At 43.9% G+C, this 135,428-nt stretch overlaps 3 protein-coding genes and 2 pseudogenes across 9 annotated transcripts; 3 read left to right on the plus strand and 2 right to left on the minus strand.

The window, feature by feature from the left end:
• Nucleotides 1-47,368: 47,368 nt before the first annotated feature.
• On the minus strand, nucleotides 47,369-50,890 carry LOC123999832 (extensin-1-like). Its single transcript, XM_046305847.1, has 2 exons — nucleotides 50,866-50,890; nucleotides 47,369-48,753 (listed from the first exon to the last, which is right to left on the minus strand). Exons 1-2 carry the CDS (start codon nucleotides 50,888-50,890, stop codon nucleotides 47,369-47,371), a joined length of 1,410 nt encoding a protein of 469 aa, XP_046161803.1.
• Nucleotides 50,891-52,238: 1,348 nt separating this feature from the next.
• Nucleotides 52,239-98,893, minus strand: LOC123999567 (glycerol-3-phosphate acyltransferase 3-like). 7 transcript variants are annotated; one of them, XR_006832483.1, is made up of 14 exons: nucleotides 98,730-98,887; nucleotides 98,225-98,423; nucleotides 97,761-97,833; nucleotides 89,062-89,356; nucleotides 88,796-88,870; nucleotides 88,518-88,607; nucleotides 88,318-88,411; nucleotides 88,084-88,199; nucleotides 87,788-87,843; nucleotides 87,386-87,471; nucleotides 86,888-87,016; nucleotides 86,620-86,699; nucleotides 80,311-80,449; nucleotides 78,920-80,073 (listed from the first exon to the last, which is right to left on the minus strand). XR_006832483.1 is itself a non-coding variant. In XM_046305467.1 (13 exons), the coding sequence occupies exons 2-13, from the start codon at nucleotides 98,390-98,392 to the stop codon at nucleotides 52,254-52,256; spliced, it is 1,278 nt and encodes a 425-aa protein (XP_046161423.1). In that variant the 5' UTR covers nucleotides 98,393-98,423; nucleotides 98,730-98,887; the 3' UTR covers nucleotides 52,239-52,253. The 7 variants fall into 7 exon arrangements, 6 of the variants coding, with proteins under 6 accessions (XP_046161423.1, XP_046161424.1, XP_046161420.1 ...); XM_046305467.1 differs by lacking the exons at nucleotides 78,920-80,073; nucleotides 80,311-80,449 and adding an exon at nucleotides 52,239-52,269; XM_046305468.1 differs by having other exon boundaries at nucleotides 78,660-80,449.
• A 1,139-nt stretch (nucleotides 98,894-100,032) lies between these two features.
• LOC124000049 (BRCA1-A complex subunit Abraxas 1) lies at nucleotides 100,033-103,579 on the plus strand. Its single transcript, XM_046306151.1, has 9 exons — nucleotides 100,033-100,474; nucleotides 100,615-100,705; nucleotides 100,789-100,825; nucleotides 100,967-101,033; nucleotides 101,215-101,411; nucleotides 102,274-102,393; nucleotides 102,501-102,585; nucleotides 102,683-102,791; nucleotides 102,875-103,579. The coding sequence occupies exons 1-9, from the start codon at nucleotides 100,289-100,291 to the stop codon at nucleotides 103,294-103,296; spliced, it is 1,314 nt and encodes a 437-aa protein (XP_046162107.1). The 5' UTR covers nucleotides 100,033-100,288; the 3' UTR covers nucleotides 103,297-103,579.
• Nucleotides 103,580-103,880: 301 nt separating this feature from the next.
• On the plus strand, nucleotides 103,881-121,676 carry LOC123999833 (annotated as a pseudogene).
• Nucleotides 121,677-124,239: 2,563 nt separating this feature from the next.
• LOC123999834 overlaps nucleotides 124,240-135,428 on the plus strand; it is a 12,331-nt pseudogene continuing 1,142 nt past the window's right edge.

Consider the following 135,428-nt stretch of genomic DNA (forward strand, 5'->3'; position numbering starts at 1 on the left):
ACGGTGTTTCCCTGCTCCGCATCGCAACCATCTCCCTCCTCTGGCTCAGAGACTGAGCCCATGCAGCTGGGAGGTATTCGCATCTCGACTAAGGAGAGGGAACGGAGGATCACCAACCGCCTGTGTCTCTATTGCGGACTTGCTGGACATTTTGTCAATTCATGTCCAGTAAAAGCCAGAGCTCATCAGTAAGCGGAGGGCTACTGGTGAGTGCTACTACTCAGGTCTCTCCATCTAGATCATGTACTACTATGTCGGTCCATCTACGCTGGACCGGTTCGGGTGCTACATGCAGTGCCTTGATAGACTCTGGGGCTGAGGGTTGTTTTATGGACGAAGCATGGGCTCGGAAACATGACATTCCTTTCAGACAGTTAGACAAGCCTACGCCCATGTTCGCCTTAGATGGTAGTCATCTTCCCAGTATCAGATATGAGACACTACCTTTAACCCTCACAGTATCTGGTAACCACAGTGAAACTATTTCTTTTTTGATTTTTCGTTCACCTTTTACACCTGTTGTTTTGGGTCATCCATGGCTAGTATGTCATAATCCTTCTATTAATTGGTCTAGTAATTCTATCCTATCCTGGAACGTTTCTTGTCATGTGAAGTGTTTAATGTCTGCTATCCCTCCCGTTTCTTCTGTCCCCACTTCTCAGGAGGAACCTGGCGATTTGACAGGAGTGCCGGAGGAATATCATGATCTGCGCACGGTCTTCAGTCGGTCCCGAGCCAACTCCCTTCCTCCTCACCGGTCGTATGATTGTAGTATTGATCTCCTTCCGGGGACCACTTCTCCTCGGGGTAGACTATACTCTCTGTCGGCTCCCGAACGTAAGGCTCTCGAGGATTATTTGTCTGTGTCTCTTGACGCCGGTACCGTAGTGCCTTCTTCCTCTCCGGCCGGGGCGGGGTTTTTTTGTTAAGAAGAAGGACGGTACTCTGCGCCCCTGCGTGGATTATCGAGGGCTGAATGACATAACGGTTAAGAATCGTTATCCACTTCCCCTTATGTCATCAGCCTTCGAGATTCTGCAGGGAGCCAGGTGCTTTACTAAGTTGGACCTTCGTAACGCTTACCATCTCGTGCGCATCAGAGAGGGGGACGAGTGGAAAACGGCGTTTAACACTCCGTTAGGGCATTTTGAGTACCGGGTTCTGCCGTTTGGTCTCGCCAATGCGCCAGCTGTTTTTCAGGCATTAGTTAATGATGTTCTGAGAGACATGCTGAACATCTTTGTTTTTGTCTACCTTGACGATATCCTGATTTTTTCACCGTCACTCGAGATTCATGTTCAGCACGTTCGACGTGTACTACAGCGCCTTTTAGAGAATTGTCTCTACGTGAAGGCTGAGAAGTGCTCTTTTCATGTCTCCTCCGTTACTTTTCTCGGTTCTGTTATTTCCGCTGAAGGCATTCAGATGGATTCCGCTAAGGTCCAAGCTGTCAGTGAGTGGCCCGTTCCAAGGTCACGTGTCGAGTTGCAGCGCTTTCTAGGTTTCGCTAATTTCTATCGGCGTTTCATACGTAATTTCGGTCAAGTTGCTGCCCCTCTCACAGCTCTTACTTCTGTCAAGACGTGTTTTAAGTGGTCCGGTTCCGCCCAGGGAGCTTTTGATCTTCTAAAAGAACGTTTTACGTCCGCTCCTATCCTCGTTACTCCTGACGTCACTAGACAATTCATTGTCGAGGTTGACGCTTCAGAGGTAGGCGTGGGAGCCATTCTATCCCAGCGCTTCCAGTCTGACGATAAGGTTCATCCTTGCGCTTATTTTTCTCATCGCCTGTCGCCATCTGAACGCAACTATGATGTGGGTAACCGCGAACTGCTCACCATCCGCTTAGCCCTAGGCGAATGGCGACAGTGGTTGGAGGGGGCGACCGTTCCTTTTGTCGTTTGGACAGACCATAAGAACCTTGAGTACATCCGTTCTGCCAAACGACTTAATGCTCGTCAAGCTCGTTGGGCGTTGTTTTTCGCTCGTTTCGAGTTTGTGATTTCTTACCGTCCGGGTAGTAAGAACACCAAGCCTGATGCCTTATCCCGTCTTTTAGTTCTTCTGTGGCTTCTACTGATCCCGAGGGATTCTTCCTTATGGGCGTGTTGTCGGGTTGACAGTCTGGGGAATTGAAAGACAGGTTAAGCAAGCACTCACGCACACTGCGTCGCCGCGCGCTTGTCCTAGTAACCTTCTTTTCGTTCCTGTTTCTACTCGTCTGGCTGTTCTTCAGTGGGCTCACGCTGCCAAGTTAGCTGGTCATCCCGGCGTTCGAGGTACTCTTGCTTCTATTCGCCAGCGCTTTTGGTGGCCTACTCAGGAGTGTGACACGCGCCGTTTCGTGGCTGCTTGTTCGGACTGCGCGCAGACTAAGTCAGGTAACTCTCCTCCTGCCGGTCGTCTCAGACCGCTTCCCATTCCTTCTCGACCATGGTCTCACATCGCCCTAGACTTCATTACCGGTCTGCCTTTGTCTGCGGGGAAGACTGTGATTCTTACGGTTGTCGATAGGTTCTCTAAGGCGGCACATTTCATTCCCCTCGCTAAACTTCCTTCCGCTAAGGAGACGGCACAAATCATCATCGAGAATGTGTTCAGAATTCATGGCCTCCCGTTAGACGCCGTTTCAGACAGAGGCCCGCAATTCACGTCACAGTTTTGGAGGGAGTTCTGTCGTTTGATTGGTGCGTCCGTCAGTCTCTCTTCCGGGTTTCATCCCCAGTCTAACGGTCAAGCAGAGAGGGCCAATCAGACGATTGGTCGCATACTACGCAGCCTTTCTTTCAGAAACCCTGCGTCTTGGGCAGAACAGCTCCCCTGGGCAGAATACGCTCACAACTCGCTTCCTTCGTCTGCTACCGGGTTATCTCCGTTTCAGAGTAGTCTGGGTTACCAGCCTCCTCTGTTCTCATCCCAGCTTGCCGAGTCCAGCGTTCCCTCCGCTCAAGCGTTTGTCCAACGTTGTGAGCGCACCTGGAGGAGGGTGAGGTCTGCACTTTGCCGTTACAGGGCACAGACTGTGAGAGCCGCCAATAAACGTAGGATTAAGAGTCCTAGGTATTGTTGCGGCCAGAGAGTGTGGCTTTCCACTCGCAACCTTCCTCTTACGACAGCTTCTCGTAAGTTGACTCCGCGGTTCATTGGTCCGTTCCGTGTCTCCCAGGTCGTCAATCCTGTCGCTGTGCGACTGCTTCTTCCGCGACATCTTCGTCGCGTCCATCCTGTCTTCCATGTCTCCTGTGTCAAGCCCTTTCTTCGCACCCCCGTTCGTCTTCCCTCCCCCTCCCGTCCTTGTCGAGAGCGCACCTATTTACAAGGTACGTAGGATCATGGACATGCGTTCTCGGGGACGGGGTCACCAATACTTAGTGGATTGGGAGGGTTACGGTCCTGAGGAGAGGAGTTGGGTTCCGTCTCGGGACGTGCTGGACCGTTCGCTGATTGATGATTTCCTCCGTTGCCGCCAGGATTCCTCCTCGAGTGCGCCAGGAGGCGCTCGGTGAGTGGGGGGGTACTGTCATGTTTTGTCTTATATTGTCTTGTCATTTTGCTTTCCCTTCTGTTCGTTTTCCCCTGCTGGTCTTTTTAGGTTCGTTCCCTTTTTTCTCTCTCCCTCCCTCTCTCTCTTCTCTCTATCGTTCCGTTCCTGCTCCCAGCTGTTCCTATTCCCCTAATCAATCATCTAATCTTTCCACACCTGTTCCCTATCTTGTCCTCTGATTAGAGTCCCTATTTCTTCCCTTGTTTTCCGTTTCTGTCCTGTCGGATCCTTGTATATTGTTCACCGTGCTGTGTCTTTGTCTCGCCCTGTCGTGTCGTGTTTCCCTCAGATGCTGCGTGGTGAGCAGGTGTCTGAGTCTGCTACGGTCAGTGCCTTCCCGAGGCAACCTACAGTTTATGGTCGAGTCTCCAGTCTGTCCTCGTCATTACGAGTGGAATTGTTTTTATGCTTTGTTTACCGCTCCGATTTGTCTAGGAGTATTGCATATTTCCTTTACTGGAATAAAGACTCTGTTTTCGCCAAGTCGCTTTTGGGTCCTCATTCACCTGCATAACATTTTGTTACATATCAGCCTTATTCTCAAATGTATTAAAAATAGTTTTCCCCCTCATCAATCTACACACAATACCGCATAATGGCTAAGCAAAAACAGGGTTTTAAAACTTCATGCTAATTTATTAGGATAAAAAGGTGATATAACATTTACATAAGTATTCAGACCCTTTACTCAGTACTTTGTTGAAACACCTTTGGCAGAGATTAAAGCCTTGAGTCATTTTGGGTATGATCCTACAAGCTGGGCACACCTGTATTTGGCGAGTTTCTCCCATTCCTATCTGCAGATCCTCTCAAGTTCTATCAAGTTGGATGGGGAGCGTTGCTGCACAGCTATTTTCACGTCTTAACAGACATGTTCAATCGGGTTCAAGTCCGGGCTCTGGCTAGGCCACTCAAGGACATTCAGAGACTTGTCCCAAAGCTACACTTGCCTTGTCTTGGCTGTGTGATTAGGGTCCATGTCCTGTTGGAAGGGGAACCTTTTCCCCAGTCTGAGGTCCTGAGCGCTCTGGAGCAGGTTTTCATCAAGGATCTCTCTGTACTTTGCTCCATTCATCTTTGCCTCAATCCTGACTATTGCTGAAAAACATCCCCACAGCATGCTGCTGCCAACACCAAGCTTCACCGTAGGGATGGTGCCGGGTTTCCTCCAGACGTGACCCTTGGTATTCAGACCAAAGAGTTCAATCTTGGTTTCATCAGACCAGAGACTCTTGTTTCTCATGGTCTGAGAGTCCTTTGGCAAACACCAAGTGGGCTGTCATGTGCTTTTTAGGAGTGGCTTCTGTCTGGCCACTCTACCATAAAGGCCTTATTGGTAGAGTGCTGCAAAGATGATTGTCCTTCTGAAAGGTTCTCCCATCTCCGCAGGGGAACTTTAGAGCTCTGTCAGAGTGACCATCGGGTTCTTGGTCACCTTTCTGACCAAGGCCCTTCTCAGCCGATTGCTCAGTTTGGCTGGTTGGCAAGCTCTAGGAAGTGTCTTGGTGGTTCCAAACTTCTTCCATTTAAGAATGATGGAGGCTGCTGTGTTCTTGGGGACCTTCAATGCCGCAAAAAATTTGGTACCCTTCCCCAGATCTGTGCCTCGACACAATCCTGTCTTGGAGCTCAACGGACAATTCCTTCAACTTCATGGCTTGGTTTTTTGCTCTGACATGCACTGTCAACTGTGGGACCTCATATAGACAGATGTGTGCCTTTCCAAATCATGTCCAATCAATTGAATTTACCTCAGGTGAACTCCAATGAAGTTGTAGAAACATCTCAAGGAGGATCAATAGAAACAGAATGCACATGAGCTTAATTTTGAGTCTCATAGCAAAGGGTCTGAATACTTATGGGAATAAGGTATTTCTGTTTTTTAGATTTAATCCATTTTAATCAATTTTTGCAAAAAATTCTAAAAACATTTTTTTGCTTTGTCATTATGGGGTATTGTGTGTCGATTGCTGATATTTTTCATTCATTTAATCCATTTTAGAATAAGGCTGTAACGTAATAAAATGTGGAAAAAGTCAAGGCATCTGAATACTTTCTGTATGCACTGTACATCCTTTTCCCCCCTGTCAAATAAAATATGAGAATGACTCTGCAGAGAACTGTAAAAACAGTAGGCACTAGGCCGACATACTATTATGTTAAATAACTGATTTTGTTATTCTTTTTCAATCATGATTTAGAGGGGAAATGATAATGACAAAAACTGAAACGTGAGCTATTACATGGTATTTAGAACCATTTGCTTTTCTCTGGCAAATAGAAACGTCCTCTTATGCACATTGCACATTTCTGTGAAGTGAACCAAGCTCCAGCTGGCTGAAAGAAATCAAATAACTACACCAGATTGGCAACCTATGTTCAAAGCACTCTATTAATGTAGCAGCCCAATCAATATCTTGAAAGCAATGGGAATACCAAGGTTGATTCAAGCATGAGGTTTCATTTGGCATCACTAAATGTATTTTAAGGTGAAAATTCACCAATCAAAAAGTCTTCACTCTAAATAATCTGTCAAGTCCATTTCAGACTTGTCACTTTCACATTTTCAACGAAAAATAAATAAACGGGTTAAATATAAAATTAAGACACAATATATCCCTATGTAGCATTCCTTTATTCTGTATTTCATTCTCTCCTCTAAAGGAGACATAGAACATCTCCACAAGGCTTTCTGCGTGATTGAATGTCTCCAGAACTACAGGCTGAAAAATGGACTGTTTAAATGTCCTCGCTATTTGCTTTTCCTTTCAATGCAAATGTCTGTCAGGAACAAGTATTGGATGCTTTCTGTCCAATGTGGCTTCCAGGGGACACGGGGCTGAGGGGGGGGGGGCCTGGACAGGCCAAAGTAAAGAGACTATCTCATTAATATATGATTAATAGCCACTGGATGGGTGGGTGATTAATTAGTGTTTGTGACAGTAAACTTTTAACAGGCCTCCATGTCTTCTCCTGGAATGCTCATTTGTCTTTTTTAGTGACCCCCCATCCCCCACAACTCCCTTCAACACACAGCCCTCCTGAAAGAGCGAGCTACTTTGCATATTCTAGTCTTGTCTGATTTCATTCCGTTGCTCCCCAGAAGAGCTAGCCAGGAATGAGAGTCTTCCAGCATGATTGATTGCTTTGCTTTTTTATTTGCAAGTTGCAAATCCAGGGAAGTTTTTTCAGCGCCTGCTTATTTCTTCTCCCCTCTGTCCTTCTGTGCACTTTTCCATCTACGACTTGACGAGGTCCTCAGGCTCATTGGTAAAGGAATTTCTTATGGCTCTGCATTAGAATTAATTTGAATTGCTGGTGTGTAAGGTTGTGTATTTTTCTCACAGTCCACCTTGTCCTGAATTTGCCCTACACACACGCTCCCAGACACGTGCCAACACACACACACTCACAGTAACATGCAGACGCACACATACAGTGCATTCGGAAAGTATTCAAACGCCTTGACTTTTTCAACATTTTGTTATGTTACAGCCTCATTCTAAAATTGATTACATTTATGTTTTCCCTCATCAGTATACACACAACACCCCATAATGACTAAGTGAAAGGGGGATACCTAGTCAGCTGTACAACTGAATGTTTTCAACTGAAATATGTCTTCTGCATTTAACCCAACACCTCTGAATCAGAGAGGTGCGGGGGGCTGCCTTAATCGACCTCCACGTCTTCAGCGACCGGGGAACAGTGGGTTAACTGCCTTTCTCAGGGGCAGAACGACAGATTTTTACCTTGTCAGCTTGGGGATTAGATTAGAAGCTTTTGGTTACTGGCCCAATGCTCTAACCACTAGGCTACCAGCTGCTGAAAACAGGTTTTTAGAAATGTTTGCAAATTGATTAACAATAATAAACAGAAATACCTTATTTACATCATTATTAGAGCTGGCAGCCCGGCCAAACTGAGCAAACGGCGGAGAAGGCCCTTGTTCAGGGAGGTGACCAAGAACCCGATGGTTACTCTGACAGAGCTCTAGAGTTCCTCTGTGGAGATGGGAGAACCCTCCAGAAGGACAACCTTCTATGCAGCAATGCAGCACTCCACCAATCAGTCCTTCATGGTAGAGTGGCCAGACAGAAGCCACTCCTCAGTAGAAGGCACGCCAGTCCACTTGGAGTTTGTCAAAAGGCACCGAAAGGACTCTCAGACCATGAGAAACAAGAATCTCTGGTTTGATAAAACCCAGATTGGCCTGAATGCCAAGCGTCACATCTAGAGGAAACCTGGATCTGCAGAGAAGAATGGGAGAAGATGCGCCAAACTTGTAGTGTCATACCCAAGAAGACTCAAGACTGTAATCGCTGCCAAAGGTGCTTCAACAATGTACTGAGTAAAGAGTCTGAATTACTTACAGTACCAGTCAAATGTTTGGACACACCTACTCATTCAAGGGTTTCTCTTTCATTTTTTGTACTATTTTCTACATTGTAGAATAATAGTGAAGACATCAACACTGTGAAATAACATGTGGAATCATGTAGTAACTAACAAAGTGTTAAACCTTTTTTACATTTTTCAAAGTAGTCACCCTTAGACACCCTTTGCACACTCTTGGCATTCTCTCAACCAGCTTCATGAGGAATGTCCCCCACCTTGTCACAACACAAAAAATTCCACAAATGATCTTTTAACAAGGCACATGTTAATTGAAATGCATTCCAGGTGACTACCTCATGAAGAGAGAGAATGCCAAGAGTGTGCAAAGCTGTCATCAAGGTAAAGGGTGGCTACTTTGAAGAATCTAAAATATAAATGATGTCTTGATTTGTTTATGTATTTGGTTATAACATGATTCCATATGTGTTATTTCATAGTTTTGATGTCTTCACTATTATTCTACAACATATTAAATAATAAGATTAATGAAAAATCCTGGAATGAGTAGGTGTGTCCAAGCTTTTGACTGGTACTGTATGTACATGTGATATTTCAGTTTAAAAACAGTTTTTGCATTGTCATTATGGGGTATTGTGTGTAGATTGATGAATGAAAACAATTCGAAAACACATTTTAGAATAAGGCTGTAACGTAACAAAATGTGGAAAAAGTCAAGCGGTCTGAATAGTTTCTGAATGTACTGTATGTTATCTTTTATAACTGAAATGACAAAATCCCTGAGCAGAATGTGTGTGTGTGTGTGTGTTTTGTGTGTGTGTGTGCGTGCGTGCGTGCGTGCGTGTGTGTGTGTATTCATGTGATATTTGAGTGAATTGAACATTACTACAAAATCTATGGGCTAAAAAAACTTAGCTAAAAAACATTAGCTGACAGAATAGTTGATCTAGATATTTATGAAAAGTTATAAATAGCTCTCTAAGGTATGCAATGACTGACATGCCAAGAGGAAAACTGATGATGCAATACCCAATTTCTAAATTGCACCTTGTGCACTCTACTATTACAACTTTCAAGAGTAAGTTGAAAGCCGGACTGCTGACCCCTCTGGCTCACCCCATAGTTTGGGAACGACTGTGCTAAATTACAAAAAAAATATATATTGTGTGTTGGTAGATCCTGTTCATGTGTATGCAGTGTGATCGGTCACAGTGTTGCAGGCCTGTTTGTGTGTGTGGAGACATATGGCCATTAACAGTTATTATTTCGCAGAGCAGAGAAAGGCACAGATGGCCTCCCAGTTTCACAATGCCTGGAACTTCCTCCTTCCCTCCATCCCTCATAAACGTGACCCAAAAACATGGTTCTCCGCTGAGCCATAAAAACAACAGTGTAAATTATTCACTTTGATTGCTGTTCATCCCAAATTAAGAGTTTGCCATAAACTGTGGACACATCATCAGAGAAGCAGCTGCAGGTTTTAACTCAGGCAAAAGCCATCTAACAATACTGCTGAGGGTTTTCAGACAAGCTCAAAGTAGCCGGAAATACCTCCACCGTGTTGTTGTCTGAGTACGTCTACATAAACATTGAATCAATGTTCTGATCATAACATTTTTATTTTCCAATTGAACTGATAATAACAGGTTACCACAGACCAAACTCTCTCTGTTTCTTTACACACAGGATATATTTTGTCCCCTCTTTCTTCCTCTGTCTTTTTCCTGGAATATCAACTTTAGGAAAAAGTAGAATTAATCAGAATATATGGCTTTTAATATAAAAGCCTATCATCCCTGATCTGTTTTATTAAGTTTGCGGAGCGGAGGGGTGCAGGCAGGGGATCAGATGGCGAGAGCGTGGTCACCTGTACACGCTGCCGGGATACTGTAGTCTTATACAATAAAATGCCTTTTCTAGGAATTTGTTCAAAAAATATGCAGACTTTTCATCATGGCCGTGGAGTGGACTTTTCTTTAGATTATCTTCATTGTTTATAATCTCTTTAACTACAGGGGTGAGCCGCTACACCTGAACCTCTCTATCTGGGGCTGCTGCAATATCGCTCTATAGTCAGGCCACTAATCCCATCATGACTTGGGAGGACTTGGTGTGCTCTTCTACATCCTGTCTCGTCCCTCATGCCATGACTTCTCTACCTCCCCTCTCCTCTACCTCTCCCTACCTCCCCTTCACAACCTTTCCTCTACCTCTCCTCTCCTCTCCTCTCCTCTCCTCTCCTCTCCTCTCCTCTCCTCTCCTCTCCTCTCCTCTCCTCTCCTCTCCTCTCCTCTCCTCTCCTCTCCTCTCCTCTCCTCTCCTCTCCTCTCCTCTCCTCTCCCTTTTGTATTCCTTTCCTCTACTTCTCCTCCACACTCTTAGAAAAAAGGGTTTAAGAAGGGTCCTGCGGCTGCCCGCATAAGATAACCCTTATTTGTTCCATGTAGAACCCTCTGTCAAAAGGGTTCCTACCTAGAACCAAAAGGGTTCTACCTGGAACAAAAAGGGATTCTTCAAAGGGTTCTCCTATGGGGACAGCCGAATAACCCTTTTTTGGTTTTAGATACTTTTTTCCTCTCATCTACCTCTCCTCTTCTTTTCCTCTCCCTCTCATCTCCTCTCCCCAACATCTCCTTTACCTCTTCTCTCCCTCTCAACTTCTCTACCTCCCCTCTCCTCTACCTCTCCCTACCTCCCCTTCACAACCTTTCCTCTACCTCTCCTCTCCTCTCCTCTCCTCTCCTCTCCTCTCCTCTCCTCTCCTCTCCTCTCCTCTCCTCTCCTCTCCTCCTCTCCTCTCCTCTCCTCTCCCTCCTCTCCTCTCCTCTCCTCTCCTCTCCTCTCCTCTCCTCTCCTCTCCTCTCCCTCTTCTCAACCTCTCCTCTACCTCTCCTCCTCTTCACAATCTTTCCCCTACCTCTCTTCTACTACTTCTCCTCCTCCACATCCTCTCCTCTACCTCTTCTTTTCCTCTCCACCTCCTTTCCTCCTCCTCCTCTCCTCTATCTCTCCTCTACCACTCCTCTACTCTCCTCTAACTCTCGACTACAACTCATCTACCTTTCCTCTACCTCTCCTACTCCTCTCCCTCTACCCCTCCTCCTCTCCTCTGGTATTAAAACAGAGAGGAGAAAAAAATGATTTAGAGTAGATCCAAATCATTTCAATAACCTGCATGATCCCAGCCCTTCTCCTTTCAGGGTTCATAGGTCACAGGCCAGAGGTCAGGGTTCTGAGGAGAATTCTCAGGGATCGGAGGAGGATACCCTGTATTGTATGTCTATTTATAGGGCTGAAGTCTGTACTGTGAATGAAGAGTTAAGGCCTATCAATGCATAGAGTTCAACCCTGGGATCTTCAAAGAGAAAACTATTAGTGAAAACATATAAGGTAGAGTGTTCAGGTCTTTTAAACAGCATACTGGAATTCCCAGGCAGGATTAATTTAATGCCAAGTAAATACAAACCAGGATGTCTATATTTCATTTGGAAGGAGTACAGAAAAAGAAAGTGGGATATTTTATCATTATGCTTCTTAAATAAGGGATGGTATAAAAGAATGGGGAGTTAATCTGATCAGCAGCACTCTAATTCACTGGGTATCGATCAGTCCTAATGGGACTTCAGACCTATGTGCTTGCGTGTGTGTGTGTGTGTGTGTGTGTGTGTGTGTGTGTGTGTGTGTGTGTGTGTGTGTGTGTGTGTGTGTGTGTGTGTGTGTGTGTGTGTGTGTGTGTGTGTGTGTGTGTGTGTGTGTGTGTGTGTGTGTGTGTGTGTGTGTGTGTGTGTGTGTGTGTGTGTGTGTGTGTGTGTGTGTGTGTGTGTGTGCCTGATTTCCAATGAGACCTATTTTGAATGACCCATTGTCTTACTGGAGGAGGAAACGTCAATGATGGGCTTATGTGTGTCTGTGTGTGTGCTTGAGTTCATGTGTGTGTTTATATGCATGTAGTGGCTTTGGGAGAGGGAAGGCATGACACAAGATCAAATTCAAGGCAGCTGTTGGCTCATTAATAGGAAATTGCTGAGCACCACATAGTTTACTGTATTCTCTTTCCTGCCTGTCTTGCTTCCTGATCCTCGGTCAGTATTCTGTCCTTGTACTGATGATTATTAAATAAACAGAAAGGTATTCAGACCAATTGAATAACATTTGCTACAGTGGGGATTGGAAAGTGAATCCCCGATTGAGCAGCCCCCTCAACTAACGTTATTAGAGTTTAAGCTCTGAAGCTTTGGCTATTGGAGCTCTCTGACAGTAATATCATCTCATTGTACTCTAATGCTTATCTTCTTCTCCTGCATTGGCCTCCACTGCCTCCCTCCTCAACCCCAGGACAAAGAGAAGTCAAAGCCATTCAAAGCTATTTGTGCAATTGTATTTTTTCTGAAGGAATAGTTGTACTAATTTCCCATTGAGATAGATCAATAAAAATGGATGCAGTCCATTTGAGTCCGAAGCACAACTACCAGAACAAATACTATGCCTGCAATATATTGTAAAGTATTTAAGGTGAAATTAAAGGTAATCACCATTGAGGTTTTTATGATTTTATATACAAGCTAGTGATTTTATTAGGCTACACCCTGTACAGGAATGACTTGTTCTGTTCTGTTCAATAAAATAAAGTAGTACCTGTTTGTTTCTGATATAAATACATTCCATATGGCTTTATTCATCTGACAAAACTTTCATTTGTATTGTTTACTGTGTCGGTATTAAAACACAGCAGGAAATATATATTTTTTGAAATGGCTTTCCTTTCTAAAATGAAAAGAGGAGGGTGGAAGCTGGGTTTTTAATAATATACTTGACATCAGAGCAACATAATACAAGTCCAAATTAAACGCCCCCAGCCTCTTGCTTACTTTTATTAGGAAGCCTGAGATTGCATTGTTCTTTCCCTGACATCATATTGCAGCCCTGGTTTATTTCTGCATGGGATGGGGTTGTTCACCACAGTCCATGCAAATCAAAAGCCTTGATTTATGCACCTTTCCCGTGGCGAATGGAACATTAAATGTAATTTTGCTGCTGTGCAGCGGAGGTTCCACGTCTCAGGCGTTGACACAGTGAACCGGGCCTGCGGTGGCGTTGGAATTCATTACTTCTTTCACAATATGCGAAAGGAACATTTGAATGAAACATTTGTCTCTTGTCAGAACAGTGTAGCATCTACTCTCACTATAAAAATATCTTAAAAATAGTAGGAGGAAAAAGACCCTCATACTTGACTGTAACAAAGCAGTGTGGTGCGTTAAAATGAGACCTGTTGGATGTGAGTAGTGGAGCAATCTGTTTCTGGCCCAGATCTCCCATTACCGCTTTGTAATGTCGGGAACAAATGTCACCAAGCAAAGTAATGAAATGTGTTTCCCACTGCCTACTTTAACTATATGCTTCAATTTCTCACCCAAGAACCCTTCAAGGAACCCTGCAACGCAAAGTTATTCAGAGACCAGGGAAAGAGATTCTAACTTTTTGGTAGTAGAGGTCTGGACATTCATTTTGATAGTCACCTAACAATGAATTTATCTGATTGTGAAATGATTTGATTGAAACCAACTATCGGTAAATGTTTTAGTTTAATAATGTATAACAATACTTTTACTGTGCTGTGTGAAGTTGAGTAGATGAGAATATGATGAACAACTTATTTTGTTAGCATTGTGTTTAATTCAGTTGAGACAGCGATCAGTCTGTGGCTACTGTGTACTATGTGTGTAGGACCTGTCACTGCTACAGACAGATACCCAGGGGGAGCATGATATTATACGAGGGGCTCAGTATACATACCTGCATGGCCAAAGTCCCCCTCGCTACAAGGACCCGAAACATGGGGCAGCATCCCACCACTGACCCATGGCGAGCTGAGCTGCTGGACAGACAGATTACAGCTTCATAGCCGTGGATGTGGAAGAAGTGAGGTTGGATGATTACATGGCCAGTGTGGTGTGGCCGACTGTGACCTTGTGAGAAAGTAAATCCCCCATGCATGCACGCCCATGGTTGTTGACTTCAAGGACGCGCTGAATATTCTGATGGACTGCTCTACCTCTTCCTGACTGGGGTTCCGCCTCAGCAGCCACTCTGATGGCAGAACAAAGACAAGAACAAAACAGGGAACATAGTGAGATTCACTATGTTCCAAGGCTCAGTTTACCCAAGCTGGTATGATAGTTTTCATTTAATATAGAACAAAAGGAAAGTGAAAAAAGGTATGTTTAAACAGCGATTCTTATAACTATTTCCCAAGAATTACTGTATAATATGCTAAAATTGCTACATGGGAAGCAAAATGTAAATCTACCATTGGTTAAATGTAAAATAAATGTAAACTAAATGTAAGTCCAAATCTGTAAGGGTGCGTGCTGGTGGCAGGGAAGTCAGGCGCAGGAGATCGAACTTGGTATAAACGGAGCAGTTTAATAAGCGCTCAAAAACTCAGAAAGCCAAAATATAGAAAATAATGCAAGTGGATGCAAAACCCGTCGCACACCAGAACAAATCTTGCACAATGCTTACAAACAAAACAATTACTGACAAGGACAATGAGGGGGAACAGAGGGTTAAATACACAACATGTAATGAATGGGATTGGAACCAGGTGTGATACAAGACTAGACAAAACCAAAGGAAAATGAAAAGAGGATCAGCAATGGCTAGAAAGTCGGTGACTTCGACCGCCGAACGCCTGGACAAAGCGAGGGACCAACTTCGGCGGAAGTCGTGGCAAAATCAGTAGTTTTACATATGTGTTCTAAATTTGTATTGAGAAGTAATATACAGTATTGTTCATTTTACCCCTTGTTAGAACAACGAGTAACTGTCCAACATATCTGTTGTTAGAAAAATGTGTAACTGTCCAACGTATCTGTTGTTAGAACAATGTGTTCGCCGGTGAGGATTAGTATTTTTCCCTGTTCTTCAGCCACTGCAGTATGGAAATGATTCCATGTCCCCTGGGCCCTTTTCCAGCCAAAGTGAGAAGCTGATCCCCAGATGCAAATGACTTTCCAAGGTCCTTGTGATTGCTCATTAACTTTCAGCAGGCATAAGTCCTAACTTTATTATTGACTGCACAGAATACACAATCCACCGACCTCTGCCACCTGCAACTAAATCTCTCTCCACCGATCCATCGTACTGATTTCTCCTACGGGCCAGAAAACTAGAGCCAGCAGTTTAGTCACCCTAAGTGTTTACATGCCTCCCCCACCCTGCCTGCTGCTCACACATGAATCCAAACCCTATACCTCCCCATTACAGAGCAGCAAGAGGAACTTCCCCTCCCTACCTTCAGGCTATCCTCAACCCTACACCCCAACCTGAGCACTCCGTTCTGCCACTTCTGGTCTCTTGGCCCTCCCACCCATATCTTAGATAAGCCCACTCCTCACCTCAAACCCCCCAACCCCTTCCCCCTGCAAAAAATAAATAATAATTTCCTGAACCAATAATTTCCTTGCAGTTTACCCCTCACCCAATTTCTAGCTCTGACTTTGATGATATGTAGCTACTTTGTTGAGGAAAAGTGTCATTACTAAGCCTGTGATATGTGGTTGTCCCACCAGCTATCTTAAGATGAATGCACTAACTGTAAGTTGCTCTGGATAAGAGCACATGCTAAATTACAACATACCAGTACACTACCTACCTTAGTCATCAGTCTCCCATCAGTCAATTTTTGCAGAAAGACTTGCTTCTTAGATTTACTTTAGTTATAAAATCTATAAAGGACAGGGACACCAAGAGAGCTTATAGTTTGGTATGTTCACCTCATGATGATACCTTTATTTTAAGTGCATACTGGAGAAAACACACATCAATCAACATTTATAGCCAGTTTATGACTTCTCTTCGGTCATAGAACTTTGGTTTATAACAGTTACACACAATGACGATCCCAGGAAGAGGTCTATTCCCTTTCTGACATCATGAACAACGTGTATCGAAGATGTTCTGCGTTGGGCTTCTAAAATGTATCTAAATGTGGATAAGACTACCCTGAAATCAGAACAGCGGGTGCATTTGTTGTAAACACATTCCTAAGAGTTTTCAATATCTTGCAAGTTATTCAGCGCTGCATAATATGGATACAGTGATTAGATTGGATACGATTTATTCAAATTACTTTATACATGCACTTTATGTATAAACAATGTACATCACCTGGGACATTGAACCAATTCTCAACAAAGGGGTCAAATTCAGTATCCCAGACAGATCTCAAAGAGTGGCATTTAGAGACCCATCAGGAAGAAGGTTTATTTATTCTGTACTAGCCGTCTATCCCATTCAGCCGTCTATACCTGTTCAATCAAATATTTACCGAAAGCTGGAGGAATTCTCAGCCTGCCATTATACATCTCCTGGCCAGGCTGAGGCGAGCTCGGGATCTCGCCAAGCCCAGCGCTTATGCAGATGAGGCACGGTGAATCAACATATTAAAAGGGGCTGACATTTGTCCTGATATATTGAATCGTTAGCGAGACAGAATCACTTAAGCCGGATCCACTAACATCAAGTTTCCTCTCGTTATTGACCCCCACAGGCCAAGCCTGACAAGTGGAGCTGCAGCAAAGTTCATTAATAATGTGAAATAAATCAATTGGCCTGGAAATAGTGGAAAAGGTGCAGACTGCAGTGAGGGTGTCTCAATTGCAGCATGGTGCTCTTGATCCATTGCTTTATATTCCTCTTATATTCTGCACAATTTTCACGTTTCTGAATGTCTGCCCTCTGCCTGCATTCACCACCACATGCATATCAGTGATCTTCAGGATATGTGCCTATGTGAAGTCTACATTCAAAACAATAGAACTGGACTTTAAATTATATTATACAGTTTAATAATGTGACATGATATAATTTTCAACCGGGTATATTCGAAACCTGTCCTTTGGTTCTATAGCATAACCCTCTGTGTTACCTATCCACAGTCCAAACACACCCCTTCAGGGAGAATAAGATGGGACAGACCTAGAGTTGCAGTTGTATATTACTGGAAACTTTCTAAGTTTCCCAGTAAACGACCAGAATTTTGGTAACATTCAAGGATTTTATGTAATTTATCACAAGACATCACAACGGTTTGATTTGTCTTATCTTAGCAATTTCTTCTCAGCTAGCTACATAGCCGTCTTTGTATCAAAGATAATTGCGTAATTATCGTATTTCGCCGTCCTAACGTAGTCTTCACTAGCCAGCTAGCTAACGTCCACTGATTAGCTGCACTGGAGAAACTGTTACACTCAACTGAACGACTTGATTAGTTTAGTGTTAGCTAGCTACATAGCTGTCTTTGCTGTCTTCGTATCATCGTATCATCGTATCCAAGATAATTGTGTTGTTTAGGTTTAGAGTGTGTAGTCTTAGAGTGATTATCTTAATTTACCGAGGTTAGCTAGCCAGCTATTTGTCGTCCTTAACGTAGGTGACTCTGCTAGCTAGCCAACAGCTAGCCAACGCTAGCCAACGTCTTCTGTATAGAACTCAACTACCCGGTCGCATTCACAGGTTGTATCACATTTTCACTTCATTTTCATTACAGTACAACGGTTTGATTTGTTTGATCGTAGCTAGCTACTTAGCTAGCTACATAGCCGTCTTTGTATCAAAGATAATTGTGTAGTCTAGAGCGATTTTCTAGGTTCGCTAGCCATCTATTGTCGTTCTTTTAACGCAACGTAACGTAAACAACACTGATAGCTAGCCTGCTAGCCCCCGAATAGCAACACTGCAGAAACTATTACACTCAACGGAACGACTTGATTAGTGTAGTGTCAACAACGCAGCCACTGCCAGCTAGCCTACTTCAGCAGTACTGTATCATTTTAATCATTTTAGTCAATAAGATTCTTGCTACGTAGCTTAACTTTCTGAACATTCGAGACGTGTAGTCCACTTGTCATTCCAATCTCCTTTGCATTAGCGTAGCCTCTTCTGTAGCCTGTCAACTATGTGTCGGTTTATCCCTGTTCTCTCCTCTCTGCACAGACCATACAAACGCTCCTCACCGCGTGGCCGCGGCCACCCTACTCTGGTGGTCCCAGCGCGCACGACCCACGTGGAGTTCCAGGTCTCCGGTAGCCTCTGGAACTGCCAATCTGCGGTCAACAAGGCAGAGTTCATCTCAGCCCATGCCTCCCTCCAGTCCCTCGACTTCTTGGCCCTGACGGAAACATGGATCACCACAGACAACACTGCTACTCCTACTGCTCTCTCTTCGTCCGCCCACGTGTTCTCGCACACCCCGAGAGCGTCTGGTCAGCGGGGTGGTGGCACCGGGATCCTCATCTCTCCCAAGTGGTCATTCTCTCTTTCTCCCCTTACCCATCTGTCTATCGCCTCCTTTGAATTCCATGCTGTCACAGTTACTAGCCCTTTCAAGCTTAACATCCTTATCATTTATCGCCCTCCAGGTTCCTCGGAGAGTTCATCAATGAGCTTGATGCCTTGATAAGCTCCTTTCCTGAGGACGGCTCACCTCTCACAGTTCTGGGCGACTTTAACCTCCCCACGTCTACCTTTGACTCTTTCCTCTCTGCCTCCTTCTTTCCACTCCTCTCCTCTTTTGACCTCACCCTCTCACCTTCCCCCCTACTCACAAGGCAGGCAATACGCTCGACCTCATCTTTACTAGATGCTGTTCTTCCACTAACCTCATTGCAACTCCCCTCCAAGTCTCCGACCACTGCCTTGTATCCTTTTCCCTCTCGCTCTCATCCAACACCTCCCACACTGCCCCTACTCGGATGGTATCGCGCCGTCCCAACCTTCGCTCTCTCTCCCCCGCTACTCTCTCCTCTTCCATCCTATCATCTCTTCCCTCCGCTCAAACCTTCTCCCACCTATCTCCTGATTCTGCCTCCTCAACCCTCCTCTCCTCCCTCTCTGCATCCCTTGACTCTCTATGTCCCCTATCCTCCAGGCCGGCTCGGTCCTCCCCTCCCGCTCCGTGGCTCGATGACTCATTGCGAGCTCACAGAACAGGGCTCCGGGCAGCCGAGCGGAAATGGAGGAAAACTCGCCTCCCTGCGGACCTGGCATCCTTTCACTCCCTCCTCTCTACATTTTCCTCCTCTGTCTCTGCTGCTAAAGCCACTTTCTACCACGCTAAATTCCAAGCTGCTGCCTCTAACCCTAGGAAGCTCTTTGCCACCTTCTCCTCCCTCCTGAATCCTCCGCCCCTCCCCCCTCCTCCCTCTCTGCAGATGACTTCGTCAACCATTTTGAAAAGAAGGTCGACGACATCCGATCCTCGTTTGCTAAGTCAAACGACACTGCTGGTTCTGCTCACACTGCCCTACCCTGTGCTCTGACCTCTTTCTCCCTCTCTCTCCAGATGAAATCTCGCGTCTTGTGACGGCCGGCCACCCAACAACCTGCCCGCTTGACCCTATCCCCTCCTCTCTTCTCCAGACCATTTCCGGAGACCTTCTCCCTTACCTCACCTCGCTCATCAACTCATCCCTGACCGTTGGCTACGTCCCTTCCGTCTTCAAGAGAGCGAGAGTTGCACCCCTTCTGAAAAAACCTACACTCGATCCCTCCGATGTCAACAATTACAGACCAGTATCCCTTCTTTCTTTTCTCTCCAAAACTCTTGAACGTGCTGTCCTTGGCCAGCTCTCCCGCTATCTCTCTCTGAATGACCTTCTTGATCCAAATCAGTCAGGTTTCAAGACTAGTCATTCAACTGAGACTGCTCTCCTCTGTATCACGGAGGCGCTCCGCACTGCTAAAGCTAACTCTCTCTCCTCTGCTCTCATCCTTCTAGATCTATCGGCTGCCTTCGATACTGTGAACCATCAGATCCTCCTCTCCACCCTCTCCGAGTTGGGCATCTCCCGGCGCGGCCCACGCTTGGATTGCGTCCTACCTGACAGGTCGCTCCTACCAGGTGGCGTGGCGAGAATCTGTCTCCTCACCACGCGCTCTCACCACTGGTGTCCCCCAGGGCTCTGTTCTTGGCCCTCTCCTATTCTCGCTATACACCAAGTCACTTGGCTCTGTCATAACCTCACATGGTCTCTCTTATCATTGCTATGCAGACGACACACAATTAATCTTCTCCTTTCCCCCTTCTGATGACCAGGTGGCGAATCGCATCTCTGCATGTCTGGCAGACATATCAGTGTGGATGACGGATCACCACCTCAAGCTGAACCTCGGCAAGACGGAGCTGCTCTTCCTCCCGGGGAAGGACTGCCCGTTCCATGATCTCGCCATCACGGTTGACAACTCCATTGTGTCCTCCTCCCAGAGCGCCAAGAACCTTGGCGTGATCCTGGACAACACCCTGTCGTTCTCAACTAACATCAAGGCGGTGGCCCGTTCCTGTAGGTTCATGCTCTACAACATCCGCAGAGTACGACCCTGCCTCACACAGGAAGCGGCGCAGGTCCTAATCCAGGCACTTGTCATCTCCCGTCTGGATTACTGCAACTCGCTGTTGGCTGGGCTCCCTGCCTGTGCCATTAAACCCCTTCAACTCATCCAGAACGCCGCAGCCCGTCTGGTGTTCAACCTTCCCAAGTTCTCTCACGTCACCCCGCTCCTCCGTTCTCTCCACTGGCTTCCAGTTGAAGCTCGCATCCGCTACAAGACCATGGTGCTTGCCTACGGAGCTGTGAGGGGAACGGCACCTCAGTACCTCCAGGCTCTGATCAGGCCCTACACCCAAACAAGGGCACTGCGTTCATCCACCTCTGGCCTGCTCGCCTCCCTACCACTGAGGAAGTACAGCTCCCGCTCAGCCCAGTCAAAACTGTTCGCTGCCCTGGCCCCCCCAATGGTGGAACAAACTCCCTCACGACGCCAGGACAGCGGAGTCAATCACCACCTTCCGGAGACACCTGAAACCCCACCTCTTTAAGGAATACCTAGGATAGGTTAAGTAATCCCTCTCACCCCACCCCCCCCCTAAGTTTTAGATGCACTATTGTTAAGTGACTGTCCCACTGGATGTCATAAGGTGAATGCACCAATTTGTAAGTCGCTCTGGATAAGAGCGTCTGCTAAATGACTTAAATGTAATGTAAATGTACAAGTGTCTCGTTTGGGTACTTCAGATTATCACAGGTGTTTGTAATTATCTCTGGCCCTCTGTGTGGTCAGAGATAATTACAGACAAATAAGATTACTTTTACATGAAAAATAGAATCACACAGCTGTAAAACATTATCCAAAATATAAACCATAAACTTACAGAATAACATTGGTGTTGACATGATTTTTTTTTACACACTTGTATTTATTTTACTATGTCTTTGTTGCCAATGTTTTGGCGCCAAATTGGTGGAAATAGAATGAAGTTGCAACAACTGCATATAATTGAAAATGGTGCCATTGTTGATTAGATGCTTTTTCATTAATTAGGCGATTTTCTTTTGAACCATATGGTCTATCCACTAGAAACTCATGGACAATATGGACAAGGAAAAAACTTTAAAATATATATTTTTAAAGACATTCAAATGTACATTATTTAAAAATCTATAGACTGCTAAAGATTTTAGTGACTTTAGTAAATTACCTGTAGCTTTGCAACACTAGACAGAACAAACCAGAGAAGAAGAAAGCTCCGCTGTTCTATCACATAAATAATTCAAGATTAATGGGCACGTTTTCAAAGTGGGTTAGACTGAGTAACTACAGTGGCAGACCAGTACAGTAACATTTTCATCAAATGGAAAGTGCTTCAGAACTTAATATTTGGTGTATTTCTGTGGGTTGGGGTCATTTCTCAGGACATGTGGTTTCTCCAGAGACAGAACATAAACAGAGACTCACAATATGAAGACAAATAAACCACGTTCTCCTGGAAACCAACCAAAGATCAGTTTAGAATTCCATATATCCATCAATCATTGCCCTGCCTCCATCGTCCAGTTATTATTGTCTCAGGAAAGATATAACAATATATTGCCTTTTTTATCTTCTGTATAGTAGTACTTGAACGAATCGCAAAACAAGGCTACCTAATTAATATTGCGGCATTCAAACCCACTTTTATGAAAACAAAATAATTTTGTTACGATTGGGACAGATTTGGTAAGGCTTACTTTCAAAGAACTCATTCTAGCTTAGGCATTTTTCTTTGGTAACCTTTTTATACGATTAATACAATTACTATATAAATTGAGTCTTCAATCTCTAATTGAAAACAGTTATCAAAATTAAGTGTACTTTGTTCTGTTACATTTCTTCTCTTTAAGATTTAATTCTAATTATTGATTACTTTGTTAGTATTTAGTTTGTCACTGCAAAAGTGACACACACATTTTTTGCAGCCTGTCTGTCTCCATCTCTCATTTCTTCATCATTCCTCACTCTATTGATTACTTTTCTTCATCAACTGCCTACACGGCAACCAGACCTCTCACACCCTGGCAACGATCGGCTTGGCAATGGCAGGCGGAAGTGCAGTGTCAGCCAATCAGGACATCCTTCAGTGGCCGCTGTCACACTGGGAGAGTGTCCTGCTGACATAGGAGGAAAAAAACGGATCACTTAATTTGCCATTCTCACCTGAAAATGGGATCAAACTTCAGCCAAGGCAGATGAGGAGGCATACCATTAATCAGGGTGGAATGAGAAATGACTAATTGATTGTTGCATGCAGAATATACAAATATTTCAAGTGATGTTGCATAAGTAATGTAGTGTATATACCTACTGTATGTGTACAAGACACCCACAACAAATGACTGAAAATACAAATATTTTAGATGTATATTAAAGGGGGGCTGAACTGACTGATTTAGCCTCAGTTTCAGTACTCCTCATTAGAAAATGCATGTGATAACGAGATTTGGGTCTTTGAGGTGTACTATGATGTAATATGTAATATGTAATATAATATATGCCATTTAGCAGACGCTTTTATCCAAAGCGACTTACAGTCATGTGTGCATACATTCTACGTATGGGTGGTCCCGGGGATCGAACCCACTACCCTGGCGTTACAAGCGCCATGCTCTACCAACTGAGCTACAGAAGGACCCCAGAAGGACCCCTATGATGTGGGGGTCTCTTGTGTGTGTGTGTGTTCACACTTGGGAGGCATTGCAAACATTCACACTACCAAAACCGTACACATTTGAAATCACTCACCCTTCGAGATAACTTGAAATAGTCTAACCAGGTCTTGTATCTGGAAGTAGCGTAGACTAGCTAGACTAGCAAGCTAGCCAAATTATTTTGCCAATTAGATTCAGTCGGCCGGTGTGCGACCGTGACGAAGTTGGCTTGACTTTGGATAGCCTGTGAGGCCAGTGAGGGACTGTCAAGAAATTACACAATGTACAGTTGAAGTCAAAAGTTTACATACAATCAGGTTGGAATCATTAAAACTCATTTTTCAACCACCGTTCTTAACTGACTTGCCTAGTTAAATAAAGGTAAAATAAAAATCATGTATTACATAAATATGGCAAAATGCAGTAGATGATATAGAGTACGGTATATGCATATGAGATGAGTAATGTAGTGTATGTAAATATTATATTAAGTGGCATTGTTTAAAGTGGTTAGTGATACATTTCTCCATCAATTTCCATTATTAAAGTGGCAGGAGTTGAGTCAGTATGTTGGCAGCAGCCGCTCAACACCTAAGATGGCGTAGCAGTAAGTCGTCCTGTCGTATCGTGTCCCTTGTATATATCGTTTCTTTTTCGTTTTTACATATTTTTCATCGCATATCTTTAAAAACATTTTGCTAAACCTAAGCTTCCAAATACTCTCCTGCAACCCGCCTCACCCAATGTAGCTACTTTTTCCTAAAGTATTTATATTTACTTCGGAACCGGAACCCCTCAACTGAAGCTAGCCAGCTAACCACCAGCTATGCTAGCGGTCTTCAGCTAACCGGTCATCAGCTAACCTTTAGCTCGGAAAGCTCTCACCAGTTCGAACAACGCGACTCTAACCAGAGCATAACGGACCTATTTATTTTTTATCCCCGGATTCCCACCGCAAATGGAACATTTGTCAGCTGGATCTTCACAACTAGCTATCTAGCTAAACCGCAACCCCGGATGATTACTCCTGGCTAGCGTTCCCACCCACTTAGCTTGAAGCTAGCCCGGCCAGAGCACCTGTGCTTACCACCGTAGCATACTCCTGGGCTACAATACCCGGGCCCACGACCGGTCTATCGATGTCACCGCATGAAGAGGAATAAACAGACTCACCCCATCGCGAAGTCCCCCAAAGGCTAACTCTCTAGCCCTTGCTATCTTCTTGCTTGCTAATTCGGCCTGCTAACTGCTAGCTTGTTTAGCCCTGGTCCGCTAACTGCTACCTTGTTTACCCCGGCCTGCTAACTGTTAGCTTGTTAGGACAGGCCTACTAACCGTCTGCATTGCCGCGTCCCAAACACTCACTGGACCCATATGTACTTTCTATCTCTATCCGATTATTAATTTGTTTATACCTTCTGGAAACCTGCCTCACCCAATGTGATACCGAATCGCTGTTATTTTAATTTTTAGAACACACTCAAGAACCTCCAGAAGCTAACCAGCTAACTAGCTACAAGCTATTTAGTCATTGTTAGTTTTTTAACCTGGATAACACTCGCCAGTCCAGCTTCCCTGCCCCATCCACCGCTGCACCCTGATCACTTGGCTACATAGCTGATGCACGCTGGACTGTCCATTAATCACGGTACTCCATTCTGCTTGTTTGTTTTATCTGTCGGCCCCGTTGCCTAGTCAACGCCATTTTACCTGCTGTTGTTGTGCTAGCTGATTAGCTGTTGTTGTCTCACCTACTGTTTTAGCTAGCTTTCCCAATTCAACACCTGTGATTACTGTATGCCTCGCTGTATGTCTCTCTCAAATGTCAATATGCCTTGTATACTGTTGCTCAGGTTAGTTATCATTGTTTTAGTTCACAATGGAGCCCCTAGTTCCACTCTTCATACCCCTGATACCTCCTTTGTCCCACCTCCCACACATGCGGTGACCTCACCCATTACAACCAGCATGTCCAGAGATACAACCTCTCTCATCATCACCCAGTGCCTGGGCTTACCTCCGCTGTACCCGCACCCCACCATACCCCTGTCTGCGCATTATGCCCTGAATATATTCTACCATGCCCAGAAACCTGCTCCTCTTATTCTCTGTCCCCAACGCTCTAGGCGACCAGTTTTGATAGGCTTTAGCCGCACCCTCATACTACTCCTTCTCTGTTCCGCGGGTGATGTGGAGGTAAACCCAGGCCCTGCATGTCCACAGGCACCCTCATTTGTTGACTTCTGTGATCGAAAAAGCCTTGGTTTCATGCATGTCAACATCAGAAGCCTCCTCCCTAAGTTTGTTTTACTCACTGCTTTAGCACACTCTGCTAACCCTGATGTCCTTGCCGTGTCTGAATCCTGGCTCAGGATGGCCACCAAAAATTCAGAGATTTCCATACCCAACTATAACATCTTCCGTCAAGATAGAACTGCCAAAGGGGGAGGAGTTGCAGTCCACTGCAGAGATAGCCTGCAAAGTAATGTCATACTTTCCAGGTCCATACCCAAACAGTTCGAACTACTAATTTTGAAAATTACTCTCTCCAGAAATAAGTCTCTCACTGTTGCCGCCTGCTACCGACCCCCCTCAGCTCCCAGTTGTGCCCTGGACACCATTTGTGAATTGATCGCCCCCCCATCTAGCTTCAGAGTTTGTTCTGTTAGGTGACCTAAACTGGGATATGCTTAACACCCCGGCAGTCCTACAATCTAAGCTAGATGCCTTCAATCTCACACAAATCATCAAGGAACCCACCAGGTACAACCCTAACTCTGTAAGCAAGGGCACTCTCATAGACGTCATCCTGACCTGCTGGCCCTCCAAATACACCTCTGCTGTCTTCAACCAGGATCTCAGCGATCACTGCCTCATTGCCTGTATCCGCTACGGAGCCGCAGTCAAACAACCACCCCTCATCACTGTCAAACGCTCCCTAAAACACTTCTGTGAGCAGGCCTTTCTAATCGACCTGGCCCGGGTATCCTGGAAGGACATTGACCTCATCCCGTCAGTTGAGGATGCCTGGTCATTCTTTAAAAGTAACTTCCTCACCATTTTAGATAAGCATGCTCCGTTCAAAAAAATGCAGAACTAAGAACAGATACAGCCCTTGGTCCACTCCAGACCTGACTGCCCTCGACTAGCACAAAAACATCCTGTGGCGGACTGCAATAGCATCGAATAGTCCCCGCAATATGCAACTGTTCAGGGAAGTCAGGAACCAATACACGCAGTCACAGTCAGTCAGGAAAGCTAAGGCCAGCTTCTTCAGGCAGAAGTTTGCATCCTGTAGCTCCAACTCCAAAAAGTTCTGGGACACTGTGAAGTCCATGGAGAACAAGAGCACCTCCTCCCAGCTGCCCACTGTACTGAGGCTAGGTAACACTGTCACCACCGATAAATCCATGATTATCGAAAAGTTCAACAAGCATTTCTCAACGTCTGGCCATGCCTTCCGCCTGGCTACTCCAACCTTGGCCAACAGCTCGCCCACCCCGCAGCTCCTCGCCCAAGCCTCTCCAGGTTCTCCTTTACCCAAATCCAGATCGAAGATGTTCTGAAAGAGCTGCAAAACCTGGACCCGTATAAATCAGCTGGGCTTGACAATCTGGACCCTCTATTTCTGAAACTATCCGCCGCCATTGTAGCAACCCCTATTACCAGCCTGTTCAACCTCTCTTTCATATCGTCTGAGATCCCCAAGGATTGGAAAGCTGCCGCAGTCATCCCCCTCTTCAAAGGTGGAGACACCCTGGACCCAAACTGGTACAGACCTATATCCATCCTGCCCTGCCTATCTAAGGTCTTCGAAAGCCAAATCAACAAACAGGTGCTCCATCTCGAATCCCACCGTACCTTCTCTGCTGTGCAATCTGGTTTCCGAGCCGGTCACGGGTGCACCTCAGCCACACTCAAGGTACTAAACGATATCATAACCGCCATCGATAAAAGACAGTACTGTGCAGCCGTCTTCATCGACCTTGCCAAGGCTTTCGACGCTGTCAATCACCATATTCTTATCGGCAGACTCAGTAGCCTCAGTTTTTCGGATGACTGCCTTGCCTGGTTCACTAATTACTTTGCAGACAGAGTTCAGTGTGTCAAATCGGAGGGCATGCTGTCCGGTCCTCTGGCAGTCTCTATGGGGGTGCCACAGGGTTCAATTCTCGGGCCGACTCTTTTCTCTGTATATATCAATGATGTTGCTCTTGCTGCGGGCGATTCCCTGATCCACCTCTACGCAGACGACACCATTCTATATACTTTCGGCCCGTCATTGGACACTGTGCTATCTAACCTCCAAACGAGCTTCAATGCCATACAACACTCCTTCCGTGGCCTCCAACTGCTCTTAAACGCTAGTAAAACCAAATGCATGCTTTTCAACCGATCGCTGCCTGCACCCGCATGCCCGACTAGCATCACCACCCTGGATGGTTCCGACCTTGAATATGTGGACATCTATAAGTACCTAGGTGTCTGGCTAGACTGCAAACTCTCCTTCCAGACTCATATCAAACATCTCCAATCGAAAATCAAATCAAGAGTCGGCTTTCTATTCCGCAACAAAGCCTCCTTCACTCACGCCGCCAAGCTTACCCTAGTAAAACTGACTATCCTACCGATCCTCAACTTCGGTGATGTCATCCACAAAATTGCTTCCAACACTCTACTCAGCAAACTGGATGCAGTTCATCACAGTGCCATCCGTTTTGTCACTAAAGCACCTTATACCACCCACCACTGCGACTTGTATGCTGTAGTCGGCTGGCCCTCGCTACATATTCGTCGCCAGACCCACTGGCTCCAGGTCATCTACAAGTCTATGCTAGGTAAAGCTCCGCCTTATCTCAGTTCACTGGTCATGACGGCAAATCAAAAATCAAATCAAATCAAATCAAATTTTATTTGTCACATACACATGGTTAGCAGATGTTAATGCGAGTGTAGCGAAATGCTTGTGCTTCTAGTTCCGACAATGCAGTGATAACCAACAAGTAATCTAACTAACAATTCCAAAACTACTGTCTTATACACAGTGTAAGGGGATAAGGAACATGTACATAAGGATATATGAATGAGTGATGGTACAGAGCAGCATACAGTAGATGGTATCGAGTACAGTATATACATATGAGATGAGTGTGTAGACAAAGTAAACAAAGTGGCATAGTTAAAGTGGCTAGTGATACATGTGTTACATAAGGATGCAGTCGATGATGTAGAGTACAGTATATACATATGCATATGAGATGAATAATGTAGGGTAAGTAACATTATATAAGGTAGCATTGTTTAAAGTGGCTAGTGATATATTTACATCATTTCCCATCAATTCCCATTATTAAAATGGCTGGAGTTGGGTCAGTGTCAATGACAGTGTGTTGGCAGCAGCCACTCAGTGTTAGTGGTGGCTGTTTAACAGTCTGATGGCCTTGAGATAGAAGCTGTTTTTCAGTCTCTCGGTCCCAGCTTTGATGCACCTGTACTGACCTCGCCTTCTGGATGATAGCGGGGTGAACAGGCAGTGGTTCGGGTGGTTGATGTCCTTGATGATCTTTATGGCCTTCCTGTAACAAAGGGTGGTGTAGGTGTCCTGGAGGGCAGGTAGTTTGCCCCCGGTGATGCGTTGTGCAGTCCTCACTACCCTCTGGAGAGCCTTACGGTTGAGGGCGGAGCAGTTGCCGTACCAGGCGGTGATACAGCCCGCCAGGATGCTCTCGATTGTGCATCTGTAGAAGTTTGTGAGTGCTTTTGGTGACAAGCCGAATTTCTTCAGCCTCCTGAGGTTGAATAGGCGCTGCTGCGCCTTCTTCACGATGCTGTCAGTGTGAGTGGACCAATTCAGTTTGTCTGTGATGTGTATGCCGAGGAACTTAAAACTAGCTACCCTCTCCACTACTGTTCCATCGATGTGGATAGGGGGTGTTCCCTCTGCTGTTTCCTGAAGTCCACAATCATCTCCTTAGTTTTGTTGACGTTGAGTGTGAGGTTATTTTCCTGACACCACACTCCGAGGGCCCTCACCTCCTCCCTGTAGGCCGTCTCGTCGTTGTTGGTAATCAAGCCTACCACTGTTGTGTCGTCCGCAAACTTGATGATTGAGTTGGAGGCGTGCGTGGCCACGCAGTCGTGGGTGAACAGGGAGTACAGGAGAGGGCTCAGAACGCACCCTTGTGGGGCCCCCGTGTTGAGGATCAGCGGGGAGGAGATGTTGTTGCCTACCCTCACCACCTGGGGGCGGCCCGTCAGGAAGTCCAGTACCCAGTTGCACAGGGCGGGGTCGAGACCCAGGGTCTCGAGCTTGATGACGAGCTTGGAGGGTACTATGGTGTTGAATGCCGAGCTGTAGTCGATGAACAGCATTCTCACATAGGTATTCCTCTTGTCCAGGTGGGTTAGGGCAGTGTGCAGTGTGGTTGAGATTGCATCGTCTGTGGACCTATTTGGGCGGTAAGCAAATTGGAGTGGGTCTAGGGTGTCAGGTAGGGTGGAGGTGATATGGTCCTTGACTAGTCTCTCAAAGCACTTCATGATGACGGAAGTGAGTGCTACGGGCGGTAGTCGTTTAGCTCAGTTACCTTAGCTTTCTTGGGAACAGGAACAATGGTGGCCCTCTTGAAGCATGTGGGAACAGCAGACTGGTATAAGGATTGATTGAATATGTCCGTAAACACACCGGCCAGCTGGTCTGCGCATGCTCTGAGGGCGCGGCTGGGGATGCCGTCTGGGCCTGCAGCCTTGCGAGGGTTAACACGTTTAAATGTCTTACTCACCTCGGCTGCAGTGAAGGAGAGACCGCATGTTTCCGTTGCAGGCCGTGTCAGTGGCACTGTATTGTCCTCAAAGCGGGCAAAAAAGTTATTTAGTCTGCCTGGGAGCAAGACATCCTGGTCCGTGACTGGGCTGGATTTCATCTTGTAGTCCGTGATTGACTGTAGACCCTGCCACATGCCTCTTGTGTCTGAGCCATTGAATTGAGATTCCACTTTGTCTCTGTACTGACGCTTAGCTTGTTTAATAGCCTTACGGAGGGAATAGGGAACACCCATCCGTAGCACGAGCTCCAGCAGGTATATCTCACTGATCATCCCTAAAGCCAACACCTCATTTGGCCGCCTTTCGTTCCAGTACTCTGCTGCCTGTGACTGGAACGAATTGCAAAAATCGCTGAAGTTGGAGAATTTTATCTCCCTCACCAACTTCAAACATCAGCTATCTGAGCAGCTAACCGATCGCTGCAGCTGTACATAGTCTATTGGTAAATAGCCCACCCATTTTCACCTACCTCATCCCCACACTGTTTTTATTTATTTACTTTTCTGCTCTTTTGCACACCAATATCTCTACCTGTACATGACCATCTGATCATTTATCACTCCAGTGTTAATCTGCAAAATTGTACCTCCTCATGCCTTTTGCACACATTGTATATAGACTCCCCCCTTTTTTTCTACTGTGTTATTGACTTGTTAATTGTTTACTCCATGTGTAACTCTGTGTTGTCTGTTCACACTGCTATGCTTTATCTTGGCCAGGTCGCAGTTGCAAATGAGAACTTGTTCTCAACGTGCCTACCTGGTTAAAAAAAGCCACTCAATGTTAGTGGTGGCTGTTTAACAGTCTGATGGCCTTGAGATAGAAGTTGTTTTTCAGTCTCTCGGTCCTTGCTTTGATTCACCTGTACTGAACTCGCCTTCTGGATGATAGTGGGGGGAACAGGCAGTGGCTGGTGGTTGTTGTCCTTGATGATCTTTATGGCCTTCCTGTGACATCGGGTGGTGTAGGTGTTCTGGAGGGCAGGTAGTTTGCCCCCGGTGATGCGTTGTGATCAGCGGGGTGGAGATGTTGTTGCCTACCCTCACCACCTGGGGGCGGCCCGTCAGGAAGTCCAGTATCAATTTGCACAGGGCGGGGTCGAGACCCAAAGTCTCGATCTTGATGACGAGTTTGGAGTGTACTATGGTGTTAAATTCTGAGCTGTAGTCGATGAACAGCATTCTCACATAGGTATTCCTCTTGTCCAGATGGGTTAGGGCAGTGTGCAGTGTGGTTGTGATTGCGTCGTCTGTGGACCTATTGGGGCAGTAAGAAAATTGGAGTGGATCCAGGGTGTCAGGTAGGGTGGAGGTGATATGGGTCCTTGACTAGTCACTCAAAGCACTTAATGATGACGGAAGTGAGTGCTAAGGGGCAGTAGCCGTTTAGCTCAGTTACCTTAGCTTTCTTGGGAACTGGAAAAATGGTGGCCCTCTTGAAGCATGTGGGAACAGCATACTGGGATAAGGATTGATTGAATATGTCCGTAAACACACCAGCCAGCTTGTCTGCGCATGCTCTGAGGACGTGGCTGGGGATTCCGTCTGGGCCTGCAGCCTTGCGAGGGTTAATACGCTTAAATGTTTTACTCACATCGGCTGCAGTGAAGGAGAGTCCGCAGGTTTTGGTAGCAGGCCGTGTCAGTGGCACTGTTTTGTCCTCAAAGCGGACAAAAAAGTTATTTAGTCTGTCTGGGAGCAAGACATCCTGGTCTGCGACGGGGCTGGCTTTCTTTTTGTAATCCGTGATTAGCTGTAGACCCTGACACATACTTCTTGTGTCTGAGCCGTTGAATTACGACTCTACTTTGTCTCTATACTCACGCTTAGCTTGTTTGATTGCCTTGGAATAGCTACACTGTTTGTATTTGGTCATGTTTCCGGTCACCTTGCCATAATTAAAAACAGTGGTTTGTCCTTTCAGTTTTGAGCGAATGCTGCCATCAATCCACGTTTTCTGGTTTGGGAATGTTTTAATCGTTGCTGTGGGAATAACATTGTCAATGCACTTTCTAATGAACTCGCTCACCGAATCAGCGTATTCATCAATGTTGTTGTTGGACGCAATGCGGAACATATTCCGATCCACGTGATGGAAGCAGTCTTGGAGTGTGGAATCAGATTGGTCGGACCAGCGTTGAACAGACCTGAGTGTGGGAGCTTCTTGTTTTAGTCTCTGTCTCTAGGCTGGAAGCAACAAAATGGAGTCGTGGTCAGATTTTCCAAAAAGCTCAGCACAGTACTCTCCTGTGCTGTGCTGTGCTGTATCCTACTCTACTGTACTGTACTCTACTGTACTGTGTTGTACTGTACTCAAGTTAACTCTAGGATACTTGAGTTTCTTACAATTGAAGAAAGGGCCCATGGACTCTTGCAGGGGCATGAATTTAGCTCATGGTTTCCCAAACTTGGTCCTGGGGCCCCCACTGGGTCAGAGCAGGCTGGAGCCTCCTGGGTTAGAGGAGGTTGGTGTGAGGACCTATAGGACGATGGGATCATTGTAATGGCTGAAATGGAATAAATGGAACCGGGTCAAATGTGGTTTCCATATGTTTGATGTGTTTTATACCATCCAATTTATTCCATTCCAGCCATTACAATGAGCCTGTCCTCCTATAGCTCCTCCCACCAGCCTCCTCTGCCATGGGTGCACGTTTAGTGTTTTTGCCCTAGCACTCCACAGCTGATTCAGATAACCAACTCATCATAAAGCTTTGATTATTTCAATCAGCTGTGTAGAGCTATGGAAAAAACAAAATGTGCACCCAGGGGGCTCCAGGACTGAGTTTGGGAAACCTTGCCCTAGCTCAACACCAACAATTTAAAATAGGCTATTAAAACCATTCCAATCTCTACTAAAAGGCAAATGAATGCTGACTGTAGGACCAATGTGGACATCTGGGAGCGGAAGGGAAGGCTTTTTGTATGGCTGGCTGGCTTTATGGAGAGCAGAGGTCCTTATATAATGATGAGATGCTCTGTATATAATGACGAGATAATGACGCCCTAACAATGGGAGTCGTTGTCCCAAAGGTGGGAAGGAAGGTGGCAAGCTTTGGTCAAAATAAGCTCATAGAAGAAACACGTTGGGCATTTTTGGACAGATTTTGGCGCGATTGAAACCTCTCGCTTTGCCTCTTCCTCTCTGTGGAGAGCGCATCGACGCAGCTGTAGGGAACAGTGGGACTTTTTCATCAACACATTGCAGAGGTAACGTTGGGCCCAGTTCCACGAGGGGGCTTGAGGGGGAGTTCAAACTTTATTCCTTTCAGTTTTAGTTTTATGTCCATATATAGAAATTGTAAAAAAAAAAAAAAGGTAAAACGATTGAGTGAAAGGAAGGCGCAAAAAACATCTGTATCTCCGCTGCGCTGTGTCAGCACAATGGACAGGGCACACCGCGAGGTGGTTTAGAGGGGCTACGGAAAGTCACTGGGTGGTGAGGTATGAGTCCTTTGGATTTCCATAAAAAGCAGGAAAAAACGATTATTTGTTTAGAATTTATAAGGGCGGGGTAAAAATGTACCATTGAAGCTGCTTCACTTTTAGATAGCTATCTGTAAAAAACATTAGTGTTTGCATATTTAGCTAGCTCAAACCAGCTAATCTGCCATGATGGATATCATAAATTGGTTTCGCCCAAGTACCCAGACATAGGAGAAGGAGAGCGATAAGCATCAGCATCAACATCAAACCACAGAGGCCACAGCCAAGCCCAGCAGCGATGATGCTGCCAAGCTCTAACTAGTTCCGTGTGCAGAGCCTACCCACCCTTCCACCAATGCCGCAAGGATAATGGCTCCACAGCTGCCTCCATTTCCGACTTTTCCTGATGATCTTGGAACAGAGGAGCCAGCCCAGAATAGACTAGAATCCTATCCTAACCGCAGGTTCTGTCTAAAACGTTAATTTAATGGCAATTGGTTCATAGGAAGAGAGTGGCTGGAACACTTGGTTACTGCAGATGCTAGTATGGTTTTCTTGGTAGCCTATGGGTTTTCATGGCTATAAATTGAACTGTAAGTATTGAAATGTGTTTATGGTAGGCTGGCATTGCTTCCTTGATTGCGTGGGTTAAATTTGATTCACAAAAGTGCATTGTGACATATCACAATGTATTGCTGATGTGGGCCTTATAAGCCTATTTATTTGACAGCTGTGCATGGCTGCATCTCTGTAGTAGGCTGTAGGCTGCATCTCTGTAGTAGGCTGTAGGCTGCATCTCTGTAGTAGGCTGTAGGCTGCATCTCTGTAGTAGGCTGTAGGCTGCATCTCTGTAGTAGGCTGTAGGCTATGGTTTGGTTATTTGGATCTCCATTCACATTTTGTTTACTGCATTTGTTTAATGTTAATGTACAGTGCCTTGCAAAAGTATTCATGCCCCTTGGTGTTTTTCCTATTTTGGGGCATTACAACTTGTAATTTAAATTGATTTGTATTTCTATTTCATGTAATGGACATACACAACACAGTCCAAAGTGAAATGAAAAAAATATTTTGTTTCAAAAAAACAACAAACGAAAAAAAAAACGGAAAAATGGTGCGTGCATATGTATTCACCCCCTTTGCTATGTAGCCCCTAAATAATATCTGGTGCAACCAATTACCTTCAGTAGTCACATAATTGGTGAAATAAAGTCCACCTGTGTGCAATCTAAGTGTCACATGATATCATTATATATACACCTGTTCTGAAAGGCCCCAGAGTCTGCAACACCTGTAAGCAAAGGGCACCACCAAGCAAGCGGCACCATGAAGACCAAGGAGGTCTCCAAACAGGTCAGGGACATAGTTGTGTGGAAGTACAGATCGGGGTTGGGTTTTTAAAAAATATCAGAAACTTTGAACATCCCACGGAGCACCATTAAATCTCTTATTAAAAAATGGAAAGAATATGGCACCAAAACAAACTTGCCAAGAGAGGGCCACTCACCAAAACTCACGGACCAGGCAAGGAGGGCATTAATCAGAGAGGGAACAAAGAGACCAAAGATAACCCTGAAGGAGCTGCAAAGCTCCACAGCGGAGATTGGAGTATCTGTCCATAGGACCACTTTAAGCCATACACTCCACAGAGCTGGGCTTTACGGAAGAGTGGCAAGAAAAAAGCCATTGCTTAAAGAAAAAATAAGCAAACACATTTGTTGTTCATCAGAAGGCATGTGGGAGACTCCCCAAACATTTGGAAGAAGGCACTCTGGTCAGATGAGACTAAAATGTAGTTGTTTGGCCATCAAGAAAAACGCTATGTCTAGCGTAAACCCAACACCTCTCATCACCCCAAGAACAACATCCCCACAGTTAAGCATGGTGGTGGCAGCATCATGCTGTGGGGATGTTTTCATCGGCATGGATTGGGAAACTGGCCAGAATTGAAGGAATGATGGATGGCGCCAAATACAGGGGAATTCTTCAGGGAAACCTGTTTCAGTCTTCCAGAGATTTGAGACTGGGACGGAGGTTCACCTTCCAGCAGGACAATGACCCTAAGCATACTGCCAAAGCAACACTCAAGTGGTTTAAGGGGAAACATTTATATGTCTTGGAATGGCCTAGTCAAAGCCCAGACTGTCATGTTTTGTCATTGGTTATCATGTCTTGTCTCTGTTCTTCCCTTCTATTCGTTTCCCTCTGCTGGTCTTATTAGGTTCTTTCCCTCTTTCTATCCCTCTCTCCCCCTCCCTCTCTCCCTCTCTCGCTCTCTCTCTTTCGTTCCGTTCCTGCTCCCAGCTGTTCCTCATTCTCCTAACTACCTCATTTACTCTTTTCACACCTGTCCCCTATTTTGCCCTCTGATTAGAGCCCCTATTTCTTCCTCTGTTTTCCGCTTCTGTCCTTGTCGGATCCTTGTATGATGTTCGCTGTTCTGTGTCCTTGTCTCGCCCTGTCGTGTTTTACCTTCTTCAGATGCTGCGTGTGAGCAGGTGTCTAGGTCTGCTACGGCCGGTGCCTTCCCGAAGCAACCTGCAGTCTATGGTCGAGTCTCCAGTCAGTCCTCTCTACTGACAAGTGGATTTCAGTTTTCCTGTTTTGTTTTCACCTTGATAATATCCAGGATTATCACTTTTGTCAAATACTGGAATAAAGACTCTGTTTTCGTTAAGTCGCTTTTGGGTCCTCATTCACCTGCATAACACAGACCTCAATCCAATTGAGAATCTGTGGTATGACTTAAATATTAGGGCGGCAGGTAGCCTAGTGGTTAGAGTGTTGGACTAGTAACTGAAAGGTTGCAAGATTGAATCCCAGAGCTGACCATGTCAAAATCTGTCATTCTGCCCCTGAACAAGGCAGTTAACCCACTGTCCCTAAGCTGTCATTGAAAATAAGAATTTATTCTTAACTGACTTGCCTAGGAAAATATATTTTTCTTTCTTAAATGTGCTGTACACAAGCGGAACCCATCCAACTTGAAGGAGCTGGGGCAGTTTTGTCTTGAAGAATGGTCAAAAATCCCAGTGGCTAGATGTGCCAAGCTTATAGAGACATACCCCAAGAGACTTGCAGCTGTAATTGCTGCAAAAGGTGGCTCTACAAAGTATTGACTTTGGGGGGGGGGGGGAATAATTATGCAGGCTAAAGTTTTCTGTTTTTTGTCTTATTTCTTGTTTGTTTCACAATAAAAATATTTTGCATCTTCAAAGTGGTAGGCATGTTGTGTAATTCAAATGATACAACCCCCCCCCCCCAATCCATTTTAATTCCAGGTTGTAAGGCAACAAAATAGGAAAATACTTTTGCAAGCCACTGTAACTAGCCTAAATATAGATTGTGTCATGCCTTTATTGATCTGATATTGTGTTTACTAGGTCTACTTCTTTACTAGGCAGTTGTGTCGGTATTCTAAGTCAAACTGCTATTCAGTATTTTTCTTTGCATGCTTGAATAACTAGGCTTCTACTTTCGGCATTTAGTTTAAATTCTTTCTTTTTACAGCTGCGTGTACGACTGCATTTACAGCTGTTTATAATAGGTGAATTGCCCTAACTATCTTGTAGCGTATATTCATAACCAAAATGGCCTAGCTGTAGGGCACGGTCTATTGTGCTGATACAGTGCAGCAGAGATAGGCTACAGATTTCAAAAGCACTCAATGATCTTTGAGTCTCAGCATTTGAACTTTATATTTATTGTGCTATAGCGTCGTAATTATATAAGCAGAATTCAATTTAGCTCCAATGCAAGAACCCCCAAAATGTAGCCCCCTCGTAGATATAAAGATGGCTGTAGTAGATTGCTTTGGCTAGTTAACTGCTGTTTGACTTGACATGAAACTAAACTAGAGTTTTAGTTCCGATGGAGCTAATGCATAGCAGCTAGTTCTTGTATGGCATGTGTTTGTAGAAGTCCCCTAAAGACTGAGGTGAATGAAGCTACAGCAATACCCTAGGTTTAGCTGAAATGACACCCCAGGACTCTTGATCAAGACCACATAAATTCAGTCTTTAATTGTTATGGTCTCAACTCACTTGGTCTGGGTCTGGATCTTTGGACCAATGTCCTGGTCTTTATAGTCAGTGGTTTACAAATCATAGGCACCCCAATTTGAAGAAGACAATGCTCTCTGATCATTGGCTGATCACTCCCAAACAATAGGAATCCCAACCCAGTTGAAATGGTTGAAGCCATCAATGGCAATGTCAACATTAAAACGAGTTATATCCATCGAAAGTCCTCCATTTGTCTCTATGATTAACACATGACATCGAAACGCCTGTTATTTTGCCAAAATAAACATAAGTAAAGTGATCATTTAAACATAATTAATTATATGCATAAGTAATTCAATCAATCAACAAGTTTCAGATTCATACAATCAACATTGCAAATTTTACAGAGAACAATAGAAATTATATTTCTCTAAATTCAATTTAAAAGATTTTAAAATCAGCTTAAAAATCATGTTTTTACTATTTTGTTAATTTGGTATGCAAATAACATTTGTACAATTAATCTGAAATACGTTAATCAAAATGATCCCTGCTGTGCAATAAAGGGAGAACCATGCAACTGTTTCACTGTTTATGAAGTGACATTTAGTGGAGTGGTAAGGAATTCAGGTAAATATTTCAGACCTGACGAAGATCCGTTTCGACTCTAAACGTTGTCAATAAAGCTGTGAATTGGGAGCTTTAACAGAATGTGGGCCTTTGTGTTCTATACTAGTATTCTTTATTATCCCAGTACCTATGTTTTTAAGGATGTGCAATATGCAATACAAATAAAGTGTGTGAGTGGTATATATACAGTTGAAGTCAGAAATTTACAAACACCTTAGCCAAATACATTTAAAGTCAGTTTTTCACCATTCCTGACATTTAATCCTAGTAAAAATTCTCTGTCTAGGTCAGTTAGGATCACCACTTTCATTTTAAGAATATGAAATGTTAGAAGAATTTTATTTTTTACCTTTATTTAACTAGGCAAGTGAGTTAAGAACAAATTCTTATTTTCAATGATGGCCTAGGAACAGTGGGGTCACTGCCTGTTCAGGGGCAGAACGACAGATTTGTACCTTGTCAGCTCGGGGATTTGAACTTGCAACATTCCGGTTACTAGTCCAACACTCTAAACACTAGGCTACGCTGACGATAATCATGCTATACCATAATAGTAGAGAGAATGATTTATTTCAACTTTTATTTATTTATTCACATTCCCAGTGGGTACATACACTCAATGAGTATTTGGTAGCATATTGTTTAATTTGAGTCAAACGTTTCGGGTAGTCTTCCCTAAGCTTCCCACAATAAGTTGGGTGAATGTTGGCCCATTCCTCCTGACAGAGCTGGTGTAACTGAGTCGGGTTTCTAGGGCTCCTTGCTCCCACAAGCTTTTTCAGTTCTGCCCACAAATGTTCTATAGGATTGAGGTCAGGGCTTTGTGATGGCCACTCCAATACCTTGACTTTGTTGTCCTTAAGCCATTTTGCAACAACTTTGGAAGTATGCTTGGGGTCATTGTCCATTTGGAAGACCATTTGCTACCAAGCTTTAACTTCCTGACTGATGTCTGAGAAGTTGCTTCAATATATCCACATAATTTAAATCTCTCATGATGCCATCTATTTTGTGAAGGGCACCAGTCCATCCTGCAGCAAAGCACCCCCACAACATGATGATGCCACCCATGTGCTTCATGGTTGGGATGGTGTTCTTTGGTTTGCAAGCCTCCCCCTTTTTCCTCCAAACACAACAATGGTCATTATGGCCAAACAGTTCCATTTTTGTTTCATCAGACCAGAGGACATTTCTCCAAAAAGTATGATCTTTGTCCTCTTGTGCAGTTGCAAACCGTAGTCTGGCTTTTTTATGGCAGTTTTTGAGCAGTGGCTTCTTCCTTGCTGAGAGGCCTTTCAGGTTATGTCCGTATAGGAATCGTTTTTACTGTGGATATTTTTGTAGCTGTTTCCTCCAGCATCTTCACAAGGTCCTTTGCTGTTGTTCTGGGATTGATTTGCACTTTTCGCACCAAAGTGTGTTCATCTCTAGGAGACAGGATGTGTCTCCTTTCTTAGCGGTATGATGGCTGCATGGTCCCATGCATTGTACTTGCGTACTATTGCTCGTACAGATGAACGTGCTACCTACAGGCATTTGGAAATCTCTCCCAAGGATGAACCAGACTTGTGGAGGTCTACAATTTTTAATTATGAGGTCTTGGCTGGTTTCTTTTGATTTTCCCATGTTGCCAAGCAAAGTGTCATGCTGGTGAAAGAGGACCCAAAGCGACTTAACAGAAACAGAGTTTATTTAAGTCCAAACAGGGAATAACAAAAATCCTCTAGTCTGTAGAGGGGAATAACTGGAGAAGCGGCCACAGACTGCAGGTCGCTTCGGGTAGGCGCAGGCCGTAGTTGACAGAGACACCTGCTCACACGCAGCATCTGATGAAGGCAAAAAAACACGACAGGACAGGGCGATACACAATCACAGCAAAAACACGACAGGACAGGGCGAAACGCAATCACAGCATGGTGAATACTAAACAAGGAACCGACGGGACAGGAACGGAACACAAAGGAATAAATAGGGACTCTAATCAGGGGAAAGGATCGGGAACAGGTGTGGGAAGACTAAATGATGATTAGGGGAATAGGAACAGCTGGGAGCAGGAACGGAACGATAGAGAGAAGAGAGAGCGAGAGAGTGAGAGAGGGAGGGGGAGAGAGAGGGATAGAAGGAGGGAAAGAACCAAATAAGACCAGCAGAGGGAAACGAATAGAATGGGGAGCACAGGGACAAGACATGATAATAAATGACAAACATGACAGTACCCCCCCACTCACCGAGCGCCTCCTGGCGCACTCGAGGAGGAATCCTGGCGGCAACGGAGGAAATTATCGATGAGTGAACGGTCCAGCACGTCCCGAGACGGAACCCAACTCCTCTCCTCAGGACCGTAACCCTCCCAATCCACTAAGTATTGGAGACCCCGTCCCCGAGAACGCATATCCATGATCTTATGTACCTTGTAAATAGGTGCGCTCTCGACAAGGACGGGAGGGGGGGGGAGGGAAGACGAACGGGGGTGCGAAGAAAGGGCTTAACACAGGAGACATGGAAGACAGGATGGACGCGACGAAGATGTCGCGGAAGAAGCAGTCGCACAGCGACAGGATTGACGACCTGGGAGACACGGAACGGACCAATGAACCGCGGAGTCAACTTACGAGAAGCTGTCGTAAGAGGAAGGTTGCGAGTGGAAAGCCACACTCTCTGGCCGCAACAATACCTTGGACTCTTAATCCTGCGTTTATTGGCGGCTCTCACAGTCTTCCCCGCAGACAAAGGCAGACCGGTAATGAAGTCTAAGGCGATGTGAGACCATGGTCGAGAAGGAATGGGGGGCGGTCTGAGACGACCGGCAGGAGGAGAGTTACCCGACTTAGTCTGCGCGCAGTCCGAACAAGCAGCCACGAAACGGCGCGTGTCACGCTCCTGAGTCGGCCACCAAAAGCGCTGGCGAATAGACGCAAGAGTGCCTCGAACACCGGGATGACCAGCTAACTTGGCAGAGTGAGCCCACTGGAGAACAGCCAGACGAGTGGAAACAGGAACGAAAAGGAGGTTACTAGGACAAGCGCGGCGACGCAGTGTGCGTGAGTGCTTGCTTAACCTGTCTTTCAATTCCCCAGACTGTTAACCCGACAACACGCCCATAAGGAAGAATCCCTCGGGATCAGTAGAAGCCACCGAAGAACTAAACAGACGGGATAAGGCATCAGGCTTGGTGTTCTTGCTACCCGGACGGTAAGAAATCACAAACTCGAAACGAGCGAAAAACAACGCCCAACGAGCTTGACGGGCATTAAGTCGTTTGGCAGAACGGATGTACTCAAGGTTCTTATGGTCTGTCCAAACGACAAAAGGAACGGTCGCCCCTCCAACCACTGTCGCCATTCGCCTAGGGCTAAGCGGATGGCGAGCAGTTCACGGTTACCCACATCATAGTTGCGCTCAGATGGCGACAGGCGATGAGAAAATAAGCGCAAGGATGAACCTTATCGTCAGACTGGAAGCGCTGGGATAGAATGGCTCCCACGCCTACCTCTGAAGCGCCAACCTCGACAATGAATTGTCTAGTGACGTCAGGAGTAACGAGGATAGGAGCGGACGTAAAACGTTCTTTTAGAAGATCAAAAGCTCCTGGGCGGAACCGGACCACTTAAAACACGTCTTGACAGAAGTAAGAGCTGTGAGAGGGGCAGCAACTTGACCGAAATTACGAATGAAACGCCGATAGAAATTAGCGAAACCTAAAAAGCGCTGCAACTCGACACGTGACCTTGGAACGGGCCAATCACTGACAGCTTGGACCTTAGCGGAATCCATCTGAATGCCTTCAGCGGAAATAACGGAACCGAGAAAAGTAACGGAGGAGACATGAAAAGAGCACTTCTCAGCCTTTACGTAGAGACAATTCTCTAAAAGGCGCTGTAGAACATGTCGAACGTGCTGAACATGAATCTCGAGTGACGGAGAAAAAATCAGGATATCGTCAAGATAGACAAAAACAAAGATGTTCAGCATGTCTCTCAGAACATCATTAACTAATGCCTGAAAAACAGCTGGCGCATTGGCGAGACCGAACGGCAGAACCCGGTACTCAAAATGCCCTAACGGAGTGTTAAACGCCGTTTTCCACTCGTCCCCCTCTCTGATGCGCACGAGATGGTAAGCGTTACGAAGGTCCAACTTAGTAAAGCACCTGGCTCCCTGCAGAATCTCGAAGGCTGATGACATAAGGGGAAGCGGATAACGATTCTTAACCGTTATGTCATTCAGCCTCGATAATCCACGCAGGGGCGCAGAGTACCGTCCTTCTTCTTAACAAAAAAGAACCCCGCCCCGGCCGGAGAGGAAGAAGGCACTATGGTACCGGCGTCAAGAGACACAGACAAATAATCCTCGAGAGCCTTACGTTCGGGAGCCGACAGAGAGTATAGTCTACCTCGAGGAGGAGTGGTCCCCGGAAGGAGATCAATACTACAATCATACGACCGGTGAGGAGGAAGGGAGTTGGCTCGGGACCGACTGAAGACCGTGCGCAGATCATGATATTCCTCCGGCACTCCTGTCAAATCGCCAGGTTCCTCCTGAGAAGTAGGGACAGAAGAAACGGGAGGGATGGCAGACATTAAACACTTCACATGACAAGAAACGTTCCAGGATAGGATAGAATTACTAGACCAATTAATAGAAGGATTATGACATACTAGCCAGGGATGACCCAAAACAACAGGTGTAAACGGTGAACGGAAAATCAAAAAGAAATAGTCTCACTGTGGTTACCAGATACTGTGAGAGTTAAAGGTAGTGTCTCAAATTTGATACTGGGAAGATGACTACCATCTAAGGCAAACATGGGCGTAGGCTTGTCTAACGGTCTGAAAGGAATGTTATGTTTCCGAACCCATGCTTCGTCCATGAAACAACCCTCAGCCCCAGAGTCAATCAAGGCACTGCATGTAGCACCCGAACCGGTCCAGCGTAGATGGACCGACATAGTAGTACAAGATCTAGATGAAGAGACCTGAGTAGTAGCGCTCACCAGTAGCCCTCCGCTTACTGATGGGCTCTGGCCTCTTACTGGACATGAATTAACAAAATGTCCAGCAACTCCGCAATAGAGGCACAGGCGGTTGGTGATCCTCCGTTCCCTCTCCTTAGTCGAGATGCGAATCCCTCCCAGCTGCATGGGCTCAGTCTCAAAGCCAGAGGAGGGAGATGGTTGCGATGCGGAGCAGGGAAACACCGTTGATGCGAGCTCTCTTCCACGAGCCCGGTGACGAAGATCTACCCGTCGTTCTATGCGGATGGCGAGAGCAATCAAAGAGTCCACATCTGAAGGAACCTCCCGGGAGAGAATCTCATCCTTAACCACTGCGTGGAGTCCCTCCAGAAAACGAGCGAGCAGCGCCGGCTCGTTCCACTCACTAGAGGCAGCAAGAGTGCGAAACTCAATAGAATAATCCGTTATGGACCGTTCACCTTGGCATAAGGAAGCCAGGGCCCTAGAAGCCTCCCTACCAAAAACTGAACGGTCAAAAACCCGAATCATCTCCTCTTTAAAGTTCTGGAACTTGTTAGAGCAATCAGCCCTTGCCTCCCAGATAGCTGTGCCCCATTCTCGAGCCCGGCCAGTAAGGAGTGAAATGACGTAAGCAACCCGAGCTCTCTCTAGAGTATGTGTTGGGTTGGAGAGAGAACACAATCTCACACTGCGTGAGAAAGGAGCGGCACTCAGTGGGCTGCCCGGAGTAGCAAGGTGGGTTATTAACCCTAGGTTCTGGAGGCTCGGTAGGCCAGGAAGTAACAGGTGGCACGAGACGTAGACTCTGGAACTGTCCAGAGAGGTCGGAAACCTGAGCGGCCAGGTTCTCCACGGCATGGCGAGCAGCAGACAATTCCTGCTCGTGTCTGCCGAGCATGGCTCCTTGGATCTTGACGGCAGTGTAACGAGCGTCTGAAGTCGCTGGGTCCATTCCTTGGTCGGTTCCTTCTGTCATGCTGGTGAAAGAGGACCCAAAAGCGACTTAACAGAAACAGAGTTTATTTAAGTCCAAACAGGGAATAACAAAAATCCTCTAGTCTGTAGAGGGGAATAACTGGAGAAGCGGCCACAGACTGCAGGTCGCTTCGGGTAGGCGCAGGCCGTAGTTGACAGAGACACCTGCTCACACGCAGCATCTGATGAAGGCAAAAAACACGACAGGACAGGGCGATACACAATCACAGCAAAAACACGACAGGACAGGGCGAAACGCAATCACAGCATGGTGAATACTAAACAAGGAACCGACGGGACAGGAACGGAACACAAAGGAATAAATAGGGACTCTAATCAGGGGAAAGGATCGGGAACAGGTGTGGGAAGACTAAATGATGATTAGGGGAATAGGAACAGCTGGGAGCAGGAACGGAACGATAGAGAGAAGAGAGAGCGAGAGAGTGAGAGAGGGAGGGGGAGAGAGAGGGATAGAAGGAGGGAAAGAACCAAATAAGACCAGCAGAGGGAAACGAATAGAATGGGGAGCACAGGGACAAGACATGATAATAAATGACAAACATGACACAAAGAGGCACTGAGTTTGAAGGTAGGCCTTGAACTACATCCACAGGTACACCTCCAATTGACTCAAATGATGTCAATTAGCCTACCAGAAGCTTCTAAAGCCATGACATCATCTTCTGGAATTTTCCAAGCTGTTTGAAGACATAGTCAACTTAGTGTATGTACACTTCTGACCCACTGGAATTGTGATACAGTGAATTATAAGTGAAATAATTTGTCTGTAAACAATTGTTGGAAAAATTACTTGTGTCATGCGCAAAGTAGATGTCCTAACCGACTTGCCAAAACTATAGTTTGTCAGCAAGACATTTGTGGAGTGGTTGAAAAACAAGTTTTAGTGACTCCAACCTGAGTGTATGTAAACTTCTGACTTCAACTGTATCTCTACCTGACATTGTTGGAAGACGTGCACTGAAAGTTTGGGAAAAATAGGATTACATTTCCACATTTTCCAACGCCCAATCTGTCCCGCTTCTGTAGAATGACCCATATAGGCTGAGGTAGACAGGGGTACGCAATTAGTTGTCTTAATGTACCTCTGAGGCTGCAGGAATGAGTATCAATGTATGGTATCCATTCCTCTCTGTCCGGTGCGGTTTAGCCTACTTAATAATGCTGTATTTTGGCCTTTGAGTGGTTCTGGTATAAAATCAAACCATTTGATGGATAATGGCAACTACAGTATATTATATTTCAAAATAATTTAATTGCTCTACACCAAAAAGTGGATAATTCCTGCTAGCTCTGCTCTCCTCTGTCCTACATCAGCTCTCCTCTGTCTTACCTCAGCTCTCCACTGTCTACCTCAGATCTCCTATATGCTACCTCTCTTCTGTCGTACTCAGCTCTCCCTTTTCTACCTCAGCTCTCCCCATGTCTACCTCAGCTATTCCCTGTCTACCTGAGCTATTCCCTGTCTACCTCAGCTCTCCCCTTACCTCAGATCTCCCCTGAACTACCTCAGGTCTCCTCTGAACTACCTCAGTTCTCCCCTGAACTACCTCAGGTCTCCCCTGAACTACCTCAGGTCTCCCCTGAACTACCTCAGGTCCCCCCTGAACTACCTCAGGTCTCCCCTGAACTACCTCAGGTCTCCCCTGAACTACCTCAGGTCTCCCCTGAACTACCTCAGTTCTCCCCTGAACTACCTCAGGTCTCCCCTGAACTAGCTCAGGTCTCCCCTGAACTACCTCAGGTCTCCCCTGAACTACCTCAGGTCTCCCCTGAACTACCTCAGCTCTCCCCTGAACTACCTCAGGTCTCCCCTGAACTACCTCAGGTCTCCCCTGAACTACCTCAGGTCTCCCCTGAACTACCTCAGGTCTCCCCTGAACGACCTCAGGTCTCCCTGTACTGCCTCAGCTCTCCCCTTACCTCAGATCTCCCCTGAACTACCTCAGGTCTCCCCTGAACTACCGCAGGTCTCCCCTGAACTACCCCAGGTCTCCCCTGAACTACCTCAGGTCTCCCCTGAACTGCCTCAGCTCTCCCCTGACTACTTGTCCCCTGTCTACCTCAGCTCGCCTCCATCCTACCTCAGCTCTCCTCCATCCTACCTCAGCTCACCTCCATCCTACTTCAGCTCTCCCCTGCCCTACCCCTGCTCTCCCCTGACCTACCTCAGCCATCCCCTGACCTACCTCAGCCCTCCTCTGACCTACCTCAGCTCTCCTCTGTCCTACCTCTCCCCTCTTACCTCAGCTCTCTTCTGCTCTACCTCTAACCTGTCTACCTCAGCTCTCCTCTGCCCTACCTCTAACCTGTCTACCTCAGCTCTCCTCTGCCCTACCTCTAACCTGTCTACCTCAGCTCTCCTCTGCCCTACCTCTAACCTGTCTACCTCAGCTCTCCTCTGTCCTACCTCTCCCCTCTTACCTCAGCTCTCCTCTGCCCTACCTCTAACCTGTCTACCTCAGCTCTCCTCTGTCCTAGCTCTCCCCTCTTACCTCAGCGCTCCTCTGCCCTACCTCTAACCTGTCTACCTCAGCTCTCTTCTGCCCTACCTCTAACCTGTTTACCTCAGCTCTCCTCTGTCCTACCTCTCCCATGTCCTACCACAGCTTTCACCTGACCTACCTCAGCTCTCCTCTGTCCTACCTCTCCCCTGTCCTACCACAGCTTTCACCTGACCTACCTCAGCTCTCCTCTGTCCTACCTCTCCCCTGTCCTACCACAGCTTTCACCTGACCTACCTCAGCTCTCCCATCTACCTTAGCTCTCCTCTGTCCTATCTTAGCTCTCCTCCATCCTACCTTAGCTCTCCTCCATCCTACCTTAGCTCTCCCCATCCTACCTTAGCTCTCCCCCATCCTACCTTAGCTCTCCTCTGTCCTACTTCAGATCTGCTCTGTTCTACCTTAGATCTCCTCTGTCCTCTGTGCATAGGGTCCCTGATTACTTGTGTCTTCTCTAGTTTTTTTGCAATTAAGATCCACTCTCCCTAATCAAGTAGAGCCCCCTTATGTAACTAGTGACAACTATCAGACAGGCTCCAGAGGAGTCCCCCCGGAGAGCGTGGGGCTTTGCAGCTGCACCCTTCTCCTCCTCCTGCTGCTGTCACAGGGTTTGTCTCTGTTGATTGGGGATTGGTCTGTCTGGTGATGGAGAGTTAGACAGAGAACAGAGAATGGGGGATTGGGACTACCCTGAGTTCCCTGTTCAGCTAGAGCCTACATTCTCCTTCATTCTCCCCCTGGCTGTCTATACTGCCTGAAGGTTTAATTCACTGGCCATTAGGCTGGAGATTTGTTATTGCTCACCTTTAGAGGATCTGACAGAAGACATTTCAGCAACAGGATGGGACTCCCAGAGGGAATTACGATGAAGGATTTGGTTCCTTCTGAGGAGCTCAGTCGATGTGTGACTGAAGTCTATAAATATCTGATGTAAGATAGAGAGGCAGTGAGATAGAATACATCTCCCCATAGACATAGAATTGTGAATTGGCAATGGGGATTCCCAGTCATGAGACCTTATTTTTCAATTAGCAAATGAGTTGCACCATGTAGACAAGGTACCACTACCTCCTCATCAAAATGACTTCAATCAAAACCATTAAAGCTTTGGTACGTCAGAGGAGAGCTGAGGTACGTCAGAGGAGAGCTGAGGTACGTCAGAGGAGAGCTGAGGTACGTCAGAGGAGAGCTGAGGTACGTCAGAGGAGGGCTGAGGTAGGACAGAGGAGGGCTGAGGTAGGACAGAGGAGGGCTGAGGTATGTCAGAGGAGGGCTGAGGTAGGACAGAGGAGGGCTGAGGTACGTCAGAGGAGGGCTGAGGTACGTCAGAGGAGAGCTGAGGTACGTCAGAGGAGAGCTGAGGTACGTCAGAGGAGAGCTGAGGTACGTCAGAGGAGAGCTGAGGTAGGACAGAGGAGGGTAGAGGTATGTCAGAGGAGAGCTGAGGTACGTCAGAGGAGAGCTGAGGTACGTCAGAGGAGAGCTGAGGTACGTCAGAGGAGAGCTGAGGTACGTCAGAGGAGGGCTGAGGTACGTCAGAGGAGGGCTGAGGTAGGACAGAGGAGGGCTGAGGTAGGACAGAGGAGGGCTGAGGTACGTCAGAGGAGGGCTGAGGTACGTCAGAGGAGGGCTGAGGTAGGACAGAGGAGGGCTGAGGTAGGACAGAGGAGGGCTGAGGTAGGACAGAGGAGGGCTGAGGTACGTCAGAGGAGGGCTGAGGTACGTCAGAGGAGGGCTGAGGTAGGACAGAGGAGGGCTGAGGTATGTCAGAGGAGAGCTGAGGTACGTCAGAGGAGAGCTGAGGTACGTCAGAGGAGAGCTGAGGTACATCAGAGGAGGGCTGAGGTACGTCAGAGGAGGGCTGAGGTAGGACAGAGGAGAGCTGAGGTAGGACAGAGGAGGGCTGAGGTAGGACGGAGGAGGGCTGAGGTACGTCAGAGGAGGGCTGAGGTACGTCAGAGGAGGCCTGAGGTAGGACAGAGGAGGGCTGAGGTACGTCAGAGGAGGGCTGAGGTAGGACAGAGGAGGGCTGAGGTAGGACAGAGGAGGGCTGAGGTAGGACAGAGGAGGGCTGAGGTACGTCAGAGGAGGGCTGAGGTACGTCAGAGGAGGGCTGAGGTATGTCAGAGGAGGGCTGAGGTAGGACAGAGGAGGGCTGAGGTAGGACAGAGGAGGGCTGAGGTAGGACAGAGGAGGGCTGAGGTACGTCAGAGGAGGGCTGAGGTACGTCAGAGGAGAGCTGAGGTACGTCAGAGGAGAGCTGAGGTACGTCAGAGGAGAGCTGAGGTACGTCAGAGGAGGGCTGAGGTAGGACAGAGGAGGGCTGAGGTAGGACAGAGGAGGGCTGAGGTAGGACGGAGGAGGGCTGAGGTAGGACGGAGGAGGGCTGAGGTAGGACGGAGGAGAGCTGCGGTAGGATGGAGGAGAGCTGAGGTAGGACGGAGAGCTGAGGTAGGACAGGGAGAGTTGAGCTAGACAGGGGAGGGGTAGGACAGAGGAGAGCTGATGTAGGACAGAGGAGAGGTAGGACGGATGAGAGCTGAGGTAGACATGGGAGAGCTGAGGTAGTCAAAAGTCAAAGGGTAAGCCAGTGTTCTAGGGTTCAAATTAAGGCTGGAAGGATATTCTTAGGCTTGGAGTCATGCCTAAGAACTTAAGCAAGTGCTATTTACGATAATCCACAAGCCTGATTGCTTAAATAATGTGGAGGATGTTCTAAATACCAGATGTGTCTAGTATAGGGGAAAAGGCAGAGAAAGAAAAACAAATGTATGGAAGCCTTTGTTCCACCCACACCCTCTCATTGCACTCTCACCCTTGACCTCTCTCTATTTAACTCAGCCTGTGAGCCTGAAGAAAAGGTCAACCTTACCACTGTGAAACAGGTTGCTGATATCTCACATGAATACATACATGTCACCCTTCCGTCACTCTCCTGTTTACAATAAGTATCATTAATGAATCCTAATTCTTGCTATATGGAGGTAATTGTCCCAGATTGAATGGCAGCATTTACGGTCAATTTAGCAGGATGCTCTGATCAATGCAGGCTTTACATAGCCCCCATTTTAAAAGACCTAATTAGCTGGAAAATACATGACAAGTCAATTGTGAAGATTGAGGACAGAGAATGAAGCGCAGTCTCTGTAAATGTCTGCTTGCAATAGATACACTTGTTATGGTGCCTGGCTGCTGCTGCTATGCTGCTGGGCTGGGGTCTGACAACGGTCTGGATAATATTATGCTACTTGTGGTTGAACGATTGCTTTTCACAGCATCTCACTGTTGAAAACAAAGGGATCAGGATAACCTATAATTGAAGAGTTTATTTCCAAAACGCAATATCCACACAAAAAATGTACATCTGTGTTTTTTCATCGGAAATGATTGCTTATGGGCACCTTCATGTGTGTAAAATATTACTGTTCTCAGATGTTTTTTTCACAGATTTTAGATATGCATGAAAATGTTTTATTTTTTACAAAACACTGTATATAAATGTTTTGGCTGTAATGGAATGATCGAATCCTGTATATTTGTCTGTTATATGTATTTCTCTGAGGATATATACCACATTTAGCAAAACAAATCATGATTATTTGTCTCTCTGAAATTAAACAATCAATTGATTTTAAACAAATACTGTCATTGAACAACCCCATGCCATAATTAGATACTGAAGAAACACACCAATCTCTTTCATAATTTCTTATGTCAATTAACCAATATTTATGAAAATGGATATATAGCGTTTTGGAACAAAACTATTTAAATAGTTTGTTTTTTAAGGTGATGCGTGTCAGCTATTCACTGTGACATTATTATTACATCAATGTACATTTGTTTATGTGGCTAAGAAGAATCTTTTCCCCCAAAACATTATACTTCAATTTAAACAGGTATGAATTATGAGTTTATAGTTGTAAAATAACAAAATGATTCAAGTGTAGTTTAAGCTAAGCTATGAGATATAAGAAAGCATACCATACCACCATAAAAGTAAATCCTCTTTTTATTTTTTTTCTCATTGCATCTCTATCACAGGTTTCTCATAGCTGGACTTCTCGCCCAAAAACAAACACTAACTTGGCCATACCTTCAAAGTGTCCTCAGGGGTCTATAGATAATGGGACATGCTGGACCTACTACACACAGGACCACAACTTCTGTGATGCAGCAAGGTGCCTCTGGAAAGAAAACAGGCGAGACCCAGGCATCAACAGACCTCTGTTTAAATAAGCAGGTGCTGCAGATCTGAATGTGGCCTCCTCAACATCTGTTTGCCAGGACTCCAGCAACCATTTACATACACAAATGATGTGGAAATACAAACATTCACATTTAAACTCAAACGAAGGATATTTTGGATATTAAAATGCAATCTATTATTCTGACAGGTGAGGGTTAAGAATGGGGGTCAGTAAAAAGATTTACAAAAAATGTTGGCTTTTTAATCTAGTCAAGCATTGAACATTATAATTTGGATGCTCATGGTTTTGAGAGACAACAGCAAAATTGACAATCCAACATACCTATCCACCTAGTTCCTCAGTAATGTAATCATCTGAATTGTTAAGACATACCTTTGACCAGTGTTTTTTGTATCATGGTCATGCATACCACTTACCATCTATTTCCTCTGTTTAATAATGGGAAAGAGAGAACATCTATATTGATCCCTCACGTGTCTGATTGGGGGAAAAAAGTATGAACTGTTGCTTTTGGCATCATCCTAGCCCAGCCATAAACCACTGTTAGTGTTGTTTCTCCTTTCTCTTTTGGTGGCAACAGGGAATTTATGTGGCAATGGATCCTTCTTACGGGCCTGCCCATCTGCCCAGAGCAGCCTCTATTGGCAGCAATTCCCAAACGTTGCAGATTGCTAATGTGGCATTGAACAATAAAGGAATGAAATGCTATTCCTTCTATAATTGCTCCAACCCATCATAGTCAGTAGTGACATTTTTAAACTTTCTCTTCACATTTTTGCCATGTTTGTTACTTTTCTCCCCCCATCCCCTCACCGCAACAAAAATACTCCAAAGCCAAATAAACTGGCCAATAATAGACAGGTGAGTTAATCAAACATCTACCACCACATAACAAACCTCATTGGTCTGACTTTGTGAGCCCAAAAAATAATTGAAGGAGACACTCATCAAAAGATTTGCAAACCAAACATGAAACTTTTTGGTGCTTTGAAGGGAAAAGCAATAGTGCTCTGGGGTTGAATATCTGGGCGGCTGGGCCGGTCCTGGGCCTCCTGTAGGTCAGGCTGTTTTCCTTCTACACACAGGGCACCGCTGAACGCTCCCCGAACGAGCCAGTCTGACGTAAGCTCACTGTGTCGTTTATTTTTGCTGCGTCGTGTGCGGCAGCCAAAACTACTCTCTCATCCAACATGGTTTGGTCTTCTACTTTTAATGTTCTGGGGATGGATTTTCTCTTTATTCCCTTCGAGAGTTTCTTGCCCTCTGTCCATATAGAATTGAGTGTTTGTTTGAGGTTGAACACATATTTGCAAATCTATAATTCATATGAAATACGAGTACAAATGTCAACACAGAGTAAAATAATGAAGCTTGCATGCTTTAGGGATGACATGATACAAATGTTACATGACTTTCATTGCCTCTTCAACACATTATCAAAAGGTAGACTGGATGTGTGAATTAATTTATTAGCCATTCCATAAATTGTAGTCACTGTACATTTTCAGGCACTCCAAACTGAGGCTAACACATTGACCATTCAAAATAACTACAGTAGCAGGGATGCTAAGTCTTATAACTAGAGTAGCAGGCATGCTGAGTCTTATAAGGAAAGTCTAAAATGACCTATTGAAATGTGCTTCTACATGAGTTCCAGTACCTCTGATTCAACAGCTACTTTACAGCTCTTTCCTCTCTGGTTCTCTCAGGCAGCAGCAGCCAGAAGTAGCAGGCCAGGGGTCAGGGGTCAGGGTTTGTCATCATCCTCTACTTTGCCTAATTACAGGAAGAGCGAGAGAGCGTAGATTAGCCTGATGCTGCTGCAGCATTTTCCTGCATCGTCCTGGTGGGAGCGGCTCAAACTCCTGTTATGGAATTGTTTAATATTTAATACATCGATTAACATGAAAAACTAAGGCAGAACTGTTTCAACAATTACATTATTATTTAATATCTCTCCATAGAGCGATGATGGGTAGTCTAATGAAAGCAGGATCTCTATTTCAACCTTGAAGGGGTTGGGCAAAGTGCCAGTAATGAAGATGTATTAAACCTTAATGTAGCTTAATGTAGCAGGTGTCATATATATAATGTCCAGAAGCTCTTTCGAAAGCATTATATTCATCGCTACTACCTTAAAAGCCACTAAATCGTCTGGGCTATGTTAGTCTGGCTATCATTCTCCTCCTATTAATCGATAGAAAAATTGTTAACACACCTTAACTGGGATCCATTAGAGTGTCCCTGGGTAATAAATGTACCCATGGTGCTCAGAGGGGGGCCAACTGCCTGCTGTACTCAGGTTAATGGCCAAAGTTGAGGGAAGTGACCACTAAATCTGCAAGGACACCAGATTCACACTGGCTGCTGAGCTTCTATCACTGGCAAATGACGATGCCTAAGAGCTCAGTACTAATCAACTGTTTCTGAGGGAGTGGAGATGAGGGAGAGGGAGGGAGGCCATGTAAACTGCTCTGTGAGGGAGAAAAAATACTTTTGAGAGAGAGATCATATGAGGCAGACCCTTGATACAAGGGTCACTTATCGCTGTCAACGGCCTGGCAGTTAGAGAATTGCTTTGATGTATTGCTTCAGTACTCTGGAGAATGACCTTAGACCTCTCAGAGAGAAACTTACAAACTGTTACTCACAAAATGTACTTATCAAAGTTAATCAGTACTCTGGAGAGTGACCTCAGACCTCTCAGAGAGAAAATTACAAACTGTTACTCACAAAGTTCATCATCATCTTATATATTTCCCACTCTGTCAAACAGTCATATAGATCTAGTGATCAGTGGGCTTCTGTGGAAAGAGATACAATCTAGAATAATTTTTACCCTCCATAACCAAGGCCAAACAAAGTAAGCCGTGAAAGTTCCATATACATTTTATCCGGGCCATTTTCCTTGGTGTTTCCTTGCAAGATGGCGCCCACAGAGATGGTCGCCTCGCTTCACATCCTTAGGAAGCTATGTAGTATTTATTTGTATTTTTATGTATTATTTCTTACATTGTTTGCCCAGAAAATCTTAAGTGTTATTACATATAGCCGGGAAGAACTACTGGATATAAGAGCGACGTCAACTTACCAACATTACTACCAGGAATATGACTTTCCCGAAGTGGATCCTTTGTTCGGATCTCCACCCTGGACATTGGTTCTAATCCCAGAGGCTGACCCAAAACAACGTCGTCGCCACAGGAGAGGCAAATGGAGCGGCCTCCTGGTCAGACATAGAAGGCCAGCACACCATCTACCACTTCCGAGCATACTACCCCGGCAGTCCTACAATCTAAGCTAGATGCCCTCAATCTCACACAAATCATCAAGGAACCCACCAGGTACAACCCTAACTCCGTAAACAAGGGTACCCTCATAGACGTCATCCTGACCAACTGGCCCTCCAAATACACCTCCGCTGTCTTCAACCAGGATCTCAGCGATCACTGCCTCATTGCCTGTATCCGCCACGGAGCCGCAGTCAAACGACCACCCCTCATCACTGTCAAACGCTCCCTAAAACACTTCTGTGAGCAGGCCTTTCTAATCGACCTGGCCCGGGTATCATGGAAGGACATTGACCTCATCTCGTCAGTTGAGGATGCCTGGTCATTCTTTAAAAGTAACTTCCTCACCATTTTAGATAAGCATGCTCCGTTCAAAAAAATGCAGAACTAAGAACAGATACAGCCCTTGGTTCACTCCAGACCTGACTACCCTCGACCAGCACAAAAACATCCTGTGGCGGACTGCAATAGCATCGAATAGTCCCCGCGATATGCAACTGTTCAGGGAAGTCAGGAACCAATACACGCTGTCAGTCAGGAAAGCTAAGGCCAGCTTCTTCAGGCAGAAGTTTGCATCCTGTAGCTCCAACTCCAAAAAGTTCTGGGACACTGTGAAGTCCATGGAGAACAAGAGCACCTCCTCCCAGCTGCCCGCTGCACTGAGGCTAGGTAACACGGTCACCACCGATAAATCCATGATTATCGAAAACTTCAATAAGCATTGCTCAACGGCTGACCATGCCTTCCGCCTGGCTATTCCAACCTCGGCCAACAGCTCCACCCCCCCCCCCCCCCCCCCCCCCCCCCGCAGCTCCTCTCCCAAGCCTCTCCAGGTTCTCCTTTACCCAAATCCAGATAGCAGATGTTCTGAAAGAGCTGCAAAACCTGGACCCGTACAAATCAGCTGGGCTTGACAATCTGGACCCTCTATTTCTGAAACTATCCGCCGCCATTGTAGCAACCCCTATTACCAGCCTGTTCAACCTCTCTTTCATATCGTCTGAGATCCCCAAGGATTGGAAAGCTGCCGCAGTCATCCCCCCTCTTCAAAAGGGTAGACACCCTGGACCCAAACTGTTACAGACCTATATCCATCCTGCCCTGCCTATCTAAGGTCTTCGAAAGCCAAGTCAACAAACAGGTCACTGACCATCTCGAATCCCACCGTACCTTCTCCGCTGTGCAATCTGGTTTCCGAGCCGGTCACGGGTGCACCTCAGCCACACTCAAGGTACTAAACGATATCATAACCGCCATCGATAAAAGACAGTACTGTGCAGCCGTCTTCATCGACCTTGCCAAGGCCTTCAACTCTGTCAATTACCATATTCTTATCGGCAGACTCAGTAGCCTCGGTTTTTCGGATGACTGCCTTGCCTGGTTCACCAATTAGTTTGCAGACAGAGTTCAGTGTGTCAAATCGGAGGGCATGCTGTCCGGTCCTCTGGCAGTCTCTATGGGGGTGCCACAGGGTTCATTTCTGGGGCCGACTCTTTTCTCTGTGTATATCAATGATGTTGCTCTTGCTGCGGGCGATTCCCTGATCCACCTCTACGCAGACGACACCATTCTATATACTTTCGGCCCGTCATTGGACACTGTGCTATCTAACCTCCAAACGAGCTTCAATGCCATACAACACTCCTTCCGTGGCCTTCAACTGCTCTTAAACGCTAGTAAAACCAAATGCATGCTTTTCAACCGATCGCTGCCTGCACCCGCATGCCCAACTAGCATCACCACCCTGGATGGTTCCGACCTTGAATATGTGGACATCTATAAGTACCTAGGTGTCTGGCTCGACTGCAAAATCTCCTTCCAGACTCATATCAAACATCTCCAATCGAAAATCAAATCAAGAGTCGGCTTTCTATTCCGCAACAAAGCCTCCTTCACTCACGCGGCCAAGCTTAACCTAGTAAAACTGACTATCCTACCGATCCTCGACTTCGGTGATGTCATCTACACAATGGCTTCCAACACTCTACTCAGCAAACTGGATGCAGTCTATCACAGTGCCATCCGTTTTGTCACTAAAGCACCTTACACCACCCACCACTGCCACTTGTATGCTCTAGTTGGCTGGCCCTCGCTACATATTCGCCGCCAGACCCACTGGCTCCAGGTCATCCACAAGTCCATGCTAGGTAAAGCTCTGCCTTATCTCAGTTCACTGGTCACGATGGCAACACCCGTCCGTAGCACACGCTCCAGCAGGTGTTATCTCTCTGATCATCCCTAAAGCCAACACCTCATTTGGCCGCCTTTCGTTCCAGTACTCTGCTGCCTGTGACTGGAACGAATTGCAAAAATCGCTGAAGTTGGAGACTTTTATCTCCCTCACCAACTTCAAAAATCAGCTATCTGAGCAGCTAACCGATCGCTGCTGCTGTACATAGTCTATTGGTAAATAGCCCACCCATTTTCACCTACCTCATTCCCATACTGTTTTATACTGTTTTTATTGATTTACTTTTCTGCTCTTTTGCACACCAATATCTCTACCTGTACATGACCATCTGAGTGTTAATCTGCAAAATTGTAATTATTCGCCTACCTCATGCCTTTTGCACACATTGTATATAGACTCCCCCCTTTTTTCTACTGTGTTATTGACTTGTTAATTGTTTACTCCATGTGTAACTCTGTGTTGTCTGTTCACACTGCTATGCTTTATCTTGGCCAGGTCGCAGTTGCAAATGAGAACTTGTTCTCAACTAGCCTACCTGGTTAAATAAAGGTGAAATAAAATAAAAAATAAAAAACTACTCGCCAATGTCCAGTCTCTAGACAACAAGGTGATGAAATTAGGGCACTAGTTGTCTTCCAGATAGACACCAGAGATTGTAACATTCTCTGTTTCACAGAAATATGGCTCACTCAGGATATGTTGTCAGAGTCGATACACCCACTGGGTTTCTTCATGCGTGGCGCCGACAGAATCAAACATCTCTCTGGTAAGAAGAAGGGCGGTGGTGTATGCATCATGATTAACAACTCATGGTGTAATCATAACAACATACAGGAACTCAAGTCCTTTTGTTCACCTGATCTAGAATTCCTTACAATCAAATGCTGGCCGCATTATGTTCCAAGAGAATTCTCTTCGATTATAGTCACAGCCGTGTATATCCCCCCCAAGCAGATACCTCGACGGCCCTGAAAAAACTTTACTGGACTCTATGTAATCTGGAAACCATATACCCTGAGGCCGCATTTATTGTAGCTGGGGATTTTAACAAAGCTAATTTGAGAACAAGATTACCCAAATTCTACCAGCACATTGATTGTTGCACCCGCTCGAGCAAATCATTGGACCACTGCTATTCTAACTTCCGTGATGCATACAAGGCCCTCCCCCGCCCCCATTCGGCAAATCTGACCATGACTCCATCTTGTTGCTCCCCTCCTATAGGCAAAAACTAAAACAGGTCTTTATCCGTGCTTAGGTCTATCCAACACTAGTCTGACCAATTGGATTATACACTTCAAGATTTCTCCAATCACGTGGACTGGGATATGTTCCGGGTAGCCTCAGACAATAACATTGACGTATACGCTGACTCGGTGAGTGAGTTTATTAGGAAGTACATTGGAGATGTTGTACCCATTGTGATTATTAAAACCTTCCCTAACCAGAAACCGTGGATTGAGGGCAGCATTCACGCAAAACTAAAAGCATTTAATCATGGCAAGGTGACTGGAAACATGACCAAGAACAAACAGCTATTAGCTATTCCCTCGGCAAGGCAATCAAACAAGCAAAGCGTCAGTATAGAGACAAAGTAGAGTTGCAAATTCAATGGCTCAAACACGAGACGTAGCCCCGTCGCGGACATCGATGTCTTGCTCCCAGACAAATTAAACAACTTCTTTGTGTGCTTTGAGGACAATACAGTTCCAACGACATGGACCGCTACCAAAGACTGTGGGCTCTCCTTCAACATGGCCAACATGAGTAAAACATTTAAACGTATTAACCCTCGCAAGGCTGCCTGCCCAGACGGCATCCCTAGCCGCGTCCTCGGGGCATGCGCAGACCAGTTGGCTGGTGTGTTTACGGACATATTCAATCAATCCCTATCCCAGTCTGCTGTCCCCACATGCTTCAAGATGGCCACCACTGTTCCTGTTCCCAAGAAAGCTAAGGTAACTGAACAAAATGACTATCGCCCCGTAGCACTCACTTCTGTCATCATGAAGAGCTTTGAGAGACTAGTCAAGGATTATATCACCTCCACCCTACCTGCTAGCCTAGACCCACTCCAATTTGCTTACCACCCCAATAGGTCCACAGACGATGCAATTGCCATCACACTGAACACTGCCCTATCCCATCTGGACAAGAGGAATACCTATGTAAGAATGCTGTTCATTGACTATAGCTCAGCATTCAACACCATAGTACCCTCCAAACTTATCATTAAGCTTGGGAACCTGGGTCTCGACCCTGCCCTAAGCAACTTGGTCCTGGACTTCCTCTGTAGGCCACCCCCAGGTAGTGAAGGTAGGAAATCTCCACCCCGCTGATCCTCAACAGTGTTGCCCCACAAGGGTGCGTTCTTAGCCCTCTCCTGTACTTCCTGTTCACCCATGACTGTATGGCCATGCACGCCTCCAACTCAATCATCATGTTTGCAGACGACTCTACAGTGGTAGGCTTGATTACCAACAATGACGAAACAGCCTACAGGGAGGAAGTGAGGGCCCTCGGAGTGCAGTGTAAGGAAAATAACCTCTCACTCAACGTCACCAAAACACAGGAGATGATCGTGGACAGCAGAGGGAGCACCCCCCTATCCACATCGACGGGATAAGGTGGAAAGTTTTAAGTTACTCGGCGTACACATCACAAACAAACTGAAATGGTCCACCCACAAAGACAGCGTGGTGAAAAAGGCGCAACAGAGCCTCTTAAACCTCAGGAGGCTTAAGAAATTTGGCTTGTCACCGAAAACCCTCACAAACTTCTACAGATGCACGATCGAGAGCATCCTGTCAGGCTGTACTACCGTCTGGCACGGCAACTGCACCACCCTCAATCGAAAAGCTCTCCAGAGCGTAGAGTAGTCGGCACAACGCATCACCTGGGGCAAACTACCTGCCCTCCAGGACACTTACAGCACCCGATGTCACAAGAAGGATAAAAAGATCATCAAGGACAACAACCTACCAAGCCACTGCCTGTTCACCCTGTTATCATCCAGAAGGCGAGGTCAGTACAGGTGCATCAAAGCTGGGACCGAGAGACTGAAAAACAGCTTCTATCTCAAGGCCATCAGACTGTTAAACAGCCACCACTAACATAGAGAGGCTGCTGCCAACATACAGACTCAACTCACTGGCCACTTTAATAAATGGATTTAATAATAGTATCACGAGTCACTTTAAATAATGCCACTTTAATAATGTTTACATATCCTACATTACTCATCTCCTATGGTCGGAAGTTTACATACACCTTAGCCAAATACATTTAAACTCAGTATTTCACAATTCCTGACATTTAATCCTAGTAAAAATTCCCTGTTTTATGCCAGTTAGGATCACCACTTTATTTTAAGAATGTGAAATGTCAGAATAATAGTAGAGAGAGAATGATTTATTTCAGCTTTAATTTCTTTCATCACATTCCCGGTGGGTCAGAAGTTTACATACACTCAATTCGTATTTGGTAGCATTGCCTTTAAATTGTTTAACTTGGGTCAAATGGATTGAGGTCAGGGCTTTGTGATGGCCACTCCAATAGCTTGACTTTGTTGTCCTTAAGCCATTTTGCCACAACTTTGGAAGTATGCTTGGGGTCATTGTCCATTTGGAAGACCCATTTGCAACCAAGCTTTAACTTCCTGACTGATGTCTTGAGATGTTGCTTCAATATATCTACATAATTTTCATCCCTTATGATGCCAACTATTTTGTGAATGGCACCAGTCCCTCCTGCAGAAAAGCACCCCCACAACATGATGCTGCCACCACCGTGCTTCACGGTAGGGATGGTGTTATTCGGCTTGCAAGCCTCCCCCTTTTCCCTCCATACATAATGATAGTCATTATGGCCAAACACTTCTATTTTTGTTTCATCAGACCAGAGGACATTTCTCCAAAAAGTACGATCTTTGTTCCCATGTGCAGTTGCAAACCGTAGTCTGGCTTTTTTATGGCGGTTTTGGAGAAGTGGCTTCTTCCTTGCTGAGCGGCCTTTCAGGTTATGTCGATATAGAACTTGTTTCACTGTGGATATAGATACTTTTGTACCTGTTTACTCCAGCATCTTCACAAGGTCCTTCGTTGTTGTTCTGTGATTGATCTGCACTTTTCGCACCAAAGTACGTTCATCTCTAGGAGACAGAACGCGTCTCCTTCCTGAGTGGTATGATGGCTGGGTGGTCCCATGGTGTTTATACTTGCTTACTATTGATTGTACAGGTGAACGTGGTACCTACAGGCATTTGGAAATTGCTCCCAAGGATGAACCATACTTGTGGAGATCTTTTGATTTTCCCATGATGTTAAGCAGAGGCACTGAGTTTGAAGGTATGCCTTGAACTACATCCACATGTACACCTCCAATTGACTCAAATGATGTCAATTAGCCTACCATTTGCTGGTATTTTCCAAGCTGTTTGAAGGCACAGTCAACTTAGTGTATGTACACTTCTGACCCACTGGAATTGTGATACAGTGAATTATAAGTGAAATAATCAGTATGTAAACAATTGTTGAAAAATTACTTGTGTCATGCACAAAGTAGATGTCCTAACCGACTTGGCAAAACTATAGTTTGTTGGCAAGAAATTTGTGGAGTGGTTGAAACATGTGTTTTAATAAGTCCAACCTAAGTGTATGTAAACTTCCCGACTTCAACTGTATAAACCTTATTTTTTACCATCTTTTGCATCTTGCCAATGCCGCACGGCCATCTTGCATCCATATATTTAAATGTACATATTCTTATTCCATCCCCTTACATTTGTGTGTACTAGGTAGTCGTTGTGAATTTGTTAGATTACTTTTTAGATGTTACTGCACTGTCGGACTAGAAGCACAAACATTTCGCTACTGTAACGGCGTTAGTCTGTCGAAAGAGAGTCGGACCAAAATGCGGCGTGGTGGTTACTCATGTTCTTTAATGCAAAATAATGAACAATACATGAAATAACTAAATAGCAAAACAACAAACGAAATGCGAAAACCTTTACAGCCTATCTTGTGACAACAAACACAGAGACAGGAACAATCACCCACAAACACACAGTGAAACCCAGGCTACCTAAATATGGTTCCCGATCAGAGACAATGAGAATCACCTGACTCTGATTGAGAACCGCCTCAGGCAGCCATAGACTATGCTAGACAACCCTACTCAACCACAATCCCAATACCTACTAAACCCCAATACAAAAACACACCACAAAATAAACCCATGTCACACCCTGGCCTGACCAAAATAAATAAAGAAAACACAAAATACTAAGACCAAGGCGTGACAGCTACAATCACATTAACATCTGCTCTGCTAACCATGTGTATGTGACCAATACCATTTGAATTGATTTGAAGTCTGACTCTGTGTAGACCATCCAGCTGTCATGTTGCCCTGTCCAGTCACAGTTTACATCCAATACTATAACTTAGCATTATCCCCATAATGCAATTTAGTTGACCTGCAAAGCCAGAGACAAGCCCAGGAATCTCTCTGCCGAGGTGTCTTTGCAAAGCTCTTATTATTGGGATGAGTCAGCTTCAATGCTTCACGCTGTAAAACAGGCCCAGAGAAGAATATCAATGGCTCTCTTCACTCTCCACACAGAACCAAGGAGACTGGCCAACCTCTCACTTCCTTCCAGCTGCTGTGAAATGACATCAGTGGAAAAGTGTATGTGACGAGGGTAATTAAGTCACATGGTGCAGCCTAACCTTTTGGGAGGAGGGAGACAACGTCAGAGGTAATTGCATTTACTTAATCTTGAAATGTGGCCCATCATAACTGCTAATTCAATTGTACATCCATTCCGCCAACTCCTCGCCAGTAAGCACACATTTAATTGCCTCCATAAAACTTTTAATATGCAGCACACAAAGCAGGGAACAGGACACCACCCACACCACCCGCTGCCCGTCATCACACAGCTGTCCTGTTCCTGGCCTGACGTCGCCACGGTGATCGTGTTCAGCATAGAGTTTTAGGGGGGAGTGTGTGTCTGTGTGACAGCAGGGGGGGTGTTACTAATACATCCTTATTAGATGAGCGTTTAGGGCCCATTTCACGGTTGTAATTCAAAGAAGGGGTGGTTAGATATCGTCCTGGCACAGGAAGAGACGAGAGCTGTAATTTGAGCCTGACAACCTCGGGCTATTGTTGTGTCACCATACCTACTGCTCATAAGGAATGTCTTATCTTGTAGCCAGGCGAGAGCTTAGGGTTGCTACACCGAGACACCTCCTGATAAGGGGACAAGGACAGAGGGCTGAAAGAGGAGGGGAGGCGGAGGAGAAGAAAAGAGGAGGAGAAGGAGGGTGATAACATCCCCTGTTCAGGCAGGGAGCGTATTCTGACAAGCAGAAAAACATATAAAAAGCAAAACAAAGCCCCTGAGGAAACAGCCTATCAAAACCCAGGGATCATGTACACAATCATATCGCCCCCAAACAAAAGGCTGGTGTCAATTGCATCAGTGTAATGGAGCAGTCTCCCAAATTAAAACCTTGTATCAAACCGCATCTGATGGCAACAACTATTTAGTGGCCATATTTTACTTGCCAGGCCCAATGACAAGCAATAACTGTTTGATTTCATGTATCTGCTCTTGCCAGCTGCAAGGGAAAGGCTGTTAATAGGAGCTGTCGATCAATGTCAGCGTCGGGGCTGAGGGAACAAGAGGCTGACTGTAATGAACATGAAGAGGAGATAACACTAGGCAGGCAGGCACAGAGAGACAGGGTCCTGCTGTCTGCTATTGATCACAACCTTGTTAACTTACACTACAACTCCCCCCCCACCCCCCTTTGTCATTTTATTTTGTAACACTTATAATTTGTTCCACTTGATGGTTATCAGGGGGCTGCTTTCTCTTGTCATTCTGAGCAACCAGTGTTGTTCCTCTGTTAATTCACCCTCTGAAAAGGAGCATGGTGAAATATAGGGGGGAGAGAGAGGAGGGGAACATGAATACTTGTAAATAATGTGCATTATCTCTGAAACAACGGGTCTGGGCTGACACCACATATCGGTTTATGAGGTATTTTGGTGTTCACAATTGTGTTTGTATGTGTGACTCGTGTTATTCTAATGAAAGTATCTAGGTGTCGGTGATGGAATATATTGGAAATCTGTTGATTCAAGATTCAAGATGGCTGGTGTCGATGTTCAGACAGATCTGTTCTTTCTGTTGACTTGCATGTTATCATTATTGCTGCCTTAACATTTGTCTCCCTGTCAGTCAACTCTAAACGTACACTTCTCAACGCCTGTACTAATGATACTAATTAAAACAATTTATCTGAACATGGAAGGGATATGTATGTAGGCTTACAGTATGTGTTTGTTTTGTGGAATCCACTTTTTCTCCATCCCTACAACCGCTGTTGATTACAGCAGAAAGGTACTACTTCTGTGGGTAATAATGTAGCAGTTTTCAGGATGCAGTTTTAATCTTTATGAAAACCTTCACCTCGGTCCCCATCCCATTCCACAGGAGGGAGATGAAATGTTTCTTCACATTAGTAATGTCAGCACAAAATGATTCTATTTTCTGAATCATTTATCCCCAGCCCACTGTAATTTCCTTATTGCTCCCCTTTTGCCTCTTTCACTGTGCAGGTTAACGGTAAATGACTGTTAGTCTTCAGAAAACCTATGGATATCCGTTTCCATCAATCAATTAAAAAACACTTACCTCACACTCAACATGATTTATATCTTGTTAATAGAATTGTCTCACTATATCCCTATATTATTATACCCCGAATTCCATTAGCTCTTTGCTTAATGCTCTTTTTAAGGGCGATTAGTCTAATATTGGCCAGAGAACAGGGCCTCTTTCTGGGAATGGTGTAGGTCAGGAAGAGGGCTTTGGATGCCGACCCACTCCTCACTAGCCTCCTCATCAGACATACTGTAATGTACTGTAGCCCATCAACAAAGTCACTGGACCTCAAAGGACCGGTCCACATTTACTAGATGACATTCAATTATATGACCACCTCAGTGAACAAGTGATTCGACTCCTTCACGTGTTGCATCATATGGGCTGTGGATAATATGCTGAGGTATACAGAATGTTTATCAGTCAATTGAGATGGTATACAATTGTCTAAATGTAACTATGGAGTAACAAGAAAAATATATATTGATAAATGATCGCTATCAATAGATTGTTGCCGTTGGAAATCTAGCCTACTTAATTTTTCAATATAAACAGCTTTACAACTACATCTCTGGTAGCTCCAGTATTCACCACTACAGGGTCTACTATGAGCACCCTTGGCACAGTTGCATGTAAGATACATTTTCAATATTCATCAGGCTTTGCCCTACAGAATGACCACTGTCCTTTGTCCAATACCCCAGTGGCCCAGAAGCACTGCCTTAAAAGGATGTTGAAAACTACTAGCAAGTGTCATCAAATAATCAATCACCTGCCTCCACCTCGATCTTTCTCATCTATGACTTAAACATGTTGCATAATATTTCAATATATTAGGAGAGAATTAATAGGGACCACAAGGTGGTTGGGCTCCTTTGGTTTTACAGAATGCAGATCAGTACCAGATGAATTCAGTGCCCTAGTTAATGAGGATCATACTGTATCTCACAACCTTTGATACCAAACTGCCCACCAGTCAATAGAAAACAAAAAGGTAACTGTATTCAAGATCATATATTTTACCTTTATTTAACTTGGCAAGTCAGTTAAGAACAAATTCTTATTTACAAACCCAGATGACGCTGGGCCAATTGTGCGCCGCCCTATGGAACTCCCAATCACAGCCAGATGTGACACAGCCTGGATTCAAACCAGGAGCTGTAGTGATGCCTTAGACCACTGCGCCACTCGGGAGCTAAGATACCGTATACATATAAAGTGGGGCAAAAAAGTATTCAGTCAGCCACCAATTGTGCAAGTTCTCCCACTTAAAAAGATGAGAGAGGCCTGTAATTTTCATCATAGGTACACTTAAACTATGACAGAAAAAAATGAGGAAAAAAATCCAGAAAATCACATTGTAGGAATCATTCTTTATGAATTTATTTGCAAATTATGGTGGAAAATAAGTATTTGGTCACCTACAAACAAGCAAGATTTCTGGCTCTCACAGACCTGTAACTTCTTCTTTAAGAGGCTCCTCTGTCCTCCACTCGTTACCTGTATTAATGGCACCTGTTTGAACTTGTTATCAGTATAGAAGACCTCCACAACTTCAAACAGTCACAATTTTTTTTCTCATTTTGTCTGTCATAGTTGAAGTGTACCTATGATGAAAATTACAGGCCTCTCTCATCTTTTTAAGTGGGAGAACTTGCACAATTGGTGGCTGACTAAATACTTTTTTGCCCCACTGTATATCGGTATTAGATCAGTTCAAGAGGGTGGGACACCAACCCCTCACTACCCCATGATAATACAGAGCAGAAATTATGCCACAGAAAACATTTAATCTTGCAGGTTTATTTTGTTTACATTATAGTATACTGTAGATATACATCACAATTCCCACAAAGAGAGTCTTCCTGAACAGTGGGATTTGGGGTCTCTAACCATCTAGCCTGATGATCAGATCAGTACATTAACAACAGAGACAGCAGCACCCCGTGGTGTGGCTGAGGAGCGAGGAACAGGGAGCAGGCAACAGGCCAGCCAAAGCCCCAGCCAAGCTCTGGTCCACTTATTAAATTAGTCTAAATCTTTGAGGCATGATCAATAGCAATGTGTTTATTTTCCTGCAGTGTTATTCATTAGAAATTCAAAGAGCCTTAAAGAGGCTCATTAGTGTGTGATTTGCCTAGAAGGTCTGAGATGTATGGGTCCTTTGTGAGGGAGGCAAAACGACAGGGATACAGGGAGGGCAGATGGCTTTCACAGGATAGGCTAAATATAGAGCGCCACGACTGAGAAGCCTCTCCACAGGTTCTGAGAGAGAAACAGGGACACAGGTACGCACATGGAGACATACAACAGGCGCAACAATGTATGAACACACTTCTAGAACTTGTAGAGGGCACAGAGACATGCATGATATAGCTACAGTTACACACATGCTCACACTGTTTTTGTTTATGCAGGACATATTGCAGCAGTTATAAAATATTTCAAATATAAATATCCATCATGTGCTAGTTAATGTTCGTAGATGCAGTTGACATAAGATGTGTGGACAACAAAATGAATTAGCAAAAAATCTGAACAAAATGTATTGCCAAAAAAATGATTGTATTTTTAACTTTAAAAAAAAAACTTAAAATATAATTAAAATAAGCAAAATAGTAGACATGATATCATAGTCACAGGTAACATATCAGTGTATCTTGGAAGCAGTGCGAGGTAGTATGAATCTAGAGTCATGCAAAACAAAGCTAGTTTGCAATTATCACATTATTGAGCTACCACTATTTGGTGTACAGTAGCCAGTCCCTCAGATAATTCATCCTAATTGAATGAGAGCTCATATTTCTCTATATTTATGAGAACTAATTTAAATCAATATGATTTTGTGCGATTATAGTAATATCACGGTAAACCTTATTTATATACAAACAGAATTGAAAGAGATGCTCTTTGTCATAGAGTAGAAGGAGTGGGAAGGTCCCTTATTTTGTCTATCCTCTTTTCCAGTCCCAGGCTGCGATAGATATTAAGAAATCCCAGTGCTCCCGACCTCACCTACAACTGATTTTAAAGACAGCATGATTGTGGGGGTTTGGGATGAGGGGTTAAACTGGTAAGAGCATGTTTGCTAAGCCGTTTGAAGCACATTCTCATATGGGTGACACCAGAGATGGGGGTCTGTGGGGGAGACACATTTTCCCCCCTTTCCCTTTCCATCTCAGTGCACCTGAGTGCATTGATGGAATGACCTGGACTTGATCTTTGAGGGCAACATGCCTGATGGTTCCTGCAGATTGATAAATTGATTCAAAACTATTACCAGGGTAAAAAAAGCAATAAGGTCATAAAAATTGCATCGGTCTGTTCAGCTAGCTAAGTAAATCCCAGGCATTTTGGGGAGACGAGAGCTCGGGACAAGAGGAGCAGGCCGGGCATGAGGTGGAATGAAAGAGCGAGAAATGACTTTGAAGAGCTCATCATCTTCAATCTATTTTTCCTGCCTCTGCTCCATGCCGGCGCATAGAGGCACTTCATTACAGGGGAATAACTGTACACAGCAGGCAGAGCTCTGGCCAGCGTCTTGCTCTCCCAGGCACCCGAGGGGTTCTAGCTGGTTAATACCTCATCACTGGCTTCATTGAACGCTTTAATCTACGCCCCCCCTGTGATCCTTAGAATCCCGCTGTAAATTAAAAGGGCCATTTCGTGTGATCAACCCTGTTAATGCTCATTCTGAAAACTATTGTTTGTGGAATGTATTTGGGTGAAAATTGCTAGAGAGGTTTCTATATCAGGGAAGAGGGGTTCAGAGGGATGGGAGAGGCAGAGGAGGGGGCAGGCAAGAGGACAGAGAGGTTGGAAGAAGAAAGGAGAGTAGGATGGAGTGAGTTTAGGGAGAGAGTAGAATGGAGTGGGAGGAGAGAGGAAGTTTTGGGAGAGAGTAGGATGGAGTGGGAGGACAGAGGAGGTTTTGGGAGAGTAGGATGGAGTGGGATGCGTATATGTGAGAAAGGAGAGAGAGTGGAACATGGAAGAGAGGATAGATAAGTTAAGAAGGAGGGGATATGACCCGCCTGCTCCTGCCTCCCCTCACATACACCCACGATGGGGAAGAAAATGACATTTTCCAGCTCACTATTTCTGCAGCAAATTCAATTACTGTAGGTGCTTGTACAAAGAGCTGCGACTTCCCTGGGCCTGATATCGTAAAAAGCTGATGGCTGGTGACAGTCAATAATAGGACAGGCTTTGACAGAAGTCAGGACAGGTAAAATGGTGTAAAAGGGACAGAGACAAGTGAATATTATTGCTCTGGTATGGACAGATGGAAAGATGGTAAAATGGAGAATGTATGGAGCACAGGTGAAGTGATTGTAAAATGATAGGGAAAAAGGGATACATGTCATAGGGACTGAATAGTTTCAAACAGTCTAACAGTCGTGAATTATATCAATTATATTATATCAAACAACATTCTGTAGGAGTAAGAGTAATTTGAGAACAGAATAACTTCAGAGAAAGTTTTTTGTTTATCTATCTTTTACTGTGATGTAGTGAGAGGCTATATGAAATAGCACATAGCTCATGTTAGCCAAGATAAATCACATAGTGTACTCTGTGTTGTGGTTCACAGCGACTATCACCATCCCATATTAGTCATCCTCCAGAACAATCCACTTAAGATAAACACACCTGAAATGAAAAATGTAAGTTCTGACAGGGCAGGATATTAACCTCACAGAACCCATTCTCTCTCATACGCAAACAAATGCACACACACACATACCCTTTTAGGAATGTAAAACAAACCACAGTGCAACAAGTTCATTTGAATCCAATGAATTCATGGTGTAGCATAGTACCGAATTAAAATCCTATTTTTCCTGATGAAAGAGGTTGACAACATTCCCATTTGAATATTTATTGTATAGATGGCTCAACTGCACAATATTGAAATCCCATTGATGTGGTCCTAGCCAGGCTTTGTCTAGCTTTGCTAACTACTGGAAAATGAGTAGCCTGTCGTGTAATCCTGATCGCCTGTTCCTCTTTCCCATTGTGGTGCAGTTTAATTTCTCCTTGTTCAGCAACAAAGCCCTTGGAATGACCCACAAGGAAGAGGGGATCTACAGCATTTGAGTCCAATTCCAACAAAACCCTGAGAGGGACTTCATAAGCACTGTAGCCTCTCATGTTTCAGAAGCAAACAGACAGAGAGGGGAAATAAAAGCTATTAAAGTTGTATCTTAAAAGGTCAATAACATTCGGCGTAATGACTCTGACTATTTAATCCAAATATATGGGTCTGCCGCTAAGCCCTTTCCTGACATTGATAGACTTGAGTGGCAGTCAAGGATCCCCCTGTCAAAACAGCCCTGGCTGAGAGGTAATGAGAAACGCCACTTGAGCATAAAGTCTCAGCGGCCCTTAACAATACGATAGGTGTCACAAAAGGCATTGTTTCTCCTACCAATCAGTGGGATTGTCTGGCTTCAAGTGGTATGTCGTGTTTATGTGTGTGCGCACGCGCGCGCGTGTGTGCAAGGGAGGGTGGGTGCAAATAGTGTTTTGGAGATGGGCGGATATGAGCCTGTGTCTGTCCAGACCAGAATCTCACTGTGATATCATCTCTCCTTCTCCCTGACATCTAATGTGATACAGTATTTGCTCCTGCCGTGGCCCGAGAATCCGGTGTCAAGCAAAGCATCTCATCTGCAATGTAAGACAATTTCCGTACATCTGAAAAGACACTGTCTCCAGTCAATAGACTATAAATTGCTGTTGGAAATGGGATCATCTTAACTAAAGACTATCTGCTCTCTTCCTGGGATCCAGAGAGTAACCCCGTTTACAAAAAAATATATGTTTAGATGTTTGGTCAGTCTACTCTGCACTTGTAATGTTTCATTGGCAAGCCCATCAATCTGACTGGGCGTGACAGAAATCTCCTGCTACAATACTACAGGTTATAAAAGGATGATAGGAAGGTGGTGTTGGCTGAGGCCTCTATTCTCATTTTCTGAGTGCATGGCTCGGCGCATGATCTTGTGCAGGGATGGGCAACTGGCGGACAGCGGACAAATAAAAAAAATCGGAAGAAAATAAAGTGTATCATTTTTGGAACTCAGGGTTTCAACTTATTGTTGACAGTTAGAATAGTAGAATACACAAGGTGCAATTTTGAAATTTGTTTGTGCATCAGCAGTTTCTCTTGTTACATCAGTGACTCGCCCATGTCAGTAAAAAAAATGTTTGATAGGTAAATTTGTAGTAATCATGGTTGAATTTCCAACCGGGGGGCCCACATTGATTTTGTTAGTTATTCTCACTCAGATATAATATTAAAACCTGCACATATTTCTCTGCACCTTATGGCAACATTTGTAGAATTGCAGGAAATTAGCTGTAAAATTGCACATTTATCTCTCCACCCAATGGCGATATTAGTAGAATTGCATGAATTGAGTTATAAAATTAAAAAATCTTCTCTGTTCCCCATTCCAAAATATGTAGAATTGAAGCAAACTTGCTTTAAAACTACAACATTTTCTCTATGCTCCATGGCAAAATGAGTAGAATTGCATGAAATGTGTTATGAAATTGCAAAACCTTCTCTAAACATGGCAAAATACGTAGAACTGAAGCAAACTGACTGCATATGTGGGCATGGGTGTGGGTACGCAGACTGAGCCACTGAGGCCCCTCACATTGAGTTCAGATTTTTTGAAAGATGCCCATCCCTTATCTAGTGTTTCATCCTCACTCTCCCCATCAGCAAGTGTAGCAGCCCCCCAGTACCCCCTAGTCCCCCTGCTGATGAAACACTGTTCAGCTCACTCTACACACAACAAAAACCAGACAACCAGCCAGACAACCCACCAGTCAGCCAGACAACCCGCCGGCCAGCCAGACAACCAGCCAGTCATCCAGCCAGACAACCCGCCAGCCAGCCAGTCATCCAGCCAGAAAACCCGCCAGTCAGCCAGACAACCAACCAGTCAGCCAGTAAACCAGCCAGCCATACAGACAACGAGTCAGCCAGCTAGAGAACCAGTCAGCCAACCAGCCAGCCAAAATGCCTCTCAATCCAGTTGAGGTCCCCTCTGTGAGAGTACAGTACACTTCTCATAAAGTGTACAGTACACTGTCTGGAGTCTGTCTGTATGCCTTTTCAATTTCACATTCAAAATGGAGATTTTGAGAATAAAAAGGAAAAACATTAATATTCCAAAATCAGCAATCAACAGTTAACTCTTTATGCAGATGTTCCTAATTAAATGATAGTCAATTGACCTCAACCCTGCAATTTATAATAAAGCCAGTAAAGATTAGCGCAGAGTGTAGCAAAATACATTGTCAAAAATGTTTAGAGAAGAATTTATAAGGAAACCGCAAAGCACATACAATACAGAGAGTCTGTGTGTGTGTTAGACATTAAAGCTGAAGAATACAGCAGAACAAGATTTACATCTTTGCTAAGGCTCTGATCAAAGTCTGAGAGTGAGTGTGTTACTGGTAGCTTTTTCCCTCTCAGATGGCATTGTCTTGAAGAAATTGGATTTTTACTAGTTGTCTTTCCACACAAACACAGCTAAGGAAACAAGAGTATTTTCACAATTGAATCTGAACTAAAACAGAAAGATAAAATAAATGGTATTATTTTCTGATTTGACGTAGCTACCTGTGGGACCTCAAAGAGATTATAATATTTGACCTTTATGTATCAGAAGCTCCAACAAATGTAATTTGTTGTAAAATATGACTAAATTAAGTGTCAGATTAAAAATGTAAATGTTGACAAATTAAATAGTTGATTTCATGCAAAAACATGTTTTATTGCTGTACATATTCATATTGGATAAAATGTGATTGTTTTAAGGAGGCTTTCTCTGCCCACTCAGATAGGGCTAAAGAGAAATGAGATTCATTCAAAACATACATGGTATAAATGATCCATATCTTTCAGAAGATTTATAATAGAACGTTACAAGTTTTGATTAGCGCTCTGCAAAACATTATTTTGATTATTTGGCACAAAAAATGTAATAAATTGAATGTCTTTTTTCTATTGTTATAAACTGTTATCTTTTGATATTTAAATAAGACAAATGGTGACAGGGATAAAGTAATGACTATGTCTTTATGTTAATAGGACTTTTATCTCTGTTCAGGATATTAATAATAGAATACTGTGGGAATTAATACTTTTGATCGTTAAGAGTTCAGAGATGAATGAATGGAAGCAGTGGGGCAAGTAGTTATAAAGGGTTAGGTGAACCTAGTCATTAATAAGATACTATTAATGCCTCTATGATGTCTTGTTGATAATATTCAGCTATTTAACGTGAATATTATTAGCCAATTGCAAATAAATGGCCCCTTTTAGATAATTTTTGGTTCTCACAAAAATCCATTTTCAAGAATGTGACATACTAAAAAAGTTACCACTACTGACGAAACACATGCTTGGTCGCACCCAAAAGGGGGAAAAAAAGAAACAATGTATTATTCCTCTGTGGTGTTGACTATCCTCTCTGTCCTGAGAGAACACAGCTTTCCCAGGTCCCTGTAGTATACAGTTTACCTTCCACTCAACCCCTCTCCTCTGATAGATTTATATGAAAAGAGCAAAGTGGGGCGATGCCACCAGCGTTACGGTGACCCCATACATCACGCCTCGTGTGAGCACATATTAAGTGCTTTTCTCATCCTCGCACCCATTAAAAGTAAATAATCTGCAAAGAATGAGGCATTTGTTAAGGAGGCATCCAATTCCTCTTGTACGCCGGGAAGGTGAGCAGGCGGGGGAGGAAGGGAGGCACAGGGGAATGATGATGTTAACTGTTCCAGGGAGAGGAAGAGGATACACATTCATGTCCAGATCTACTCTGGCTTTGCACACTGCTATTCATATACTGTAGGTTAGTATTCTCCATGTCCCTGGCCAAACCATCCAAGGCATTACTGGTAGAGGACCAAAGGGTTAGTATTCTCCAGATCCCTGGCCAAACCATCCAAGGCATTACTGGTAGAGGACCAAAGGGTTAGTATTCTCCATGTCCCTGGCCAAACCATCCAAGGCATTACTGGTAGAGGACCAAAGGGTTAGTATTCTCCATGTCCCTGGCCAAACCATCCAAGGCATTACTGGTAGATTACCAAAGGGTTAGTATTCTCCAGGTCCCTGGTCAAACCATCCAAGGCATTACTGGTAGATTACCAAAGGGTTAGTATTCTCCAGGTCCCTGGTCAAACCATCCAAGGCATTACTGGTAGATTACCAAAGGGTTAGTATTCTCCATGTCCCTGGTCAAACCATTCAAGACATTACTGGTAGATTACCAAAGGGTTAGTATTCCCCATGTCCCTGATTATAATCCAAGTATTTTTGTATTCTTTTTCAGGTGCCAGCACGCATCTTTCACATGTCAGTCAGTCAGTCATGTGTGAGGTTCTACGTGGTCTAAATCAATCAAATGGGTAGTTTGAATGGCTGGTGGGCTGTACTTTGATCCTGCTGTTCTGAATGGATAGAGTGAATCTGTATCTCTCCGTCCACTCGTTTAATAATTTCACCCGATCAGTATTCCTCGCATGTTTTCGGTCTGATCATTTAGATTGCTGCTGCCTGCTATTATGATAAATCACATGGCGAGGACATTTGCTATCAATGTGTATAATATCTAACAAGCGGGGCAAGGGTATGGAAAAATTATGAAATGCTGATGAGCATTCTGACTGAGTGGCAGCAAACTTGGTTGCCCACTACAAATTCAGGACACACACACATCCCTCTGCACGCTGCTCCTAATCTGCAGTTGTTATTTTTTTACAGTGAGAATGTGTAGGGAGGAATTTAGCTAACATCTATTTAGACATATTTATTTATTTTAACTTTATTTTCCTAGGCAAGTCAGTTAAGAACAAATTCTTATTTTCAATGATGGCCTAGGAACAGTGGGTTAACTGCCTTGTTCAGGGGCAGAACAACAGATTTTTACCTGGTCAGTTCTGGGATTTGATCTAGCAACCTTTCAGTTACAAGTCCAACACTCTAACCACTAGGGTGCCTGCAACCACTTCAGTTTTTGAGTTAATTATTTTAGATAATGAACAGAAAGCGGAGAAAGAGGAACCCATTCCCAGTGGTGTAAAATACTTAAGTAAAAATATACTTTAAAGTATTACTGTATGTCGTTTTTTGAGGTATCTGTACTTTACTATTTCCATTTTTGACAACTTTTAACTTCTCTACATTTTTAAAGAAAATAATGTACTTTTTACTCCATACATTTTCCCTGACACCCAAATGTACTTGTTACATTTTGAATGCTTAGCAGGACAGGAAAGTGGTCCATTCACATACTAATCAAGAGAACAGCCCTGGTCATCCCTATAGCCTCTGATCTGGTGGACTCACTAAACACAAACGCTTCATTTGTAAATTATGTCTGAGTGTTGTAGTGTGCGCCTGGCTATCGAGACATTTTAAAAACAAGAAAATTGTGCCGTCTGCTTTGCTTAATATTAATTTTAAATTATGATACTTTTACTTTTGATACTTAAGTATATTTAAGAACAGATACTTTTAGACTTTTACTTAAGTAGTATTTTACTGGGTGACTCACTTTTACTTGAGTCATTTTCTATTAAGGTATCTTTACTTTGACTCAAGTATGACAAGTATGACTTTACTTTCCACCACTGCTAATGACTAATTAAGTCCCATGGCCATCATCATATTAGAATAAATTAACATTATGCAGCTACATCGTTTTCATGTTGTTGAATATTTATTACGCTAAATTAATTTAATATCCTACATATAAATCATGCAAATGTGTGAATTGAAGGTTTAGTTTTATTGCAGTATATTAAGTCATGTTTGATGTAGGAGCTGGTGTGGAAATGAAGCAACACTCAAGGTTAGCCAGCGTTATTCATGGCTTACCTGTCAATTAATACTAAGCTGGCTTTTATTGTACTTAAATGTACTATAGGGGAAGGTGAGGGCATTGACAAAGATCATCAGACAGACAGACGCTACAGGTTACACACACTGATTACTCTCGCATGGACAACAACCGGGTCATTACAATGTCCTCACTTGAAATATCAGCATTGGGTTGATAGGTTGGAATCACACTGGCTCTTTGGTTAGGTAAAAGGGCTTTAGACATAGGCCTCAATTACATTTCAAACTGTTGTACACCTGTAAAAACATTTCTTATTTGAAAATGGTCATCAACAATAGGCCCTAGATGTAACTGAACCACGACTGTGAGACATTATCTACAGACAGTGACAAAATGTGCACATTATACAATAACACTATAGGTGAGATATGGTATAGTACAGGTGAGGTTATATATTTTTGGGGAAATCAAGAGACTAAAATGATATCTGTAGCATAAATAAACATGTAGATAGTGGCATAGTGCAGGAGAGTAATGTGACACACAGGTCACAGTACAGGAGAGTAATGTAACTCACAGGTCACAGTACAGGAGAGTAATGTAACTCACAGGTCGCAGTGTTTTGAGGATTCACATATAAATAATGGATGCAGACAATCTATCGGCAGCTGTGTCATCTGGGAGAGAAAACCCTGCCATGCTATTATATGAGCTAATGTGGAATGAAAAGCACACAATGACTTAGAGGGACTAGCTGCACAGGGTTAAACACAGAGCAAATGAAATCCACAGACAATCTGTGTTCCTGTTGCTTATGTCAAGAACTTTTAAACATGAAATGATTCTTTAAAACTCTCCTCTTTAAATGACTGTCCTGTTGAGTGCGACCCCTGACACACGATTGGCATAGTGAACATGATTGCCGGGATTCTCTGTGGAATATTCAAACAGTGTTTTATAAAGCCTGGAGTATGGGCCATACCACTCTGATTGTTCCTAACTACTGCAGGTGCTATTCATGGGCAGGGTCATATCTCAGTCGTTAACAAATCTCTGGCGCGGCCCTGTGCCATTAGAGTGATACGGACGGCACATCCCCTGCAATTTAGAACCAGTAATAGATGTGGGTCACTCCAGGTCACTTTCAATTTCCACTCGGAGAGGAGAAAAATGGAAACAACTCATTTGCACAAATTTGAATAATTTGCTCACAAAAAAAAGAAATATGATGGGATGATGAGTGAGAAAGAGAGGAAGGATAAAGAAATAAAAAAAGAGGGGGAAGGGGGAGGACACTGTTGCACCTTGCACAATAATGATCCACAGCGCCTTGGATCGGCTTGCATAAAGGCTAATGATGAATATGACAGAGGATATGAATCCAGATGCAGGAATAAAGCAGCCGTTTCTCTCTGCAGTCTCACATGGGAGCCTCCATTGCCTCTAGTGAGCTTTTAAACTTATCATAAATGTATTAAGATTGCACCGGGCCATGAAACAGCTGTAGACAATTAATCTTTGCAAATCTTATCCGAGGAATTGGTTTCTGCAAAGTAACATCTGCTGCTAAAGGCAATTATTCATGAGCAACGCACACCCGCCACACTTTTATGCATAGGGCACGATCATTGCCAATGAAGTAACATTTATAGTTTCCCATGTTCAGTACAAATAACATTCATCAGCATTAAAATATCATCCATCAACATTGTCCTGGGGCCTCGGGACATCCCAGGCAGATAAATTAAAAAGTATACATGTTGCTTAGAAGTTGCAAAGTGCCCCGATTAACTGATATTTGCAGAGCTGCTTTAGAGAATTAAATTACAGCAGTGGAGTTGTGGATTATGGCGCTGCTGGAGAGAAAATGGAGCTGAATCCCCCAAATGCCTAAGAGACCTATTATGAGAGATTCCTTATGATCAGGAAAGGCTACATACAGTATGTTAGGTCACATTCTGTAGGAATGATGGGAAATGTTAGTCTGGACTTTTACTCAGGGGCGGACTGGCCATAAATGGCAGATGGGCTCGCTGGCATAGTACACACCCTAGCACGAGCTGGCTGCTTGCTCGATCCTTGTGCGGGGCCCCACGAAACTGCTTCACGCCACTGGATGGGCTGGTCCATTTTTTTGCCCAATGGGCCTGTCTAATTGTCCCCCCCCCCCAAAATGATAATTATCGTGCAAACAATGGGGGCGTCACGGAAAATATGGTCCTCAAAGACAAAAATGGTACGGTATGTCGGTCCATTCCTGTTTTTACTACTGCATATGCTCAATAAAATATTTATTTACTGTGACTATAATAATTGTTTAAAGCAGGGGGAAATGTTATTCACTCAATTGCTGGGATGGAAGGATTAACATTTTCATTTTTGGGGACTAAGCCTTGACATAGCTTTTGTTCATTTGTTATCTGTAGCAGAGATATCCATACTATGCAGCAATGTGTATGGTTAGCAATGGTTATTAAATTGTGTTTATTTGAAAATTAATAACTAAGAGTAGTGTAATTTAAGTTGCATTACTGCATGTTTATAGAGATCCCAAGAAACGATCCTTATTTTCTCCCTATTAATTCCATCCTCGTCGTGTCTTCTTAATTTCCCAGCTGTCGCCATCTCACAGATGGCAATATTATTTACAATATAGGCTGTTGCCTGGAGCCAAGCCAGATGCAATCTTAATAGGAATTTGATCATCTGTAACTTTGGCTGTGTGTCAATTAGTTCGTTTTTTAACAAAGCAAAAAATATGGCAGCACCCAGTTCTTTTGACTTGTTTAACTTTTCTGGGAAGACAACGTGAAAGGTTAAGACTTCTGTGAAAAGGCTGCGCAAGAGAAGGTTACACGCACAAATACAAAATCTCCACAGGAAACGGGAATTGCATAAATCAAGTGAATAAGTACACAGTATATGCTACTTGTTTACATTAGAGATACAGGTAACTACCTTAATAAAGTAAACACTGACATAAAGTGTCTTAAAGAGATTCTACAGTACCTTTGCATACTTTTTAGCCAGTAGTTCTGAAAGAGCTCACGAGCCAAAAGTGGTCCCCGTAAATTTGTACAACTTCACATATGTGAGGAGATGTGCACCACGTCATTGCCCTCTCTCTCTCACTCTGTGTGTGCATGATTTGCATCTTGCTAGCTGTCACTTAAATTGCAAGGGGCTGAAGCTCATTGGTTGAACTCAAATTCCTAGGGGGCTGGCTCGCATTGGAGAAAATTTGCGGAAAATGGCGCAGCACAGCTTCCAGAAAAACAATTACTTTCAAACTAGGGACTTCGTCACTAATTGAGGTAAGACAGTAATTCTGCTCATAGATTGTATGTATGAACTACACATTGACACATCCAGGCCAAAGCGTGATGTTTAAAAAATACTGAGGAGTCGCCAAAGTTCCAGAGCATGTCTTTAATAGGGTGTTGGGCCACCACAAGCAATAACACTTCAATGGACCTTGGCATAGATTCTACAGGTGTCTGTAACTCTATTGGGGGAATGTGACACCATTCCAGAATTTGGAGTTTTGTTGACGGTGTTGGAAAATGCTGTCTCACTTGCTGCTCCAGAATCTCCCATGTGCTCAATTGGTTTGAGATCTGATGACTGAGACCGCCATGGCATATGGTTGACATCGTTTTCATGCTCATCAAACCATTCAGTGACAATTCATGCCCTGTGGATGGGGGCATTGTCATCCTAGCCATGGTAGACAAACTAATTCTGCCCAGCAGTTTTATAAATGATAAGCATGATGTGATGTAATTAACTCAGGAACCACACCGGTGTGGAAGCATCTGCTTTCAATATACTTTGTATCCCTCATTTACTCAAGTGTTTCTGTCATTTTGGCAGTCACCTGTATATGAATACGTATTGTTAATGTTGATTAATTAAATGTAGTTTAGGATCAGATCCTGAATCAGGTCTAAATCTACTTCTGAATACTGGTCTCCCACAGGCCATGACTCTTGTAGGTACAGAAAGGATATGTCGTTCATCAAAGGCACTCAATTATTCCCTGCAAATTAAAGCAAAGTAGCGTTTCTCTTACTCTACACCCTGCCTGCAATGGAAAAGTCATCTGAGAAGTGTGAAGAGTTCCGTCAGAGTGAGCTACCTGCTTGCCTTGCCATCAGTCCACATTACTGCTCTATGGAGGAGACGATGTTTAAACCTGAACATGTATTGTTCAATGTGACATGCTCAATTTATCATTAGTTGTGAAAGAGAGAATGGATGAGTACACTTTCAATTTAGTTCTGTTGCTTTCTTCATTCATCATACCCTTACTCCTCATCCATCATTTCCCCCCTCCCTTTATTTGTACAAAACACACTTTCAAAAGTTTAATGCAATTAATCATCAAGGCTAAAGATAATTGTATATTAATGGACAACATTTTTTATTACATTATTTATTTGATAAACTTGCACCACAGTGAGTTTCATTGAATCCCATTCTTAGATTAGATCATCTCCATTGCTCAGTGAGCATGAAAGTGAGGAGTGTTGAAGCTGTTCTTTTTGGTATTGTTTCGTTATAGGTTTATGTACATTTCCAGAGAGCGGTCTCAGTCTGCCTTCAGCAACCACTGGCCATGTCTTTTATCCTCCTATAACAAGTCCTAAGAAATTGGAAAAGTTGCTGCAATAGATAGGAGGTGACCTGGAAACAAAAGCAATCAGAGGGAGGGGGGGTGGACGCAGGGAGCCACTGCCAGCCCAGCTCCAACTCTGTCAATAATAGAAGAAATACCTTTTGAGGCACAGGGCTGAGGGCAAAGTGTAGTCTGCAATTACACACCTTCATGTACCTCACCAAAGGACATTTGTCATGTACCTCACCATTTTCTGTTTCCCCCCAACACAATGCATTTATTTATTTTTTGTCAAAATGAGGAAAAGAACATCTGTGGACTCTCTAAACTGTGTTTAAGGATTGTGATGAAAATTACTGGGCACAACAAAACTTTGCTTCACTGTTAGATGTATTAAAATGTTATATTCATGGTTATGATATTGTCATAAGGCAACACCTTTTCCTCATATAATATGGCTACATTGTGGTCCTATGTGGCTCAGTTGGTAGAGCATGACTCTTGCAATGCCAGGGATGTGGGCTCGATTCCCACAGGGGACCAGTATGAAAATGTATGCACTCGCAATAAGAGCATCTGCTAAATTACTATACTGTACAGGTTATCTTATGCAAAATAACATTCCTTTATGCCATTTTCACCAATAGATTTGCAAATAGTGGAGGGAAAAGGAGAGAACATTCCTTCAAGTCAACCATACAATCTAGTCAAAAAGATTCCTTTCAGCATCTGAAGACTGAAACTAGATAAGAACATAATTATTTCCAAACTAAATGATCTTGAATTTAACCACAAATCAATCAGCTTCCCACTTGAACAACTTCAGACTCCATTGCAGCTCAATCAAATAGATCAATGTGGACCAATTATAGCCTGTTTCATTAGTGTAGGCAAATCATATCTTCCCCCTCCTGGCCACCAAGTCACTGTATAGAGGGAATGAACACACACATCCACACACTAAAATCAACTGGAGATGGAAATCCTTGAAACTTTGCACAACTTTGTTGATGTTTTTTTTCACACTTTATGTTTTGTGCTGTTTGGTAAGAACCAAAAACCCTGGAAATACTGTCTGTCTGTATGTGACAGGCTTGCTTTGACCTGTGTTCAGCCTGATTTGGTCCTGGCTATAATGTGACATGTCACAGCATCACACTCACCCTGTGACTGGAGCTAGGGTCCAGTCCGGGCCATGCCTAGGAACAGCAGACACACTGTCCACAACACTGAAGGATTGTCACATTGTATTATTTATCAGCCAGACAGACAGACATCCTTCATTCCAATTGTAGCAGGAATCTATTAAAAAAAAAAAAAAATATATAGTCAGGTTTTCACTGGCGCCGTGCAACAAAAATAATAAAAACAATTACTTTTCCCCAAAACATATCATATTTGATAACTATCAGTCTGATTAAGTATGTGATGGAATAAAGCAGGTATTGAACATATTGTAATTTACTTATTCTTTCTTATGAAGAATGAAGTCAAATCACACAATAAGCAAACAATAAATTGTCTTGATGAATAATTACTGATCTCTCTCAGTCAGAAACACAGTCTGAAGAAGTGGGATTTAAGTGACGGATGACTGCTGGAGGAAGGACACACACTCCAGCTCATCAGAATACTCTGCCCATCCATGTACCCGACGGTTGTCTTTTGACTAAACTCAAAATGCACTAAGGGGGAGTTTGTGATGAATTTAATGCAATAACATTAGGGTGGGCTGTGGGCAGATGAAAAAAAAGAAGACTATTTAATTGAGGTGCATCATGGGTCTAGAATGAATAGACTTTCCAGATATTACTCTCGGTGTGTTATGAATTCTGTAATAAATGTATTGTAATGTTTTTGAAATTGTACAGTATAACTGCCTTCATTTTGCCGGAACCCAGTAAGAGTAGGTTGCTGCCTTGGCAGGAACTAATGGAGATCCATAATAAATACAAATACAAATGCCTCTATATTGATTTCTCTCTGTGAGTCACATTGTTCTTCAACATAACATAACATACATTAGCGTAGGAGTTCCACTCAAAGCACACAGAAGGGATGGCAGAACAATGTTTTAAAAGACATTATGCTCTAACTAATGTCAGGTCTTAGACAGAGCTAGAGTCATTTAACCTCCTGACTGGTTAAGATGCTCAGTTCCAAACAAACGTCAATTTAAAATGATGTCCTCCATGAACTATATTCTCTGGAGGAAATGATTCAATTTGACAATGTATTCATATTTACTGAGTGTACCTGCATTACATTTGTATAGATCACTTCAAAGTAAAAATGAAATGGAGAAAATCTAATCAACATATTAAGACATACTGGGCAGTTGTATGGAGTCTGCAGTCATATAGGTCCTGCATGGGTCACTCCCATGCTTTCTATATGATGTCCCTTCGAAATCTATCCGAATCACATTAAATTGGCTATAAAGATGTGCACACACATTCATCACAGTAAATGGTGTGGTGCAGCATCACTTGCCAAGAGTCCCACCTCAACAATCAGGTTATAAAATCGGCTTTAGATCCGATTAATAATTCACAATCCTGTTAGAAGAGAACAAACATTTCTGTTCAAGCAATTTAAGTTGTGGGATTGTTATTATAGCCGGGTGCTTGAGCCATGCTGGGAGATGGTCTCGGTGTGGGTCTGCGACGGAGGAGAGGCTGTGAAATTTAAGCTGGCTCCAGCTCGCTGTGTGTGGAAGAATAACTCCATGCTATTTCACAGTATCTGCTTTCTTTATTAAAGCACCGGCACAGTAAACATGTTTTACCCACGTTTATCTGTACAGCCTTTTTTATTTGGGATCATCTAACCCCCTCACTCTCTCTCTTCCCACCTCCCTAACCCACCGTGTCACTCTCAGGGCACATACAGGTTCTCAGGCAAGAAACCTTGTCCCAAAAGAGTGAACCTGGTTAGATGATAGGTGTCATATTGTTATATGTATCAGGCTATTAGTAAAATAAGTAATATTATCATGCGGTCAACCATCATTCCCATCATCCTTTCACAAAGTAACAGAACACGAATGTATTACTTTTACACACCAAGACCTCAGCTTATTTAGTAAATATTTAGATCATCATTATATAACATTTGTATACATTTAAATAAATTAAATCAAATATAGTTTGTTTGTGTTTTGTATGAGTAAAACCAAAGCTTTATGGTAAACTACAGTTTTAATCAGCCACCGTCTAACATTATCCCCACACCCCATACTATTCAACTTAATAGCATATCTTTCTTTCTTATATTGAAACTTTTGGATTGTAAATGAGGTGTTGATATTTAGTCAAGGTAGTGAGATCTTTTTGTGTGAGTGGATCCTTCTGATCGTTGACCGAGTAAGTTGGTGACATGATTGTTATTTGTTTGCAAACACTGACTCCTAGTGTTTAACTTACGACAGTACTAGCAGAATTAGAAAACTACTGAACAAAATTACAAATGTAACATGCAACAATTTCAACAATTTCACTGAGTTACAATTCATATAATGAAATCAGTCAAATTAAATAAATTCATTAGGCACTAATCTATGGATTTCATATGACTGGAAAATATAGATATGCATCTGTTGGTCACAGATATCTTTAAAAAAAGTAGGGGTGTGGAAGAGAAAACCAGTCAGTGCAGCGCGACACATCTCCTTGCATTGAGTTGATCAGGCTGTTGATTGTGGCGTGTGGAATGTTTTCCCATTCCTCTTCAATAGCGGTGCGAAGTTGCTGGATATTGGCAGGAACTGGAACACGCTGTCGTACACGTCGATCCAGAGCATCACAAACATGCTCAATCGGTGACATGTCTGGTGAGTATGCAGGCAATGAAAGACCTGGGAAGGTTTCAGCTTCGAGGAATTGTGTACAGATCCTTGCAACATGGGGCTGTACATTACAACGCTGAAACATGAGGTGATGGTGGCAGATGAATGGCACAGGAATGGGCCTTAGGATCTTGTCACGTTATCACCGCGCATTCAAATTGTCATTGATAAAATGCAATTGTGTTCATTGTCTATAGCTTATGCATACCCATACCATAACCCCACAGCCACCATGGGGCACTCTGTTCCCAATGTGACATCAGCAAACCGCTTACCCACAAGACTCCATATATGTGGTCTGTGGTTGAGGCCGGTTGGACGTACTGCCAAATTCTCTAAAATTACGTTAGAGACGGCTTATGTTAGAGAAATGAACATTACATTATCTGGCAACAGCTCTGGTGGACATTCCTGCAGTCGGTGTGCCAATTGCATGCTCCTTCAAAACTGGATACATCTGTGGCATTGTGTTGGTTGACAAAACAGCACATTTTAGAGTGGCCTTTTATTGTCCCCAACACAAGGTGCACCTGTATAATGATAATGATATGCCACAACTGTCAGCAGAAATGCTAACTAACGGGAATGTAAACAAATATGTGCACAAAATTTGAGAGAAATAAGCTTCATGTGTGTATGGAACATTTCTGGAATATTTTATTTCAGCTCATGAAACGTTGTATAAACACTTTACATGTTGCGTTTATATTTTTGTTCAGTATAGGTCCAGAGACAACTTCTAATTAGCCTCTATAGGCAGCAGGTAGCCCAGCGATTAAAAGCGTTTGGCCAGTAACCGAGCCGAATATGTGAAAAATCTGTCGATGTGCCCTTGAGCAAGGCACCTTAATTGCTCCTGTAAGTCGCTCTGGATAAGAGCATCTGCTAAATGACTAACATGTAAATGTCAAATAGGCATTTCCATATTCTTTATACCTATACATCTACCCTCTCAGATCTGCATAAGTGGTTAAGGGTTAGAGCAGGACAAGTGGTTGTTTCTGGACCAGGCCAAAATGTAGATTTCATAACATTTAAATGATGTAAATAATTAACAATAAACCCCCAGTCTTTGTTTTGGACTTTGATCAAAGCACCTTCAAACATGACCATGGGTGAACAGTATACACTGAGTGAACAAACATTATGAGTACCTTCCTAATATTGAGTTGTGTCCCCCACTCCAACCCTTTTGCCCTTAGAGCATCCTCAATTCATCGGGGCATGGACTCTACAGGATGTCAAAAGTGTTCCACAGGGATGCTGGCCCATGTTGACTCCAATGCTTCCCACAGATGTGTCAAGTTGGCTGGATATCATTTTGGTGGTGGACCATTCTTAATACACACGGGAAACTGTTGAAAAACCCTGCAGCGTCACAGTTCTTGACACAAACCGGTGCGCCTGGCACCTACTACCATACCCTGTTCAAAGGCACTTCAATATTTTGTCTTGCCCATTCACCCTTTGAATGGCACACATACACAATCCATGTCTCAAGAATGAAAAATGCTTCTTTAACCGGTCTTCTCCACTTCATCTACACAGATTGAAGTGGATTTAACAAGTGACATCAATAAGGGATCATAGTTTTCACCTGGATTCACCTGGTCAGTCTATGTCATGGAAAGAGCAGATGTCCTTAATGTTTTGTACACTCAGTGTATATTGTAGGGGGCTATTTAGGGTAAGGAGTTGCATTGTAAGGAGCATGACGTAACATAAGAAAGAAAATTGAACAAATGAATACTAATACCAGTACAAATTCTGTGTCAACGTAAACACATTCTTGAATAATGTTAAGTTTAGTGCAATCTGAAAACGTAGTATTACTGTAACATTATCAGAGATAATTTAATATCATACAGATTAGTACTACTTGCAGTTAAGTTTGCTATGTTTAAGTTTCTATAAAACAATAAAAAAAAGAAAAGGCATTTCATGCATTAAAAACGGATAAACTATATGTTGCGTATCAGAGTCTGATACCACACAATTATAATGAATCTGTGTATTCAATAACAAAGGCCATTGATTTGGAATTACTCCAGTCCGTATGCATTGTAGTATGTAAAATACTTTGAAGTTATCGCCCACTGTCAGAGATTGTCCAGTGTTAATTCCAATGTCATTAGCTATTGGTGCTCTCTGTGTGAGGCTCTTGTGAGTCTCTAGCTTTCTTTCCCACAACCATACTGCTGTACATCTTCTGTTGATGCTCTTTAAATTCTTCTTTCACCTTGTCTCTCTTCAAGCTCCCATCCCTGTAGAGAGAGAGTCAGACGTTCTACAGTTGCCATGGCGCCCTTTTGGCAGCCTTGGCAGAGAGCTCCTGTATATTTAGTAAATATTTCATAAATGTATGTTTTTTCAATTTTTGTTTTTGAATAGCCAAACGAGTATAGATTTAGTCTGGATTACATCTTACTTGTTTCCTGCCCGAGAATGAACAGCAAAACAGCTTTTCAAAATCAGCTATTTTGACTTGAATTCGGTCGGCCTACATTGGAATGTTTCTACGGTCTCCTTGATCCAAGACTACAATGCAGTGCTGAGTTGGCAGTGAGGAATTCATTGCTCAAGAACATTCCTTCAGTTGAGTATACTGTATCCTGAGTGAGTGCATGGGAAGATAAAAAAAACCAACGGCAGTGTCCTACAGCACGGAGAAGACGCGGAAGGCAAGACACCCAGCCTCAGGTACATGCCCCCGGACCACCTGATTTGGCTGCTCAACTCTCTCTGTTGACCAACTGCACCTCCCTCTGTTCAAGCCTTGTGCTATTGACTGTCATTCCATCTGTTGGAGGTTTGAAGTAGCCTACCCAGAACTTGAAGTTACTCAGAACATTGAAGTAGCTTACTCAGAACATTGAAGTAGCCTACTCAGAACTTTGTAGTCCAGACCTATACTCATGTCATTCAATTTTTCTTATTGATGTTTGTTTTGCTTTTTAAGCACCCCGAGATATGTTTACTTCCATGTGCTGTGTACTGCAATTCAGACTTTAGTTGCGGCCTACTTGTTCATTTATTTTTTATTTCACCTTTATTTAACCAGGTAGGCCAGTTGAGAACAAGTTCTCATTTACAACTGCGACCTGGCCAAGATAAAGCAAAGCATGTCGACACATACAACAACACAGAGTTACACATGGAATAAACAAACATACAATCAATAATACATTAGGAAAATCTATATACAGCATGTGCAAATGAGGTAGGATAAGAGAGGTAAGGCAATAAATAGGCCATGGTGGCAAAGTAATTACAATATAGCAATTAAACACTGGATTGGTAGGATGTGTAGAGGATGAATGTGCAAGTTGAAATACTGGGGTGCAAAGGAGCAAGATAAATAAATAAATATAGTATGGGGATGAGGTAGATTGGATGGGCTATTTACAGATGAGCTATGTACAGGTGCAGTGATCTGTGAGCTGCTCTGACAGCTGGTGCTTAAAGCTAGTGAGGGTGGTAAAGATTCTAACTAGTAACACATTATTATAAAACAGTATGGTTCCCAGCACATTTTCTTTTGATCACAGAACAGAATGACATGTTTTAAAGGATCTTTAGTGAGAATAAAGCAGTGAAAAAAAAAGTTTGCTGAGGGTTTCCTTACCACGCCATGTCCAACAGCCCTCCCTGATGTGCAATAGCAGACTTCACTCGGTTGGCAAACTTGGTAGCATCTTCCCCTTCCTATTCAAAGCGGTAATGAAGAAAGATATCATTAAAAAAAATATATATATACAGAGGAGTCTATGGTCCTGGGGGTAAGAGGAGTGTGCACTCTATAAAGGTTTGGGAATAAAACACAACATAAGGTCTGACCAGTTGGTCATGGGAGGGAGTAGCAGGAATACCGTATATAGACTGTGACAACCTACCTGTCTGGTCATTGGGGGCAGGTACCACACATTGACCACGATGGCCCAGCTAGTCATCATTCTCAGTAGGTAGCTCACCATGTTGTACTTGGCACTGTTCCAGAAGGCATCTCCAAAGCGTGGGTCATACTAACAGGGAAGGAGATCCAAGCGTATATTAATCAAAAGCACAGGAGATTGGTGGCACCTTAATTGGGGAGAACGGGCTCGTGGTAATGACTGGAGCGGAATGGTTTCCTGGTGTTTGATGCCATTCCATTTGCTCCGTTCCGGACAATATTATGAGCTGTTCTCCCCTCAGCCTCCACTGATCAAAAGGCTTTTACATGGAAATGAAATAGAAAAATTGCAGACAAGGTCAACACATAACAAGTGAAGGTCAATATGTAACAATGTTTAACGTCATACAGTAACTGCTGATTGATGACAGAGCCAGGGTTAGAACACAAGAGAGGCATTTCAGACAATGGACAATTTACTGAAGACTGCAGAGAGTACCTTGATTGCAACTGGGTATATTGTCCCTCCAATCTCAAAGCTTCCCTTCTTGAACATCATGACTGATGTGTTGTTGATGCAGGTACCTGCAGGAGATAAAAAGGTCACGAGACCACCACAACCACAAACTTCCAGGAGCATTGGAGTCAATTGCATTTCAATTCAAGTCAATTCAGGAAGTAGACTGACATTTTATCAGAAAAATAGTTTACGAATTAACTTTATGGATTGACTGAAATTAAATGGAATTGATCCCAACTACACCTTCCAGACAGCAGATAAAGGTGGACGAGACACCTAATATAAAGACTACAATAAAGTCCTAGTATAAAGTCTACAATAAAATCATAGTATAAGGACTACAATAAAGTATAAAGACTACAATAAAGTATAAAGACTTACCCTCTGGGAAAATCAAAATGGGTAGATTGCGCTTCGCTGCAACATGAGCCCTCAATCTAGAAGAGGATGGAGGGAGGGAGATCAATAACCAGGACAAAACTAATCACGATGAAAACAATACAATGTATGAGGAGATTGAGTGGCAGTAATGGTAATGTATATCGTTATACAAGCAATAAATTGACATTGGCAAGCAATTTATTCACTTCACAGAAGACAACTGAGTAAATGTACAGATGAAAAAGACATACTAAATGCATCTCCTGACATCTTTTCCCATTTACTTGCTGTCTCACCTACTGGTAACAGCATGCCGGTCTCTCATCTCCGACCTCTCAAACCACACATGTGGGCAGGACCTCACCATTGATCTCTGGATGACCCCCATCAGCCCACTGTGACTTTGACCCACCTGGGAATAAACCCGGACACAGTGAGCATGACAACTCTAGTCTGCTGAGAACCAAAAGTGATGTATACAATATCAAAAATCAGTGATATGTTGACACAGCCATGTTCATGTTACCCACCATAGCGTAGCATCCATCATTGGCCAAAATGACAATGTCAATAGGTGAGGTGTGGTTTGCTACGCATATTCCTCCTTTTTGTGGTTTATTATTTCTGTAAAAAATAAGTATTTATTTCAATGACATCATGACATTGAAAACATTGATACTAATATTACTTCCTAAATGTTTATTTGAGGTAGTTTGGTCTGTATACTAACTTGTTGTGGTATTGGATGGTGGCAGAGAGGCCTCTGGCACAGATCCTATAGCACATCAGATGGACTAACTCACTGAGCCAGTTCTTCACTCTAGAACACAAGGGCAAAGTACAGTAACAGCCAGGGAAATTCTATTCTCTCAAGCCGTATATCAACTCTCGAGCTAGCTAGCTGTTATAAGAGATAGGAACATTGGATGTTCCTATCAATGTTCCTATCACCACAGTTTATGAAAGTTGTAAAACATTCTTTAAAACCTTCGTTGTGTACATCGTTACCTCCTGTTAGGTAGAAACCCCACCAAAGTTGTCCCGATCACCAGCCAGCTAATCCCTATGATTGCCAGGGTTATCCTGAAAGTACGAACAAAAAAAATGTCTAAAATAAAATAACATTAAAATCGTGTTTAATAATAATAATATTAGTAGTAATAATTGCACTCTATCCAATAAATCCACATCAGTTGACAGAAACTGAACTGAACAAATGGGCTGTTGATTGGTCTGAGATGGATAGAGTTAAGGGGAGGTGTGGTCAGACCCACCTGAGAGGGAAAAGGACACAGTAACGTATGATCACGCCCAGGCCCCAGATGATGGTGAGGCGCAGGCTGATGTAGTGAAAGTTGTGGTTTGTGCGGGTCAGGAGGTTCCAGGAGACCAGCTCCTCAGAGGAGAAGCGCTGAGTGACCTGGTCATCCACGATGCTCTCCAGGCCCTTTCTGTAGAAGTAGAATGAGTCGCTCAGCGCAAACTCTCCCCTCGATATGGACTGGGTACGATACCGACGCAGCTCCCCCATCTCCTGTTCCATAGAGCCACCCTCCCTCTGGATGAGTCCTGGGAAGAGAAGAGAGGAACAGCACATTATGCCCTGAATATAGTCTACCAGCCTTGGTTTCATGCATGTCAACATCAGAAGCCTCCTCCCTAAGTTTGTTTTACTCACTGCTTTAGCACACTCTGCTAACCCTGATGTCCTTGCCGTGTCTGAATCCTGGCTCAGGAAGGCCACCAAAAATTCAGAGATTTCCATACCCAACTACAACATCTTCTGTCAAGATAGAACTGCCAAAAGGGGAGGAGTTGCAGTCTACTGCAGAGATAGCCTGCAAAGTAATGTCATACATTCCAGGTCCATACCCAAACAGTTCGAACTACTAATTTTGAAAATTACTCTCTCCAGAAATAAGTCTCTCACTGTTGCCGCCTGCTACCGACCACCCTCAGCTCCCAGCTGTGCCCTGGACACCATTTGTGAATTAATCGCCCCCCATCTAGCTTCAGAGTTTGTTCTGTTAGGTGACCTAGACTGGGATATGCTTAACACCCTGGCAGTCCTACAATCTAAGCTAGGTGCCCTCAATCTCACTCAAATCATCAAGGAACCCACCAGGTACAACCCTAACTCTGTAAACAAGGGCACCCTCATAGATGTCATCCTGACCAACTGGCCCTCCAAATACACCTCCGCTGTCTTCAACCAGGATCTCAGCGATCACTGCCTCATTGCCTGTATCCGCCACGGAGCCGCAGTCAAACGACCACCCCTCATCACTGTCAAACGCTCCCTAAAACACTTCTGTGAGCAGGCCTTTCTAATCGACCTGGCCCGGGTATCCTGGAAGGACATTGACCTCATCCCGTCAGTTGAGGATGCCTGGTCATTCTTTAAAAGTAACTTCCTCACCATTTTAGATAAGCATGCTCCGTTCAAAAAATGCAGAACCAAGAACAGATACAGCCCTTGGTTCACTCCAGACCTGACTGCCCTCGACCAGCACAAAAACATCCTGTGGCGGACTGCAATAGCATCGAATAGTCCCCGTGATATGCAACTGTTCAGGGAAGTCAGGAACCAATACACGCAGTCAGTCAGGAAAGCTAAGGCCAGCTTCTTTAGGCAGAAGTTTGCATCCTGTAGCTCCAACTCCAAAAAGTTCTGGGACACTGTGAAGTCCATGGAGAACAAGAGCACCTCCTCCCAGCTGCCCACTGCACTGAGGCTAGGTAACACTGTCTCCACCGATAAATCCATGATTATCGAAAACTTCAATAAGCATTTCTCAACGGCTGGCCATGCCTTCCGCCTGGCTACTCCAACCTCGGCCAACAGTTCCGCCCCCCCCCCCCCCCCGCAGCTCCTCGCCCAAGCCTCTCCAGGTTCTCCTTTACCCATATCCAGATAGCAGATGTTCTGAAAGAGCTGCAAAACCTGGACACGTACAAATCAGCTGGGCTTGACAATCTGGACCCTCTATTTCTGAAACTATCCGCCGCCATTGTCGCAACCCCTATTACCAGCCTGTTCAACCTCTCTTTCATATCGTCTGAGATCCCCAAGGATTGGGAAAGCTGCCGAAGTCATCCCCCTCTTCAAAGGGGGAGACACCCTGGACCCAAACTGTTATAGACCTATATCCATCCTGCCCTGCCTATCTAAGGTCTTTCGAAAGCCAAGTCAACAAACAGGTCACTGACCATCTCGAATCCCACCGTACCTTCTCCTCTCTGCAATCTGGTTTCCGAGCCGGTCACAGGTGCACCTCAGCCACACTCAAGGTACTAAACGATATCATAACCGCCATCGATAAAAGACAGTACTGTGCAGCCATCTTCATCGACCTTGCCAAGGCTTTCGACTCTGTCAATCACCATATTCTTATCGGCATACTCAGTAGCCTCGGTTTTTCGGATGACTGCCTTGCCTGGTTCACCAATTACTTTGCAGACAGAGTTCAGTGTGTCAAATCGGAGGGCATGCTGTCCGGTCCTCTAGCAGTCTCTATGGGGGTGCCACAGGGTTCAATTCTCGGGCCGACTCTTTTCTCTGTATATATCAATGATGTTGCTCTTGCTGCGGGCGATTCCCTGATCCACCTCTACGCAGACGACACCATTCTATATACTTTCGGCCCGTCATTGGACACTGTGCTATCTAACCTCCAAACGAGCTTCAATGCCATACAGCACTCCTTCCGTGGCCTCCAACTGCTCTTAAACGCTAGTAAAACCAAATGCATGCTTTTCAACCGATCGCTGCCTGCACCCGCATGCCCAACTAGCATCACCACCCTGGATGGTTCCGACCTTGAATATGTGGACATCTATAAGTACCTAGGTGTCTGGCTAGACTGCAAACTCTCCTTCCAGACTCATATCAAACATCTCCAATCGAAAATCAAATCAAGAGTCGGCTTTCTATTCCGCAACAAAGCCTCCTTCACTCACGCCGCCAAGCTTACCCTAGTAAAACTGACTATCCTACCGATCCTCGACTTCGGCGATGTCATCTACAAAATGGCTTCCAACACTCTACTCAGCAAACTGGATGCAGTCTATCACAGTGCCATCCGTTTTGTCACTAAAGAACCTTATACCACCCACCACTGCGACTTGTATGCTCTAGTCGGCTGGCCCTCGCTACATATTTGTCGCCAGACCCACTGGCTCCAGGTCTTCTACAAGTCCATGCTAGATATAGCTCCGCCTTATCTCAGTTCACTGGTCACGATGGCAATACCCATCCGTAGCACGCGCTCCAGCAGGTGTATCTCACTGATCGTCCCTAAAGCCAACACCTCATTTGGCCGCCTTTCGTTCCAGTATTCTGCTGCCTGTGACTGGAACGAACTGCAAAAATCGCTGAAGTTGGAGACTTTTATCTCCCTCACCAACTTCAAACATCAGCTATCTGAGCAGCTAACCGATCGCTGCAGCTGTACATAGTCTATTGGTAAATAGCCCACCCATTTTCACCTACCTCATTCCCATACTGTTTTTATACTGTTTTTATTTATTTACTTTTCTGCTCTTTTGCACAACAATATCTCTACCTGTACATGACCATCTGATCATTTATCACTCCAGTGTTAATCTGCAAAATTGTAATTATTTGCCTACCTCCTCATGCCTTTTGCACACATTGTATATAGACTGCCCCTTTTTTCTACTGTGTTATTGACTTGTTAATTGTTTACTCCATGTGTAACTAACTCTGTGTTGTCTGTTCACACTGCTATGCTTTATCTTGGCCAGGTCGCAGTTGCAAATGAGAACTTGTTCTCAACTAGCCTACCTGGTGAAATAAAGGTGAAATAAAAAATAAAAATAAACTGAGTGGGTAGCATAGTCAGAGATTTCCAGATGTAGTGTCATGTTTTGTCATATATTGTCTTGTCATTATGCTTTCCCTTCTGTTCGTTTCCCTCTGCTGGTCTTATTAGGTTCTTTCCCTCTTTCTATCCCTCTCTCTCCCCCTCCCTCTCACTCTCCCGCTCTCTCTTCTCTCTATCGTTCCGTTCCTGCTCCCAGCTGTTCCTATTCCCCTAATCAATCATTTAGTCTTCCCACACCTGTTCCCGATCCTTTTCCCTGATTAGAGTCCCTATTTCTCTCCTTGTTTTCCGTTCCTGCCCTGTCGGATCCTATCTATTGTTCACCGTGCTGTGTTTGTGTATCGCCCTGTCGTGTCGTGTTTCCCTCAGATGCTGCGTGGTGAGCAGGTGTCTGAGTCTGCTAGGTTCAAGTGCCTTCCCGAGGCAACCTGCTGTTCAAGATCGAGTCTCCAGTCGGTTCTCGTCATTACGAGTGGAAGTTGTGTTTTTTGATTGTATTTTACTTTACTGGATTAAAGACTCTGTTTTCGCCAAGTCGCTTTTGGGTCCTCATTCACCCGCATAACAGAAGGATCCGACCAAGAATGGACCCAGCGACTATGGATTCTCTCTACTCTACTCTCGAGTTCCAGGGAATGCTCGGCAGACACGAGCAGGAATTGTCTGCTGCTCGGCATGCCGTTGAGACCCTGGCCGCTCAGGTCTCCGACCTCTCAAGACAGTATCAGAGTCTTCGTCTCGTGTCACCAGCTACTTCCGGTTCTTCCGAGCCTCCGGAACCTAGGGTTAATAACCCACCTTGTTATTCTGGGCAGCCCACTGAGTGCCGCTCCTTTCTCACCCAGTGTGATATCGTGTTCTCTCTCCAACCCAACACATACTCAGAGAGAGAGCTCGGATTGCCTACGTCATAACACTCCTTACTGGTCGGGCTCGGCAGTGGGGCACAGCTATCTGGGAGGCAAGCGCTGAGTGTACTAACAATTATCTGAACTTTAAAGAGGAGATGATAAGGGTTTTTGATCGCTCAGTTTTTGGGAAAGAAGCTTCCTGGTCCCTGTCTTCCCTATGTCAAGGTAATCGATCCATAACGGATTACTCAATAGAGTTTCGCACTCTTGCTGCCTCCAGTAACTGGAACGAGCAGGCGTTGCTCGCTCGTTTTCTGGAGGGACTCCACGCTAAGGTTAAGGATGAGATTCTCTCTCGGGAGGTTCCATCCAGGGTGGATTCTTTGATTGAACTCGCTATTCGCATTGAACGACGGGTAGATCTTCGTCACCGAGCTCATAGAAGAGAGCTCGCGTTAACTGTGTCTCCCCTCTCTCCGACACTACCGTCTTTCCCCACTGACTCAGGTGTTGAGCCCATGCAGCTGGGGGTATTCGCATCTCGGCTAAGGAGAGGGAACGGAGAATCACCAACCGCCTCTGTCTCTATTGCGGTTCCGCTGGTCATTTTGTCATGTCATGTCCAGTTAAAGGCCAGAGCTCATCAGTAAGCGGAGGGCGACTGATAAGCGCTACTAGACGGTCCTCTCCGTCAAGTACATGTACTACCTTACCGGTCCATCTACGCTGGACCGGATCGGCAGCTTCCTGCAGTGCATTAATAGACTCTGGGGCAGAGGGCTGTTTTATGGACGAAGCCTGGGCGCGGGAACATGACATTCCTCTCAGACAGTTAGGGAGCCCACGGTCATGTTTGCCTTGGATGGTAGTCCTCTCCCCAGTATATTATGTGAAACACTACCTTTAACCCTCACTGTATCTGGTAACCATAGTGAGACCATTTTTTTTTGATTTTTTGTTCACCTTTTACACCTGTTGTTTTGGGTCATCCCTGGCTAGTGTGTCATAATCCTTCTTTTGATTGGTCTAGTGGTTCTGTCCTTTCCTGGAGCGTTTCTTGTCATGTGAAGTGTTTAATGTCTGCTATTTCTCCTGTTTGTTCTGTCCCCTCTTCTCAGGAGGAACCTGGTGATTTGACAGGAGTGCCGGAGGAATATCATGGTCTGCGCACGGTCTTCAGTCGGTCCAGAACCAACTCCCTTCCTCCTCACCGGTCGTATGATTGTTGTTCTGATCTCTTTAAGAAGCGTTTTGCATCCGCTCCTATCCTTGTTGCACCTGACGTCACTAAACAGTTTATTGTTGAGGTTGACGCGTCGGGGGTGGGCGTGGGAGCCATTCTGTCCCAGCGCTCCGATACTGACGATGGGGTCCACCCTTGTGCGTATTTTTCTGCCTCTACTCCTGGTCTTGCTGTGTCACAGTCTGTTCCCAGCCAGCGCATCTCTCCTGCCTCTACTCCTGGCCTTGCTGTGTCACAGTCTGTCCCCAGCCACCGCCTCTCTCCTGCCTCTACTCCTGGCCTTGCTGTGTCACAGTCTGTCCCCAGCCAGCGCCTCTCTCCTGCCCCTACTCCTGGCCTTGCTGTGTCACAGTCTGTCCCCAGCCACCGCATCTCTCCTGCCCCTACTCCTGGCCTTGCTGTGTCTCAGTCTGTCCTCAGCCAGCGCCTCTCTCCTGCCCCTACTCCTGGCCTTGCTGTGTCACAGTCTGTCCCCAGCCACCGCCTCTCTCCTGCCCCTACTCCTGGCCTTGCTGTGTCACAGTCTGTCCTCAGCCACCGCCTCTCTCCTGGTCCTGGTCTTAGCCTTGCGGTGTCTCAGTCTGTCCCAAGTCGTCACTCTCCTGGCCTGTTTGGTCCTGATAGCTCAAACTCTTACAGTTCTCTACCCGTGTCTCATTTTTTTTTAGAGTAGTACCCTAGTTTCCCTTTTTTTTTTCGTTTTTCCGTTACGGTCCTGAGGAGAGGAGTTGGGTTCTTTTCGGGACGTGCTGGACCGTTTGATCTATGATTTCCTCCGTTACCGCCAGTGTTCCTCCTCGAGAGCGCCAGGAGGCGCTCGGTGAGTGGGGGGGTACTGTCATGTTTTGTCATATATTGTCTTGTCATTATGCTTTCCCTTCTGTTCGTTTCCCTCTGCTGGTCTTATTAGGTTCTTTCCCTCTTTCTATCCCTCTCTCACTCTCCCGCTCTCTCTTCTCTCTATCGTTCCGTTCCTGCTCCCAGCTGTTCCTATTCCCCTAATCAATCATTTAGTCTTCCCACACCTGTTCCCGATCCTTTTCCCTGATTAGAGTCCCTATTTCTCTCCTTGTTTTCCGTTCCTGCCCTGTCGGATCCTATCTATTGTTCACCGTGCTGTGTTTGTGTATCGCCCTGTCGTGTCGTGTTTCCCTCAGATGCTGCGTGGTGAGCAGGTGTCTGAGTCTGCTAGGTTCAAGTGCCTTCCCGAGGCAACCTGCTGTTCAAGATCGAGTCTCCAGTCGGTTCTCGTCATTACGAGTGGAAGTTGTGTTTTTTGATTGTATTTTACTTTACTGGATTAAAGACTCTGTTTTCGCCAAGTCGCTTTTGGGTCCTCATTCACCCGCATAACATGTAGGACATTAAATATGATGGAAAAGCCTGTAGAGTGGGGGATGTATAAGAAGGATTGTATGTATAGAGTCAAATATACACCTACTAATTGAGGCACTGTATCTACCTGTATCTGTGCTCTTCCTCTATTGGTATAAAGAGATCCCAGAGAAGGAAATGCCGATGAGGAATGCGATGGGAAGACTGTTGTGGCATAGCCTATCAGTAGCAGGTACCAGTGAGAGCACTGAGCTTACATTCCTTTTCTCTGTACTCAGCATTGATGTACTGTAGTTTACCCAGTTCCAGTAAAACATGAATACTTTTCTAATAACTTACTGGTTAACAATTAGCTTGTGTCATGATTATACAGTTATATATGCTTTAGTATTATGTTCACAGAAGAAGAGTTTTAGACAAAAGCATGGTGGGTTTTGTCATCTCTGCTGCTGAATGGTTTGCTAAATCTTATTGCATAATAACATTGCATTGACTTGACCTTTTTGTCCTTCCATACAAAAATAAAAAAAGTCATTTTTTAAGTGTCCTGTCAACCCTGATTTAGAATGCCAATGTTACTGTGATCAAAACATGATTGAGTGTTAATTCAACAACATAGGGTAGGATTGCAGATAGAGACCCTACAAAAAGTCCCTAGTATAAACCCAATCTTCTGGAATCTTCAAGGCAGTTCAAAATAGAATATGATATACATGTCTAATAAGTATCAAATTTAACTCAACATAGCTCCACTGAAGACGGTGACGTGACGTCTTTCAAACGTTGTACAGTATATTTCCAGGAAGAGAAGATGAAGGGGGCATACAGTATTTCACAGCATGGGTTGAGGGTTAAGCTACACATAGAGTCAGTTTTCTGCCTGAAGTTATGCAATCCTCTATTGCATCATCAGAGTGGGACACAGCTGCTCCACTCCGCACGGTTTCCACTAGCTTCCATATCTCCAAAGTCAGATTCCATAGCCACAAAGTAAAACTTGGCTATAAGAATGTGCTTTTCGGTCTTAATTTAATCTTAGGGTTAGGCGTAAGGTTAGCGGTGTGGTTAAGGTTACTTTTAAAATATACTTTTAAGAAGATAAATTATAGAAATGGACAGACTTTATTTATGATATTGTGGGTATAGAAGCTCGTGATGACCACTCTGCAACCCCACATCAGCTGAGCTGACCAATCATAAGCTGACCAATCATAAGCCACCACACTGACACACAGTCACATGTACAGGGTCTACTCTACTCCTTCCAGATAGAGCTGAATTCAACTCCTCATACTACAGAACAATATGCTCTAAGAACAGAACCAAGGACTCCACATGCCAATGGGATGTTTGAAATGCAGTTCTGCTGAATTCAAATATTTCTCCTATAGACCATCGGAACTCAATTCAACTTACTGGATGTATAATTACCTTATTACTGTGTAATTAGCCTAATAATTATCACAGGGCTATTCACATTTCAGTTAGGGGCAAATACAAACTAAAGAGTATTGATTCAAATGGTATCATTCAGCATAGGAACCATAGAAAATAATTGCTTAGTACAAAAGTTAATGAAGAAAATAAAGATTAGGCTACAGTTTGATAGTCATCCACAATAAGTTACACAGACAGGGTCCCTCCAGACCTCAGCATGAACTCATTCATCGATGGGTAGTGAATGTAATGTCACTCACCATTGGGTAGCGGAGCAGGCACGGGCAGAGTGGGTCGATCCCTGTGTCCTCTCTGGATCCGCAGGGTGGCCCACTGCCCATAGAACAGAGTTATTTTCAGCTGACCTCACACACAATGCTTTCTACATACTGCATCTTGCCCAACTGCCCCGCGTTCCCCGCATTGAACATGAACTATGTCAGTCTGTTCTAAGGGGTCAGGGGGAAACATGAATACAGTATACAGAGCACAATATCCTACATATAGTAGTGAATATAAATAAATTAATATCCGATTAATGCATTTATACAAAAAAAGATTTATCTTTTCATAAATCATCTGTTCACAAAAAAATAACATAGTTCTTTATTAGATGCTATATGTGAGGTTATGCTTCAATAACATGTTTCAGAATAAAATAATAAATAGTGAGCAATTCCCGAAATTTCAGAATTTGAGCTCTTCCAGAACTTCCAGCAGTTACCTCCAATATTTTGACCAGAATCTGAATATAGACCGAAGTGACCCCCAGGGAGAGGCCAAACATAGCAGGTATCATGATGAGCCCAATCATCACGGAGAACCACACCTGCAGCAACAAAGTCGTTATACTCCACAGGTCATCCATCCCTCCCTCACAGAGATCTGTCATCCACTGGTATGGCACGTAGGGTTCAAGTTATCTACAGAAGAGAGACATAACGTTCATTAGCTATTCATTCCAAATAAGCATTATATTTAGTTTTTATAATAGAGGAGGCTGATTTCATATGTTTGACTTGGGCCTAGCTAGGTAGTGATCTATGTAAAGTTAGCTAGGTAAACAGGATCTGAAACGGGATATGAACACCGAAATAGCCTAGCTAACTAATATACAGCCAAGCCGAGAAGAGAAGCACTAGAAATAGCTTACATTATTGGGCATACCATATCCGAGGTTGACTGCAGAACATGAAATGTTTCCAAATGTATTAAAGAGAAATAGTAACCTGAAGACCTCTTCGTTGTCTTAACGAGTTTTCCATTCTTCTGTACTTCGCTGTAGCGGTAGTGGTTGCAGGTTGCAACCCAACTGTGTAGTCAGCCACAGGACAGTGCGCAAGATCTGCTGTAAAAATAAAACCAGGACGTCACTAGTTACCAAATTCACAAAGTCAGAAACCGCGCCTATTTCTACAATACAATGCATCTTCTCAGTGTTGAAAAAAGTACCCCGTTTTCATAATTGAGTAAAAGTAAAGATATCTTAATAGAAAATAACTCAAGTAACAGTGAAAGTCACCCAGTAAAATAATACTCGAGTAAAAGTCTAAAAGTATTTGGTTTTAAATATACTGTACTGAAACAGCAGGGAGCAGATGCGGTAGGGTCGATTTCGGCGCTTATAAACCCAGGGTCGTTACAATACTTAAGTATTACAAGTAAATGTCATTGCTAAAATAGATTTAGGGAAAAGTATAAATACATTTCAAATTCCTAATATAAAGCAAACCAGATGGCATACTTTTCTTGTTTAAAAAAAATGTATTTACGGATAGCCAGGGGCACTCTCCGAAACATAATTTACAAGCTAAGCATTTGTGTTCGTGAGTCCGCCAGATCAGAGGCAGTAGAGAATTGTCCTGTCCTGTTAAGCATTCAAAATTTACTTTTGGGTGTCATGGAAAATGTATGGAGTAAAAAGTGCATACTTGTACTTAGGAATGTAGTAAAGTAAAAGTAAAAGTTGTTAAAATATAAATAGTAAACTTAAGTACAGATACACAAAAAAAACGACTTAGGTAGTACTTTCAAGTGTTTTTACTTAACACTGTATCTCCCTAAAAAGTGATTTTAAACCGAACTCTAACATTAACCAAACAGCTAACCTTAGACCTAACCCTAACCATAAATTAAGACCAAAAGCTATTTTTTATGTGAGTTTTTACAATGTAGCCATTTGACTTTATGGCTGTGGTAACTAGTGGAAATAATAAAACCACTCCCCCCACTGGCGAGTTGCTCGAAAAAAATTCAGCTTTCGTGCATATTCAGCTGCGCAGAAAAAGCGATGCGTCTGCAATTGCAGTTAGCGCTGTTTTTACGCAATCGTAACACCAAATATATTTATAACTAATCCGAGATAGTTTATCTGTGACGTTTACAGTGGGAGGAAATTAAGCATTAGTGGGCAGACAAAGCAAGGAGGTGGGCAAAGCCAAGCACGAGCTAGCGAGATCCTATTGGCATATAATTGCATATTTAAGTTAGGGAGCGTCTTCGCAATGAAATGGGCGTGTGCATTAACGCAATTCGACAAATGCACTCCTTCTAAACAACGCCATTTTTTAAAACTTTGGCAAAGCGTCAAGTGTATTCAACTTAGTGCACTGGGTTCGTAACATATTGTAGTTTTGGGACAGAACAATGTATTGGAGATCAGATGTTTCATCGATGATAAAATTAGCAGAATGTCAGTTCAGTTTTACTTCGTCACATCCTCTCCCACTACCCGCGACTGAACTTCCTCTCACTACCATATTTGGTGGCGAGAAAACGTTCTAAACGGATGCTTCAGCTTTATAGCCCGTGTGACGTGACATGTCTGGGTTACTCCTTATGTTTGTGTGGTAACACTTTTGATGTTGTCTTTCTGACAAAAATAAGCATGGCGGACTCAAACTCGTATATTCGCGTCTCCGGATTTGTTCTTGGTTCATTGATGTTTCAGCACTTGAACAGTGATTCTGATGTGGTAAGTAGCTGGCTAGATCGCTAGCTAACTAGCTACGTTAGCCAGTTGGCTAAAACCACAACAGATAGGTCTGACCAAATAGCTTACTCATTCAAATACTAGTTATTTTATTAAACTGACCGTATACATACATTTTGCAGGAAGGTCTCATTCTCGGGGAGACCAAAGCTGAAGAGCGATGCAACATCACTGACTCTCAAATCGACAACATACAGTTTGAGCATACAATAAGTGAGTCATCAGCTGTGTACTTACATTTTATAATATAATCTTTGTGTGTACTGACTGTTGTCTCACCCTTCTTTCTATTCCAGACATTCAGAAACACATATCATGTCGCAAGCTCAAGAGGTAAACTGCAGAGACTAAAGGTTTCGTAAAATTGTGATTCAGCTGTGTGTGTAACTATTTCAACAGTATATCACGTACTATCATATATTATTTCTGGAAGCATGACACTTAACAAATTATTTTTCTCTCCACCTCCCTTAGCTTCTATAATAGAATAGGGGAGGTGAACCAGGATGAAATAAGGCACATTTTATCCAACTATAAGGAGGTAAGTGGAAGAAGATAGCGTGGTAATATTGATGTCACAGATGGTGGTATTGCAACTAAGTCCAGGGAGTAAAGGAACCTGTGCCATTAGGCAAGTTGTTTGCATTTCTTTCCCATCTTGTTTGATAGCCAACAAAGCACACTTTTATTCACCCTCTCTTCTATTTGACTTTCCTATCCAGGAGAATGTGATTGGTTGGTATAAACAGCGGAGAAACACAGATCAACAAATTACCTTCAGAGAGCAAGTAGTCCACGAGAACCTGAAGAGGGCACTCTCTAATCACGAGCTGGTCTTTCTGCTACTGACACCCAGTGAGATCACAACATCAGGCTCCACTCACAAACTGGAGTATGCAGTCTTCAGATCACATGGCAGGTCAGTACATTCACATTTTGATGGCCTTCACACTGTTTTGAATCAAACTGTGTTGCACTGTGAGTAGTCTTAGCCAGCTCTAGCTTAAGTGGTTAAAAGTGTGTGTGTGTGTGTGTGTGTATATTTATATATTCTACACCGAGTACAAAACATTTGGAACACCTTCCTAATATTGAGTTGCACCCCCTTTGCTCTCAGAACAACCTCAATTAGTCGGGGCATGGACTCTGCAAGGTGTCAAGCGTTCCACAGGGATGCTGGCCCATGTTGATACCAATGCTTCACATAGTTGGCTGGATGTCCTTCAGGTGGTGGAATATTATTAATACACACAGGAAACTGTTATGTGGAAAACCCAGCAGTGTTGCAGTTCTTGACACTCTCACTGGTGTGACTGGCACCAACTACATACCCTGTTCAAAGGCACTTCAATCGTTTTGTCTTGCCCATTCACCCTCTGAATGGCACACACACAATCCATTTCTCAATTGTATCAAGGCTAAACAAAATCCATTTTTAAATGACATCAATAAAGGATCATGGCCTTCACCTGGCCTCCCGGGTGGCACAGCGGTCTAAGGCAGTGCTAGAGTCATCACTTCAGACCCTGGTTCATTCCCAGGCTGTGTCACAACCGGCTGTGATCGGGAGTTACATAGGGCTGCGCACAATTGGCCCAACATCGTCCGTGTTAGGGGAGGTTTTGTCCTTCCTTGTAAATAAGAATTTGTTCTTAAATTACTTGCCTAGTTAAATAAAATGGAGTCATCAGGTATTCCTAATGTTTTGTTTTTTACTCTTGCTGTAGTCCTTGGATTTAAAGCACCTTTCAAGAAATCCCATTTTTTTTTTTTTTTATTAGTCAGTATTGCAGTGTACCTGTCCTGGTCAGCAACCTGGGTTTGTTGGAAGAGCAGGACTACTGGAGACTCTCTGCATCTTGTTCATCAGTCAACTACAACCATGCTGTTAGGAAACACAGGTACTACTACTGGGCCTCAGCACTGGGCACTATTGACTTTGAAAAATGTAATATGTGTGTTTGTCTGGTACTTGTATGACTAGTCGTACACTTTTTGCCCTGTGTAGATCTAAATTCTTCTCCTCCGATGGATCTCTGCATGAGGTGGATGAGATTAATGACATGAACAACACCTTGCAGGGTGAACTGACGGTAAGTTGAATTGATGTAAAAACATGTACAAAAGACTGTACAGTACAACCTTTGGTAAACATGGTGTCACCTGGGATTTGTTTATTTCTTTTCACAGATGGCATGTAAGAAAGTGGAGGAGAGTGAACGATTGGTCGAGAAGCTGCTTGCAGATGTTTCTGCTCTAAGAAGGATGGTCAATGATAGGAAACAAGAGCTGGGAGAAAGTATAAACTTTGTTTCTATTGATGAATCAGTCTTGATTTATTCTCTTGTGTGTATTAAACATTTTATTTACGTTTGTTTCCAGTCTCAGCAGATGGAGCCTCCACCCTGGCACAGCCCCAGGAGAATGTGCTGCTCTGTGAGGTCATCAAAACACTATTTCCTGGGGCATCTCTACTCCAAACGCAGGCTCTAAACCTCCAGGGGTTTCCATTGCCTGATTTCTGCTGCAGCACTGACCATGGCATAGACATCGCTACAACACTGCCTTTGATCCTGAGTCATACACTCCCTAAAGCCAGGAAGGGGAGGCTTGGGAGAGGCGGAGGTGCATCCTGGAGAAAACGTCCCCTTCGTGAATCATCTGAGGTGCCCAAGAGGAGGAAAGGCATGCTGGAGGAGACTGAGGAGTCTTTGTCAGTCAGTGGGTCTGAGACCGAGGAGGATTTGATCCCAGCCAATCAGAACGGAAATGATTTAGATGTGTCCAATTCCCCCGTCTTCTGAGGACCAAAAGGACTGCTCAAGAATGGTCACTTTGCATTAAATGTCACTGTATGGATTATAGGAAATTCTGTGACATTCCCCTGTAACAGTCCTCCATCAATAACTGAAAACTTGATATGTTTGCAGGGATGCCTTCAATTAGCTTATTTTTAGGGGCAACATGTTTTATTTAGAAGTGACTGTCCAAGTTATTGATTATAATAACTTTAGTTTATCAACAATTGTTTTTATATTCAAGCTGTTGTTGAACTTGTACATAATTACATAAAATTATTTTCACGTGTAGTGAGTTACGATTATTGGTCTCCATGGCTCAACCCAAGCATAGCAGCTCAGACTAGATTAACAAGCAATATTCCACATTAAGAATTATTTTAATACAATTATTACAGTATATATGCTACACTAGTTCCCCAATACAGGCTGACACAGTTACTCCAAGTGCTGGTTGTCGAAGGAGTTTATCTTTCATAATGTGGGTCCAGACATGAATCCTGCGGAGGGAAAATATTATGAGTATTTATTATAGAAATGCCTAAACCATCAAAACATGGTCATTTTGAGCAATAGGTCTGTAGCGCACAATGTCATCAGTACCCTCTGGTAAGTAGTGATGGTGCATTTGCAAAGAGAAACTATCACAGAGCAACCTCAAGGCTTAATGCTGCTGACCCAAGAGTATTGGATCATATGATATTCTGTCCCAAGACCAGTCAATAATAAAGTGAGTGATTTGATGACTTACCCATAGCTTTCTTTATGGCTTTGGAAATCTCCCTCTGTTTCTTACCACAGCCCTGGAAAGGAATAACACCTTGTTAAAATGACATGACAGCCTCTGGTGATGTGATATGAACATGTTTAGTTTTATCTGACCAAGTACTCGCATGTTATGTGCCTACTGTAAATTCTTCCTGTGTGGGGGTTTATATACAAGGACAGCAGCTATTGGAAAGAAGTTTGGATTATATGCATTTTGTAATTAAACATTGCTCAATTGCATCTCTGCTCATCAGTATGGTATTATGTACTGTAGTCTGACAGACCTGAACATTCTTGAAGTCCACTGTGATGTCACAGAATGCAGCCCTTCTGTGGTTGTTCATATGGATTCTCCATCCACAATGGTTGGGGAGATAAATGTACATAAAGTTATGTGAATCCATCCAACAATGTAGTTGCCATAGACGTTGTAAAGAAATGAGACAGCTTCAAATCCTGTTTAAAACTTTAATGTTCGTCATGTGGAATGTCACATTATGTGCACTAAGAGTACATAAGAATCAAATTATATTTGCATTTTCAAATGTCATCCGAAACCCAATTATTCCATCCATATAGTTTTTCTTTGTGCACTCTTCCTAGATGGATAGCTAGCTAATAGTAACGTTACATATGCAGATTTTCATCGTTCTTCTGGACTACATTAGACGAGCCTGGGATACTTCTGAGACATTGTTCTGCGATAAGAGTAAAGAAGACATTAGCTTACATCAAATATAGAGTTTACTCTGGCCAGCTAGCTAGTATATTAGCCAGCAGATCCGACCCGTTTGCTTACATAGGGTCGGACAGCATTCCTGTGTAGATTAAGGTACAAATCTGTCGTTCTGCCCCTGAACAGGCAGTTAACCCACTGTTCCTAGGCCGTCATTGAAAATAAGAATTTGTTCTTAACTGACTTGCTTGGTTAAATAAAGGTAAAATAAAAAAATAAAAATTAAGACACCGCGGAACTGGAAAAAAATATATGGTTTGGGAAATGTACATCAATCCAGGGATGACAAATGCTTTGTACTCCGAAATGTCTCATTATCCCAAATATTACAGCACTGGCTCTGTGGTTTCTTAATCTACACAGGAATGACGTCCGACCCCAATGCAGCTGTAAGTAAACGGGTCGGATGCTGGATAGTTAGCTAGTTTATAGGACACATGTGGCTAGTTAACGTTAGCTAGCAATGGATGGCATAGCTACAGTTAGAGGTTAGCCATTTGGCTAGCTAATACTAGGTTATCTTAATCATTACAAACGTCAGTATGATTGTGCTTTTATCCCTAGCAATGATTTGTATACACAATAATAAAACTGCATTCTTATATTTTCCTTCAAGCCGTGAAATGTTTCATTATAAAGATCGGACAGCAAGCATTTTTAACCTGCTGTGTTAAGAAAACAACACTGACGTCACTTCCTGTTCAAGTTTAAATGTTGGTGCACGATCAGTAGTTCCTCCCAAAATTAATGGTTTTCAAAGTGATAGTTTGTTAAATTTCCATATAACACATCTTAATACTTGCTGATAATAAATATAATGAATCTAAAATATTAAAATATGGTACTGCAAATATGAACTAATTGTATCACTGTCAAAATAATAAATAGTCTATTTACTCCACTGGACTCAATTTGAAGTTAGATTTATATATTTACTCGTCTCTGATGGGCTAATCCATTAAATAAACGCATGTTTACTAGTAAAGCATTAGACAAATCTAAACGGATCCAACTCTAATTCATTACATTAGGTATGTGTTGCTAACATAAAATTCTTAAAAAACCTACTATGTGATTTTCTGGATTTTTTTCCATCAGTTTGTTTGTCATAGTTGAAGTGTACCTATGATGAAAATTACAAGCCTCTCATCTTTTTAAGTGGGAGAACTTGCACAATTGGTGGCTGACTAAATACTTTTTTGCCCCACTGTATATGGTGAATAGCTTTCTGCCCCTTTTCCCTGTCTAATTGCATGTCCTCACTATAGTTCTGTGTCAATTTTACCATGTTTTACCACTTTTTAAAAGTGTGTGGTTGTCTTGAGTAATTGGATTTATTGCCCAGCTTCATATTACAGAGGATCATAATTAATGCTCTCTTCTATTTCAGAATGGCAGAAGAACTGTCTAAACCTGGACTCAGTTCAGCAGAGGAGAAACCTCATCTACTCTCTGCCCACCTGCGAGATTCTCATCCTCAAAGAGCTTCTATGCAGAAAGAGGGATGTCCTTTTCATCCTGCCATACATATCTCTAGTGCAGGAGAAGGTATTGTGGTCATTATATTATGTTCACAAAATATCTATAATTCCCCTTTCATCCAACTACACAGGGATTATTATCCAACATTTTAGTATTTGAGGTCACATTTGGGTTAGGAAATTGTCACAAAACTCATGCCAATGGCAAATCTGAGCACTGTATTGCATGCATTTCAAGGTTTGAGGGTTGGCCAGTTTTGGCCTGGAGCGGGACTTCATGGTGGAGGAGTATGCTGGCAGTAAGGGCAGGTTCCCTACAGTGAAGAGAAGGGGCAAGTTGTACATCGGCACCATAGAGAAGGCCCACAGCCTGGTCAACTCCCTCAGAGGCCATCAGACTGGACAATGTGGGGCTGGTGGTTGTTGACAAGGTATGCAAATATCTTATTACATAAACATCTAAGACATTATCATTGGCAAATATAGAATAGCCACTCACAAAACACTAAAAGTGAATCCTCTGATGCATTGTGTATTTGATGCAATCAATTATATTATACAGTAGTGTGTAATTATTTCTCTGTTTTTATTAGCTCCACATGTTGGGTGATGGAAGCAGAGAAGCTATCATTGAGATGACTCTAGCCAATGTGCTCTATGTCAGCAGTAATTCTGACTGCTATTTTTACTCTCATCATGTTCATAGAGATTTTTTGAAAAATGTATTTTCTCCTTTACACTGAGTCAACTCAGATCATTGGACTGAGTGCTACACTGGGCAATGTCCAAGATCTTCAGAGATTTCTGAGCGCAGATAACTACACTAATGACTTCATACTGGTTTGTAATTTCCTAACCATAGGCTTGATATACGCAGTGCTATTTTATCCTCTGTGGTATGCCTACTTCTTGTTTGAGAGTCTACATGCAACATGAAAATCACCAACATATATATTCTTTGAAACCTTACTTAAAATGGATACAAGTTAGACTGCGGGTTGTATACTGCTTTGTCTCTGTGATTGTAGGCCACTGATAACCATGGTGTTTGTTTCAGGTCGAACTGAATGAGTATGTTAAACTGAAGGACAGCATATACGAGGTGGACCCAAAAGAGGAGGAGTGTTTCTTGGCTCCTAAACTTTAAGGCATGTTCATCCATTTTATTTTGAAGAGTCATCATATTTTATATGGTCCGAAGGGGGTGTGGTATATCGCCAATATACTACGGCTAAGGGCTGTTCTTATGACGCGGAGTGCCTGGATACAGCCCTTAGCCGTGGTATATTGGTAATATACCACAAACACACAGGTTCCTTATCTCTATTATAAACTGGTTACCAACATAATTAGAGCAGTACAAATAAATGCTTTGTCTTACCCGTTGATTACGGTCTGATATACCACGGTTTCAGCCAATCATCATTTAGGGCTCTAACTACCCGGTTTATAATGAAATATATACTTGTCTTCAGTACCAGGCAGTCGGCTGTTGAAGGCTGACACATTGTATTTGAAGTCTTAACACCTGACTAATCCTTCTGTTTTCCAGTGCAATGCAGAAGATCGATCAGGATCATATTGTTGCCTTGGTAACTGAGGTCATTCCAAGCCAGCCAGTCGTGCCTTGTTTTCTGTCCCACCAAGAAAAATGGTGAGAACTTGGCTGAGATGATCTGCAAATACCTGAAAAAGTAAGAGACATATCTTTGTATCCCTCCTCTCTGTATTCCAAATCATGGTAAGCCTGCCCAGTGGCTGTGATTGTGTGGATTGTGATTGATCCAACATGCCACTTCTTCTTGAATTCTCCAGGGACTTTATCCAGTGCAAGCAGGCAGAGAAGGCTGTGTTGCTGGGGGTGCTAAGGAGCAGTGGGAACGGCTCCCTGTGTCCGGTGCTCAAGAAGACAGTGCCGTATGGCCTGGCCTATCACCACAGTGGGATGACCAGTGAGGAGAGGAAGCTGGTGGAAGAGGCTTACTCTGCTGGGATTCTCTGTCTCCTCACCTGCACCTCCACACTGGCTGCAGGGATCAACCTACCTGCTCGGAGGTAAGCCAAAGCAAAGAAGCTAACCTGTTTCAGACTACTTTACTGCTACTAAGGCTACTAGGAATAGCTGTTCTCACATGCGACATGTCATAACATAAGTTGCATCTCTATGTTAGATAATGGCAGTTCTTATAGACTTAATTGGATCCATCATTGTGTGTTTGAACCAGGGTGATTCTGCGTTCTCCGTACATGGCAGTAGACTTCCTGAAGAGGAGCCAGTACAAGCAGATGGTGGGGAGGGCTGGAAGGGCCGGGATAGACACTCATGGAGAGAGCATCCTCATCCTACAGGACAAAGACATGGTAAAGAGCAACAACCGTAAACATGTGCATGTAGTACTATGTAATGACATTGGGTCCTTATGTTTGCACATTCTGACAGACTCATCTAATGCATTGTTCCTGTCCACCTTTTTGTATTTTCAGGTCAAAAAGCTTCTGTCTGCACCAATGGAGATCTGTAAAAGCAACCTAATGCATGATAACGGAAAGGGTGTCCTGAGTCTCATCCTATCAGTCATTGGATTAAATGTGAGCACTTCTTGAAGAATTTCCATAAGTGAATTCCAGAAAAATCCAGTTTCCTTTTTTAATGTGTCTTTTTAGCAAAGAACTTGGTCTTTATTAATGAATTAATTATATGGTTTTTCTGTTTGTTTTCTTTGTCTCCCTTCAGATCACGAACAGCTTAGAGCAGGTCATGGACTTCATTGTCTGTCCAGAAGAAACAGGTGTGCATGGAGAGGAGCCTGTAGGAGGTGACACAGGTGTGTGTTGAGCTGTTGAAAAAGAAAGGCCTTGTCACTGTGTCCACAGATCCACAGGATAGGACTCTGCAGGTCACCAAGCTAGGAAGAGCTACTTACAAAGGTGAACTACTCTCAAACACATTCCATTTCTATTCCCATACCAGGACATTGTTAGTTAGCTTTCTGTGCTAATCTTGCTATTTTGTAGAAAGCCCTTGTTAATACTAGCCAGATGGCCACAGCTGTTTTTAAATCATCATAATATCAATACTAGCTACTTTGGTTAGCTAGCTTGGAGGAAGTATTTAGTGTTGCGTGCATTGCGTCTGTGCATTTAGCTAGCTACCATCCCATAGCCTACATCACATATGAAGTGTGACTGGCTCATCCATGGATGTATGGAGAAAATTCCCTCTTTTTCCTTTTTGTTGTCACTGCTATTTGCTCCCCCATGTGGGGATTCATGCTCTTGTTTTTGCTCAAAGTTAAGTTGTTGGCCACTGACGAGTATTGCGATTCTACAAGTAAAAATTATATTTTCTTAACTCGGCAAGCAGCAGGTACCGCTTTTGTTTTAGCAAGAGAAGGAACAGCCTCCCAGTGTGATAAGTTCCTATTGCCAGTCTTTTGACAGTGAGATTCTCAGTGTGTTTCATGCTTAGAAATCCTTCAATCCTTTTACAGATACATGTTTTTTCTATGAATCAATCCTACACTCTTAAGTGTGTCTGCCCTCTCCTCCTCAGGCTCAGTGGATCTGACCTACTCTGGGGTCCTGTAAAGAGACCTGTCTAAAGGCCTGGAGAGCCTGATGCCAGGTAGACCAGGTGGAGGAAACTATCCAGCAACACCCAATGACATGGTCTCCCAGTGCAAGCCTGATTGGATGATCTACTTCAGATAGGTTAGAGCCTTTATGTGCTCCTTAATTCTTTATTTTTAATAATTTATACACTACCGTTCAAAAGTGTAGGGTCACTTAGAAATGTCCTTATTTTTAAAAGAAAAACATTTTTTTTGTCCATTAAAATAACATACAATTGATCAGAAATACAGTGTAGACATTGTTAATGTTGTAAATTACTATTGAAGCTGGAAACGGCAGATAAAAAAAATATATACAGTGGGGCAAAAAAGTATTTAGTCAGCCACCAATTGTGCAAGTTCTCCCACTTAAAAAGATGAGAGAGGCCTGTAATTTTCATCATAGGTACACTTCAACGATGACGGACAAAATCAGAAAATAAATCCAGAAAATCACATTGTAGGATTTTTAATGAATTTATTTGCAAATTATGGTGGAAAATAAGTATTTGGTCAATAACAAAAGTTTCTCAATACTTTGTTATATACCCGTTGTTGGCAATGACAGAGGTCAAACGTTTTCTGTAAGTCTTCACAAGGTTTTCACACACTGTCGCTGGTATTTTGTCCCATTCATCCATGCAGATCTCCTCTAGAGCAATGGTGTTTTGGGGCTGTTGCTGGGCAACATGGACTTTTAACTCCCTCCAAAGATTTTCTATGGGGTTGAGATCTGGAGACTGGCTAGGCCCAATGTGATTTTCTGGATTTTTTTCTCATTTTGTCTGTCATAGTTGAAGTGTACCTATGATTAAAATTACAGGCCTCATCTTTTTAAGTGGGAGAACTTGCACAATTGGTGGGTGACTAAATACTTTTTTGCCCCACTGTATATATACTGTATTTTTTTTAAATGGAATATCTACATAGGCGTACAGAGACCCATTTATCAGCAACCATCACTCCTGTGTTCCAATGGCACGTTGTGTTAGCTAATCCAAGTTTATCATTTTAAAAGGCTAATTGATCATTAGAAAACCCTTTTGCAATTATGAGCACAGCTGAAAACTGTTGTTCTGATTTAAAGAAGAAATAAAACTGGCCTCTGGAGAGTCAGCATTTGTGGGTTCCATTACAGGCTCAAAATGGCCAGAAACAAAGGACTTTCTTCTGAAACTCGTCAGTCTATTCTTGTTCTTAGAAATGAAGGCTATTCCATGTGAGAAATTGGCAAGAAACTTTTGATCTTGTACAATGCTGTGTACTACTCCCTTCTCAGAGCAGAGCAAACTGGCTCTAACCAGAATAGAAAGAGGAGTGGGAGGCCACGTTGCACAACATAAAAAAAGCATCCCGGAGTCGCCTCTTCACTGTTGATGTTGAGATGGGTGTTTTGTAGGTACTATATAATGAAGCTGCCAGTTGAGGACTTGAGGCGTCTGTTTCTAAAACTAGACACTCTAATGTACTTGTCCTCTTGCTCAGTTGCACATCGGGGCCTCCCACTGCTCTTTCTATTCTGGTTATAGCCAGTGTGCGTTGTTCTGTGAAGGGAGTAGTACACAGCGTTGTACAAGATCTTCAGTTTCTTGGATTACATTAAGGGGAAACATGTAAATGGCTTGGAATGGCTTAGTCAAAGCCCAGACCTCAATCCAGTTGAGAATCTGTGGTAGGACTTATAGATTGCTGTACACCACCGGAACCCATCCAACTTGAAGGAGCTGGAGCACTTTTGCCTTGAAGAATGTGCAAAAATCCCAGTAGCTAGATGTGCCAAGCTTATAGAGACATGCAGCTGTAATTGCTGCAAAAGGGGGCTCTACAAATTATTGACTTTGGGGGGTGAATAGTTATACACGCTCAAGTTAATTTTTGTTGTCTTATTTCTTGTTTGTTTCACAAAATATTTTGCATCTTCAAAGTGGTAGGTATGTTGTGTAAATCAAATAATACCAGGTTGTAAGGCAACAAAATAGGAAAAATGCCAAGGAGGGTGAATACTTTCGCAAGCCACTGTATATACAGGGTGTACCGGTACTAAGTCAATGTGTGGGGGTACAGGTTAGTCGATGTAATATGTACATGTATGTAGGGGTAAAGTGACTATGCATACATAATAAACAGTGAGTTGCAGCAGTGTTAAAAAAAGGGGCTCAATGCAAATTGTCCAGGTAGCCATTTGATTAGCTGTTCAGCAGTCTTTTGTCTTGGGGGTAGAAGCTGTTAAGGACCCTTTTAGACCTAGACTTGGTGCTCCGGCACCGCTTGCCGTGCTGTAGCAGAGAGAACAGTCTATGACTAGAATGGCTGGAGTCTGGCATTTTTAGGGCCCTTCTCTGACACCGCCTGGCATAGAAGTCCTGGATGGCAGGAAGCTTGGCCCTAGTGATGTACTGGGCAATACGCACTACCCTCTTTAGCGCCGTTCAGTCAGATGCCAAGCAGTTACCATACCAGGCAGTGATGCAACCAGTCAGGATGCTCTCGATGGTGTAGCTGTAGAAATTTTTGAGAATCTGAGGACACATGCCAAATCTTTTCAGTTTCCTGAGGGGGAATAGGTGTTGTCGTACCCTCTTCACGACTGTCTTGGTGTGTTTTGGACTATGATAGTTTGTTGATGTGGACAACTTGGAACTTGAAGCTCTTGATCTGCTCCACTACATCCCCGTCAATGAAATGGGGGCGTGCTTTGGTCTCTTTTTCCTGTAGTCCACGATCATCTCCTTTGTCTTGATCACGTTGAGGGAGAGGTTGTTGTCCTGGCACCACACTCCCAGTCGTGGGTGATCAGGGATTACAGGAGAGAACTAAGCACGCACCCCTGAGGGGCCCCTGTGTTGAGGATCAGCGTGGCATATGTGTTGTTGCCTACACTTACCACCTGGGGGTGGTTTTTCCAACAATTGTTAACAGACAGATTATTTCACTTATCACAATTCCAGTGGGTCAGATGTTTACATACACTATGTTGACTATGCCTTTAAACAACTTGGATAATTCCAGAAAAGTATGTCATGGCGTTAGAAGCTTCTGACAGGGTAATTGACATCATTTGAGTCAATTGAAGGTTTACCTGTGGATGTATTTCGAGGCCGACATTCAAACTCAGTGCTTCTGCTTGACATCATGGGAAAATCTAAAGAAATCAGCCAAGACCCCAGGAAAAATCATTCTAGACCTCCACAAGTCTGGTTCATCCTTGGAAGCAATTTCCAAACGCCTGAAGGTATCTCTTTCATCTGTACAAACAATAGTACGCAAGTATAAACACCATGGGACCACATAGCCGTCATACCGCTCAGGAAGGAGACGCGTTCTGTCTCCTAGAGATTAACGTACTTTGGTGCGAAAAGTGCAACTCAATCCCAAAATAACCGCAAAGGACCTTGTGAAGATGCTGGAGGAAACAACAGGTACAAAAGTATCTATATCCACAGTAAAACAAGTCCTATATCGACATAACCTGAATGCCAACTCAGCCAGGAAGAAGCCACAGCTCCTACACCATCTTAATAAAACCAGACTACGGTTTGAAACTGCACATGGGGACAAAGATCATACTTTTGGAGAAATGTCCTCTGGTCTGATGCAACAAAATTGGAACCGTTTGGCCTTAATGACCATCGTTATGTTTGGAGGAAAAAGTGGGAGGATTGCAAGCCGAAGAACACCATCCAAACTGTGAAGCACGGGAGTGGCAGCATCATGCTGTGGGGGTGCTTTGCTGCAGGAGGGACTGGTGCCTTTCACAAAATAGATGGCAACACGAGGGATGCAAATGGTGTGGATATATTGAAGCAACATCTCAGACATCAGTCAGGAAGTTAAATCTTGGTTGGAAATGGGTCTTCCAAATGGACAATGACCCCAAGCATACTTCCAAAGTTGTGGAAAAATGTCTGAAGGACAACAAAGTCAAGGTATTGGAGTGGCCATCACAAAGCCCTGACCTCAATCCTATAGAAAATTTGTGAGCAGAGCTGAAAAAGTGTGTGAGTGCAAGGAGGCCTACAAACCTGACTCGGTTACACCAGCTCTGTCAGGAGGAATGGCCCAAAATTCACCCAATGCATTGTGGAAACTTGTGGAAGGCTACCCAAAACATTTGACCCAAGTTAAACAATTTAAAGGCAATGCTACCAAATACTAATTGAGTGTAAACTTCTGACCCACTGGGAATGTGATGAAATACATTTAAGCTTTCTACTATTACTCTGACATTTCACAGTCTTAAAATAAAGTGGTGATCCTAACTGACCTAAGACAATTACTTTTTACTAGGATTAAATGTCAGGAATTGTGAAACTGAGTTTAAATGTGTTTGGCTAAGGTGTATGTAAACTTCCGACTTCAACTGTAGGTATAACAGACTCAGACAGGGACAGGTTGAAAATATCAGTGACAACACTGGGTACACGTCCTGGTCATCCGTCATCCTTGTGATTGTTGACCTGTTTAAAGGTCTTACTCACATGAGCTACGGAGAGCATGATCACACAGTCGTCCAGAACAGCTGGTGCTCCAATGCATGTTTCAGTGTTGCTTGCATCGAAGCGTGCATAGAAGCAATTTAGCTTGTCTTGTAGATTTGTGTCACTGAGCAGCTCACAGCTGGGCTTCCTTTTGTAGTCTGTAATAAACTCAGCAAAAAAATAAACATCCCTTTTTCAGGACCCTGCTTTCAAAGGTAATTTGTAAAAATCCAAATAACTTCACATATGTTCACTGTAAAGGGTTTAAACACTGTTTCCAAATCTTGTTCAATGAACCTTAAACAATTAATGAACATGCACCTGTGGAACGGTTGTTAAGACACTAACAGCTTACAGACGGTATGCAATTAAGGTCACAGTTACGAAAACTTAGGACACTGAAGAGGCCTTTCTACTGACTCTGAAAAACACCAAAAGAAAGATGCCCAGGGTCCTTGCTCATGTACGTGAACATGCCTTAGGCATGCTGCAAGGAGGCATGAGGACTTCAGATGTGGCCAGGGAAATACAATGCAATGTCCTGTGAGATGCCTAAGACAGCGCTACAGGTAGACAGGACGGACAGCTGATCGTCCTCGCAGTGGCAGACCATGTGTAACAATGCCTGCACAGGATCAGTACATCCGAACGTCACACCTGCGGGACAGGTACAGGATGGCAACAACTGCCAGAGTTACACCAGGAACGTACAATCCCTCCATCAGTGCTCAGACTGTCTGCAATAGGCTGAGAGAGGCTGGACTCAGGGCTTGTTGGCCTGTTGTAAGGCAGGTCCTCACTAGACATCACCGGCAATATCACCTATGGGCAGAAACCCACAGTCGCTGGATCAGACAGGACTGGCAAAAAGTGCTCTTCCCTGACGAGTCATGGTTTTGTCTCACCAGGTTTGATGGTCGGATTCCCGTTTATCGCCGACGGAATGAGTGTTACACCGAGGCCTGTACTCTGGAGCGGAATCGATTTGGAGGTGGAAGGTCCGTCATGGTCTGGGGCGGTGTGTCACAGCATCATTGGACTGAGCTTTTTGTCATTGCAGGCAATCTCAACACTGTGCGTTACAGGGAAGACATCCCCCTCCCTCATGTGGTACCCTTCCTGCAGGCTCATCCTGACCTGACCCTCCAGCATGACAATGCCACCAGCCATACCGCTCGTCCTGTGCGTGATTTCCTGCAAGACAGGAATGTCAGTGGCCTGCCATGGCCAGCGACGAGCCCGGATCTCAATCCCATTGAGCACGTCTGGGACCTTTTGGATCGGAGGGTGAGGGCTTGGGACATTCCCCCCCAGAAATATCTTGGAACTTGCAGGTTTCTTGGTGGAAGAGTGGCGTAACATCTCACAGCAAGAACTGGCAAATCTGGTGCAGTCCATGAGGAGGAGATGCACTACAGTACTTAAGGCAGCTGGTGGCCACGCCAAATACTGACTGTTACTTTTGATTTTGACCACCTCTTTGTTCAGGGACACATTATTCAATTTCTGTTAGTCACATGTCTGTGGAACTTGTTTAGTTTATGTCTGTTGTTGAATTTTGTTATGTTCATACAAATATTTACACATTAAGTTAGCTGAAAAGAAACGCAGTTGACAGTGCTGAGTTTTTAATTTGCAAGCCTTGCCACATCCGATGAGCTTCTGACTCTGTGTTGTAGGATTCAATCTTAGTCCTGTTTTGACGCTTTGCCTATTTGATGGTTCGTCGGAGTGCTTGCGTCTTGTTGAGTGCGGTCTTACATTTACATTTACATTTACATTTAAGTCATTTAGCAGACGCTCTTATCCAGAGCGACTTACAAATTGGTGCATTCACCTTATGACATCCAGTGGGACAGTCACTTAACAATAGTGCATCTAAAACTTAGGGGGTGGGGTGAGAGGGATTACTTAACCTATCCTAGGTATTCCTTAAAGAGGTGGGGTTTCAGGTGTCTCCGGAAGGTGGTGATTGACTCCGCTGTCCTGGCGTCGTGAGGGAGTTTGTTCCACCATTGGGGGGCCAGGGCAGCGAACAGTTTTGACTGGGCTGAGCGGGAGCTGTACTTCCTCAGTGGTAGGGAGGCGAGCAGGCCAGAGGTGGATGAACGCAGTGCCCTTGTTTGGGTGTAGGGCCTGATCAGAGCCTGGAGGTACTGAGGTGCCGTTCCCCTCACAGCTCCGTAGGCAAGCACCATGGTCTTGTAGCGGATGCGAGCTTCAACTGGAAGCCAGTGGAGAGAACGGAGGAGCGGGGTGACGTGAGAGAACTTGGGAAGGTTGAACACCAGACGGGCTGCGGCGTTCTGGATGAGTTGAAGGGGTTTAATGGCACAGGCAGGGAGCCCAGCCAACAGCGAGTTGCAGTAATCCAGACGGGAGATGACAAGTGCCTGGATTAGGACCTGCGCCGCTTCCTGTGTGAGGCAGGGTCGTACTCTGCGGATGTTGTAGAGCATGAACCTACAGGAACGGGCCACCGCCTTGATGTTAGTTGAGAACGACAGGGTGTTGTCCAGGATCACACCAAGGTTCTTGGCGCTCTGGGAGGAGGACACAGTGGAGTTGTCAACCGTGATGGCGAGATCATGGAACGGGCAGTCCTTCCCCGGGAGGAAGAGCAGCTCCGTCTTGCCGAGGTTCAGCTTGAGGTGGTGATCCGTCATCCACACTGATATGTCTGCCAGACATGCAGAGATGCGATTCGCCACCTGGTCATCAGAAGGGGAAAGGAGAAGATTAATTGTGTGTCGTCTGCATAGCAATGATAAGAGAGACCATGTGAGGTTATGACAGAGCCAAGTGACTTGGTGTATAGCGAGAATAGGAGAGGGCCAAGAACAGAGCCCTGGGGGACACCAGTGGTGAGAGCGCGTGGTGAGGAGACAGATTCTCGCCACGCCACCTGGTAGGAGCGACCTGTCAGGTAGGACGCAATCCAAGCGTGGGACGCCGGAGATGCCCAACTCGGAGAGGGTGGAGAGGAGGATCTGATGGTTCACAGTATCGAAGGCAGCCGATAGATCTAGAAGGATGAGAGCAGAGGAGAGAGAGTTAGCTTTAGCAGTGCGGAGCGCCTCCGTGATACAGAGGAGAGCAGTCTCAGTTGAATGACTAGTCTTGAAACCTGACTGATTTGGATCAAGAAGGTCATTCAGAGAGATAGCGGGAGAGCTGGCCAAGGACGGCACGTTCAAGAGTTTTGGAGAGAAAAGAAAGAAGGATACTGGTCTGTAATTGTTGACATCGGAGGGATCGAGTGTAGGTTTTTTCAGAAGGGGTGCAACTCTCGCTCTCTTGAAGACGGAAGGGACGTAGCCAACGGTCAGGGATGAGTTGATGAGCGAGGTGAGGTAAGGGAGAAGGTCTCCGGAAATGGTCTGGAGAAGAGAGGAGGGGATAGGGTCAAGCGGGCAGGTTGTTGGGCGGCCGGTCGTTGCGAGATTTCATCTGGAGAGAGGGGAGAAAGAGGTCAGAGCATAGGGTAGGGCAGTGTGAGCAGAACCAGCGGTGTCGTTTGACTTAGCAAACGAGGATCGGATGTCGTCGACCTTCTTTTCAAAATGGTTGACGAAGTCATCTGCAGAGAGGGAGGAGGGGGGAGGGGCGGAGGATTCAGGAGGGAGGAGAAGGTGGCAAAGAGCTTCCTAGGGTTAGAGGCAGAAGCTTGGAATTTAGCGTGGTAGAAAGTGGCTTTAGCAGCAGAGACAGAGGAGGAAAATGTAGAGAGGAGGGAGTGAAAGGATGCCAGGTCCGCAGGGAGGCGAAGTTTTCCTCCATTTCCGCTCGGCTGCCCGGAGCCCTGTTCTGTGAGCTCGCAATGAGTCATCGAGCCACGGAGCGGGAGGGGAGGACCGAGCCGGCCTGGAGGATAGGGGACATAGAGAGTCAAGGGATGCAGAGAGGGAGGAGAGGAGGGTTGAGGAGGCAGAATCAGGAGATAGGTGGGAGAAGGTTTGAGCGGAGGGAAGAGATGATAGGATGGAAGAGGAGAGAGTAGCGGGGGAGAGAGAGCGAAGGTTGGGACGGCGCATACCATCCGAGTAGGGGCAGTGTGGGAGGTGTTGGATGAGAGCGAGAGGGAAAAGGATACAAGGCAGTGGTCGGAGACTTGGAGGGGAGTTGCAATGAGGTTAGTGGAAGAACAGCATCTAGTAAAGATGCGTATTGCCTGCCTTGTGAGTAGGGGGAAGGTGAGAGGGTGAGGTCAAAAGAGGAGAGGAGTGGAAAGAAGGAGGCAGAGAGGAAAGAGTCAAAGGTAGACGTGGGGAGGTTAAAGTCGCCCAGAACTGTGAGAGGTGAGCCGTCCTCAGGAAAGGAGCTTATCAAGGCATCAAGCTCATTGATGAACTCTCCGAGGGAACCTGGAGGGCGATAAATGATAAGGATGTTAAGCTTGAAAGGGCTAGTGACTGTGACAGCATGGAATTCAAAGGAGGCGATAGACAGATGGGTAAGGGGAGAAAGAGAGAATGACCACTTGCCACCACCCCGCTGACCAGACGCTCTCGGGGTGTGCGAGAACACGTGGGCGGACGAAGAGAGAGCAGTAGGAGTAGCAGTGTTGTCTGTGGTGATCCATGTTTCCGTCAGGGCCAAGAAGTCGAGGGACTGGAGGGAGGCATGGGCTGAGATGAACTCTGCCTTGTTGACCGCAGATTGGCAGTTCCAGAGGCTACCGGAGACCTGGAACTCCACGTGGGTCGTGCGCGCTGGGACCACCAGATAGGGTTGCGGCCACGCGGTGAGGAGCGTTTGTATGGTCTGTGCAGAGAGGAGAGAACAGGGATAAACCGACACATAGTTGACAGGCTACAGAAGAGGCTACGCTAATGCAAAGGAGATTGGAATGACAAGTGGACTACACGTCTCGAATGTTCAGAAAGTTAAGCTACGTAGCAAGAATCTTATTGACTAAAATGATTAAAATGATACAGTACTGCTGAAGTAGGCCAGCTGGCAGTGGGTGCGTTGTGACACTACACTAATCAAGTCGTTCCGTTGAGTGTAATAGTTTCTGCAGTGTTGCTATTCGGGGGCTAGCAGGCTAGCTAGCAGTGTTGTTTACGTTACGTTGCGTTAAAAGAACGACAATAGATGGCTAGCGAACCTAGAAAATCGCTCTAGACTACACAATTATCTTTGATACAAAGACGGCTATGTAGCTAGCTAAGTAGCTAGCTACGATCAAACAAATCAAACCGTTGTACTGTAATGAAAATGAAGTGAAAATGTGATACAACCTGTGAATGCGACCGGGTAGTTGAGTTCTATACAGAAGACGTTGGCTAGCGTTGGCTAGCTGTTGGCTAGCTAGCAGAGTCACCTACGTTAAGGACGACAAATAGCTGGCTAGCTAACCTCGGTAAATTAAGATAATCACTCTAAGACTACACACTCTAAACCTAAACAACACAATTATCTTGGATACGATGATACGATGATACGAAGACAGCAAAGACAGCTTAGTGCCAGTATTGGTGCCAGTATTGGTTTGTGATGGTAAATGGACAGCTACGAAAAATATAGATGAAAACTCTCTTGGTATTTAGTGTGGTCTACAGCTTATCATGAAATACTCTTACCTCAGGCAAGCAAAACTTTGAGACTTCTTTTAATATAAGATTTTGCGCACCAGCTGTTATTGACAAAAAGACAGACCACCACCCCTTGTCTTACCGGAAGTAGCTGTTTTGTCTTGCCGATGCACAGAAAACCCATCCAACTGTATATTATCCATGTCGTCATTCAGCCACAACTCTGTGAAACATAAGATATTCATTTTTAATGTCCTGTTGGTAGGATAGTCTTGAACGGTGCTCATCCAGTTTATTCTCCAGTATTTGCACGGTGGCCAATAGGACGGGTGGTAGAGGTGGGTTACCCACTTGCCGCCAAATTCTCACAAGGCCCCTGGATCTGCGTCCCCTATATCGGCGTCTCTTCTTCTTGCGAACAACGAATTTGGGCCTGGTCTGGTATCAGCAGTAAATCCTTCACTTCTGACTTATTAAAGAAAAAATCTTTCTCTAGCTCGATGCGAGTAGTCACTGTTCTGATATCCAGAAGCTCTTTTTGGTCATAAGAATTGGTCATAAGAGACGGTGGCAGAAAAATTTATGTACAAAATAAGTTACAAACAAACACGAAAAAACAGGCAAAATGGCACAATTGGTTAGGAGCCTGTAAAACGGCAGCCATGCCCTCCGGCGCCATTCTGATGTTTGGTATACTCAGTGAGTATGTCATTGGGGACCAGGCAAGCTAAATATAACTATCTTTGTCCCTCATGTCAGTGTTTCATAGAGGCACTCTAAAAATGGATCCATATCGTATGGATGATTATCATAAGAACATTGAGATTTCACCTCAGTGTAATAGGGTTTTGGGTTACTGCAAACACTTCTCAGTACTAAGAATAGCCCTTAAGTTTTATCTGCTCTTTGCCTTCCATTTTGACCTCACTGATCTCACTGTGTCCTCTCTCTGTTATCAGGAGCTGGAGGAGTTCTGGCCCTTCAACGCTCTCCTGACTGAGCTGACTCGCAGGCTGACCTACTGTGTCCAGGCCGAGCTCATCCCTTTCACGGAGGTAGCGGGAGTCATGGAGGTCAGACTTTAAAAAAATCTCTATTCATTTTATTGGCATTATATCATCCTCAAAATGGTGACAATGTCCTACTTACCTGTCAACAAAACGCCCCAAAAAACATATCCACATCTTAGGTATCCAGTTATAATTGTCCTAGCCAAGGTATGCAGGCATTGTTCCAGAAGTATTTTTGCATGCTGTAACCCTTTATCTGCTTTTGACAGGGAAGAGCCAAGCAACGGTACAACGCTGGATATAAGACGCTGGCTGACCTGGCCAACGCTGACCCAAACGTTCTTGTCAAGACTTTGGAGAACCTCTTCAAGAAACAAGCCAATCAGATTGTTGCTTCTGCAAAAGTATGACTGTTGTCAAATGCTTACACACACAATTGCGCTGTTTACGTCCTAAATCCATATAGAATAAATAAAAACATTGAATATCGTAGAAAAAGGGATTGTGATGAGACGTGACTATGATCATTGTCCTTTTTTGAGGTCTTCCTTTGTTTCAGATGCTGTTGAATGAGAAAGCTGATGCACTTCAGGAGGAGGTGGATGACTTGTTAATGATGCCTCTTGATCTCTCCTATTTGTAAATATGTTGCTGGGGTGGATTTATTTTGTAAACATTACTTTTATTTGGCCTTGTGTGTTAATATTGTTTGGTGTAACATATTGTTTATCAGAATGTATTAAAACATAATGTGTTTTACCTGTCTATTTGTGGAGAAATCACCCTGATTAACTCTTTAGTTATATCACAGTTTACCTGTTGTCATCAACAACCGCTTAATTGCAGAGCACCACATTCAAATAATATTACAAAAAATATTTATATTCATGAAATCACAAGTGCAATATAGCAAAACACAGCTTAGCATTTTGTTAATCCACCTGTCGTGTCAGATTTTGAAAATATGCTTTACAGCGAAAGCAATCCAAGCGTTTGTGTAAGTTTATCGATCACATTATGAACACCTAGCATCAAAGTAGCTTGGTCACGAAAATCAGAAAAGCAATAAAATTAATCGCTTACCTTTGATCATCTTTGGATGTTTTCACTCACGAGACTCCCAGTTACACAAATGTTCCTTTTGTTCCATAAAGATTATTTTTATATCCAAAATACCTCCGTTTGTTTGGTGCGTTATGTTCAGAAATCCACAGGCTCGAGCGGTCACGACAACGCAGACAAATTCCAAATAGTATCCGTAATGTCCACAGAAACATGTCAAACGTTTTTTATAATCAATCCTCAGGTTGTTTTTAAAATATATAATCAATAATATATCAACCGGCTCTGTCTTTTTCAGTAGGAGAGGGAGAGACGATGGCTGCCCAAGCTCTGTTGCGCAAGCAAAACTCATGCCAACACCTGATGCGATGTTATCTTTCTCGCTCATTTTTCAAAATATAAAAGCCTGAAACTACGTCTAAAGACTGTTGACACCTTGAGGAAGCGATAGGAAAAGGAATCTGGTTTAAATCCCTGTAAATGGAGCGAAGGTAGGCTATGGAATATGGAGCTTTCAAAATAGAAGTCACTTCCTGGTTTGATTTTTTTCCTCTGCAGGTTTCGCCTGCAATATCAGTTCTATTATACTCACAGACAATATTTTGACAGTTTTGTAAACTTTAGAGTGTTTTCTATCCTAATCTGTCAATTATATGCATATTCTAGCATATGGGCCTCAGAAATAGGCCGTTTACATTGGGAACGTTATTTTTCCAAACATAAAAATAGTGCCCCCTAGCTGAAAGAGGTTAAAGCTGCAGTATGTAACTTTTTGGGAGACCTGACCAAATTCACAAAGAAATGTGAGTTATAGATCTGTCATTCTCATTGAAAGCAAGTCTAAGAAGCTGTAGATATGTTCTATTAAGTTTGCAGACGACACAGCAGTAGTAGGCTTGATTACCAACAACGACGAGACAGCCTATACGGAGGAGGTGCGGGCTCTGGGAGTGTGGTGCCAGAAAAACAACCTCTCACTCAACGTCAACAAAACAAATGAGATGATCGTGGACTTCAGGAAACGGCAGAGGGAGCACCCCCCTATCCACATCGATGGGACAGCAGTGGAGAAGGTGGAAAGTTAAGTTCATCGGTGAACACATCACTGACAAACTGAAATGGTCCACCCACACAGACAGTGTGGTGAAGAAGGAGCAACAGTGCCTCTTCAACCTCCGGAGGCTGAAGAAATGTGGCTTGACCAGCTGAAACCCTCACAAACTTTTACAGATGCACAATTGAGAGCATCCTTCCGGGCTGTATCACCACCTGGTATGGCAATTGTACCACCCACAACCGCAAGGCTCTCCAGAGGGTGGTGCGGTCTGCACAATGCATCACCGGGGCAAACTACCTGCCCTCCAGAACACCTACAGCACCCGATGTCACAGGAAGGCCAAAAAGATCATCAGGACAACAACCACCGATTACTCATCTCATATGGATATACTGCATTCTATATGTTTCTACTGTATCTTAGTCTATGCCGCTCTGACCTTGTTTGTCCAAATATTTCTATATTCTTAATTCCATTCCTTTAGATTTGTGTATATTGGGTATATGTTGTGAAATTGTTAAATATAGTTCACAGAGGTTTAGATGGTACAAGGATTCTCTACATTATACTTACTTGTTTTGTCACAAAGAAAATTTGAATTTTTGAATACAGGAACTGGCGCAGTGTCACAAAGTGTCCATAAAGCACTCAGGGAGGGCCCCCACGGATAGAGGGCCGTAGTAGGGTGTTGCCAGAGTGGGCATTAATATGAGAATGACCGAAAAGTGCATTTAGGAGAGTATTTTAATTTTCGGGTTCCCAGGTGCACGGATGTTTGAGGGCGCCCACGGCTAGAGGGCCTTAGTAGGGTGCTCCTATAGCGGGCATGCATGTCAGGAACACCGGCATGATGTCTGTGTAGTGCACCGATAACAATTTGCCATTAATTTTCTGTTTACTATTCTAATATAGAATTTTCAATAAGGCATTTTAGATTTTTATTTTAACATTGCAATTTCATTGTGGCATGAATCATACGCACTGTTAAAAAAACAAATGCATTTATAATTTTCACATTCTTATTTGGCATCGCATTTTCAAACTGACACTGATCACCTTCCATAGACCAAGGTATTTTGTGAACCAGGAAACTCAGTTTTCTCTCAACAATTGAGTCTGAGCATAACTGCATACGAATTCACTAATGACGATAATGGATTTACACATATCGACGCATTTAGTGGGATAATGAGGGAATATAGAGAGCATCAGTAGATTTGGGTTACAATTGTCTTATAGTGAATACACTGCGGTAATGTAATATTTGAACTGTGTCCGTCTAGCCTTATCATGTCAGGCATATTAATCTTGGCATTTGTGATATCTATTCTATCTCATAGATATTATGTCGGAGCAAGTGTCAGGTCTGCGAGGGATGAGGTGAATTTTGAGTCTGTATATCTGAATGTAGACCTCTCTCGAGTACTCAAAAGAGTGAACGAACATTTTTTGTCTGTGGCCATAGATGCGAGTCTCGTCGCTGAAGAGAAGTTCATGTACCTTTTAACGTGAGTATTACTACTTTTAACACAATTTACATGTATTTGTTTTATAAAACGATTGCCTTCAGTCTATTTTTTTTAACACCCGCAGACTACCACTAGATTAGACTCAGTCAGGTTCTATAAATATTTTCTCTCTGGAGAAACAAACAAACAGTTCAGAGAGACGTCTGGCGTATTCATTACGCCTATAATGATGTAAAACGTTTTTTAAACAGAACGAAATGGGGAGAGACCTACCTGAATTTCCAACAGAAACTTATTTTAGTTGTGAAACAACTGTTTGGACTAATGATTACATCCAGGGGGTGTATTCATTAGATTCCGTTCTAAAACGTTTTGCAACACACAACAGTTTACTCTAGGAACCACCAAACAGAACGAGCTGAATGTGTCCAAGAGAAACTTTTGAAGTTTCCATTTGAAGTAAGTTTTTCAATGGAGAACATTTTGCATTGAAATCTGACTAATGAATACACCCCAGCTCAACTTAATCTTCCAAAACTGCATAAATTCTGAACTAAATCCACCAGGTCTCCAAAACTGAGGACATTGGCACAAGCTTTATCCCCAGCATTTCTAAGATTTGGAGGGACAAGACAATATTTCATGACCTTCAACCCTGCATTTCTACATTCAAATGAGTATCACAAAAACTCTGTTTTTGACGCAGGTAAATATGGCATACATTGTCACACATTTCAACTGCTTACTAGTCATATTACCACAGAGAGTCGTTTCATATATTTCTCCAGCAGCTCTTGTGATGTGTGTGTGTGTGTGGTTTGATTGTGGTCACTCACTTCCGCAGCACAATTCCTGTTTTGCATTAATGACACTGAGAAGGAACATTATGTTGATTCACACAGAGTCAGCTTGAATACACACAGTGGACCAGGCAGATCTCAAACAATATCATGCGTTTGAGGTAAATCTTAGGTCGTCAGCTTCTGAGTGACTCAGAGCCACTTGGTTTCTGATTCCTGCTTTCTATTCTGCTGTCAGATGATCTCTGTGAAAGGCTGGAGCTACCCCCAATACTGGAGGAGAGGCTGAAGCAGGAATGGGCTCTACAGGAAGTACTTCTCCAGAAAGAGGACTTGCAGAGGAAGTACCGGAGTGTAAAGTTCACAGGTACTGTATGAGCGATGGTTGTCATGCAGGGAGCATCAGTCTAGCTCACAATAGACTCTTGTTTAGCTAACCACCCATTTTCCCTTGAGCAAATAGTCTGAAAGAAGAAGAAAACAACATTTAAAATATTTGTTTTTTCCCTGACAGAGTATGCAGTGGATCTACTGTACTCTTTTACAAACTGCTCTGGATTAGACCTCATCTTTGGGCTCAATGAACTGCTCAGGACCACTGGCAACTCCTGGGACAGCAGCAATGCCAGGACCCTCATACAGTACTGTGAATCCAAACAGTTCAGCATGGCCTGGGAGCTGGGCAATGGTAACAATTGCAGTTTGGTTCATTGATTGAATTGACTAAACAATGAAATAAACTAAGCAAAAACATTAACGTCCTCTCACTATCAACTGTGTTTTATTTTCAGCAAACTTGATGTGTAAATATTTGTATATTTGTACTTATCCAATGGCTGCCCACTTCTTGGAGGCAGGCCACTCAATTTAGTCTCTGCGTTATATTGGCATCGAACATATCACCCTCCCTAGGAGAGGGGTAACCTTGATCATTTGTTAAAACGAGAGGCTGCCTGGATCTTTAACTTAAAGACCCTTGCGCCCTTCGGTCTCAACGTAGACTTTGATCTGAAGCCATTCTTGTGATTATTGTGACTTTGCCATTGTAATTGTTTGTAAGCTTGTGTAGTAAAATTAATCTATGATCGTATGCTATCCATTTGTTGTTTGTATGCTGTTCTTTGTATGACATTTTAATATTTGATAATTAACCAATGATATTAGGCCACTCGTGGCCATGATTACAGACACCTGTGTCTTTTGACACTACATAAACGAGTCATCCCACAGTGTTTGTGATTATACCCTGATGAAGACAGCTTGGCTGTCGAAACGTTGGTAATTACATTTTTGCATCTGAGCTCCTAGAGTGTGCTGCTCTCTTTTATTTTCAAGTAAATATTTGTATGAACATAAGATTCAACAACTGAGACATAAACTGAACAAGTTCCACAGATGTGACTAACAGAAATTGATTATTGTGTCCCTGAACAAAGGGGGGTTAAAGTCAAAAGTAACACTCAGTATTGATGTGGCCACCAGCTGCATTAGGTACTGCAGTGCATCTCCTCCTCATGGACTGCACCAGATTTGCCAGTTCTTGCTCTGAGATGTTACCCCACTTTTCCACCAAGGCACCTGCAAGTTCCCAGACACTGGGGGGAATGGCCCTAGCCCTCATCTTCCGATCCAACAGGTCCCAGACGCACTCAATGGGATTGAGATCCGGGCTCTTCGCTGGCCATGGCTGGACAGTGGCATTCCTGTCTTGCAGGAAATCATGTGCAGAACGAGCAGTATGGCTGGTGGCATCAGGATGAGCCTACCACATGAGGGAGGGGGATGTAACGCACATTGTTGAGATTGCCTGAAATGACAACAAGCTCAGTCCGATGATGCTGTGACACACCGCCTCAGACCATGACAAACTCTCCACCTCCAAATCAATCCCACTCCAGAGTACAGGCCTTGGTGTAATGCTCATTCCTTCGATAAACGCGAATACGACCATCACCCCTGGTGAGACAAAACCGTGATTCGTCAGTGAAGAGCAATTTTTGCCAGTCCTGTCTGGTCCAGCGACTGGGTTTGTACCCATAGGCGACATTGTTGCCAGTGATGTCTGGTGAGGACCTGCCTTACAACAGGCCTACAAGCCCCGAGTCCAGCCTCTCTCAGCCTATTGAGGACAGTCTTAGCACTGATGGAGGGATTGTGCGTTGCTGGTGTAACTCGGGCAGTTGTTGCCATCACGTACCTGTCCCGCAGGTGTGATGTTTGGATGTACCGATCCTGTGCAGCTGTTGTTACACGTGGTCTGCCACTGCGAGGACGATCAGCTGTCCGTCCTGTCTACCTGTAGTGCTGTCTTAGGCGTCTCACTGTACGGACATTACAATTTATTGCCCTGGCCACATCTGCAGTCCTCATGCCTCCTTGCAGCATGCTTAAGGCACGCAGATAAACAGGGACCCTGGGCATTTTTGTTGTTGTTGTGTTTTTCAGATTCAGTAGAAAGGACACTAAAGAGGCCTAAGTTTTCAGAACTGTGACCTTAATTGCATACCGTCTGTAAGCTGTTAGTGTCTTAATGACCGTTCCGCAGGTGCATGTTCATAAATTGTTTATGTTTCATTGAGCAAGCATGGGAAGCAGTGTTTAAGCCCTTTACAATGAGGATCTGTGAAGTTATTTGGATTTTTACAAATTATCTTTGAAAGCAGGGTCCTGAAAAAGGGATGTTTATTTTTTTGCTGAGTTTGTCAGCTTCACACCAATGCAATGGCAACACATATTACAACTCCTCAAGGACAAGTCAGACTTTTTGATGTTATGTCCATTCTGGTCCTCTAAAAACCTGTCTCCATTCATATCAGAGCCCAACAGTTATGAGAAGAAGGCAGGGATCCGGGTGAACGGATACCAGCTGGGCCAAGACTTCATTCAACTCTGCGGGAATCCAAACTTTACCATGACACTGGACTCTATGGACCAGACATTAGCCAACCTTGAGACCGGCGGAGAGACTTACTGGAGGGGTGCGAGTTTATCCCTTTTATGTAGCCTATACATAAGGTAGCCCCAATATAGTCATATTTGACATGCTGGTGTACTTAGCTAAGGCAATAGTATTGGAAGTCTCCTTGGTCAAAGTAAGAAACCTATTTTCCCAAACATGAAAAGTCATTGCTAACTAGAAAACGACTAAGACAAAGAAAGTATGAATTATTATTAATTAAAAGGATATTCTACAATTGAATTATGACATGACGTGCATACCTGTCTATATTCATGACTGAATATCACTTCCAATGCAGTAGGAGACTAATCCCTGAATAATAGGCCACTTGATTTAGACTGGTTTGTCCAGTTTATGGGCGTTTTCTGTCTTTTCACAGTCGTATTATACAAAAGGGTCAGAGTTGTATTACTGCTTCTCTCATTTTCCTCTGGCTACTGCATGTCTATACCCAAGACTGTGGTTCAAATCTAAACTGTTAATTATAACAACTCATTTTCAGGCTCTTTTCCCTATTGGGAGAACTACTTAAAAAAAAAAATATATATATATATATATATATATATATATATATTATACAATGTATGGGACAAACTATCACCCCTCCACTGTTTCTCCAGTGGTCTCAGGGCTGGTTAATGTTGGGTCATGAGATTATTCTCACACAACCACAAATCATGTGGGATTTTATTTATTTATTTATATACAGTACCAGTCAAAAGTTTGAACACACCTACTCATTCCAAGCTTTTTCTTTATTTTAACTTTTTTCTACATTGTAGAATAACATTGAAGACATCAAAACTATGAAATAACATAGAATCATGTAGTAACCTAAAAAGTGTTAAACAAATCCAAATATATTTTATATTTGATATTCTTCAAAGTAGCCACCCTTTGCCTTTATGACAGCTTTGCACACTCTTGGCATTCTCTCAACCAGTTTCATGAGGTAGTCTCCTGGAATGCCTTTGTTAAAATTTGATTTGTGGAATTTCTTTCTTTCTTATTGTGTTTGTACCAATCAGTTGTTTTGAGCATACAGAATATATACTTTTTTGGTAAAAGATCAACTCCATATTATGGCAAGAACATCTCAAATAAGCAAAGAGAAACAACAGTCCATCATTACTTTAAGAAATGAAAGTCAGTCAATACAGACAATTTTACGAACTTTGAAAGTTTCTTCAAGTGCAGTTGCAAATACCATGAAGCGCTATGATGAAACTGGCTCTCATAAGGACCACCACAGGAAAGGAAGACCCAGAGTTACCTCAAATCAAATCACATTTATTTGTCACATACACATGGTTAGCAGATGTTAGTGCGAGTGTAGCGAAATACTTGTGTTTCTAGTTCCGACAATGCAGTAATAACCAACAAGTAATCTAGCTAACAATTCCAAAACTACTACCTTATAGACACAAGTGTAAGGGGATAAAGAATATGTACATAAATATATATGAATGAGTGATGGTACAGAGCGGCATAGGCAAGATACAGTAGATGGTATTGAGTGCAGTATATACATATGAGATGAGTATGTAAACAAAGTGGCATAGTTAAAGTGGCTAGTGATACATGTATTACCTAAGGATGCAGTAGATGATATAGAGTACAGTATATACGTATACATATGAGATGAATAATGTAGGGTATGCAAACATTATATTAGGTAGCATTATTTAAAGTGGCTAGTGATATATTTTACATCATTTCCCATCAATTCCCATTATTAAAGTGGCTGGAGTTGAGTCAGTGTGTTGGCAGCAGCCACTCAATGTTAGTGGTGGCTGTTTAACAGTCTGATGGCCTTGAGATAGAAGCTGTATTTCAGTCTCTCGGTCCCAGCTTTGATGCACCTGTACTGACCTCGCCTTCTGGATGACAGCGGGGTGAACAGGCAGTGGCTCGGGTGGTTGTTGTCCTTGATGATCTTTATGGCCTTCCTGTGACATCGGGTCATGTAGGTGTCCTGGAGGGCAGGTAGTTTGCCCCCGGTGATGCGTTGTGCAGACTTCACTACCCTCTGGAGAGCCTTACGGTTGTGGGCGGAGCAGTTGCCGTACCAGGCGGTGATACAACCCGACAGGATGCTCTCGATTGTACATCTGTAGAAGTTTGAGTGCTTTTGGTTACAAGCCAAATTTCTTCAGCCTCCTGAGGTTGAAGAGGCGCTGCTGCGCCTTCTTCACGATGCTGTCTGTATGGGTGGAACAATTCAGTTTGTCTGTGATGTGTACGCCGAGGAACTTAAAACTTACTACCCTCTCCACTACTGTTCCATCGATATGTGGATAGGGGGGTGTTCCCTCTGCTGTTTCCTGAAGTCCACAATCATCTCCTTTAGTTTTGTTGACGTTGAGTGTGAGGTTATTTTCCTGACACCACACTCCGAGGGCCCTCACCTCCAGTGTTGAGGATCAGCGGGGTGGAGATGTTGTTGCCATCCCTCACCACCTGGGGGCGGCCCGTCAGGAAGTCCAGTACCCAGTTGCACAGGGTCTCGAGGTTGATGACGAGTTTGGAGGGTACTATGGTGTTAAATGCTGAGCTGTAGTCGATGAACAGCATTCTCACATAGGTATTCCTCTTGTCCAGATGGGTTAGGGCAGTGTGCAGTGTGGTTGAGATTGCATCGTCTGTGGACCTATTTGGGCGGTAAGCAAATTGGAGTGGGTCTAGGGTGTCAGGTAGGGTGGAGGTGATATGGTCCTTGACTAGTCTCTCAAAGCACTTCATGATGACGGAAGTGAGTGCTACGGGCGGTAGTCGTTTAGCTCAGTTACCTTAGCTTTCTTGGGAACAGGAACAATGGTGGCCCTCTTGAAGCATGTGGGAACAACAGACTGGGATAGGGATTGATTGAATATGTCCGTAAACACACCAGCCAGCTGGTCTGCGCATGCTCTGAGGGTGCGGCTGGGGATGCCGTCTGGGCCTGCAGCCTTGCGAGGGTTGACACGTTTAAATGTTTTCCTCACGTTGGCTGCAGTGAAGGAGAGTCCGCATGTTTTAGTTGCGGGCAGTGTCAGTGGCACTGTATTGTCCTCAAAGCGGGCAAAAAAGTTATTTAGTCTGCCTGGGAGCAAGACATCCTGGTCCGTGACGGTGCTGGTTTTCTTTTTGTAATCCGTGATTGACTGTAGACCCTGCCACATACCTCTTGTGTCTGAGCCGTTGAATTGAGATTCTACTTTGTCTCTATACTGACGCTTAGCTTGTTTGATTGCCTTGCGGAGGGAATAGTTACACTGTTTGTATTCGGTCATGTTTCCAGTCACCTTGCCCTGATTAAAAGCACTGGTTCGTGCTTTCAGTTTCATGCGAATGCTGCCATCAATCCATGGTTTCTGGTTTGGGAATGTTTTAATCGCTGCTATGGGAACGACATCTTCAAAGCGCGTTCTAGTCAACTCGCTCACCGAATCAGCGTATTCGTCAATGTTGTTGTCTGACGCAATACGGAACATATCCCAGTGATGGAAGCAGTCTTGGAGAGTGGAATCAGATTGGTCGGACCAGCGTTGAACAGACCTCAGCGCGGGAGCTTCTTGTTTTAGTTTCTGTCTGTAGGCAGGGATCAACGAAATGGAGTCGTGGTCAGCTTTTCCGAAAGGAGGGCGGGGCAGGGCCTTATATGCGTTGCGGAAGTTGGAATAGCAATGATCCAAGGTTTTTCCAGCCCTGGTTGCGCAATCGATATGCTGATAAAATTTAGGGAGTCTTGTTTTCAGATTAGCCTTGTTAAAATCCCCAGCTACAATGAATGCAGCCTCCGGATATATGGATTATAGTTTACAAAGAGTCAAATAAAGTTCGTTCAGAGCCATCGATGTGTCTGCTTGGGGGGGAATATATACGGCTGTGATTATAATCGAAGAGAATTCCCTTGGTAGATAATGCGGTCGACATTTGATTGTGAGGAATTCTAAATCGGGTGAACAGAAGGACTTGAGTTCCTGTATGTTGTTGTGGCCACACCACGTCACGTTAACCATAAAGCATACGCCCCCGCCCCTCTTCTTACCAGAAAGATGTTTGTTTCTGTCGGCGCGATGCGTGGAGAAACCAGCTGGCTGCACCGTCTCCGATAGCTTCTCTCCAGTGGGCCATGTTTCCGTGAAGCAAAGAACGTTACAGTCTCTGGTGTCCCTCTGGAATGCTACCCTTGCTCGGATTTCATCAACCTTGTTGTCAAGAGACTGGACATTGGCGAGGAGAATGCTAGGGAGTGGTGCACGATGTGCCTGTGCTGCAGAGGACAAGTTCAGTAGAGTTAACTGCACCTCAGATTGCAGCCCAAATAAATGCTTCACAGAGTTCAAGTAACAGACAGATCTCAACATCAACTGTTCAGAGGAGACTGCGTGAATCAGGCCGCAATGTAAAATTGCTGCAAAGAAACCACAACTAAAGGACCCCAATAAGAAGACTTGTTTGGGCCAAGAATCATGAGCAATGAACATTAGACCGGTGGCAATCTGTCCTTTGGTCTGCTGAGTCTAAATTTGATATTTTTGGTTCCAACCACCGTGTCTTTGTGACAAAGTATGTGAACGGATGATCTCTGCATGTGTGGCTCCCACCGTGAAGCATGGAGGAGGAGGTGTGATGGTGCTTTGCTGGTTACACTGTTTGTGATTGATTTCTAATTCAAGGCATACTTAACCAGCATGGCTCCCACATCATTCTGCAGCGATACGCCATTCCACCTGCTTAGTGGGACTATCATTTGTTTTTCAACAGGACAATGACCCAACACACCTCCAGGCTTTGTAAAGGCTATTTGACCAAGACGGAGAGTGATGGAATGCTGCATCAGACGACCTGGCCTCCACAATCAACCGACCTCAACCTAATTGAGATGGTTTGGGATGAGTTGTACCGCAGAGTGAAGGAAAAGCAGCCAACAAGTGCTCAGCATATTTGCTGACTCCTTCAAGATGGTTGAAATAGCATTCCAGGGGAATCTGGTTGAGATAATGCCAAGAGTGTGCAAAGCTGTCATCAAAGCAAAGGGTGGCTAGAAATATATTTGGATTTGTTTAACACTTTTTTGGTTTCTACATGCTTCCATATGTGTTATTTCATAGTTATGGCTTCACTATTATTCTACAATGTAGAAAATACAAAAAAAAATAAGAAAACCCTTGAATAAGTAGATGTGTTCAAAATTTTGATTGATATTGTCATGCATAGGTGTAATAGGTGGCAGGGAAGTCAGGCGCAGGAGAGTCAAATGGAGTCTTTTAATAAAGTCCACGGAGTGTGCTCCATAACACTAAACGTACATAAACAAACAGACATGGGTACAAGGACCCGACCCTCACCTATACAACAATCACACTACACTGACAATAAAACAATCTCTGACAAATACATGAGGGGAAACAGAGGGTTAAATACACAACAGGTAATGAATGGGATAGAAAACAGGTGTGTGGGAAGACTAGACAAAACCAATGGAAAATGAAAAAAGAATCAATGATGGCTAGAAGACCGGTGACGTCGAACGCCGAGCACCGCCCGAACAAGGAGAGGTAACGACTTAGGCAGAAGTCGTGACAGATATATCAAAATGATCAGTTTCTCTGGTTTTACTATTTATAGGTATTTGGGTAAAATTATTATTTTTTTGTTTTCTATAAACTACTGACAACATTTATCCCAAATTCCAAATAAAAATATTGCCATTTAGAGCATTTATTTGCAGAAAATGGCAACTGGTCAAAATAACAGCAATGCTCTAAATTACCATTTTTATTTGGGAGAAATGATGTCACTAGTTTATAGAATAAAAAAATAATGTTCATTTTACCCAAACACAAACCTATAAATAATAAAACCAGAGAATCTGATACTTTTGCAGTGGTCTCTTAATTTTATCCAGAGCTGTATATAAAAAATATTGAATAATCATATCCTATTTACTTTTCATAGGTTCTTGGAAAGTGGGGCAGAAGCAATTGACGCATGCACCTGGCACCAGTAAGTTGAACTGTCTGTCCTCACCTGGCACACAGTGATGGATCAGTTGTCACATGTTGCTGCTTTTCACTTTGACACAGACACTGAACAAACACAGGGTTAGTTTATTAGTGTGCTTGTAAGGTTGGGCATGTGGGGTTGTCACAAGGGGAAAGAGGAACTGTTTGTAATGGCTTGCACTAACCAGACTTCACATGAGTCTGTCAGGTGAGGGATGTACTTTTCAGTCGGAACACCATAGAATATGTTACTTTTTTTTCTTCCATTGTTTAATTCCAGACATTTTAATGATACATATACAGCACCAGTCAAAAGTCTGAACACACCTTCATATTCAAGTGTTTTTCTTTATTTTTTACTATTTTATACATTGTAGAATAGTAGTGAAGACATCAAAACTATGAAATAGTTGTAGAAATAATGTAGTAACCAAAAAAGTGTTAAACAAATCAAAATATATTTTAGATTATTCAAAGTAGCCACCCTTTGCCTTGATGGCAGCTTTGCACATTCTTGGCATTCTTTAAACCAGCTTCGTCTTGATGGAGTTCCCACATATGCTGAGCACTTGTTGGCTGCTTTTCCTTCACTCTGCACTCTAACTCATCCCAAACCTTCTCAATTGGGTTGAGGTCGGTTGATTGTGGAGGCCAGGTCATCCGATGCAGCACTCCTTCACTCTCCTTCTTGGTCTACCTGCCCTCCAGGACACCTACACAACCCGATGTCACAGGAAGGCCAAAAAGATCATCAAGGACAAAAACCACCCGAGCCACTGCCTGTTCACCCTGCTATCATCCAGAAGGCGAGGTCAATACAGGTGCATCAAAGCGGGGACTGAGAGACTGAAAAACAGCTTCTATCTCAAGGCCATCAGACTGTTAAACAGCCATCACTAACATTGAGTGGCTGCTGCTAACATACTGACTCGTCTTGAGCCACTTTAATAATAAAAAATGGATGTAATAAATGTATCACTAGCCACTTTAAACAATGCCACGTTACATAATGTTTACCCTTCATTACTCATCTCATATGTATATACTGTACTCTATACCATCTACTGCAACTTGCCTATGCCGTTCGGCCATCGCTCATTGATATATTTTTGTGTATATATTCTTATTCATTCCTTTACACTTGTGTGTATAAGGTAGTTGTTGTGAAATTGTTAGGTTA

This window comes from Oncorhynchus gorbuscha, linkage group LG16, assembly GCF_021184085.1.
Source record: "Oncorhynchus gorbuscha isolate QuinsamMale2020 ecotype Even-year linkage group LG16, OgorEven_v1.0, whole genome shotgun sequence".
In the NCBI taxonomy this organism is placed as follows: Eukaryota; Metazoa; Chordata; class Actinopteri; order Salmoniformes; family Salmonidae; genus Oncorhynchus; species Oncorhynchus gorbuscha.

Coding starts and splice junctions, on each gene's coding strand:
- LOC123999832 (XM_046305847.1), bottom strand. CDS start 50,890: ATGATACAAAAAACACTGGTCAAAG. Junction 48,754..50,865: donor ACAAAAAACACTGGTCAAAG/GTATGTCTTAAC, acceptor TCCCCTGTCTAG/CTCAACTCTCCCTGTCCTAC.
- LOC123999567 (XM_046305462.1), bottom strand. CDS start 98,392: ATGACAGATCTCTGTGAGGGAGGGATGGATGACCTGTGGAGTATAACG. Junction 88,412..88,517: donor ACCATCCAATACCACAACAA/GTTAGTATACAG, acceptor TATTTTTTACAG/AAATAATAAACCACAAAAAG. Junction 87,844..88,083: donor CGGCATGCTGTTACCAGTAG/GTGAGACAGCAA, acceptor ATCCTCTTCTAG/ATTGAGGGCTCATGTTGCAG.
- LOC124000049 (XM_046306151.1), top strand. CDS start 100,289: ATGCTTCAGCTTTATAGCCCGTGTGACGTGACATGTCTGGGTTACTCC. Junction 100,475..100,614: donor TGAACAGTGATTCTGATGTG/GTAAGTAGCTGG, acceptor TACATTTTGCAG/GAAGGTCTCATTCTCGGGGA. Junction 100,826..100,966: donor TCATGTCGCAAGCTCAAGAG/GTAAACTGCAGA, acceptor CACCTCCCTTAG/CTTCTATAATAGAATAGGGG.